General features: G+C 35.1%; 1 pseudogene; it reads right to left on the bottom strand.

The window, feature by feature from the left end:
- Window positions 1-43,294: 43,294 nt before the first annotated feature.
- LOC114025233 lies at window positions 43,295-112,799 on the bottom strand (annotated as a pseudogene).
- Window positions 112,800-144,179: the final 31,380 nt, after the last annotated feature.

Genomic DNA, 144,179 nt, shown 5'->3' on the forward strand with positions numbered 1-144,179 from the left:
GCTACACTCTTCCCCCCGCCCCCATCTGTAAAGTGGAAATTCCTACTCTGTCCCCGCTGTGGGTTAACTCTACTAATACATTCGCCTCATCACACTTCCTTCCCTACCCAAGTGGATGGAATTTTAAATTTGTACCTACCCTATTGGTCTATATTCATTGAGCAATCATGGTGAATTTATATGCTGTAGCACTGACCTCATTAGTGGGGGGCTTTTGGAGGCTCCTCCACCTAAGTCGTGGTCAGAATAAAGTGTGGGTGCTGAAAAAAAAAAGAAATGAAAGATAATCTCATTTCAGGTGCCAGAGTCCACATATTGGCAGATGTGTTAACCTTGCCAAATAAGAGAGTCGCAGTATTTTCTTCTTGGTTAGCAGGAGTCAAATGCTACTATGGGTTCTTCTTTCCTTTGAATTGTACCCAGAATTTCTACCTACTTGACTAATTCATATAAATAATTAGCTGAGCAAATCCTTCTCCATTTATTTTGCATTAAAAATAGCTGTAAAGATGTTTATTGTGAAAGATTGCCAAGATGATACATGACATAGTTATAGAGCATTTACTAAAGGACTTCTTGATAAGTGCCTATCTCTGTGACATATTATAACACATGATAATCTATTAGGTTGAAAGCATTTTTTGAAAATCACTTTTGTAAAACTGTTATCTGAATTGAAATTAGTGGTAAATGCTGGCCCAAATAGGATCCCTACTCCTTATCTTGTAACCTTTGAAAGAACTCTGTTGTGATACTAAGTTTTGATTTGGAAAATGTGATCTGACCAAACCTGAACAACAACAACAAAAAGATAGTAAGAGAAAGATCAAAGGTTTGCTGTGGAGTTATACTCCATCCATCAACCAAAATAGTACATATTGTTTTGTTTGATTAAACTTATGCAATTGCCAAGAACCAACTGTTTTGTTATTTCAGCCAGTGTTTGACAGTTGTTGAACTGAAGCTGCACACTGGTCTGTTAGTTTACGGTTGGGCTGGATTGTAGCCAGAATAACTGCTCTTGTTTTTAAAATACTGTTTCCTCAATGAAAGACACTAGATCACATTTTATTTTTGTTGCTGTCAAATTTCTCCTTTCTGGCTTGTGATCTTATCTCATTCATAATGACATTTATGGCACTGTCTTAGGTTAAAATTGAGTCCAAATGAATCATTTTTTTAAATATATATGAGCCTGCCTGTGAAAGATGTGAACTGGGCATAAAGGTACTGCTATGTTCTTTTCATGTAAAAATGAAATGGGAGGACTCACATTCATTTTCCTATCTCCAAAGTCTTTGAAGTTTTCTAGGAGGCTCAGTTTTTCTGGAAGAGAAATGGTCCAAGGCTACTTGGGTACTCCTTTCTAAAACAAATAGACAGTCCTACCTTGTCTTCAAATTGAGCTTCATTTTCTCTTATTGAAAAAGACTAATTCTCATCTCTCCAAGTTGGACGTTTAAATTGTAGCTTACACTGTAGATATTTAATTTCTTAATCTTTTTTTTTTAGGGTTAAGTGACTTGTCCAGGGTCACATAGCTAGTAAGTGTCAAATGTTTGGTCTGAGGCTGGATTTGAACTCAGGTCCTCCAGCTTCAGGACCAATGTTCTATCCACTGTGCCATCTAGCTGCCCCTTTCTTCCTTTTTTTTTCTCTGATTCTTTTTCAGAAGATCTTTCCTTTCTCGATAATTCCAATTATTTGTTAATCTTACATTACCTTTAGTGATCCATAATATGTGCTAAAATTATTGTCATTAAAATTATGTGGTTACATTTTAAAAAAGATATGTTCCACCATCTCCTTTCAATTTATACTTTTTTTGCAATTACCAGTTTCATATCCTTAATTATTGCTTTGTAAGAAAACAAAGTATAGGATTTTTTAGTGAAAAGAAACATATTCAATAATAGCCTTGATTATTTGCTCAGAAAGAGCATGGTAACTAAATCAATGCTTGGCTAACAGATGACATTCTGGTTTCAGATGCTTCTAGATCTTATTGAAGAGACAAAGGAATCTTGATTGTGAACAAACAATAGCATAGCTTTTCCTAAAGTTATGTTTTTGTTGTCCTTATGAACACAAGGTACCAAATATTCATTGCTGTTTAATATGTTTTAATTAATTCATATCTATTTCTCCATTATTGGAAGGTCCAGTGTCACTTTCTTGATATTTTTTTCTTTGTATCAATGAATAAAATGATAAAAAAAATGAATACTGATGACTTTATTGCTAAATACAAGTCAAAGCAGATGATTCTATAAAGGGAGATGAAAATAATTTTATCTTTATAATGCTAAGGAACAATTTGTGTCATACATAGAAGCATTCAAGAGGATTTACAATAAATTTCTAATAGAAATAATACACTTAAACATATGATAAAAACAATTAGATCATATTTTATCCCTCTTTGATCACAATCTTATTTGAAATAAGATTTTAAAAATTAATTTATGGATTTGTGTCCTTGCAAACAAATATATCCCCCTCCCCCCTAAAAAAAATTGAACTACAATTAGGAGAATTAGTTCTTTGAACAAATTAGGTCATTTACATTTGGAACAAATTTTAAAGGAGGGGGCAATAAATATGGGGAACTAGAGCTCTTAATCAAGGAGATATATTTGGTGATGGAATCTTTCCTCCTTTCTTCTCTTCTTCCCATATGAATGACTGAGAAGAATAAATGTGAATTCATTAGGTGTCATGTATAGTGTGGAATGTGGCTGGACATTGATAGAGATTGGAGGGAGAACAGAGAGAGAGAGAGAGAGAGAGAGAGAGACAGAGAGAGAGAGAGAGAGACAGAGAGAGAGAGAGAGAGAGAGACAGAGAGAGAGAGAGAGAGAGAGAGAGAGAGAGAGAGAGACAGGGAGAGAGAAGAAGGGGAGGCGGAGCCAAGATGGTGAAGTAAAAGCAGTGACTTGCTTGAGCTCTCCTCCAAACACCTATGGCTCTAAACAAATTCTGGAGCAGAAGACCGAGTGAAATACATTTCCAGTCCAAGACAACCTGGATGGTTGATTGGAAAGGTCTGTTGCACCAGGCTGGGAGAGAAGCGCAGCTCAGTGTGGGATGCACCCGCAGTCGAGACCTCAGCAAACCTGGAATAGTCCTAAGGGGACTGAATCAAGGGGAACTGTGGCAGTTTCCAGACTTCTCAACCCACAAGTGCCAAAGGCAACTTATAAGGTCAGTAGGAAAGGTCTGTGACCAGGATAAGAGAGGAGCTCAGTCTAGCCTCCATCCCAGCAAAGCCCTGGGGAATTGGCTGCTTCTGGGAGCTCTTGGCCCACAGATGGAGGGGGGATCAGGTAGCTGATCAGAAGGGGATTGTAGGGATCACTTTGCTGGCACTGAAGCAGAATTCTCTTGCTTTTCCAGTGCTTGGATCTGGGTTGTATTTCTGGGTGGTGGTCCTGGGGCGAGGAGGAGCATTGACATAGTGGAGCTTGTGGTGGCAGTGGGGAATCCTCCTCAGTTCCAAGGCAAAAAAAGAGTGCTTGTGGTCACTCATAGACCAGAGTACAGTGTAAGAAAGGAGTAAACACCTCACCTTTGATCATACCACCTTGGAAGAACTGAAAATTTACAGGTCCCTAGAAGTATCTCTGAAAACAGCTGCACAAAACCCCCAAAGCTTGGGGACAGTACATTCTACACACTGGAAGCAGAGCCCTTTAAACAAAGAGTTTAAAAGTTAAATAATTGGCTGAGAACATGACCAAACAGCTCAAAAAAAAAGTCAGACCATAGAATCTTACTTTGGTGACAAAGAAGATCAAAACATACAACCAGAAGAAGACAACAAAGTCAAAGCTCCTACATCCAAAGCCTCCAAGAAAAATATGAATCAGTCTGAGCCATGGAGGAGCTCAAAAAGGATTTTGAGAAGCAAGTAAGAGAAGTGGAGGAAAAACTGGGAAGAGAAATGAGAGTGATGCAAGAAAATCATGAAAAACTAGTAAACAGTTTGCCAAAGGATACCCAAAAAAATACTGAAGAAAATAACACCTTAAAAAATAGCCTAACCCAAATGGCAAAAGAGATGCAAAAAGCCAATGAGGAGAAGAATGCCTTCAAAAGCAGAATTGACCAAATGGAAAAGGAAGTCCAAAAGCTCACTGAAGAAAATACTTCCTTAAAAATTAGAATGGAGCAAATGGAAGCTAATGACTTTAGGAGAAATCAATAAATTTTAAAACAAAATCAAAAGAATGAAAAATTAGAAGACAATGTGAAATATCTCATTGGGAAAAAAAAAAAAAAAAACAACTGACCTGGAAAATAGATCCAGGAGAGATAATTTAAAAATCATTGGACTACTTGAAAGCCATGATCAAAAAAAGAACCTAGACATCATCTTTCAAGAAATTATCATGGAAAACTGCTCTGACATTCTAGAACCAGAGGCTGGGACTAGACTATGTTCCTCTCTCACCCAGGTCCAGTAGACCTTTCCCATTTACCTTTTAAGTTGTCTTTGGCATTTATGGGTTAATAAGTCTGTAAACCATGACAGCTGCCCCGTGATTCAGTCTCCTGAGGCCTGCATCATATTTGCTAGGACCCTGTCTTTGCCTGCACAGCCCATTGCTGAACTGCTCTCCTCTTCCAGCCCGGCACAACAGACCTCTCCTGTCAACCTTCCAGGTGACAACTGGAATGACTGAACAGCAACAAGACAAAGTTAATAACACCTAGAACTACCCAACAGTGAAATGGGCTGCCAATACTGGTTCTTTTCCCTCACTGGATATCCTCAGTAGATGACCACTTCTAAAGTGAGTTATAATGAGGATTGTTGCTTGAGTATGGGTTAGACTAAACCACCATTGAGGTGCCATCCGAACATGAAATGCTATGATTGAGTAAATCTGTAACTTCATGCCTTCCTTCTTTCAGAAGAAAGGCAGTGAATTCTAGGAATAGAATGAGGCATATGTCCTCATCTATGGTCAATATATTGATTTTTTATTATAAATCATACTTGTTAAATAAAGGGTATTATTTGGGAGAGGGAAAAAATCATTTGGAAGTGCAAAAAAAGAGTATCAATGAAATATTTGTTTATTGATATTTGAGAGGGAGTGCAAATGATCTAAATATAATCTAAGGTCTGTGCTAGCTCTAATATTTTGTAATTAAAAAAAAAATCCTGTGTTGATTTTACCATCAGCCCTAGTCATCCAGGTTCAAAATCTTTCATTACGATTCTTTCTTTCAACACAATCAGCTGAAAGTTTATCAAATTGATCTCTACATCTCTCATATCTATATTTTTATCAACATGTATGTCAGCCCCCCAAGTTCAGACTTTCATGACTTTTACCAGGACTATAATAATAACTTTTTAATTGGTAAGCTCCTTGAAGAAAGAAAATTCATCATTATAAGTCTTAGCATCTACAATTTCTAACACAATTCGTCCCACCTAACACATATCTCTTGCATTTAATTTCATGAACACATGTTATTAGCTGCTAAGTTTAGAATAAAAAAAGTTACATACCTATTGCTTGAATAACCAATGAATGAAATCCAATTGCAAGTAATTTCAGTTCTGGTTCAACATTCCTGAAATAAAAGCAAAGAGTAGTAAGCCATCTCCATAGTATCAAATTATTTAACACCCATTTTTTAAAAATTTGGTTCATTTTCCAAGTTTGTAAAACTTGCAAATCTTTTGACTGTATAATGCTAAAAATGGTCTAATTTCCATTGGTATATGTAGGAAAAGATTCAAAAATCATTAAGCTCAGACACAGTGAGGCAGGTTTCCAGACCAAGACAACCTGGAAGGTTGACAGGAAAGGTCTGTTGTACCAGCCTGAGAGATGAGCATTCAGCATTCAGGGCATAGTACAGACCCAGCCTGAGCAAAGCCAGAGAAGGCCTCGGGGGACTGTATCACCAGAAGCAGTCGTGGTTTCCAGTTTTCTCAGTGCACAGATGCCAGAGACAACTTAGAACGTCAGCGGGAGGGGGTCTATTGGAAATGGGTGAGAGAGAAGCATAGTCCAGCAAAGGGCTGCAGGGCGAGCCGATATTGTTCTGGCACCCGCAAACCAGGAACGGTCTTGGGAGTGAATGAATCAATAGCAGTAATGGCAGCAACAGAAGCGGCGGCTACTCCTGGAGTTAAAGAATTAACTCTCAGACTGAATGTTTGAAAGTCACCTATTTAGACTTCCAGGAGCCAAGATGTCAGAGTAAGCAGTAAGTCACTCTCACCCTCCCTTATTGAGCTTGAAAAACACAGAAAATGTTGCCCCAGGAAAAATCCTGAAATAGTAGAGTCAGCAGAAAGACTTAGATGCAGCAGTCTTTTAGCTCATGAGGCTAGGGGATTTAATGGGAAAAGTCCCTCTTGCTGTGGGTGAAGGGGACCAGTACATGAAAGGAGGTGTCCCAGCAAGCTAGTGGCAAGCCCCACCTCAGCAAACCAATAATCAGGCCCCTAGAAACCAGCTCAAAAGCCTGGGACAGTGCCCTGTGTGCCCCAGAAGCAGAGATCAACTTTAAAAGCCAGTAAAAAGGCAAACAACATAGAAAAACAATGACCATAGAGAAGTATCTTGGTGGCAGCAAAGATCAAAACACAAATTCAGGAGAGGAGAACATTGTCAATACGCCCAAATTTGAAACCACAGAGGGGAATATGAACTGGTCTCAAGTCCAAAAAGCCTTCTTGGAAGAGCTCAAGAAGGATTTTTAAAGGCATATAAGGGAGGCAGAAGAAAAATTGGACAATTCCTTTAAAAATACAGTTGACAATGTGGAAAAAAAGTACACTGAAGAGAACAACTCCCTAAAAAGTAAAATAGGTCAAATGGAAAAGAAGGTACAAAAGCTAACTGAAGAAAACAGTTCATTAAGAATTAGAATTGGGCAACTGGGAGCTAATGACTTTATGAGACATCAAGATTCAGTAAAACAGAATCAAAAGAATGAAAAAATAATAGAAAATGTAAAATACCTCATTGGAAAAACAACTGACCTGGAAAATAGAGCCAAGAGAGATAACTTAAGAATTATTGGTCTACCTAAAAGCCATGATGAAAAAAAAAAAAAGCCCAGACAGTATCTCTCAGGAGATCATCAAGGAAAACTACCCTGAAGCCCTAGAACCAGAAGGTAAAATAGTCATTGAAAGAATCCATCAATAACCTCTATAAAGAGATCCCAAAATGAAAACTCCAAGAAATATTGTAGCCAAATTCCAAAATCATCAAGTCAAGGAGAAAATACTGCAAGCTATAAATATATTTATACATGTGGGTCCTTTCCTCATTTTTATGATCTCTTTGGGATACAGCCCTAAAAGTGGTGTTGCTGGGTCAAAGAGTATACACAATTTTATGGTCCTTTGGGCATAGTTCCAAATTGATCTCCAGAATGGTTGGATCTGTTCACAACTCCACCAACAATGCATTAATGTTCCAATTTTCTCACATCTTCTCCAACACTTATCATTGTCCTGTTTTGTCATGTTAGCCAACATAATAGATGTGATGTAATACCTCAGAGTCATTTTGATTTGCATTTCTATAATCAATAGTTATTTAGAGCATTTTTTTCATGACTATAGACAATTTTGATTTCTTCCTCTGAAAACTGCCTGTTCATATCCTTTGACCATTTATCAATTGGGGAATGACTTGTATTCTTATATATTTGACTTAGATTTCTACATATTTTAGAAATGAGGCCCTTATCAGAGACATTAATTGTAAAAATTCCCAGTTTTCTACTACCCTCCTAATCCTGGTTGCATTGGCTGTATTTGTGCAAATATTTTTCAATTTAATGTAATCAAAATTATCCATTTTTCAATTCCAAATGTTCTCTATCTCATTTGGTCATAAATTCTTCTGTTCTCCATAAATCTGACAGGTAAACTATTCCTTGCTCTCCCAGTTTGCTTATAGTATCAGTCTTTATATAGAAATCGTGTACCCATTTTGACTTTATTTCAGTATATGGTGTAAAATTTTGGCCTAGTTTCTGCCACATTATTATCCAATTTTCCCAGTAGTTTTTGTCAAATAGTGAGTTCTTATCCAAGAAGCTGGGGTCTTTGGTCTATCAAACCATAGATTACTATACTCATTGACTACTGTGTCTTACATACCTAACGTATTCCAATGATCCACCACGTTATTTCTTAGACAATATCAAGTAGTTCTGATGATTGCTGCTTTATGATACAATTAAGATCTGGTATGGCTAGGCCACCTTCCTTAGCATTTCTTTTCATTAGTTCCCTTGATATTCTGGACCTTTTGTTCTTCCAGTTAAATCTTGTTATTATTTATTTCTAACCCTATAAAATAATTTTGGGGGAGTTTGATTGGTATGGCACTGAATAAGTAAATTAATTTAGGTAGAATTGTCATTTTTATCATATTAATTTGGCCTACCCATGTGCACCTGATGTTTTTTCCATTCTCTTTTAGATTTCTAGAAAGGCAAGATCCAGGATCTGGAAAGTCAGAGAACCAATGAAAAATTCAGTAGTACTCAGGTACTACTGAAATTGAAGTGTGGTCCTAGGCTAAAAGCTTTTTACTTTCTGCCCTATTTAAAACTTTCAGCATGGTGGGTATTGAACTGGGCTTACTTACGTAAAATAAAGCCAGGACAAGTAACTAGGACCCAAAGATCATTACTGGAAACACTAGACAGTTGTTACTATACACCCTCAGGAGTTCACAAGAGGCTGATATAGAAAAAAGGCAGATTTAGGTCAGTAGTGAGGGGTTATTTTTTATTGGATCCTAATTGTATCACAATAAAATAATAATAATGATAATTATAGTTGACATTTATATAACACTTAGTATGTGCCAGGTACTATGCTGAGCGTTTTAAAATTATCTTACTTGATTCTAAAAACAATACTTGGAGGGAGAAGTTATTATTTTTCCTATTTTACAGATGAGGAAACCGAGGCAAATATAGGTTATGTGACTTGCCTAGGGTCACAAAGATGTGTCTGGGGTCCAAATATGAACTCAGATCTTCTTTACTCCAGAACTAAAGCTAGATCCATTGTGCCATCTAAGTTTTTTTAATACATTGTTCAGTGAAAGTTTCAAGATTGTTCTTTATTCATAATGTGCCTACGTAAATAGGTTTGGGAAAATAGTCATAAGTCATTGAATACTTAAATGATAAATTATTTGACAGTTGATTTAATTAAATACATTCTCCTTGCCATTCCAATGAATTTTTTAGTGTAGTAACTTTATTAAAGCAAATGACTTTCTCTTCTAGGATTGCTGCTTAATAGCACATTATTATTAATATGCATATTAATAGCACATTAATAACATCATTGTTGGTTTCTTATTTTCTAAAAGTCCTCCTTATACTTACAGGGTCCCCTCAAATGTTATATATTTTTTATAAATTCAAGAGATGTGACAGGATGACCTCAGGGTAAGATTTTAGACATAGGAAAGCCTGCTTGAATGCCTACTTTTTGTCCTATAAAAGAATGTATCTAATGATGATCCTATATTCAGCAACAACAAAAAAAATGTAATAGCAAAAGGAATTATTTTTGTGACTGAGCATTTTGTTGAATTAACCAATCAATTGTTGACTGGATTGAATAGCCTGGGTCAATGGAATAGATAATAATTATGATGTAGAAGGAGAACAGCTAGGTGGCACAGTGGATTGAATGGTGGGCCTGGAGTCAAGAAGACTCATCTCTCCTGAGTTCAAATTTGGCCTCAGACACTTGTGTGTCTGCCCATGGGTAAGTCACTTAACTGGATTTGCCTCTGTTTCCTCATCTCTAAAATGAGCTGGAGAAGGAAATGGCAAACCACTTCTTTGCCAAGAAAACCCCAAATGGGGTCATGGAGAGTTGGACACAATTGAAATGACTGAACAACAGCAACATGATGCAGAAGAAAGAACAACAGCAACCACATATACCAAGTCCTCTCCATGGCCTACTGAAGATTTACATTCAGCCAAACAGGGGAACGTGTAAGTGACTCCTGTCCCCAAAGATAGGATCCCACAGACTGGCATCACGATTACTGTCTGAATTACAGAAAGAAAATGGGATGTTTTGAGGAGGTGTCCCTAGATCATTTCTGCAGTCAGAGTGTAGACATTTATCAGAGATAAAGACGGATAAGGGGAAGTGGTCTTCTAAACTGATGAAAAAATAAACAATGCTAATAAAAACATAACAAAAGCAACATTTTGAAATGTTTTTACTTCTATGTTTACAAAAACAATTGGGAAACAGTCAACAATTATAATTTGAGGAGAAAAACCTGTGTATCTAGTTACTAATTATGGGAGAGAGTTCCTTTTCCCAGAAGAGAATTCTGGAGTTGTGGGCTTGGGTTTAAGTTTCCATTCTGCTACTAACTGGCTATATAACCCCAGGCAACTCAGTTCCATTCTCTGGGCCTCAATTGATTATCTGTCCAGATCAAAAATTTTATGAATGTTACTTTAATAAATGAATGGAAAATACATATCATAGGGTACTCTCCATAGATGGAATTATATCATATATGCAAACATACTACAATACTTTTAGATATCATTATCATCACTAATAATGGCTGATATTTATATAGTGCTTCAAGATTTATGACGTGCTTCACAAATATCTCATTTTATCTTCAAAACAACTCTGGGAGGTAGGTACCATTTTATACTCATTTTACAGATGAGGAAATTGAGGAAGCAAATGGTCAAGTGATTTGTCCAGATCATGTATCAAGTTAGTTTCTCTGGCTGGATTTGAACTCAGGTCTTCCTAATTAAAGGTCTAGCACTCTGTACCACTGTGCTGCATCATATCAATCTTGAAAAATCAAAGAAGATTAGGTTTATTTTGTTGATGTAGCACCTAGCACAATACCATGACAAATTTAAATATTCCTGAAAAATGAGATGTTCTTGGTCCTTTCTGATAAATAGAGAGAAAATGGGATGTCTTGTGCAGAGATGCCATTGGGCTATTTCTACATTCATGCTATTAAGAGTAACACCAAGGAAGTTAGCCACCATTCATAGAATCTTGAAAAAGCAGTTTGTTTTTTTTCCCACAGCAGGTGTATAGCCAAAAGGAGTATTTTTACCAAAGATATCTAGTCAATGATACATGATGAGAGGTGAGAGTAACCTGAAATAATAACCAAATAAGTAAATATTGAGGTCGTAAGGTTAAGGGTTGAAATGGTAGGAGCTATAATGAAATCATTCTTTCCTTGTGTTGTTTCTTATCTAGCTCCCAGTGAAAAAACAGAGACAAAACATCCTGATTCTTTAGGGTGGAATAAGAGAAAGCAAAAAAAAAAGCATAGAACTAAGGTCTAAAGGAAAACCTTTAAAGAAAATGACTATACAAATTGGGGTATATGAATGTAATAAAATATTATGTTAAAAGAAATGAAGAAAATTATCTTAGATAATTCTGGGAAGTATGAAGCAATCAAGAGTGAGGTGAGCAGAAAGAACAGAACAATTTAAGAACTTTGAACAACATGCACAGTTCCTGCCCTGGTCACTTTTTTGTGGGCCTTGAACAGGAACTAATAACCTGTGGGTTTTTCCTAGATAACCTGATTACTACTTAGTCTAGTACTGCCCCTCCCCAATTTTTTTTTAGTTGTGGGAGAAGCTGGACTTAAGTACTTCCTACTCTCTGCTCTCCTTATTGATCCTTTCAGTTTTTAGTGTTTTTTTTTTAACAGAAATGGGTGATGTTTTTTGTCAGAAGCTTTCTCTTTATCTATTGACATAATCTTGCTATTTATTGATGTTATTAACATTGTTTTTGCTTATAGTTTTCCTAATGTTTAATGAAACCTGAGTTCCCAGTTATATATCCAGTCTGACAGTTATGAATGATTTTTTTCATATCTTGCTGAAGTTTCTTTGCTAAAATTTTAGACAATATTTTTTGTCAAAATTGATTAGGAAAATGGCCTCTCTGGTTTATGAACACACTTATTTATTACATGGTATTTGGTAGGATCCATTTTTTTCTATTTTTGTCATTTGTATAATATTAGAATTAGTCCTTGAATGTTTATACAATTTACTTCTAAATCTATCTGGTACTAGTTGTTTTTCCCTCCCTTTGGAATGCTGATTAGGTGTTGGGAAGACTGTCATAACTTCTAGTCTTATCTTAACACTTAAACCATTTCTGAATGGCACATTGAAGAGGTGGGGAGCTGCTTTAGAGGTTTGTCAATGATTTAATCAATGATTAAATTTTATATATAGTCTATGGACATTCTAATCACAAGTTCAGGTGGCAGTCCTTCAATATATCAGGAACTATGCATAAAAATGAATATTTTTATAAACTATTTTAAAAAAATATTTTTATAAACAGTTTCATAAACTGTTCATTACACTGATGTTTTAAGAACAAAAAGCATACTTATACTTAAAAGATTGCTTAAATAATTCTCCAAAACAGTGTGTGTTTGTTTTTGTATGAGTTTGTGTGTGAACACAGAGAATATATCAGAAAGAATGTAACTTTTTGAAACTACATTTTTCATTTATAGGTGTTCTCTGATTTTAAAACATAGTTTAAAGGATGAGTATTTGAATTTCAAACCAACTCATCATCATTTTACACAATGATTTTATAAAGATTTCATCATAAAAATAAGTTAATTGATTAGTTCAATATAAAAATTACAATTTGTCCTTAGCTTTTCAGGAATATGTATATTTTTCAATGATACTACCTTCAAAACCATAACTATTCAATTAAACCACATTTGATGAGTTCCAATTACGTGCTGAATAATGTATTAGTTATTGGGTATACAAAGGTAAAAATGAAATACTCCCCACCTTAAAATTTTTACATGCTATCAGAGAAGGCAATATGAACAAGATCAGTATGTGCTAAATTTATGAAAAATAAGTAAATGATAACTTCTTTCTGGAGGGGCACTAGTAGTTGAGAAGTTCTGTAAAGTTTTCATATAAGAAATCATATCTTAGTTGAGCTTTGAAAGAAAGAAAAATTCTGTGTGGAGGTGAGAAGTAAGTGCATTCCAGCTATGTGACATGTCCAGTGCAAAGGACAAGAGAAAAATCCAGTTGTGTGACTATAGAGTGGGGAAAGCTGGATAATATATGATGAAGCCTGAAGTTGGAGTCTTCTTCGGGAAAAGAAAATGGGTTATATTTGAGGTGCTTGTGGGACAGCCACTTTGGTATTTCCAAGAGGTGGCTGAAGACATGAAACTGAAACTTGGAAAAGAGACTAGGTCTCTCTCCCTCTCCCTCCCTCCCTCCCTCCCTCCCTCTCTCTCTCTCACTCTCTCTCTCTCTCTCTCTCTCTCTCTATATACATATATACATATATATATTCTTTCTCTCTCTATATGCAATATTTAAATAAAACCAAGCTCACGTAAAGCTTATAAACTACTGGATGAATGAGGTGCTAATACAGATAACTATAATGCACGATATTATGTAAATGAATCAGAGAGGATTGAAACAAAGTTTTATGTGAAATAGGAGCTGAGAAGTCCTTAATGACCAAGGGAATTAAGCCTACTAGAAGTGGCATTTTAGTTGTAGGATAAGTGGGAAATCAATGCATTTAGAGGACAAGAGGAGGATATTACAGGCATGTTGTTTTTGTTGTTCAGTCATGTTCAACTCTTCATGACTTCATTTTTGGGGTTTTCTTTGCAAAAATGCTGGAGTTGTTTGCCATTTCCTTCTCCAGTTCATTTTGCAGATGAGGAAACTGAGGCAAGCAGGGTTAAGTGACTTGCTCAGTGTCACACAGCTAGCAAGTATCTGAGGGATGATTTGAACTCAGATCTTCCTCACTCCAGGCCTGATGCTCTCCCCATTGCATCACCTAGGTGTATAGTGAGGAACCGAGCAAAGGCATAGAGGCAGGAAGGGAAGTGCAAAAACTTTCAGTAAGGGAGAGAATCATACATTTTTGGCTAGAACATAAACATTTTTGAGTATGAGGCTAAGGTTGAAAAAATGGAGTGGTACCAAGTTTTGAGGCTCTTGAACACGGGACAAAGAAGTTTAAATTTTACTCAATAGACAATTGTTTACTGTATGTAACACATACAGTAAAAGTCAGATAGTCAGACTTACTAAATAAAATGTTAGAATTTGACACTGATATGCCATGCTGCTGTTCTAAATATTTTGGCAAATATGTAGTATAGCCAACAAAGCTACTAAAATTCAACAGTTAAAATCAAAGAGACAAGGTACATCTAGTTATTAAAGATACATTTCAAGGAGTAGAAATAACCTGGAGAGAAGATAAAAGACTTATTTGGAAAGGATAATTCAATGTATTCGTGAAATATCTTTTGTTTTTCTTGCTCTATGGGTGGAAGTGTATTCAGCTCTTGGATAAATCAATTCATCTTTAAATCATAGGAAGTTGGAACTAGAAAGTATACCAAAGTGACCTCATTTTATAGACGAGAAAATGGAGGCCCGGAGATGATGTGATTTGCCCAAGGTCACTATGTTGGCTAATAGCAGGATAGCTCTAAAAGCCGGATCTCTCATCCTCACTGCATTGCTCTTTCTGCTTTATGATGCTACCTCATTAGACCTTTCTACCCTTCCTTGGGGTAGTCATTGGAACAGTGTCAATATACTGGTAGTGGCACCAGCATACTTCTTCAATATTTCAATGGATTTGAGATCTTATTGTTGTAGATATTCCTGCCATCCACGTAGTGTATATAATGAAAGGATTTCTTGTTGGGGAGGAAAGTTGGCAAAGAGATGGAGAGGTTCAGAGGACCATTACAACTATAAAACAAGGTAAAATGAGTTTGTAAACTGATTAAAAAACTAAAAATATTAGTGTTTAAGGAATGTAGGCAGAAATAGGAATATTGATGTGAAATAAGTAATGATGTCCAGATGTGCCTAATTCCATAGCTTATGGTCAGAAAAATTAGGGGTTGAATGTAAAATGCACTCTAACTATGGATGATGTTATCATCAAACCTGGAACCAGACTCATACGATCTGGTTTTTAAGCCACCTCTGCTACATGTAATTTACTTGACTTTGGGCAAGTCACTGTACTCAAGAAGACTTGAGTTTTCTAGGCCTTGTTTTTGCCATGAATTATCTGTAACTTTGAGAAAACATTTAAACCCCTTTAAGCATCTGTTTCCTCAGTGTGAAATGAAAACATTGTGCTAAATGATATTTAAGGTACTTTTACCTGTAAGATTTCATATTTTATCCTCTATCCATGTAAATTATACAATGTGAAAGATATTAAAATTTTACACTTCAGCCATTAAATGAAAATTTGCATGTTCCCTATTTCTTTCTTCCTATCACCCACACATGCACATTAATTTTAATAAAAACCTAAAAGAAGCCATGGTAATCTGAAGATTTAAGTTTGAAAATATTTATTATGTAATATTTTCAAAAATAAAATATTGTTGATTTTTAGATGAAAGTAATTGAATATTATCTTTTGCTTCTCTTAATTTGCATAGCAAACAAGATTTAGTTCTACATATGAAATATTTACCTGTCAATCCTTTAAGATCCTTTATTTGCTCAAGTTTTTAAATTTCAGCTTTTGGCATCTACTGTCTTTGGTATTAGGTGTATCCAGAGATGTTACAATTTTACTTTCCATTTTCCATTTCTTCAGACTCTTAGGAATGAAAAAGAATGACATCCCAGCAACAATAGTAAAGATTTCTGATATGAATAAATCAAGCCACCAAGCACAAACCCAACAGGAATCATTTGGCTTTATTGTTATCATGTCTATGATAAAAATTATTTGAAAAATAAATTCAGAAAAATTCACAATAAAATATGTCATTGTAAGAATTGCTTCTTTTTGCTTTCATGGAGATTTAAATAAGCCCATTCAAGTATTTCCAGTGAGAAAACTAATTCACTTAAGGTAAATTAATATGAACAAAAGATTAATTGGGGTTACAGAAAGCAATAAAATTGATTAGAACATATTAATGATAGTAAAAATTTAATATGTCAAAATCATGTGAGAATTAATGGAAATAATCACGAAGTACAGTAAACATTTGTAGAGTACCTGCTATGTACCAGGGACTATGATACAGTAACAAAGTATCAAATTTAGGAATATAGAAATGAAAGAATAAGGCCCATACCCAGACTTCAAAAATTTGAAGTTCAGGCTTCTTGGAGGCTGAACTGTTAATCCCCAAGAGGTTTTAGAGGAAGACAAATCTCAAATAATGACATAGAATTACACATTCTTAAAGAAGGAATAGATCTTTAATATCTCATCTAATCACATCATTTATACACACACACACACACACACACACACATACATTCATGCACCTTAGAAATATAGCATGGCATAATAGATTAGAGGACTAGTAGCCTCAAAGTCTGAAGGACCTGATTTAAAATTCTTCTTCATATAACCATACAGTCACCGTGACCCTCGGCAATCATTTAATTTCTCAATGTATTAGGCAATTTTCTCTGATCCTAAATGGAAAAAGAAAGTTGCCGATTTTGATTAATTGGAATTTGCTTACCAGAGACTCTCACACCAATGAAATCATTAGTAAGTACAAATCCCTAACTGTCCTACCACCCTCAAAGATTCTGCTGTTTAGATAGCACCATTCTCACAATGATTCTTATGAGGAAGTACAGGTTTTATTATACTCAATTTATATGAGAGAGCAGTTGATGCCAGGTCACACATAGTGTGGGATCTAGAATTCATGTTTCCTGAGTCAAGATCCAGTGATCCTTCTACTCTATAACTTGTAGTAGGATCCCAATCTATCAACCCTACTCCCACCCTCACCTGACCATAATTAAGCTGGTTCTTTACCTAAAGAAAAGGAAATTGCCCTTTTAAAATTAATTAATTAATTAATTTTAGTTTTCAACATTTACTTCCACAAGATTTTGAGTTCCAAATTTTCTCCCCATCTCTCCTCCACCCCACCCCAAGACAGTGTGCTTTTTGAATATTGCTTCCCCCAATCTGCCCTCCTTTCTATTATTACCCCCCCCTTTTATCCCTTTCCCCTTCTATTTTTCTTTAGGGCAGGATAGATTTCTATACCACATTACCTGTGTATCTTATTTCCAGTTGCATGTAAAAATAATTTTTAACATTTGTTTTTAAAACTTTGAGTTCCAAATTCTCTCCCTTCCTCCCTTTCTACCCACCCTAATTGAGAAAGCAAGCAATGCGATATAGGTTATACATGTATAGTGATGTACAGTGAAACACTTCCATAATAGTCATGTTATGAAAGACTAACTATATTTCCCTCCATATTATCCTGCCTCTCGTTTTTTTCTATTTTCTCCTTTGACCCTGTCTCTCCTCCCCAAATCTGCCCTCCCTTCTATCATCCCCTCTCTCTTAACCCCTTCCACCTGCTTTCCTGTAGGGTAAGATAGATTTCCATACCCAAATAAGTGTGTATGTTATTATATCCTTAAATCAAATTGGATGAGAGTAAGGTTTACTCACTACCTCCTCTTTCTTCCCCTCTATTATAAAAACTTTTTCTTGCTTTTTTTATGTGAGATAATTTACCCCATTCTACCTCTCCCTTTCTCCTTCTCCCAGTACAATTCTCCCTCGCCTTTTAATTTTAATTTTTAGATATCATCCCTTCATATTCAACACACACTTTGCTTTCTGTGTGTGTATATATATATAATATGTATATGTGTGTGTATGTGTATATGTATATATATATGTATATATTCCCTCAAACTACCTTAATACTGATAAAGGTATCATGAGTTACAAATATTATCTTTCCATGTAAGAATGTAAACAGTTCAAATTTAATAAGTCCCTTATGATTTCTCTTTCCTGTTTACCTTTTCATGCTTCTCTTGAGTCTTATATTTGAAAGTCAAATTTTCTGTTCAGCTGTGGTCTTTTCATCAAGAATGCTTGAAAGACCTCTATTTCATTGAAGATGAATTTTTTCCTCTGAAGGATTATACTTATTTTTGTTGGGTAGGTGATTCTTGCTTTTAATCCTAGCTGCTTTGACCTCTGGGATATCATATTCCAAGCCCTGCAATCCTTTAATGTAGAAGCTGCTAAATCTTGTGTTATCCTGATTATATTTCCACAATACTTGAATTATTTCTTTCTGGCTGCTTGCAATATTTTCTCCTTGACCTGGCTACTCTGGAATTTGGCTATAATATTCCTAGGAGTTTTCCTCTGGGGATCTTTTTCAGGAGGTGATGGATTGATTCTTTCAATTTCTATTTTGCCCTCTGGTTCTAGAATATTAGGGCCATTTTCCTTGATAATTTCTTGAAAGATGATGTCTAGACTCTTATTTAGATCACAGCTTTCAGATAATCCAATAATTTTTAAATTCTCTCTCCTGGATCTATTTTCCAGGCCTGTTGTTTTTCCAGTGAGATATTTCACATTGTCTTCTATTTTTTCATTCTTTTGGTTTTGTTTTACAATGTCTTGATTTCTCATAAAGTCATTAGTGAGAAAGTAAAAAAAAAATAAGATGGCCCAGGAGAGAGCTTTGGGGGACACTGGCAATTATCAAGCATAACATGGATTAAGATCCACCAAAAGAGACTAAATAGTAGTAATATAGGCAGGAGTAAACCTAGAGAGGGCAGAGAGAAGAAATTATCTAGGAGGAGATGATCAATGGTATCAAATGCTTCAGAGAAGTAAAGGAATGAGTATTGAGAAGAGACCACAAAATTGGGTAATTAAAAGATCTTTTAGTAAATTAGGTAACAGCAGTTTCAATTGAATGTGAGTCCAAAAGCCACATTGTAAAGGATTTAGAAGACAGTGATAGGAGAGAAAGTAGAAGCACTGATTATTGATAGCTTTTTCAGGGATTTTAGCTGAGAGGTGATGAAACTCGTAGGGTGATCATAAGTAGGAATGATAGATATGGTGAGGACTTTTTAAGAATAGGAATGACTAAGGTGTGTACATGGAGGAAGCAAAAAAGAATCAGTATAAGGAGGAGGGGTGACTGAACATTTCAGAAAGAATGGGGATAATGGTGATGACAATTTAGTAAAGAAAAGAGAAAGAATAGTGTAGGTAGAAGGTTTGGCCTTAGTAAGCATAAGATTCATATCATCAGAGACTAGTGTGACAGAGAAATAATGGAGAGTGATGTTAGAAGGATATGAGATAAGGAGGGAGGGAGAGGAGGGAGCTCTTGGTAAATTGACTCAATTTCTATGGTGAAAAAACAAGTAACTCTCTTAGCAGAGAGCACTGAGGGAGGAAGTGGCATGGAAGTCTTGAGGAAATAAGAAAAGGTTTGGAACAGCTGTGATGTAGAATGTGTTAGGAAATCAGTTAGGGATGAGTAGTAGGTAAGGACCCAGGTGAGCTTAGCTAGCATAAATTTATAGAAGATCTAATCAACACAGTTTCTTGATTTTCTCCAGATTCATTCAGCAATGAAGATCCCATCTTTTGCAGGAAACCTACTCCAATATCTTTTAATACTTAGGTCTAGATCATAAAGAAAGAAAAAAAGACTATGACATAAAGAAGAAGATAATATTTCTGCAATTGGAGAGAATTGTGGATAAAAATCTAAGGAAAATCAGAAAAGGGAGAGGTAGCTTCTGTTTGGAAGCATCAGGTGATTCCAGTATCTTGGGAGAATTTGAAGTGAAGGTCCTGCCTGGGTAACAATCACATCTGTTATTCACTGTATTACTTGGCACACTTTGATTCAGGGATACTATTTTCATTTGTTATTTGTTTTTTACTTTGAAATTTTAATTCTCTCTATACTCATAGCAACTAATGCCAAAGTTAATTCCCTGATATCTCCAGATTCTCATTCACCTCCTTCTCATAGTTACCCTCACCTTTATTACCATCAATACCTTTGTTCCCTTGGGACCTGCTCAGACATAAGGCAGGTATGGAATGTGGGAGAGTGTTTTTGGACCAGTTATGGGGTAGGCTGTGTAAGGTATAGGACAAAAGGAGCATAGGAATCAGGACCCCATTCAGACATCCTGCCTTAGTTACTTGGAACAACACAAATTATCTACCCAAGGGCAGAAACTATGCTGCTCACTTCAAAATTGATCTATGCACATTTCTCAAATTTATCTTTAATTACAAAGTAAAAACCAATAGCATAGATACGTGTTTAACAATCTTTGAAGAAATAGAGTCTTAAAAGAAATGTGGATAATTTGAAACATTCCTCATTATCATTCATAATGTTTGCCCAAATTTTGGGGGCAGAAAAAATATTTAATTAAAAATCCTGAAGATCCTCACCTAGACTCAGAATTCAACTTCAGCAGTTCCACATCCATTCGTCCTTTTATCTATTAATATTGGACAGATTGTCTTTAAATAGTCACCTTATTGTTTTTAATCAGTCCAGTGAAGACTAGCAATCTAATCTGGTCATAGTCCTGGACAAATAGAAGTAAATTATCTGGTTAGTGAAAACTTCCAGGAAAACATTTTCATTTTTTTCTTCAGATTATTCCATTTATTATAAGCCTATGTCAATAAAAATTTTACATTTACATTTTCACAGAATTTAAAATTATATTAAGTATATTGAAATTCCCTCACCTACAAGCTTAGCAAGGTGCCTGGCACAAGGTAGGCATTTAATAAATGCTTGTAGACTTGACTTTAGCAGTAGGAATGATTTATCTGCTACCATTGGTCAGTATTTCTTTACCTAAATACTGACAAGGAATTCCCTTGTATTTCTTCTTCCAGAGAATATCTCACTCAGATTCTCCCAGGTATTTTGAGCTATTCAATATAAAAAAGAACTTGAGAAAATTCAAAATAAAAAGATAAATATTTCTCCTGATACCTCTATATTTTAAGAAGATAAAACTCAATCACTTTCTGTCTTAATACTAATATGCAAGGTTTTTAATGTTTTTGTGTCATGAATATCTTTGAAAGTATGGAGAACCATATGGATCCTTTCTGAGAATAATGTTCTTTAAATACATAAAATATAATACATAGTATTATATAAGAAATCCATTTATCCAAATATTTGTAAAAATTCAGGTTAGGTAACTCTAATGTTTTCTGCACTTCCAAAGGCCAAACTGATATTGATGAATTATTTTATGTAATGGTTTCTATAGTGTAGAGTATATGCTGTCAAAATGCATTCTATGTCCTGGTAAATTCACCTATCCTTTTATTCTATGTTCTGATTAGCTTCATGAAAAAGGGTGAAAAGAGCAAGAAATTTCCGGCTGAAAGTTGTATTAAGGGGTTGTTTTTCCTGATATCTCTGGCTGGCTCACAGGCCTTTCCTTAGACATGAATTCTAATGAAAATCAATATCAAAAGACTTAAAAACTTTGATCAGCACTACCTCTATCTAGTCTTATTTTCAATCTCTCCCTCTCTACTGACTCATTTCCTACTGCATACAAACATACCCATCTCCCCTATCCTGGAAAAAAACCTTCATTTGATCCTTCTCTGGTAGCTATTGTCCTATATCTCTTCTGCTCTTTGTAGCTAAACTTTTCAAAAAGGCCAACTAAAATAAGTGCCTCTACTTTCTGTCCTCTTGCTCTCTTCTTAATGTCTTACAATCTGGCTTCTGACTCTACCATTTCACTGAAACTACTCTTTCTAAAGTTAATCATGATCCCTTTGCTGCTAAGTCCAGTGGCCTTTTCTCAATCTTCTTTCTCCTTGACCTTTCTGCAGCCTGTGACATTGTTGAACACTCTCTCTTCCTTGATAGTCTCTTCTCTCTAGGTTTTTGGGACACCACTCTGTCTTGGTTCTCTTCCTACCTATCTGACTACTCCTGCTCTGTCTCCTTTGCTAGATACTCCTTTAGATCATGCCCTCTAACTGTAGGTCACTGTAGGTCCCTCAGGGTTCTGTTCTGGGTCCTTTTCCCTTCTTCCTCTATAGTACTTCACTGGATGATCTCATCAGCTCCCATGGATTTCATTACCATCTATATGCTGATGATTCTCAAATCTACCTTTCTTGCTCCAATATCTCTGCTGACCTGCAATATTACAACTCCAACCACCTTTCAGACATCTTGAACTGGACTACTCTGGAGAACAACAGCAGCTGGGTTGGGAGGCTGCCTCAGCCTCAGGAAATTTCACCTCACGGAGTGTATGGAGGATGGATGACTGAGTAGGAGAAGATTAAAGAACCCTCAACTGTCAAGACCTTTACATGGGCTAGGGACATCAAGCACAGCTGTCTGGTTCTGACTCAGTCTCAGACTGGGCCTGTGGGGGAGAAGGAATTAGCATATGCCTGGTGAGTGTGGTAACAGAGGGGCAGGGAACCTGATGGCTGTGGGCTCTTGCAGGTGACCAGAGTCCCTGGTTTCAGTTCCAGGGCAAAGAGGACAATGGTGGTTTGCAGCCACCAGAGGGACCACAGGAAACAAGGGAGTTTGTGGGAGGCATGGCTGGAGGACTTAGCTGTGGCTTGGGGGTGAAGGGGAATATCCAAGGTTGGGCCCTGGGACAGGGTTCAGAATATAACAGTAAGAAGGACCTGAGGCTTGGAGCATCTTTTCCCACATCTTGGGACTAGAACTTGATTATAATAATAACTGCTCAAAATAAAACAAAATAAAAATAAAAATGAGTAAGTAAAGGAGAAAGAACTCAACCATAGTTACTACAATGGGGATAGAGAAGATCTGGGTTCATATTTGGAGGAAGATAGTGGAGCTAAAAATAGCCACTCCTTTTTCAATGAGGAATGTCAAATGGTCTCCAGTACAAACAGACTTCTTAGAAGAACTTAAAAAGGACTTTAAAAATCAAATAAGAGAGATCAAGGAAAAAATGAGAGCAATCCAAGAAAATTATGAAAAGAAAGTTAGCCAACTAGAAATAGAGAATCAAAAACTTAAGGAAGAAAATAATTTCTTGAAAACTAGATTTGGACAAGGAGAAGCTAATGATGTTATAAGACAACAAGAAATAATAGAACAAAATCAAAAGAATGAAAAAAATAGAAGAGAATGTGAAACATCTCATCAGAAAAACAACTGATCTGGAAAACAAATGGAGGAGGGACAAATAAGAATAGTTGGACTACCTGAAAGTTATGATACAAAAAGAATCTTGATTCAAAAATTCAAGAAATTATCAAGCAAAATTGCCCTAAAGTTCTAGAACAAGAAGGCAAACAGAAATAGAAAAAAAATCCACCTATCACCACCTGAAAGAGATTCCAGGAGGAAAACCAACAGGAATATCATAGCCAAATTTCAAAGCTCCCAGGCTAAGGAGAAAACATTGCAATTAACAAGGAAAAATAGGCAATTTATATATCATGGAGCTACAATGAGGATTACACAAAGTAAGCAGTTAATACATTAAAAGATTGTAGGTCTTTGAATACTATATTTTGTAGAGCAAAAGATCTGGGGTTATGACCAAGGGTATTTACCCAGCAAAGTTATATATAATTCTGAATGTAAATAAAATGGACATTTAATTAACTGAAAGACTTTAAGGATTTGTGATAACAACAGCAGAACTTAATGGGAAAATCAACATATAAGATCCAGGAGAAATATAAGGTGAACATTAAAGATAAATTATAAAGGACTCAATAAGGTCAAATTGTTTACTTTTATATGTGAAAATGTAATCAGTACCCTTATGACTGTCATCGTCATTTGGGTCATTTGAAAGAAAAGCTTGTGCTGAGCTGTATATGATGGAGTGAGTGGGGAAAAAAAGATTGTGTAGGGAGAGATAAAAAGGAGTAATTATCTCATACAAATGAGGCGTGAAGGGAAGAATTGATACAGAGAAGCAAGTGGGTAGGAGGGCTGGTAGTGCTGTAATCTTACTCTCATCAGAAATGGGTTAAAGAGGGAGCAACATATATATTTAGAAAAGCATAAAATTCTTCTAAATTTAGAAGTAAGAGAGTGAGGGGATAAGATGAGGGAGAGGCTAAGGAAGGTACTCTTACAAAGGTGGGTAGGTTAAGGAACAGGAGGACAAGGAACAGATAGAAGTAAATTAGAGGAGTGAGGAGGGATAGGGTAAATAGGATGAGAAAGATAGTGAGGAAAAATAGGAAGGAGGGAAATATACAACAAGTAATTGTAGCTTAGAATGTGAATAGGATGAATTCATCAATAAATGGAAATGGATCTGAATCTGAATTCAACAGAATTTATTATGTAAAAAAAAGCAAGGTAATAAGCATGATCTCAAAATCATAGCAAAATAGATTGAATTGAAAAAGAAAAATAGGGAAACTACAATATGTGTTACCAATATTTTTCAGTATTGTTTTAGACCATTTAAAATAACTAGGTAGTATAAAATACCTGAGAGTGTACCTACCAAAACAAATGCAAGAACTACATGAACATAAACATAAAACACTTTTTATACAAATAGTCAGATTCAAATAATTGGAGTAATATTTATTCTTCATAGGTCAGTAAAGCCAATATAATAAAAAATGACAATTTTACCTAATTAATCTATTTATTCAGTGCCATCCCAATTAAATAACTAAAATTTATTTTACTGAATTAGAAAAAAATAACAAAGTTCATTTGGAAGAACAAAGGTTAGGAATTTCAAAGAAACTGGGGGGTGGGAGATGTAAAGGAAGGAGATTCAGTAATATCAGACCTTAAACTATACTACAAGGGAAGAGCATTGTTGAAGTGTAAAATAGATCATTTTGATTATTTTAAATTAAAATTTTTCTTATATAAATAAAGCCAATGTAGCAAAGAATAGAAGGAATGCAGAAAATTGGGGGGAAACTTTCTAAATAATCTCTCAGACAAAATATGATTGTGGTATAGAAAATGATGAGCTAATTGATTTAGAAAAAAACATGGAAAGACATGGACCTAGAAAGAAAGATGCTATCCAGGAGAGGAGAGAAATAAAAAATAAAGTAAAAACTGCACAGCAGAGAATAAAAAGAAAACCTAGCAGGAAGCAAAGAAAAACTGGGTAGCTTTGAAATGTGTTGTATTTATTATATAGGTTTTTATTATATAGGTTTTCTTGAAATGGCAAGTTATTGATTTACACTGAATCCTCTCATGTTCTGCTTTGTACATGGAAATGTTCTTTTTTCTTTCCTCGTTTTGTATTTAAGTTTAAAATGAATAAAAAATTTTACAAAAAATACTCTCACCTCTTATTGCACCCAGCAGAAAATACAAAATACTTTGTTTGGTATGCAAAATTCTTTATAACTTAGCCCCATTCCTACCTTTCCAGTCTTCTTACTTCTCAATACATACTCTGATCCAGTGACACTGGCCCTCTTTGGCTGTCCCACAAACAAGATAATCTCTTGGTTCCTGGAACTGGTTCTCTGGCAGTCCCCCGTAACTAAAATACTCTCCCTCTTCCTCTCTGGGTTGCTGCCCATTTCCCTCTCATTTATTTGAAACCGTCACCTTCATGCTTTATTATGGTACAATTTCATTCCATTACATTCATATACTACAATTTGTCAGCCATTCCCTGATTGATGTTTTTTTCCTTTACTTTTTAGTTCTTTGCTACTACAAAACTAGGTGCCATATTTTTGTATATATTTTGTTGTTGTTGAGTTGTTTTTCAGTTGTGTCCAACTCTTTGTGGCCACTTTTGGGATTTTCTTGGCAAAGATGCTGGAGTAGTTGTCACTTCCTTCTCCAGCTCATTTTATAGATGAAGAAACTGAGGCTAGCAGGGTTAAATGGCTAAGTGATTTGTCCAGGGTCACACAGTTAGTAACTGTCTAAGGCTAGGTCTGAACTCAGAAAGAGTTTTTCTGACTCTAGACCTAGCACTACACCACCTAGATGCCCAGCCTTTTAGACATAGGACATTTTTTCTCTTTTGTTGATCTCTCTGGGGTATATGCCTAGTAGTAATATTGCTGGGTCAAAGGCTAGACTGTGGAGTAATTTTTGTGCATTGTTCCAAGTTATTTCACAACCCATTCCATTGGCTTTTTAGGAAGTTTTTCATTGTGTTAAGCCAGGGGTGGAGGAGCCAGAATGAATAAATCTAAATACTTTCCTTCTCTTTCTCCTTCCTCCTCTTTCTCATCTTCTTCCTCCTTCTTTGTCTCCTTCTTTTCCTCTTTCTCCTTCATCTCCCCCCAGAACTGAATATATGTGATCAGATCATCAGAATAGAATAGAAGAAGACAGAAAGATTATTTTATTCTTATTCTTAGAAGGAATCTTCTCATTGTAAAGTACAGGATAGCATTAGTTTTTTTTAATTATTTCAACATCATCCTGCTGACTCATGCCCATGTAGAAAAGTCTCGATCATTTTACACAATACATGCCACAAGAATTTCAATCTCACAAGATGTCTAAAACAGAACTTATTACCTTTTCTCCCCAAGCACTTATATCTTTTGAACTTCTCAGGTACTTATGTTTATAACATTTCATCCATTGCTCCTCATTCTCATTCACCTCACATATACATCTCATTGCCAAATTTTGCGGTTTCCAATGATATATTATTTGACTTACATATTTCACTTTTTTGCTTGCACAGAAGATGCTGGTGGAATAGTAAATTGAATGCTGGGCCTGAATTCAAGAAGACCTGGGTTCAAATTTGGGCTCAGAAACTTACTAACTTTGTGATCATGGGTGAGTCATTTATTTCTTTCTAACTAAGTTTCTTCAGCTGTGAGCTGAATATAAAATAGTCCCTACCTCACAGAGTTGTGAGGATCAAATGTGAAATTTGTAAAGTTCTTAGCATAGTGCCTGGTACATAGTAGGTACTGTATAAAAATGTTTATTCCCTTTCCCTTCCCACTTGGAGATGTCCTCATCTCTCCATATAGCTTCAAGCTTAGATCAAGTCCACGTTATTTCTCACCTGGACTACTTGCCACAGCCTTTTGACTTGTTTCCCTGACACATCTCTCCCCACTCTGATCCAACAATCATTCAAACTATCAATGGGATTTTTCTAAAATGTAAATCTTACTGTGTCAGTTGCCTGCTCCACTGGTGCAGTACTACCTTTGAGATCAGATATGAGCTTCTCTGTTTGCCATTTAAAGACATTTATAACCTGGAGCCTTACTACTTTTCTAGGAATTTTTCACTTTTCTTCCCTCTCAGCTGCCTTGCTTCCCTGATTAGAGGCTTGAGGTGTGAAGCAATAAACTTTTCTCAGTTTTCTTTTGTTAGAAAGCTCAAAACTTTCCTGCTAAATACTTCCTTATCCATTAACTTTTCTGCTTGGCTTCAATTCCATGAACATCATGTCACCACACCAGTTAACCACTGCCTGACCCTACTCCTTTTGTGTATTTTCTTCCCCCATTCATTATGAGCTATCTGAAGGCAGGGACTGTCTTTCCTTTCTTATTTTTATCCCCAGATCCTCAACCAATGCCTGGCACATCGTAGGCACCTATCTCTGAATGGTTTTCTCCTAACATTAGAGAAAGAAAGATATAATCTCATGGTAGGTGCTGGATTCCATACATTGGCAGATGGGTTAAGTTTGTCAAATAAGAGAACAGCAGCATTTTTTTTTTGGTTCAAGGGAGCTAAATACTACCTGAAGTTTTTCTCTCTTTTGATCTGTGCCCAGAATTTCTATCTATTTGACTAATTCAACAAAATAATTAGAAGAGAAAATTTTAACCTTCAAATATTTATTAATCTCACAAGTTACTTTAATTGATCCATGATATGTGCACAATATATCTTCATTAAAATCAAAGAGCTACCCTGCAGCAAGACATATTCCAACACCCCCGTTTCATTTAGGTTTGTATCATTATCAGTTTAATATCTTTAATTAATACTCTATGAGACAAAAATATCAGAATTTCAGAGAAAAGGAATAGAAATGAATACTGCTGAGCTCAATAGGAGAATGGTAACTGAATCTAATCATGGCTTATATTCAGGTTTCTGATCCTTCTGGATCTCATTGAAGAAGGAGATAAAGATAGTTAACAGGTAACATATAGGCTTTTTCAAATGTGTGTTTCATTATTTATATTAGCAGAAAGTCCCAGTTCATCATTGTTTAAAAGTTCTTTAAGGTTTAATTCATCCACAACTCTTTCTTCACTTTTAGGAGCCCCAGTTTTCTTTATATTTTTTTTTTCATAGCAATGAGTAAAATGATGAAAAAGATGAATGCTGGTGCTCTTATTCCAAAAATCAGGCTAAAGAACTTGCTCCTGTAAAAAGATACAAAAATGCAATCATAAATTTTGAAATGTAACAATTAATATACTATTCTAAGATTTACAATGAATTGCTAATTATAGAAATAATGAAAGTTATCATATAGTATACTATATTGTTAAATATTATATTAAATGTTATTATATTATAAAATATATTAATATTATAAAAACAATTAGAATCATGTTTGTTTCCCTTTAGAATATAAGTTTTAAATCCAGACTATAGTAACTGGACCAAAAAACATAGTTTTATAAATTAATTCAGAAAATTTTCAAAAGTTAGTAAGAGGAACTGGGCCTATTTTTGATCAATAGGGAAAAAATGGAAACAAATTCAATCTATAGATGAAACAAACATTTCTTCTGAGTCTTGTGAAGAAGGGGGGGTATTGAACATAGTATGGCAATATAACATACATTTTAAATTTTGAGAGATTGGAATTGAAAGATTTCAAAGAATTATAGCTAGATTCCCAGAGTCAATTGTGAAAGTCAGCCCAAGAGAAATTATGTATTTTCAAGAATGAAATTCTGATCAAGTCAAATTATCAAATTTTTACTGTGTTTAACTATGCCAGGTATTTCATTAAGTGCTGAAGATACAATGCCAAAAAAAAAAAAAAGAAAACAATCCCTGCCTACTATGCAGGAGGTCACAGTCTAAGGTGAAAGACAACAGGCAAACAATTACATACAAATATCTAAGATAAATTGGGATAATTTTAGAGGGAAAGCCCTATCATCAAGGGGCAGGTGTTAGGGAATCCTTCTTGCAGAAGGTGGGGTAGCAGCTGAGACTAAAAGCAGCCATGGAAGCTAGAAGGCAGAAATGGGGAGCAAGACAATTCTAGGCATGAGAGATAGCAGTGAAAATACACAGTGCTGGAGATGGATATGGAGAGTCTCATGCAAGGGACAAGTAGGTCAAAGTTACTGGATCATAATATACATATAAGAATTTAAGGTGTAAGACTGAAGGGTAGGAAGGGACCAGGTTATGAAGAACTTTAAAAGACAGAGTATTTCATATTTTTTCCTAGAGGTAATAGGCTACCACTGAACATCATTAAATAGAATGGTGATATGTTTGGATGTATACTTTAGAAATAGCAAAGTGACAGCTAAGTGGAGGATAAACTGGTATAAGGAGATACTTGAGGCAAGGATACCAACTAGGAGCTTGTTGAAAAAATACAAGTGGGAAGAGATGAAGTTCTGTACCAGCTTGATGACAAGGTCAGCAGAAAGAAGGAGACATATACAAGAAATACTTTAAAGATAGGATTGGAAGATCTTAAAAAATGATTAGATATGGAGCATTAGAATGGGTGAGAGATTGAGGCTTTCAATTACATTGACAGCCTGGCTAACTGAGAAGATGATGGTGCCCTAGATAGTCATTGAGAAGCTAGGAAGAGAGGATTTTTTTTGGGGGGGGAGGAAAGATAGATAATAAATTTAGATTGAGACTGCTGAGTTTAAGATTTCTATGGGATATTCAGTTTGAAATATCTGAATAAAAATTATTTCCATGACACAGAAAGAGGGAAACTTAGATTATGTCAAGAAATGTTCAAGTGGGGGGCAGAGCCAAGATGGTATAGTAAAAGCAGTAACTTGCTTGAGCTCTCCCCCAAACCCCTCCTGTAAAAAACAGAACCCACAAAAAGACAGAATGAAACAAATTTCCTGCCCAAGAAAACCTGGATGGTTGATCAGAAAGGTATATTGTGCCAGGCAGGAAGAGGAGTGCAGTTTGGGATGGGCACACAGGCAAAACCTGGAGCAGGCCTCAGAGGACTTAATCACGGGCAGCTGTGACAGTTTCCAGACTCCTCAACCCACAAACACCAATGACAACTTAGAAGGTCAGTAGGAAAAGTCTGTGACTGCAGTGGAGAAAGAAACTTGGTCCCAGCCCCAGCCACAGCTGCTACCCCAGGGTGGTGGCTACTTCCAGAGCTTCTAGCCCACAGACTGAGGGGGAATCAAGTGGCTGATCAGAGGAAGATTGCAAGGATCTCTTGGCTGGTGCTGAGGCAGGATTCTCTTGCTTTACCTGTGCTTGGATTTGGGTCACAGTTCTGGGTGGCAGTCCTGGGGCAAGAAAGAGTGCTGGCATGGTGGAGCTTATAGTGGCAATGAAGAGGGAATCCTCCTCCCAGTTCCAAGGCAGAAAAGAGTGCTTGTGGTCACTCATAGATCAGAGCAAAGGCCAGGAAAGGAGTAAACACCTTGCACTTGATCATAGCACCTTGGAAGAAGTGAACATTTACATGTCCCTAGAAGTATCTTTGAAAATAGCTGCACAAAACCCCCAAAGCTTGAGACAGAACATTCTCCACATTGGAAGCAGACCCCTACCTTAGCAAAGACTTTACAACTCAAGTAATTGGCTGGGATTATGGGCAAACAAAGGTGCAAAAAAAGTCAGATCATAGAATCTTTCTTTGGTGACAATGAAGATCAAAACATACAACCAGAAGACAACAAAGTCAAAGCTCCTACATCCAAAGCCTCTAAGAAACATATGAATCAGTCCCAGGCCATGGAGGAGCTCAAAAAGGATTTTGAGAAGCAAGTAAGAGAAGTAGAGGAAAAACTGGGAAGAAAAATGAGAGAGATGCAAGAAAATCATGAAAAACTGTCAACAGCTTGCAAAAGGATTTGCAAAAAATACTGAAGAAAATAACGCCTTAAAAAATAGCCTAACCCAAATGACAAAAGAGGTCCTAAAAGCCAATGAGGAGAAGAATGCCTTTAAAAGTAGAATTGGCCAAATGGAAAAGGAAGTCCAAAAGCTCACTGAAGAAAATATTTTCTTAAAAATTAGAATGGAGCAATTGGAAGCTAGTGACTTTATGAGAAAAGAAGACATTATAAAACAAAATCAAAAGAATTAAAAAATAGAAGACAATGTGAAATATCTCATTGGAAAAACAACTGACCTGGAAAATAGATCCAGGAGAGATAACTTAAAAATTATTGGATTATCTGAAAGCCATGATCAAAAAAAGACCCTAGACATCATCTTTCAAGAAATTATCAAGGAAAACTGCTCTAATATTCTAGAACCAGAAGGTAAAATTGAAATGGAAAGAATTTACCGATCACCTCCTGAAAGAGATCCCCAAAGGAAAACTCCTAGGAATATTGTAGCCAAATTACAGAATTCCCAGGTCAAGGAGAAAATATTGCAAGCAGCCAGAAAGAAACAATTCAAGTATTGTGGAAACACAATCAGGATAACACAAGATTTAGCAGTTTCTACATTAAGGGACTGCAGGCTTGGAATATGACATTCCAGAGATCAAAGGAGATAGGATTACAACCAAGAATCACCTACCTAGCAAAACTTCAGGGGAAAGAATGGATATTCAGTGAAATAGGGGGCTTTCAAGCTTCTTGATGTAAAGACCAGAGCTGAATAGAAAATTTGACTTTCAAATACAAGACTCAAGAGAAACATGAAGAGGTAAAAAGGAAAGAGAAATCATAAGGACTTATTAAGGTTGAGCTGTTTACATTCCTGCATGAAAAGATGATATTTATAACTCATGAGAACTTTGTCAGTATTAAGGTAGTTGGAGGGAAAATATATGTATAGATAGATAGATAGATAGATAGATAGATAGATAGATAGATAGATAGATAGATAGATAGGTAGATAGATAGATAGATGGCACAGGGTGAGTTGAAGATGAATGGGTGATATCTGGAGAATAAAATTAAGGGGTGAGAGAGGATTATACTGGGAGAAGGAGAAAGGGAGAGGTAGAATGGGGTTAATTATCTCTCACAAAACAGACAAGAAAAGGCTTTTACAGTGGAGGGGAAGTGGGGGAAGGTGAGAGGGAATGAGTGAATCTTATTTTCATTGGATTTGGATTAAGGAGGGAATAACATACACACTCAATTGGGTATGTAAATATATCTTACCTTACAGGAAAATAGGGTGTGAATAAGGGACAAGAGAGCAGGGGGATGATAGAAGGGAGGGGCAGATTGGTGGAGGGAGTAATCAGAAGCAAACACTTCTAAGGAGGGTCAGGATCAAAAGAGAGAATAGAATGAATGGGAGGTGGGATAGGATGAAAGGCAATATAGTTAGTTTTCCACAGCATGACTACTATGGAAGTGTTTTGCATGACTACACATGTATAACCTGTATCAAATTGCTTGCCTTCTCAATGAGGGTAGGTGGGGAAGGAGAAAGGGAGACACTGCGGAACCCAAAGTTTTAAAAACAAATGTTTAAAAAATTGTTTTCACATGCAACTGGGAAATAAGATATACATGCAAATTGAAGGGGAAGAGAATAAGAGAAGGGAGGGCAGAGATAGAAGGGAGGGCAGATTAGGGGAAGGGGTATTTGGAATGCATGCCATTTTTGGGTGGGGGAGGGATGAGAAGGGGAGAAAATTTGGAACTCAAGGTATTGTGGAAGTGAATGTTGAAAACTAAAAATAAATAAATAAAGAGAAAAAGAAATGTTCAAGTGACATATATACATACATACATATATATATGTGTATATATATATATATATAATATCAGGTAACAGAAGAAATACAATAGAGTTGCATGATCATGTGGTGTTAGGGTCAAGTATGCTAATAGTAATATTCCATTTATCTGAGGTTGTCAATGATTGCTCAGGGCACAAAAAAGAATCTATGGCATATCATATTGTATCTATAATAGAACCAAAAAAAGTTAAAAATAGAAGAGGATTATTGGTCTGTGTAGATGGGCTAGCTAATGTATGATGGAGAAAGGAGAATTAGCTTTCTAAGTTTTACTTTTTTATACTAAGTGATCTTAGGACTGATCTTCAAACTATTTAGGATCATGCAAATGTGGTTAATTGCAAATATGAGCTAATCTGAGATGTTCTAATAGGGAAGGAGTACTAATAATTTTGAAGGGGTGGGTCCAGGATCAGGAAAAGAGATGAGCTGAGCCTTGAAGGAAGACAAGAATTCATAAAGATGGAGGCATAAGAATGTAGTGCAGATGGAGGAGGTCTGTCCAAATGTAAAGAACCAGGAGAAGTGATTTTGATATAAGAGAATAGTCAAAAGTCTGCAGGACTTTAAATGAAATCCTGAAGAGTTTGTACTTTATATTAGCTCTTGGTGTGGTCTTTCTTAACCATTTTTATGTCATGAACTCCTTCAGAAATCTGATCAAGACTATGGCAGTCTTCTCAGAATATTTCTTAATATATAAAAGAAGTTACATAAGATTACAAAGGAAATAAATTCTATTGAAATTCTTTTATTAAAAAAGTTTTAGAAATACATAGAACCCAGGTTAACAATTGACAAACTTGTATCTTAGAAGACCACAGTGGTAGGTTGACAAGGATGAATTGGAGAGGAATGAGAAGGGACAAAAGGGAGAAACAATTAGAAAGTTATTACAATAGTGTAGGAGAGAGGTGATGATGAATTTAAAAAGAGTAATGATTATAGGGAGGGAGAAAATGAAATGGATTTGAAGACTGAGAAGGGAGGCAAGGGAGGCAAGAAATATTCTGAAGGAAGAATCCACAAAAATTGTTCAACTAATTATATCCAATCCAATCCAATCCAATCCAATTAGGTAGATGGAGAGGCGAGGGAAAGGGAGCTTTTACACTAGGCTGATTTTAAAGATGGTGGTGTTCTGAAGAAAACAGGGATGTTCATAGGGGTGAGCATGGCGTGAAAAGTTCATAGGAAAATAGTTACCTGTTAAACATATTAAGACTGAGGTACCAATGATATATCCAGGAAACATTATATGGGGTTACATATCACATGGTCATTTGTTGAGGACAAAGGGAGTAGATATTTAGACTGGAGAAGGGAAGCCTCAGATACATGATAGGTGTATTCACAGTTTTGAGGTCTGTCATGTGCAAGAGGGATTAGGAGCAACCAGTGGAAGTTTCAGAGGCAGATTTAAGTTTGATATTAGAAAAAAAACCCAAAACTTCTTAATATTTATAGTCATACAAAAGTGAAATAAGCTGCCTCATGAAATAGCAGCTTCCTTTTCTTTGGAAGTCCTCAAACAGGGACTAGGTGACTCCCACACCAATGCATAGAACATAGACCATGTTTCCTGGCAAACTCAGAGGAAAATATTAATATTGGCCATTCCCCGGAGTGTAGTGCCAGGGTTCCCAACCTTTTTCACTCCTAATATTTTTTGGCATTTAGTAAACTTTCTAGTATCTTATATTTAATATAAAAATATATACATTTTAGCTAGAGTTTGCCATGCATAAGAAATAAAAACATTAAAATAGAGATTTGTAAAGAGATTTATTATGAATGGGATATGCTTCTCCAAAGGTATATCAAGAGTTTCATTACTTTGTTGATTAGAAATAATTTTAACAAGTCCAACCAAATATTTCTCCTGCCCCTTGATAAGTTATTCACAACCCTGTAGGTACATAAAACAGTGGCAATTTCTATGTATTTTTGGCTATGATGAGTATTTGTCAGGTGTGTTATAGCGGAGATTCTTTCAGGGGTTAGGGGTTGGACTAGATAGGAACTGAGAAACCTTCCAACACAGGCATTCTATGATTCTGAGACTAGGTCCAAGAGTTTAATGCTGCTGTGTAACCGGAAAACAGAAAAGAGATTAAAGTTTTACACATATAATTTTGGTAACTATCTGCATGGAAATGAATCTGAAATCTGTGAGAGTATAAAATTATTCTACCCCCTGAAAAAGTAAAAAGAGATGAGAAGCCTATGGATACCCATGCTGAGGCAGCAGGAGAGAGAATGATCCATCATAGAAGACTAAGAAAAGAGTCAAGGAGAGGCAGAGTCAAGATACTGGAATGAGAGTCAGCATCTTTGTCTAGCTCACCTAACACACTGCCTCAACAACAACATAAAAATGTGCTAGACTGAATACTTATCAGGAAAACCAAGAAAAGAACATAGTGAATATTTTTTCCAGATCAGAGGAACTCAGAAAGATTGATGGAAAAGTCCATGGACACTGAGGTGGGGGCTGACCAGGTTTACAGCATGGCAACAGCAGAGGTAGCCACAGTAGCTAAAGTAACAGAGAAAGCTGGGGAGGCCACAGCTTTGGGGGGTGGAAGCACTGGAGAAGAAAGAGATCCCAGGAGACTCTTAAACCAGTGCTGGGAAAGAAATGGTAGCTGGCAGGCAGTTTTATCATCCATTACCTAATTCCAGAGCACAGCTCCACAATGAAGAGGAGTGGTTGCAGTTACAAGCAAGAGAAGTCCTAGCTACATACAAAGCAAGTGACACATTCCAAAAATTTAGCTGTATGGCTTTAAGCCGAAGAGCAATTCTAACCTTTAACTCAGTACATATGCCTATAGTCAAATAACCCAAGCAAGAAACCAATACCAAAGGGGAGCCAAAGAGTTCAGTCACTATGAACCTGTAAAACCTATCAGCAGGTTAACAGTAACTGGGAACAGTAGAAGTCTATTGAAACTCAATCACCCTCTACTACTCTGATTTTTAAAATGCTTTTTTTAAAAAAAAAATTCTTCTGGCTATTTTGTAGGACTTGTGTCCAACTCACATAGCTTTGAAGCTTTGCTTGTAGCTGTTTTAACATCATTGCCTTCTCCTGAGTTTCTGTCTTGATCTTCTGTGTTACCTAGTAGATTTTTATGGTGAGGTTCTTTTTTTTTTTTTGCCTATTTCTTAACTTTGAACTTTATGTTAAAGTTGGGCTCTGTTCCTGGTGCAAAGAGAGCGAGGGGCATTGTCCCAAGATTTTGCCTTTTTTGTACTGCTGTTTTCAGAGGTAATTCCAGGGGTTTGGAAGTTTTTGGTGCTTCTAAGGTGGTGTGATCCTGGAAGATGTGTGGTCACTGCTCTCCTGGTCCATTATATGGCCCCTTGATCTCTTGAGATTACAATTGATACTGCTTCTCAGGGCTTCTGCTCCCTTTGAATTACAATTGTTATTGTTTCTCAGAGTCCTGATCCATTTTGACTAAAAGTGATACTGTTCCTCTGGGCCCCTTCTCCCTCATAACCAAAGATGCTCCTTTCTGTCCTTGAACTCTGCCTGTCTCTGGATTGAGAGCTCCTGAAGCTGCTTCTGCTTATGCCACCACCACTAAGTCCAATCCCTTGTGTTATATCCATATGGGCTCCAGGCCAGTCTCCATCCCTGTGTCACAGATCCTCCTTTTCAACCTTGTAAATTGTCATGGGCTGAAGAATGTCTCACCTTTACCTTTTGTTGGCTTTGACTTTCTAGAATTTACTTTGATTCATTTTTTTGAAATTATTTGGAGAATAATGTTTGGAGAGCTTGGCTGAATGTTTTCTCTACAATGCAATTTTGACTCCACCCTCAGAAATCCACTCAAATTTCTGATCATTTATTCAGTCCCCACCCCCAATGCCTGTGCCTCCAACCTATTCTTACTGAAATCCTTTATTTTTGGCTCATGCCCACTTATGCTTCCTTTGTGATGCCAATTCTGTTCCCCTTAGCTAGAATGAGCCCTACTTCCATATCCCGCTGTTTGACTTCTATGCACTTTTTCATTTTAATATTTGATTATAACTTTTTCTGCATCTGTCTCACCTCCTCCTCTTAGTCTGTAAGTACTGTAAGGGCAAAAATTTGTCATTTTTCATCTTTGTATCACCAGTGTCTTGCATATATAAAATACTAACTATATGTTTTTTTAACTAAATTGAGTTGATTTACAACGTCCTGAGGAATATAGAGGAGGCACTATATTCATTTCCATATATGAGGAAACAGATATAGAGAGGATAAACACTTGTTCAAGCAGCTTTGGTTGAGTACAGATCAAAATTTAGGTATTTTGACTCCTAGTTTCTTTCTAGTGATTTTTTTTGGCAAGGCAATTTGGGTTAAGTGACTTGCCCAGGGTCACACAACTAGTGAGTGTCAAGTGTCTGAGGTCAGATTTGAACTCAGGTCCTCCTGACTCCAAGGCTGGCTCTGTATTCACTGCACCACCTAGCTGCCTCACTTTCTAGTGATTAGTAAAGATATTATATATGTAATGTATGCAATAAAGTATGATATAAATATAAATTTCAGTTATTATTTCTGCTGGAACATATTATCTCTTTGTAGGACAGAAAAATCAATTTCCAATTCTTTGCCATCAAGAAAAAAGCTACTTAAGTATGTTTTGTACATATGTGTCCTTTTCTTTTTTTTCTTTGGGGTACAGATCTAGTGGTGGTCCTGTGGAGTCAAGTAACAGACACAGTTTTATAAATCTTTGGACATTTTTCCAAATTGTTCTCCAGAATGGTTGGACTAGTTCACAGCTCCATCAACAGTTAATTAGTGTACCTATTTTCTACATCCCCTCCAGCATTGATAATTTTGATTTTTTTGTTAGACAATCTGATAGGTGTGAAGTTTTTAAACTGAGTTGTTTTAATTTTCACTTCTTGAATCAATACTGATTTAGAGCATTTTTCACATGACAATAGATCTGATTTATTCTTCTGAAAACTGCTTGTTTACATCATTTGATCATCTGTCAATTGAGAAATAACTCTTATTTTTATGAATTTGTGTCAGTTCCCTACATATTTGAGAAATGAGGCCTTTATCAGAGAAACTTGCTGTAAATTTTTTCCCAGTTCCTGCTTTCCTTCTAATTTTGTTTGCATTGGTTTTGTTTGTCCAAAAATCTTTTAAATTGCATGTAATCTAAATTAATCATTTTACCTCCCATGATTCTCTCTATCTCATTTGGCCATATATTTTTCCCTTATCCATAGATCTGACAGGTAAAAGTTTCCTTACTTTCCTAATATGCTTAGGAAGGTCTCACTTTATGTTAAAATCATTTATCCATTTTGACCTTATATTGGTATATGGTATAAGAAGTTGGTCTATGTTAGTTTTTTTTTGCCAAACTGCTTTCCAGTTTTTCTCAGCAATTATTGACAAATTGTGTATTCTTACCTCCAGGTATGAAACAGTAGATTTCTATGGGAATTTACTACTGTTTATTGTTTACCTAAAACTATTCCATTAATCCACCACTCTATTTATTAGCCAGTATAGAATTCTTTTCATGATCACAGCTTTGAAATATACTTTGAAATCTGTACTGCTAGGCCATTTTCCTTCATATTGATTCCATTGGATTCTTGAGCTTTTGTTCTTCCAGAGGAATTGTTATGATTTTTTTCCTAGTTCTATGAAATAATTCTATGGTAGTTTGATTGGTATGGCATTGAATAAGTAAAATAATTCATTTTAATCATATTATATCGACTCATTATACCCCTGAGCAATTGATATTTCTCCATGTGTTTAGGTTTGTCTTTATTTGTGTAAAAATAGTTTGGCAATTGTATTTATATAATCCTAGGTTTGTCTTGGCAAGTAACCTTCCAAGTTTTTATTTTTGTTTTTTGTATAATATTTGCCGTCATTTTAAATAAATTTCACTTTCTATCTCTTCTTGCTATTTTTCCTGGTAATACACAAAAAATGCTAATGATTTATGAGGTTCTATTTTATATCCTGTCACTTGGCTAAATTTGTTAATCATTTTATGTGGTTTTTGAGTTGATTTTCTTTTTTCTTTTTTTGGCTAGGTGATGGGGTTAAGTGACTTGCCCAGGGTCACACAGCTAGTAAGTGTTATGTGTCTGAGGCCGGATTTGAACTTGGGTCCTCCTGAATTCAGGGCCGGTGCTCTATCCACTGAGCCACCTAGCTGCCCCCTTGAGTTGATTTTCTACCATTCTCTTAGTGTATCTCTGTAGCATCATCAAAGCAAGATAGTTTTGTTTCCTTATTATATATTTTCATACTTCCAATATCATTTTTCTTGTATTATTTCTATAGGTAACATTTCTGGTACAATATTAAATAATAGTGGCGATAATGGACATACTTGCTTCACTCCTGATCTTTTTTGGAAGGCTTCTAGTTTATATCCATTACAGATAATCCTTGTTCTTGGTTTTGGATATTGTTTATAATTTTAATAAAGTTTCAGTTTATTCCTGTGATTTCTAGTATTTTTAAATTAATTAATTAATTTTAGTTTTCAACATTCACTTCCACAAGACTTTGAGTCCCAAATTTTCTCCCCATCTCTCCAGTCCACCTACTCCAAGATGGCATGCATTCTGAATACCCCTTCCCCTAATCTGCCCTGCCTTCTATCACTCACCCCTTCTCTTACCACCTTCCCCTCCTATTTTCCTATAGGGCAGGATAGATTTTTTTTTTATACCCCATTGCCTGTATATTTTATTTCCCAGTTGCATGTAAAAACAATTTTTAACACTTGTTTTTAAAACTTTGAGTTCCAAATTCTCTCCCTTCCTTCCTCCCCATCCATCCTCATTGAGAAGACAAGAAATATGATACAGGTTATACATGTGTAGTAATGCAAAACACTTCCATAATAGTCATGTTGTGAAAGACTAACTATATTTCCCTTCATCCTATCCCACTCCCATTTATTCTATTCTCTCCTTTGACCCTGTCCCTCCTCAAAAGTGTTTGCTTCTGATTATCCACCCCCCCAATCTACCCTCCCTTCTATTATCTCCTCCCCCAATGTCTTATACCCTTTTTCCCTATCTTCCTGTAGGGTAAGATAGATTTCTATACCCAAATGGGAGTAAGATTCACTCATTCCCCCCCCTTCTCCTCCACTGTAAGAGCTTTTTCTTGCCTCTTTTACATGAAATAATTTACCCCATTCTAGCTCTCTCTTTCTCCTTCTCCCAGTACAATCCTCTCTCACCCCTTAATTTTATTTTTTTAGATATCATTAGATATCATCCCTTCATATTCAACTCATTTCATTAGGAAAAAAAATTGATCTACAGTTTTCTTTTTCTGTTTGTCTTATTTTTGCCTTATGGATCAAAATCATATTCCTTTTGGAAAAGGAATTTTATAATGCTGCTTCTTTAACTCTTTTTTCAAACAGTTTATACAGTATTGGGATTGATTTTTCCTCAAATGTTGGATAGAATTCACTTTTAAAGCTCTGTTTGGATAAGTTGGCTGCTTCCTCTACCCCACCATCTTGCCTCTACTCACTCATATATTTTGTATATATAATTTTGTACCTCTCTGAAATTGAACAATGAATTCCAAGGAATATAGTTCTTCTGGAAAAAATGTGATTCTATGGTCTGTGAAGACCCATGGGCTTAAGAGGGAGGTCCTATCTTAAAAAGACAGCGTTATGTTTTTCTTCACTCTGAAAAAGACAAAAAGGGTGTCAAGTGAAAATGATAATGTGCCAAAGACATAGGATTTGGAAGAAGACATTGGCAGATGATGTAAGATGTGATAGAGTTGAGAGCCCATTCACTGCTCCTTTTATGTTCAATCAGCTCTAAGTGATGTGAACATCATCAAGGATAGAGGCAACAGAGATCGGCTAACCAAGTTTGTCCAATATGATGGTGATGCTTTCCCATTCTCTCCTCTGTTCCTCTCAAGGAGCCTGAGTTCCCATCCAAAGCTTATCTCTGTTCTTTATATTTATATTTATAATTTCTTTTTAATTAGTTCGAATGCCAGCTAGATGAAATTTTACTGATAAAACCAAATCTATCCTAACTGTGGTGGAGTTTGAATGGTGGTGACTAGAGAAGAAATCACACTGTGTGAAAGGAATTAGCAAGTAAGGACACATGTCCATACATTGTGCCATATATAATGTTTATATTCCAAAAATGGTGGTCACTGAAGAGGGAATAGTTAGCTTTCTTCTGACTGATATGTGTCCAATCTGTATAGATACTCAGTTATACATACATGTACTTATTATGCCTATAATTTATGTGCATATATTATACATGTTATCTCCTCCTATAGAACAAAAGCATCTTGAGGTCATGGAGTGTTTTATTTTTTGTCTTTGTTTCCTTAATGGCTAGCATAGTGCCAGTTGCATTAGGCATGGAAGACAAGTTTCCACAGGATACTATTAATGACGTAAGAAATTATGTAAAAGTAGATTTTTAAAAAAAATTTAGAAACTGATTAGAATTTTAGGAAAATCAAGAGAACTTATGGCTATTAATATTAACAAGGGAGGTAGCAAATCTATGGTAGATATATAGTTGTTTTGGAAGTAGGAAGACTTCAAGTCCTGCCTCTGATTCACACTGACTGTATGACCCTTGACAAATAATTCCACTCCTCAGTGCCCTTGGGAATGTCCTAGGAATATAATCTATAGAGAAAGGCTAACTTTCAGTGGTAGAGGGAATTTTCTTCTCTGGGAAAATTCTATGATTGTGGCATATGAACCTAATGGAAGATAATTGTGGTACAAGAAATCATAAAATTCAGGGAATGTTAGGTAGATTTCTATGAACTGATGCAGAGCAAGGAAAGCAGAACCAGAAGAACAATTCATTAAAAAATTACCAAAGCAATATAGAGGAAAAAGAAAACCTTGAAAGACCCTCAGAATTCTGATCAACTCAGTGACCAGCCATGAATTGAGAACTTGGGAATGTTTAGTCTGGAGAAGAAAAACCAGGTATTTGTGGGAGGGGTATGATACCTACCTTTTTGTTTTGCTATTGAAGGGAGAACTGAGAGCAAATGGAAGAAATTGCAAAGATGCAATTTGAGGCTTGATGTAAAGGAATGCTAGATTAGTAGTGTCAAACTAAAATAGAAAAGGAATCCTATGGCTAGCATATTGACATGTAATCACACATTATATACTATTTAATATTATATAATATTTAATATTATATAATATATTATAATTATGTAATATATAATATTGATGTGTAATCACAAATTAACATTATCTATATTACATTGTATACTTATTTTGCTAATTATTTCTCAATTACATTTCAATATGCATCATGCCCTATGGGCAGTCTGACAACTTTGTGTTAGGTAACAACAAGAGTTATCCAAAAGTGAAGTGGGTGCCAATAATTGTTTCTCAGCTTCATTGGATATCTTTGATTAGATTATCACTTTTTGAGTATATGTTGATGAATTTTTTTTCCTTTGGGAATTAGTTAGGCTAAGGGACCATTGATTATTCTTCCAAATTTGAAATTCCATGATTCAATAAATGTATAATTTCAAGCCTTCTTACTCTAAGATGAAAGGTGGTAGACTATAGGTACAGAATATTCAATGTATAACTTTGCATTGGTTATCTTTGTTTGGTACAAGAGAGGATTTTATTTTGGAGCATTGGAGAGTCTTTGGGAAATGTAAGAAAGCATCAGAAGAAAATTATTTTTAAATTCATAAGAGTTGCTGATCTAAATGATCTCTAAGCTCCTTGTTAGGTCTGACATTTTGAAATTGCTTAATTCTGCTCCCTTTTCACAATTTCACTAATTTGTCTGATGTTACAATCATCTCCAGTCATCTCATTTCAAAGGCCTTTCATTGTTGAATATTTCTTTTCCATCATCTCTGTCAATTATCAAGGCTTATTGGTTTTGTCTCCACATTTTTCATACCCATCTGTGGATGTTTCTAAGGAAAAGGATTAGTCCTCAGCCTAAATGTTAGGGCCTTTCACAACTTTATTTTAATCAAACTTTGCATCCTTGTTTACATTACCTTTCTTTGAAGACTTTTTTTTGTTTTAGCAAAAATTAATGATTATCTATCCTCTGATTTTGCTTGCACTCTCCCACAACTATTTAGGATTCAATCTCTGTTCATGAGGTTATTGAAATCATTCTTCAATGCCAAGCTCAGAAGTTTCACATAGGCCTTATTGATTTCCTCAGTCAAAGAGGGTAACTTGCCACTTAGATTTTCCTAGGACACAATCCATCCATTGCCCCTATCTCATTCTATTTTGCATTCTGTTTATGTATATCTATTCCCCTTCCCTAGTTGGTATACTCTTTAAAGGCAAGACATATCAAGACCTAGTATCTCTAATCCCTAACACAATTTCTCACATTTAATAAATTTTTGTTGCATTTAATTTCATAGATACATTTTTGAGTTTGCAATAAAAAACATACCTATTGCTCACAAACTCAGTGAGTAAAAGCCAATTGCAAGTGATTTCAGTTGAGGTTCAACATTCCTGAAATGTAGACAAAGAACAGTAAGCATCTCCAGATTATCACAGTATGTAACAAACACAATTTTCAGTACAATTTGCATACTTGCAATACTGGTATGTCTTCTAACAAAGTAATGCTTTTAAATGACCCAGTTCCCATTGGATATGTAAGCAATAACTCAAAATTCATTAAACCTTCCATAAGGATTAAAATGTCTACTTTTAAAGGCAATTGAAAGTGATATTAATACATAGGGACATGAAGCTAGTGAATATTAATAGGCTGGAACATTTTTGAGCATGGACCAAGTGTTATAGTATCATATAAAGACTAAATTGCTTAATCACTGATATGCTTGTCACCAGAAAATGAATTTGGTATATTTAATAAGAGAAAGTACAAATAAGAGCTCTCATGTAGATAAAGATTAGACTTGTTCTATGTCATTACCAAGGGCAAAGCATTAAATAGAAGTTACAATGAGGTGGAATTTATCTCAATTTAAAGCAATTTCCAATAATTGCAAGTGAATTAAAATGTAAAGTGTTTCCCCTATAAATAATGAAGTATTTAAATACAGGTTATATTATTATCTGTCATGCACATTGTATGGCGAGTTTCTTTCATAATTTCTTAGAGATACTGTGTTAGTGTAAACCAGTTGTGACAATGGAGGAGGTCAAAATAACCCAGAAATTCCCTCAGTCAAAAGAAAATGTTGTTCTGTTTGTGTAGCAGAGAGACAAAGACAACATTATTTTGTAGTACAACAGATTATTGGCTATGCCACCTCTAAAAAAATAACAGTGAAAAGAGCATAGTGGACTCAGCTGAGCAAAATCATTCAGATATTGTTTGTAGCTGAAACAAGTAGATGAGTATACATACTGTCATTTCTATGATGATCTATTCTTATCAGCAACAATAGTGGAACCACAGTATTTTTACTGTATTACAGTACCCAATGTACTAAATGAGAAAGGCATCAAAACATTTAAGAAAATAAAATCTTGAATGATATTTAGGGCAGACCAAATACATATAGAAAAGATGAGTTCTGGAGGTAACAAACTTCAAAGTATTCAATAATCAATTTCTAGCTTCTTACAAAAGCCAATATAGAATTGCTAGAATCTTTGTCTTCTATGTTAACATGCTCTTGATGGAACTTGAGAAAATAAAAAAAAAGCTACACTTAACTGGGATTGCTTCAAATTTAGGTTATTCAATTTCAATGGGAATATTACCGTAGCAACACAATCTTACTACTCCTCCCTAGTAGACTCCTGCATTCCACTCCCTCCCCATATACCTTCTACTGAGGACCTTGACCAAAATAATGAGGGCATTCACTAAGGGATCTTTCTTTGTCTTTCCTTCTCATCTCACATTCCTCTGACATATTTTCCCATTATCTCTTCCTTGACTCTAGTTTTTGATAATGAAGTGGCCCTTCTATATGCAAGGCAATTCCCTGCACATGTGCCTTTGATTCCACCCACTTTTGTTATCTCCAGAAGACTGTACTCATCATCACTGACTCTCCCTATATATTGGCTACTTCCTACTGCCTACAAACAGACCCAAGTCTTCTGCATCCTTAAAAAATCCTCACTAGATTTTAACATGCCTGCTAGCAATCATTCCCTATCTCCCATTCTTTTCTCAGCTAATGTCTTTGAAAAAAGAGGTCTACAAATAATGCCTATACTTCCTCTTCTCTCACCATTTTCCAAACTCCGTGAAATCTAGCATGCAACTAGAACTGCTCTCTCTAAAGTTACCAGTAATATCTTAATTGGCAAATCTAATGTCATCCTCCTGATCATAAACTTAGTTCTTTGCAACATTTTATAATGTTAATGCCCAACTTCTCCTCTTCAGGTTTTTGTGATTCTACTATTCCTTTCCTTGTTCCTGTCCCTCTGCTTATGCTTTTCTCTTTTCCTGTCCTTTTCTTTCTTCCTCCCCTATGTCTTTCTGCCTGTCTGGCTCCTCCTCACTCTATTTTACTGAATTTTCATTCACTTTACAAGAATTAACTGGATACCCCTAAGACTTTTGATCACTTGATTCTCTTCAGATCCTAGGGCTTTAATTTTCATTTCTATGCAGATCACTCTGGAATCAATTTATTAAGACCTAGTATCTCTCTTGAACTCCAGTTCTGCAGCACTAACTGCCTTGGAGAAATTTAAAACTGGATCACCTTAGGGTTATCAAGAAGAAGTCATTTTCTTTACTCCCAAATTTTCTTCTCTTCTGAACTGCCTTATTTCTGTTGTCAGCCCACTATCCTTTGAGTCACCCAAGAGCTGAACCTCATTGTCATCCTGATTTCTCACACTTAGCCCACATATCCAATCATTTGCCAAATCTTATGTTTTCTTTCCTGCTATATCTCTCACTTATATCCCCTTCTTTTTATTCACATAACTACTTCCTAATTCAGGCCTACCCTGAATTATCACAGGTCTTGCCTGGATTACTACAATATTATTCTAACTTACCTTCCTATCTCTAGTCTCTCCCCACTAAATTCATCCCTCACTAATCAATAAATTTATTTTCCTAAAGTTTAAGTCTAATTATGTTAACCTCCTCTCTCTTCCAACCTCCTACTCCTACATTCTGATCTTTCCATTATTTCTAGGATGATTTTTTGTTTGTTTAGCATTTGCATTTCTTATAACCTGCTCCCTTAATATTTTCTAGTCTTTCTGAATTTTTCTCTCCTTTATGCCCTCTATTATTAAGCTATACTAGACTATTTGCCTGTTTCTCTCCCACAACATATCATATCCTATATTGAGGCCTTTGCAATTGCTGTTCTCCATGCATAGAATGGGCTCCCTTCCACTTTATATTTGTAAAAACTCTACTTTCCTCAAGACTTAACTCTCCTGCCATCTTTTCCAAGGAAGTCTTTAATGGTGCCTCCAGCTTCTAGTGTCATTTGTCTAATGCTATTTTCCATTGATTACACACACACACACACACACACACACACACACACACACACACACACACACACACACATTTATATATGTTGTTTCTCCCATTAGAATGTGAGCTCCTTGAGGGTAGAGATTATTTTTTCTTATTCTTTGTATATTCAGACTTTTGTAACTTCTGGCATATAATAAATGCTTAATAAATGTTTGCTAAGTTATCAGTCCTCTCATTTAAGTTGGAATTATTTTTTATCTTCATCAAAAGCTATCAACAATGATTTTATACAGACAGAATCACTAAGAATTGGAAAGTATCACAAAAATCTTCTTATATCTAGATACATTTTCCTCCTATAATATACTCAATATGTGGTCATATAGAGAAAGAGAATATTCCAGTCTCCAGGATCCACCAAATCTACTTTTGTGCTTGTTTGTTCAGTCATTCCAGTCATGTCTTATTCTTTGTGACCCCATTTGAAGTTTCCTTGGAAAAATGCTGGAGTGATTTGTCATTTCCTTCTCCAACTTATTTTACAGATGAGGAAACTGAGGCAAACAGGGTTAAGTGACTTGCCCAGGGTCACACAACTAATAAGTGTTTGAAGCTAGACTCAAACTCAGGGAGATGAGTCTTCCTGGTTCCAGGCCCAGCACTCTGTTCACTATGCCACCTAACTGACTCTAAAAATCCACTTTTAAACAGATTTTTCTTACATCAAGCTTAAATCTGCATGTGTGCCACTTGTACCTATTGCTTCTAGCTCTACATTCTGAGACATAAGAAGTCTAATTTATTTTAAATTTTATAGGCTTTCAAATATTTGAAGATGTTATAGAGTCTGTCTGATTTTCTTTTTTCCCCATTCTTAGATAAGCTGATTTTGAATCAGCAAACAGCCCTTTCCTCTCTGGTAGGATATACTCAATTTTATTCTTAGTGATGTTATTTGGAATTCTACTTCTTCAATATGTCACTATTTTCTTCCTGAATTACTTATAATGTAAATGCCTGAAGCTTCTGAGTAGTTTATGTCTTTTGTCAGTTGCGCTTCTTAAAAGGGAATATCATGATATCTCATGGAGATAACATTTTTTTAACAAGAGATTATGTCAACTGAAGTTGGCATCAGAGTTTAGATATTTACCATAATGAAAAGAAATCATTTTTTCAAACAGAAAACAAAAAAGTGGTTTTGTGTGTAAAAAAGAAAACTCGCATGTAACTCATGGGAATAACTTCACCTTGCCAATTCAGTATTTCCTTATTTTTATGGAAATAAAGAAGATCAATGTAAACTTTTTATCTGTTTGATTCTTATTGAAAGACACAATTATTTGGTGACTCATATATAATGATTTTAATATTAAAAACCAGCATAGTTCCAGGGGTAAATCCTATTCCATAAAAAAAATTAGCCAAAGATTGTACTATCACATAATAAAAAAACTTTCTTGAACAATCATCTGTCCTTGAACATTCACTCAAATGAGCTGAGGTATTTCTGGACTGGGGATTGTTAACTTCAACACAGCTGCAGTTATGAAACATCTAAAAATAATTTTTGAATTATTACAGAATGAAGTTTATTGAGCACAATACAGAATACAAAAAGTTTTCGTATTTAAAGAATAAAGCATCAATCAACTAAACAAAATACTAGAGATTTTAAATATCTTTTATGTGTCTTTCATTTGATTGCAGTTTTAGAGTTTGGAGATAATATAATATAAACTTCTTCTTTCATAGATGAAGAAAATGAAATCCAAAAAGAGGAAGTAAATTGATCAGGATTACAGAAATAATAAGTAGTTGAAATAGACTTTTCAACTCCTGACTCAGATTTAGTGCTCTTGCCACTACTACTGTGACTTAGGCAAATGGTAAATTGGTTTCCTAGTACCCTTCCTATGTTCTTTATGGTCTTATCTATCAGTGAAAAATATTTGGAAAAAATATTCGCAACTATTACTTTTGTACTTGTTATATTAAAAAAACAAAAGATCAATATAGGATATCTAAATGCAAAAGGGAGAACAATTAGCTGATCATCTTAAAATAATATACTATATTCCAACCTCGCTAAAACTTAATCACACACTTATTCATTCCTTAAACACCCATTTTCACGTGCTTACTGTTATGTAACATTAACTCGCTATTCTGTATTCATTGTTCAAGTAATTGTGATTGTGGATCAAGATTTGGTAAACTTACTTGTGTAAGTTCATTGGTACATATATGTACATATATATACACATAATATCATATATACAAATATATATGAGTCTGTGATTATGACTGTATCTATGCAAATGAGAGAGGAGATTTTATACTTATGTGTGTCTCATAACTTACTTTATCAAAATCTTTTATATTCTTTATATTTTGTATAAACATATGGATAAAATAAAAAAACTACACATTGAACTATTATAATGTAACAAATACTATAGTAGAGCTGGGGATAAAAATAGGAAACTATCTCAGAACCCAAGGAGTTTGCATTCTATTAATGGGCCACAACACCTACAAGCTATATATATTATTTATATTTTGTTTTAGAAAGTTACAGCAAATTTAAGTAGAACCATGTTGGAATAGATTGAAATACCTTTCATAGAACTAGGACAGAATTTATTTGATTACAGTGTAATTACTGAAAAAGAAAGGGGAGGGTACATACTTGACAGAAGTATGCAGAAGAAAGAACAATCATCACCATACATACCATGTCCTTTCCATCACCTACTGAAGATTTACATCCAGCTAAACAAGGTGATATGTAAGAGAGTCCATCATCCCCACAGACAGGATCCCATACATTGGCATCATAATTATAGTCTGAGTTGCAGAAAAAAAATGGTATATTTTGGAAGTCTGTCCCTGGGTCATTTCTGTAGTCAAAATGTAGACATTTATCAGAGATAAGGGAAGGATAAGAGAAATTACATCCTAAACAGATGAAAACAAAGATGATAAAAATATCACAACATTCTAAAATGTATATTCACATCTACTCTTAGAAAAATATTGGGACTTATCACAGTAATCAAAAGTAATTTAATGAGGAAAAACAATGGAACTAGTTAAGGATTTTTGAAGGGATACCATTTTCCCAGAAGAGAGGGATGTACTGACAGATTTAGGTTTAAGGTTTACATTTTGTTGCTAATTGGCTATAGCAACCTGGATAACTCAATTCCCCTCTTTGAGTAACAGCTTTCTTATCTGACAAAGATTATTAAATTATATGAATGAAAAATATGCATATATTTATATTATGAAGTATTCAAAATAGGTAGCATTGTATCATATAAGTAAACATGACTAGATATCTTTATCTATTAGATACCATTATTGTCATATTAAAGTGCTTAGTATAGTATCTAGCTCATTATAGGTACTCAAAATGTTTCCTTTCTTCCTAATAATCTCTAGTAGCATTTTGTGGTGCTTTAGAGTTTGCAAAGTCTTTTATGAATCTCATTTTGTCCTTATAACACTATGGGATATAGATATTGTTATTATTTTCATTTTACAGATGAGGAAATTGAAGTAACTGGAGGATAAGTAACTTTCCCAGGTCATATATACTGAGTTAGTTTCTGAAGCTGGATTTGAACTGAGATCTTCCTCATTCCTGTTCCAGCACTCTATACCACCTTGCTGAATTACATCAATACATACCCATTGTAGGTTACTGTTAACCCAGCTACTGGTCTGCCTCTACAGTCTAATGTCAAAAGCAGCAGTTGCGTACCATAGCCACAACATAGAGAAATGAAGACTAATTTGGCAACTCCAATTATGTCCAATTTCAGTTTTCTAGCAATACATCCTCCCAGGAAAAATGAAATACTAGCAACAAGAATCATTATTATTCCTGAAAAAGAAAGAACAGGTAAAAAAGCTGAGAGTTTATAATTATAGCTCTCTGACAAATGTTGGTCAACACAGGCATTTTTTAATTGAATTGCTGAAAACCACAAAGACAGTTTAGTGTTTATCCTCTATTGTCTACCTGTATTGTCTATGTGTCTATCTCTTGAGCCATAGACAAATAAACAAAAGACTTAACTGTTTGTCATTTGTCATTGTACTGTTTTGCTTCCTTCTCTGTCTACATTTATGAGTAACCCTAGTCTGGTATAGTTTAAAACTGACATAAAACTCTGATATGAGTGGTCAGTACTCAATTTTGGTATCACTTATGGTCTCTTCTGGTCTGCTCTGGTTAAAATAATACAAATCTGACACAAACTTCAATTCTATGCTGGGAGAGTCAACTTTTTTTTAATCTCTCTGGGGTTATTGTCTGATTGTCCATCTGTCAAATTACTGTGTTGTGGAAATAAAAAAAAATGAAAAAAAATTCTTGTCTGGTTTGAGACTAACACAAAATTTGTAGCCAGCAATCATTTTTAAGGGATTCCACAGGTTACTCTGGTAATTCTGACCTGGTGATTCAGGGAGCACTTTTAGATCCATCAACTTCTAGTCTGATTATTTCTGGCTAAATTTATTCCCATCATGGGATCTGGTCAGGCTACTCCTTCTAAAGACACCCCTACAAGTTGTCTCCTGGCTGGATACAAATTTCTTTTTCAAGGTGATCATTGATCTATCGACTACTGAGTAGTCCTGGGGTGGTCTGGTTAAATTCTAGGAGAAAGATCTGATAATTTTAATTGCAGCACTTGCCTGCAAATTTGGAAGTTAAAGTATTCCTGGTTGAATCTACTACTGAAAAAAGAGCTCTGGTATGGTTAAACTCTGAAAAAAATATGAATTGTAAAAACAGTTGAAATACAACTGTTGACTCTTGGAGGATTTTTTGGAATTAAAATCTTATGTTTACTTAATTTAATTACTGAACCTTCATTTTTTTCTGATTTTCTATGGTTACTGCAGTTCTGATGCTGACCTATAAAACAGTCTTAAAACTTCTGTTAGTTATTTAGTGGAAGATAAATTTTAAGAATCAGCAGAAAAAGTCTGGAAATTTCTTTCACCCTTCAGACCTTTGCTCCTTTTTCTGGCCAAATTAAGAGTGTAACTGAAGTGAAAGGTCCAAATAAGTAAATAGATAAATACATAGATTAATGTGAGATAAGAGGAAGATTTATCCTTTGTAGAAATTAACTGAAAGTAAATCTGTTTACCAGTTAATTATTCATGAAATGTGGTTTGAAAATGCTAAAATATCCTAGTAGGTTTTTGGAGCAGGAAATCTCTTAAGGTAGTGTTTCCATCCAAATAAGAATGTTGGTAATTTTTCAACTAAGAACAGTCTCTTCACAACTTTGTAACCATTCCTGGAAAACAGTTGACTGTTTTAGCTTAATTGGTATGACACCACTTTGCAAATGACAGATTCAGTAGAATGTAGAAAACTAGTCCTGACATTAGGTTTGAGATATGATTGGGAAATGAAGTAAAGGAAGGTATAGTGCTGAATCAGTTGTTACAATTAATTTTGAGATACCTTATGATCACTGAGCTTTATTTTAGCTATTATGGTATTCTTCTTGACAAAGGAAAATAGGTGGAATTGGAGCATGAATTAAATTTTGACATTTACTAAATGAAATATTTGAAAATGTAGGGATATATGACTGAGTCAGTTGAGGTTAGTTGCTAATAGTGTACTGGATCAAGGAAATTTTGAAAATCCTATGTAATATAACATTAATAATTATATTGCTTTTGTCTTAATGTTATATTAAATACTTTCCAATACTTGAATTTATCTGTGGAAATACTTATCAGAAAACTTGCATTTATGCATCCACAGAGGAGATCAATGGTGAAGATACACATTTCATATGATCTAGTACAAAAATCAGGGAATGTCATTAGAAAATTTTAGCATTGCCACCAATTTGCCTGATAGTATGTCATGTAAAAAGCTAAAGCCTCTTGAATTAGACATTAAAAGTTTAGCTCTAGTTAAAGATAGAAGCATTTCTGGCTCAGATTTCTTGCCACTGTTTAACTGTGACATCTAACTTTAAACCTTTTGCTATTTGGTTAATTCTTGCTCTGTCTGCCTACAAATTCCAGTTAAAATCCCCTAATATTTGCTCATCCAATTATTATTTTACCCGTGGTAGATTTTTCCCCTTCTGCTATCAGTCCTTTGGTCTATAAATCTTTACCTTCCCCTTTGCCCTCTGTAAAATCCAACTGAATCCATCCTGCTTTGTCCTTTGTAAAATGTTTTGAAAGTTCTACTTGTGGCTCATTGATTTTTTTTAACCATGGGACTATGGAACTAACATATAATAAATTGGTTATTAAATAGATATGTGTGCTGATAGGTATAGTTAGCAGCAATACCTGTTAATGACTCTATGAATATTTTTAAATCAATACCTAAGAACACATTAAAAATACAAAGACATCTTAAAGGTGAAAGCACTAGTGATTGAGGGGAAAGGGAAAGGGAATATGTGACCTGAGTCTTCTGTTTTGTTGGTCTATATAATTTCAAGCAAAAGGTATTGGTGATAAAGAGGATGCTTGAAGAAAAGATATTGTTGGAGCACTCATTAGGTGCTGGGAAAATGGTCACACCAGCAGCTTTAACTGAATGCTGAGACTATCACTTTGGGACACTGGAGAACTGGGGAACTGTTGTACTGTTTTTTTTTTCCAATCATTTTATCTATGATTTGCAATTTCTGAATACTCCTTGAAATGACAGTCATGTGATGAGGTGATTTTCCACAAACATATCTGAAATTACTAGTAAAAATGAATGTATTAATGAAACTGCTCATAAGGTAGACTGGAACAAATGATGTTTTAAGGAGCAAACATCACATTTAAAAGAACTGCTTACAAAGTTCTCTCAGTGAATGTATATGTGTGTAGATGTGTATGAGAGACAGCGACAGAGAGAAACGAGAGAGACAGAGACAGGGAACGTAAGTAGTGTGTCAGAAAGAATATAACTTTTCAAAACTTTTCATTGCTTAGGTATAGGTGTTGCCTATTTTCAAAACATAATTTAGAAAGTATTTTTACCTCACAAAAAAGAATTTGTAAGTTTCATAACAAAAATATGAGTTAATTAGTTTGATATACAAATTTTCAATTTGCCTGCAGCTTTTCAGGAATATATCTATTATTTAAAAAGAAACATTTTATACTGCTTTCAAACCATAATCAATGGATCAAAACATGTTTATTAAGTTCCAATTATATGGCAGATAGTGTGTTACTTATCGGGGCATACATAGATGAAAGAGTTCTTACCTTAAAAAAATTATGTTCTGTCAGAGGAGACAACATGAACAAGTTAAACATACACAAAAATACATGTAATTTTTTTTTTGTTTATCAAAGGGACACTAGTAACTGAAAAGATCATTATAGATTTTGTGTAGGACATGGCATTTGAACTGAGTTTTGATGGAAATAAGAGATTCTATGAGGTGAATATGAGGAAAAAGTATATTTCAGACATGTGGGAAGGACAGTGCAAAGGAATAAAAAAAACTCCATTTTCCTTGGATCATAGAGGGTGGAAAGCAGAGTAATGTGTAAAATAGATTGGGGCCAGATTGTGAAGGAATTTAAAAACTAAGCAGATTTTATATTTTATCCTAGAGGCAACAAGAAGTCACTGACTTGTATTAAATAGGAGAGTAACATAGTTGGATCTGCTCTTTTAGAAAGTTACTTTGGCAACTGCATGAAGAAGGGATTGGAATGGAGAGATATTTGAGGCAGGAAGACCAATCAAAAGGCTCTTGAAATAATCCACCATTGAAGTGATGAGAGACTATATGGTCTCTCTGCGTGACAATCATGAGAATAAAGACAGATATTGTGTACAAGAGATATTGTGATAATAGAAAGGAGAAATTTTGACAATTAATTGGATATGTGGAGTGAAAGAAAGTGTGGAGTCAATGGTAATACCAAAATCAAGACTTTGAGTGATGCAGATGATGTTGGTCTTAAAAGAATATGAGTAGTTCATTAGAAAAATTCTTTGGGGATAAAGATAAATCAATTCTCTATTGGTCTTGTTATGTTTCATGTCCTTGTCAGACATCTAGTTTAGGATTTCCAAATGGAAGATTTCAAAATACACACGATGTTCAGGAGAGAAATGAGGACTAGATATATAGTTCTGAAAGTTGGCACAGAGATAATAATTAAATCCAGGGGAGTTGGTGAAGACACTTAGTAAATGAATGCGGAGATAAGAGAACAATGCTCAAGAGAACTTTGGCTAGGCCCACAGACAGAAGAGAGAGATAGATGGTGAACCAGCAAAGGAGATTGAAAAAGTGGTTGAACAGGTAGGAGGAGAATCAAAAAAGAAGAGCATCCCAAAGTTGGGAGAATATCCAGGAGATGGGCTTGTTCAACAGTTTCACATACTAATGAGAGGGTGGCAAGGAAAAGGACAAAGAAAAAGTCATAAGATTTGGCCATGAAGTGTAACTGCTAACTGGCCAGTTTTAGTTGGCTGATGAGATCCAAAGCCAAATTACATAGGATTGAGGAAAAAAAGTGAAAAGAGGGGGCAGCTAGGTGGCCCAGTGCATAGAGCACTGACCCTGAATTCAGGAAGACCTGAGTTCAAATCTGGCCTCAGACACTTACTAGCTGTGTGACCCTGGGCAAGTCACAACCCTATTGCCTAGCCAAAAAAAAAAAAGAAAAAGAAAAAAAACCCTATCTACCCTTTCTACCTCCATATCCACTCTTTTCTCTTTTTTCTTTTTCCTTTTTTTTGGTTATGAAAAAGTATGAAAGATGAAGGGCAATGAACCTTGAGAGGTTGGTCTCGAGGGAAGGAACCACTAGATGTTGTTGTTAAGTTGTTTTTCAGTTACATTCAACTTTTCATGATCCCATTTGTAGTTTTCTTGGCAAAGATACTGGAGTGGTTTACCATTTTCTTCTCCAGCTCCTTTTACAAATGAAAAACTGAGACAAATAGGGATAAGTGACTTGCCCAGGGTCACATAGCCAATAAGTGCCTGAGGGCATATTTGATCTCATAAAGATGAGTCTTTCTGGTTCCAATCCCAGTGCTCTACCCACTGAAAAAGGGGGATGATTGGGAAGCAATTAGTTGGAGAAGAGAGACAAGATCATTTTGTCGTTGATCAAATCAACAAACATTTATTAAGTACCTGCTATGTGAAAAGCACTCTGCAAAGGCTGGGAAATGAGACATTTAGACAAATTTGAGTTCCTACCTTGATGAAGTTTAGAGTCTACCATGGGACTGAAGCACAAATATGAATAGCTATACTGAACAGCATATGTAAATGAATTAGAGATGTACAAAGCAAAGTGCTATGTAAGGTTGGAACTTAGAAGTCATTACTGACCAAGGAGATAAAACTTCCTGCAAGAAGTGGCATTTGCCAAAAAAAAAAAGTGGCATTTGAATTGTACTGTAAGAGTAGGTTGAGATTCATTGCATTTAGAGGGGGAAAGGAGGATATTACAAGCATAGGGAAGAGCTGGTGGAAAATATGTAGATTTGCCCAAGGTAGTACAGGCAGTGTTAGTCAGGAAGAGAATAATACATTTTGACTAGAATTTAAACATTTTGATGGTTAATAATGTGAGGTAAGGTTAGAGAGGAAGAAGTTAGAGAGTGGAAGACCTTGAATACCAATAAAAAGTTAAAATTTTAGTCAGGAATGGTTCATTATGTATGATACAGTAAAAGTCAAATACTAAGATTTACCAGATATTAAGTGAGATTTGGAAATTGACATGCCATATCCCGGTTCTAAATATTTTGGTAGATATGTCAGATTCCCAATTAAGCAAGTAAATGACAACAAAGATACAATCAAGTAGAGGAGGTACATCCAGTTAGCAAGAAGACATTTCAAGGAGTGGAAATAACCTAGAAAAAAAACATAAAAGTCTTTATGGAAAAAGATAGTTCAACACATTCAAGAAATACCTTTATTCTTGCTTTGTGGGTAGATATGTATTAGGCTTTTCTATTAAGCTATTAATTATGAAATCATAGAATATTACAGCTAAATACCAGAACTATTTAATTTTACAGAGGAGAAAACTGAGACCCAAAGTGATAATGTGAATTTCCCAGGGTCACCATGCTAACTAATGGCAGGATGGCTTAAAAAAAATCCAGCTGTTTCAGCTATATGATGCTGTCTCATTGAATCTTTCTGTCCTTCCTCAGGGATAGTCATTGAAATGGTGCCAATGTGTTGTTAGTTACACCACTTTGCTTCTTTAATATTTCAATGGATCTATGATCTTATCAATGTTGATATTCCTGTCATCAATACAGTCCATATTGTGGAAGGGTTTCTTATCCCATGAGCTTTTATCCATCTTCTTCTATAGCTTCTCCACAGAGGATTTAGCCAATACATTGCTGACTTTCCACTGGTCCATTTCCATTTTTTGGATCCCCATAAGAAGTTTGCTTTCCATGTGTCATTCATTATATTTACCATATGGCTGATTCCCCTTATTTTTGGAGTATACTTTTCCTTAATGATGTCCCTTATCCCACTTCTTGATCATTGGCAATATACTGAAGACCAATTATACCCATAATAAAATGGTTTATTTTCATATGATCACCCACTATTTTTCTAAATTAAAAGAGCCTGCTGCTTTTGAGTCCTTTTATATGTGAATTGTAGCATAGCATCATTGTCAAAGAATATGGTGTGGGGGGAGGGAGTGATGCCAGAAGAGAGAAGTGCGAAGGGAAAGGTCCATAGGATTATTACAATTGGAACAAAGTACTAGGAGTATGGGAACTGATTATTTTTTAAAGTGTTGGTGTTTGAAGAATATGGGAGAATGAACAATAATTAAGTGTACTAAACAAATCTGTCCTGATGTGTTTAATTCTTTCTATTGTCTGTGGTCAGGGAAATGGATTGCAACTAATCAAGAGGGGTAAAGGAGTATATTATACGTATAGGGAAAAACTAAAGATAAAGGTGTAAATTTACCCAAGGCAGTATAAGAAGTGTTAGAAAAGAATAATATATTTTGGTTAAAACTTAAACTTTTTGATGAGAAATAATTTGAGGTAAGGTTAGAGAAATAGTGTGGTACCACTATTTGGAGGATCTTGAATACCAATAAAAAAAAGATTAAATTTTACTCAGTCAGGAATGGTTTACTGTATATAATACAGTAAAAGTCAAATAGTAAGACTTCACAAAAATTAGGTTAGATTTAGATGTTGACTCACCATACTGCAGTTAAATTTTATTCAAATAGCAACTAGAAACAATGTTATCATTATCCATGGATTTGATGTTAAAGAGCCTAGATTTGAATCCAGTTCCATTACATATCAGCTACATGATCTTGGACAAGTAATTTTACTTCTTGGATCCTCAGTTTCCTAATCTGTAAAATTATGGGATTGGACCACTAAGGTCTTTTTCTACTCTAAATCCTATGATGCAGTAAATAGATAATCTTCCTTATACATATCAATACAAAACTCCCTTGGCTTCAACAAATTTCCATTAAAATATACATATTTCTGAGCAGGGGAAGGGACATAGGGAAAAGCTCTTGGTAGTATTTAAGGCAAACTACAGACTGGGATAAAGCTTCTTTGAACTTTTTTTTTTCCAGCTTGCTTCATTCTGGAAATAGAGGACTTGGGTTCTAGTACTGGCTTTGTCAATAATCTTATGTTTCTGGAGAAACTATTTCAATCCTTTGGACATCAGTTTTCTGACTGACACAATGAAAAGGTTGTACTACATGCTCTTTATATTCATTTCATTTTTATGATTCCACATTTTGTCATCTATCTAAGGGTTACACACTTAATATTATGATTTATTTTAACCCTCTGTTGTTAATGACTGAATTTTCACTGTCTCCTCTCTTCTATTAGCCACTCATGCAAACAAAATTTAATAGGGCTGTAATTGAAGCCATTGTAGTTAGATGAAATAAGTTTGAAAACCATTATTTGAATCCAGCTCCATTTCACAGTCAAAGATGACTGATTTTTAGATTAATTGTAATTTAGAATTATCTTTTGCAACACTTAATTTGCATGCATAAATAAGAGTAAGAACTACTTGTTAAATATTCACCTGGTGATTCTTGGGGATCCTTTGTTTGGTCAGAATCTTTAAAATTCAGCTTTTGGCTTCTTCTGTCATTGATATTAGATTTATCCAAAGATGGTGGAACTTTACTTTCCATTTTTAATTTCTTCTAGCTCTTAGGCATGAAAAAGAATAGCACTCCAGAAAGAATGCTAAGATAAAACCAAACCACCAAGCACCAACCCAATGGGAATCACCTGGCTTTATTGTTATCGTATCTATAATAAAAATATATTTTCAAAATGTATTTAGAAATAAATTTTACAGTGCAAATATGTCATTGCAAGAATTGCTACCATTTTCTTTCACTGAAGTTAATATCACTGCATTTATCTTTAGGCAATGAGAAAACTCACTCACACAAGAAAAAATAATATATAAACAATAGATTAATAAGGAATATAACAAAGCTAGGAAATTAATGAGAAAATATTAATAATAGTAAAACATCAATATGTCCAAACCATATTGGAAAAGAATGCATCATTCCATTCCTCATATTTAATTCAATACAATACAGTGCACCAAAACATTCATACCAGGTTTGTGCAAGGGAATGCACTACAATAATAAATTATCCAATTTGGGAATTGGAAGATGAAATAAGTACCAGGTGCTATTTTTTTTTACTGTTTTTGTTTTTATTTTTTTAAAGTTTAATAGCATTTTATTTTCCTCCAGTTACAAGTCAAGAAAAATTTTAGCATTCATTTTTACAAGATTTTGAGTTCCAAATTTTTCTCTCTCCCTTCTCCCCCTCCCTCCCATTCCTCTTCTTAAAATGATAGGCAGTTTGATATAGTTTATATATGTGCTATCATGTAAAAATATTTCCAAATTAGTTACAGTTATGAAAGAAGAAACAGATCAAAAGAAAAAAAGTGAGAAAATAAAGTAAGCAAAAAAAAACCCTTCAATCTGTGTTCAGAATCCATCAGTTCTTTATCTGGATGTGGATAGCATTTTCCTTCATGAGTCTTTGGTACTTTTCTTGGATCATTGTGTTGCTGAGGAGAGTGGAGTCATTCATAGTTGATCATCACACACTTTTCCTAATACTGTGTATAATGTTTTTCTGGTTCTGCTCATTTCACTTTGCATCACTTTGTACAATTCTTTCCAGATTTTTTCTAAAACCTACCTGTTCATAATTTCTTATTGCACAAAGCATTCGATTACATTACACTCATATACCACAGCTTGTTCAGCCATTCCCCAATTGATAGGCATCCCCTCAATTTTAAATATTTTGCCACCAAAAAAGTGCTGCTATAAATATTTTTGCACATGTAAGTCCTTTTCCCTTTTTTATGATCACTTGGGATACATACCTAGTATTGATATTGCTGGATCAAAGTGCTGGCACAGTTTGGTTGCCCCTTGTATATAGTTCCAAATTTGGATCAGTTCTCAACTTCAACAATAGTGCATCAGTGTTCTGATTTTCCCACATTTTCTCCAACATTTTGCATTTTCCTTTTTGTCATATTAACCAATCTGATAGGTGTGAGGTGGCATGTCAGAGTTGTTTTAATTTGCATTTACCTGATCAAAAGTGATTTAGAGCACTTCTTCAGATGTCTATAGACATCTTTGATTTTTTTCATCTGAAAACTGCCTGTTCACATCTTTTGATCATTTATCAATTGGGAATGGCTTGTATTCTTATAAATTTGATTCAGTTCTCTATATTTGAGAAATTAGGCTTTTATCAGAGATGCTTGTTGTAAAAATTTTTTTTAACAAGCTTCCTGCTTTTCTTCTAATCTTGTCTTTATTTGTACAAAACCTTTTATTTTGATAGAATCAAAATTATCTGTGTTATATTTTGTAATGCTCTCAATCTCTTGTTTGGTCATGAATTCTTCCCCTCCCCATAGATCTGACAGGTAGACTATTCCTTGCTCTTCTAATTTGCTTATGGTGTAACACTTTATGTGTAAATCATGCACCCATTTTGACCTTATTTTGGTACATGGTGTGAGATGTTGGTCTATGCTTAGATTGTGTCCTATTATTTCCAGTTTTCCAAGGAGATTTTGTCAAATAGTTCTTATCCCCCCAAAAAAAAAATTCTTATCCCAAAAGTTGAGGTCTTTAGGTTTATCAAATACTAGCTTACTATGGTTATTGAATGCTATCTGTTGTGTACCTAATTTATCCCACTGGTCTATCACTATATTTCTTAGCTAGTACCAGATAGTCTTGATGATTACTGTTTCATAAAAGAGCTTGAGATCTGGTATTGCTACACCACTTTCCTTTGTATTTTTTTTCCATTAATTCTCTTGATATTCTGACCTTTTGTTCTTCAAGATGAATTTTGTTGTTATTTTTTCTATCTGTATCAAATAATTTTTGGTAGTTTGAATTGGTATGGCACTGAATTAGTAAATTAGTTTAGGCAGAATCATCATTTTTATTATATTAGCTTGGTCTACCCATAAACAATTGATATTTTCCCAGATATTTAGATCTGACTTTATTCTTGTGAAAAGTGTTTTGTAATTGTGTTCATACAGTTCCTGGGTTTGTCTTGGCAGGTACACTCCTAAGGATTTTATATTATTTGTAGTCATTTTAAATGGAATTTCTCTTTCTATCTCTTGCTGCTGGGGTTTATTGGTCACATAAAGAAATACTGGTGATTTATGTTGGTTTATCTTATATGCTGCAACTTTGCTAAAGCTGTTAATTATCCCAAGTTATTTTTAGTTGATGCTCTAGGGTTCTCTATGTATACCAACATATCATCTGCAAAGAAGGACAGTTTTGTTTCCTCATTGCCTATTTCCTTCAATTTCTTTTTCTTCTTTTATTGCTACAGCTAACATTTCATTACTGTGTTGAATAATGGTGGTGATAATGGGCATCCTTGCTTCACCTGAAAGCTTCTAGCTTATCCCCATTACAGATAAGGCTTGCCAATGTTTTTAGATAGCTACTGCTTATCATTTTAAAGAATACTCCTGTTATTTCTATGCCGTCTAGTGTTTTTAATAGGAATAGATGCTGTATTTTGTCAAAATCTTTTTCTGCATCAATTGAGATAATTATATGATTTCGGTTGGTTTTGTTATTGATATAGTAAATTATGCTGCAAGTTTCCCCAATATTGAACCAACCCTGCAGTCCTGGTATAAATCCCACCTGGTCATAGTGTACAATCCTTCTGATACATTGCTGTAATTGCCTTGCTAGTATTTTGTTCAAAATTTTTTGCATCAGTATTCATTATGGAAATCGGTTTACAATTTTATTTCTCTGTTGTTGTTTTTTTAGCTCTTCCTGAGTTAGGTATCGGTGTCACATTTGTGTCATAAAAGAAGTTTTGTAGGACACCTTTTTCCCTTATTTCCAAAATAGTTTATATAGTTTTGGAATTAATTGTACTTGTGTATTTCCCTCCATTTTATTTTTCCTCCTGTTTGTCCTCTCTTTCCTTTTACCTCTTCCCTCCACACCAGCGTTTTGCTTCTGTCTACCACCTCCCCTGATCAGCCTTCCTTTTTGTCCGTCCCCATTCCCGCCTTACTTGATCTCCTTTCCTCCTACTTCCCTGTCAGGTAAGATAGATTTCTATATTAAACTAATTGTGTATATTATTCTCTCTTTCAGCCAAATACTGATGAGAGCAATGTTGAAGCAATACTCATTGCCTGCCTCCTCATCTTCCCCTCCACTGTAATAGGTCCTTCATGTTACTTCATGTGAAATAATTATCCCCCTACCTCTCTCTTCCTTCTGAACTCATTGTGCTCCTTTCTCGTATTCCTTAATTTTTATGTTATTCTCTCAAATTCATCTTATATCTGTACACAGTTTATGTATATTTCTTCTAGCTGTACTATTAGTAACATAATTTTTAAGATCACAAGTGTCATATTCTCATGTAGGGATGTAAATAGTTTAGCTCTATGGAATCCCTTATGCTTTCTTTTCACTTTTTCACTTGTTTATGCTTCTCTTGGGTCTTGATATGGTGCTCAAATTTTTGGTTAGTTTTGGTCTTCTCCTTATGAAAGCTTCAAATCCTTCTATTTCATTGAATGACCATTTCCCCCTCGATGTATTATGCTTAATTTTGCAGGGTAAGTGATTCTTAGCTGTAGTCCTAGCTTCTTTGCCCTCCAGAATATCATGTCCCATGAACTCTGATACTTTAATATTGTGACTGCCAAGTACTGTTTGATCCTGATTGTGGCTCCATGATATTTGAATTGTTTTTTTTTTCCTGACCCCTTGTAGCTTTTTCTCCTTGACCTGATAGTTCTGAAATTTGGCTATAATGTTTCTTGGAGTTTTTATTTGGTCATCTCTTTCCTGAGGTGGTCATTGGATTCTTTCAAAGCCTATTTTGCTTTTTGGTTCCATGACGTCAGGGCAGTTTTCCTTGATAATTTCTTGAAAGATGCTGTTCAGGTCCTCCTTTTGATTATGGCCCAATGATTCTGCTATCATCTTTCCTGGATCTATTTTCCAGGTCAGTTGTTTTTCCCATGAGGTATTTTATATTCTCTTCCATTTTTTGTTCTTTGGATTTTGTTTGATTGATTCTTGATGTCTCACTGAGTCATTAGCTTCCACTTACCCAATTATAACTGTTAAGATGTTGTTTTCCTCAGTTAACTTTTGTACTTTCTTTTCCATTTGGCCAATTGTACTATTTAAGAAGTTTTTCAGTGGATTTTTGTGTCTCCTTTTCCATTTGGCCAATTCTACTTTTTAAGCAGTTTCCCAAGCTTTTTTGACTCTTTTTAAAAATAATCCTCTTGCATCACTTTCATTTCTTTTCATAATTTTTCTTCTACCTCTCATATCATTTTAAGCTCCTTTTTGAATTCTTCCATGAATTTCTGGGCTTTCTGGGCTTGAGACTACTACCTGCTTTTATTTGTGTTTTTGCCCATAGGTGTTTCGACATTGTTTTCCTCTTCTGAGTTTGTGTCTTGGTCTTTCCTGTCACCATAATAACTTTCTATGGTCACATTCTTTTTTTTTGTTGTTGTTGTTGTTGATGTTTCTTGCTCATCTTTTTTTTTGCCTTTTCCCTTTCTTTTAAATTTGATCTCTGCTCCAGGGTGGGAGGGGCTCTGTCTCAGGCTTCTGTCAGTGGCTGCAGGCCCTGGCTATTTACCTGGTGTTGCACTGATGTTGCTCGGGAGCCCATGGGGGACCCTTGTGTCTGCTGTTGTGTTGAGGGGTTTGTGTGGGGTTGACTGGTGCTGCTGGAGACTGTAGGTGTCTGGCAGCTTACCTGATGCTGAGCTGGAGTCCTAGTGGTGATGTGTGCCATATGCTGAGGCCTGGTGAGAGTATTTCTTCATTTCCCTGGGACTGTGCTGAAGCACATGAAGGTCTGGCCAGACCCTGTCTTTAAGAGTCTGAATTCTAACCTTGTTGGAAGTTAAACTATTAATCTGTAAAAAGTGTTGGAAGCCAGCAGGAGGAGATAGAAAGAGAAATTCCAATTAAAGTAACTGCAGACAATATAAATGACTTGGGAGTCTACCTGCCAAGAAAAACCAGAACTCCATGAACACAATTTCAAAACACTTTTCATACAAATAAAGTTAGATTTAAACAAATAGAAAAATGCATTAATTGCTTATTGGTAGGTTGAGCCAATATACTAAAAATTGCAATTCTGCCTGTTAATTTACTTTTTCAGTGCCACATGAATCAAACTATCCAAAAAACATTTTATGGAACTAGAGAAAATTTTTTTTAAAAAACCATCTGAAAGAACCTAATGTCAAGAATATGAAGGGAATCAATAAAAAATGTGAAGGAAGATGGCCTAGCTGCACAAAATCTTAAACTGTATTATAGAGCAGTAATCATCAAAGCAATCTAGTACTGGATAAAAAACACAGAGTGATGAATCAGTGAAATAGATTTGGTACACAATACATTGCAGTAAATGCTAATGCTAATTCAGTGTTTGATAAACCCAAAGATTCAAGCTTTTGGGACAAGAACTCACTATTTGACAAAAACTGCTGGGATAATTGGAAGAGAGTATGGGAGAAACTAGATTCAGACCAACATCTCACACTATATCTCAAGATAAGGTGAAAACTGATACATAATTTAGACATAAAAGGTGATCAATAAGCAAATTAGGGGAGCACAAAATGGTTTACTTGTCATATCTATGATAAGAGAAGAATTAAGGACCAAATAGATAGTGATACAAAATGTAAAATTATTGATTTTGATTATATTAAATTAAAAAAGGTTTTGCACAAACCAAACTCATCCAACCAAGATGAAAAAGAAAACATAAAACTGGGGGAAATTTTACAGCACCTATCTCTGATAAAGGTCTTATTTTTTCAAATATATAGAAAACTGAGTCAAATTTTTAAGAATACTAATCATTACCCCATTAATAAGTAGTCAAAGGACATGAATAGGCAGTTTTCACATGAAGAAATTAAAGTTACCTATAGTGAAATTAAAAAATGCTCCAAATCACTATTGATTAGAGAAATGCACATCAAAACAACTTTGAGGTACTATCCCATGCCTATCACAGTGGTTAATGGTACAGAAAAGTAAAATGCTAAATGTTGGAGATAATGTGGGAAATTTGGGACAGTAATGCACTGGTATTGGAGCTGTAAACTGATCCAATCATTTCAAAGAGCAATTTGGAACTATTTCCTAAGCGTTATAAAATTATGCATTCCCTTTGATCCAGCAATAACACTACTAGGTCTGCAACTCAGAAAGATAAAAAATCAAAACTAATGGAAACCTATTTGCCCAAAGGTATTTATAGCAGCTATTTTTGTGATGGCAAAGAATTGGAAATTGAGAGGATACTCATCAACTAGGGAATGGCTGAACATGTTGTGGTATATGATTATAATGGAATACTATTGTGCTGCAAAAAATGACAAACAGGATGATTTTAGAAAAATCTAGATTCACATAAACTGATGCAGAGTGAAGTGAACAGAACCAGGAGAACATTGTACACAGTGACAGCAATATTGCATGATGATTAATTGTGAATGACAGCTATTCTCATCGATACAATGATCCAAGACAATTCCAAAGGGCTCATGATGAAAATTGTATCTTTCTCCAGGGGATGGGTGAGAAAGATGGAATCTTAATGCAGACCAAAGCCCATGTATCACCTGTGTCAGAGTGCTTACCATCTCAGGGAGGGGGAAGGGAATGGAGGAAGGAGAGAACTTGAAACCCAACATTTTTTAAAAAAAAGAATGATAAAAATTGTTTTTTTACATGTAATTGGGGAAAATAGAATATTTTAAGATGTTGAAGGATAAATCCTAAATTAAATCATAGAATTATACATTATTAGAGGTTAACTGAGCTTTTAAGATCTAATGGAACTACTTCATTTAATTAAATAAATAATATCATGTACTTCTTTAGAAATAGAGTGTGGCATAGTGGACTTGAAGATTGTTCTCATAACTTGGGGTGTTGGGCAGAACCAATATGATGAAGTACAGGCAGCAACCATGCTAAACTCTTACAATATTTCCTTCCAAACAACTTTAAAATAACTCCTCAAATAAAATTTTGGAGTGGCAGAGACAACTGCCAAGTGATGTCAGAGAGTAATTTTTTAGGCCTAAGATGATTTAGGAGTTCATTAGGGGAGGTGTCTGATACCATGGAAGAGGACAGCCAGGAGCACACATGGTGTGCACCAGCAGCAGCACCAGCACTGGTAGCAGAGACAGGGCTTGGAGGCAGTTATAACACTGAAAGTAGCAGCTTTGGGAGCTCTCAACCCAGAGACAATGATAAGGGAGTCAAAAAAGAAAGAGCTTACAGGGGACCCTTTGCTGTCACTTGGTGCAGCTGGCACTGATTGGCCACTCTATTGCCCATATGCTGTTCTGGGTCATAGTTCTAGGGTGGAGAGGAGTTGGTCACAAGGAGTTGTCACAAGGGTCACAGCACAAGGAGTTGACCACAAGCCCTGGTCACATTTCCAAGATAGAGAGGAGCACTAGTGCTTGTGGCTTAAGGATAGCAGGAAACCTGGTCATAGTTCTAAGGCAGAAAAGTTCTAGTGTATTTGACTACAGGAGAGCAGAGAACCTGGTCATAGGGCCAAAAGGAGGGCTAATATTTGTGGCAACAGGTGAGTAGGGCCTTTTCTGGGTAAAGACCAGACATCAGTGACTACACCTCTCCCCAGATCACACCCACTTGGGAAGGAGTGAAACTTTGCAGACCCCTAGAAGTAGTTTTGAAATCACATCACGGAAAAATCCTGAGCATGGGACAGTTAGTCTTAACCCCTAGGTGAGAAGAGTCCAACTTTAACATGAAACTCAACATAAAAAAAAAGTCCATAAAAATGAGCAAACAATAAAAACAAAAAAAGAACTTGACCATAAAAATCTACTACAGTGGCAGGGAAGGCTAAGCTATAAACTCAGAGGACAATATGAAAACAGCTACAACCAAAGCCTCAAAGAGAAATGGTAATTGAATATAAATCCAACAAGAATTCCTAAAAGAGTTAAAGAAAGAGATGAATGGTAGAGGAAAAATAAATGAAAGCGATGCAAGAAAACTATGAAAAAAAGAATTAATAGCTTGGTAAAAAAAAAAAGGCACAAAAATATTGATGAAAATAACACCTTAAAAAGAGAATCAGCCCCATGATAAAAAAGGCACAGAAATACACTAAAGAGAACTCTTTAAAAAGCAGAATTGGCCAAATAGTAAAAGAGATGCAAAAGCTCACCAAAGAAAATAATTACTCAAAAAATAGAATTGGACAAGTGGAAGCTAATGACTCCATGATAGATCAAGAAATAATAAAAGAAAGTAAAAATAAAAAAAAGAAGAAAATGTGAAATAACTCATTGGAAAAACAACTGACCTGGAAAAAAGATCAAAGTGGGATAATTTAAGAATTATTGGATTACCTGAAAGCCATAATAAAAAAAAAGTCTAGACATCCTACTTAGGAAATAATAAAGGAAAAATGTCTTGATATCTTAGATTCAATGGGTAATAGAGAAATTGAAAGAATTCTCTGATCACCTCTAGAAAAAGATCCCAAAATGAACATTTTCAGGAATATTTTAGTCAAATTCCAGAGCTCCCAGGTCAAGGAGAAAATATTATAAGCAGTCAGAAAGAAATAATCCAAATATCATGGTGCCACAGTCAGGGTCACACAAAATTTAGCAGCTTCCACATTAAAGGAGTGGAAGGTCTTGGAATATCATTTTCTAGATGACAGCGGAACTAGCATTACAACCAAGAATTACCTACTCATTGAAATTGAGTAAAATTCTTCAGGGGGCAAATGAAACAGAGCATTATGAAACAGAAACATTAATGAAACAGAGTACTTCCTGATGAAAAGACCAGTGCTGAATAGAAAATCTGGCATTCAAACACAGGAGTCAAGAGGAGGATGAAAAGGCACACATGAAAGAATAATGATAAAGGGACAGAAAAGTTAAACTGTTTACATTCCTATAAGGGAATATGATACATGTTACAGCTAAGGAAGCTAAAGCAGTTTACACAAATGGAGATGAGTGTGAGTTGGTTATGTTGAGATGATCTTGAAGAAACCTATGAAAGAGTGAGAAAGAAGGATGAACTGGTAGAAAGGTGAAGGAACAGGTATAATGGTGATACCTCACATAAAAGTGTGTATGCAAGGAAAAGGCTTTATAGTGGAGAGGAAAATGGGGAGGGGGTGGTAGAAAGTAATAATTGAATCTCACTCTCATCAGACTTGGTTCAAAGAGGGAAATACACACATACATACATACATATACATACATACATATGTGTGTATGTATGTATGCATGTATATATGTATGGAAGTATGTATGTATTCAATTGGATATAGGAATTTATCTCACCCAATAGGGAAATAGAAGGGGAAGGGGATGAGAGATATGGACTGGGAGGGATAATAAAAGGGAGGTTGGATAAAGGGAAGCAGTGGTCAAAAGCAAAACAGACTTTTGAAGAGTAACAAGATAAAAAGCAGAAGAAAATGGGATAAGGGAAATACACAGTTAGTAATCATAAGTGTGAATGTGAATGGAATAACCTCAGCTATAAAATGGAATCAGAGAACAGAATGAATTAGAAACTAGAATCCAAAAATTTGTTGTTTACATGAGACACACTTGAAACAGAAAGATGTCCAGAGTTAAAATAAAGGGCTAAAACAGAACCTATGAAGCTTAAGCTGCAATAAAAAAGGCAGAAGTAGCAAGCATTAACTACACAAAGAAAAGTAAAAATGAATTTAGTTTTAAAAGTTAATTAAATTAATTAATTAAATTTAATTTATTACCAATTTTTATTATAATTATAATTTAATTTTTATACTTTACATGATTGTAACTTAATTATAATTATAATAAATTAATGTAAAAATAATTAATTTAATTAATTAAAGATTAAATTAAAAATAGTCAGGGAAACTACATTTTGCTAAAACGTACCATGAATAATGAAGTAACATGAACAAAATTTACAGCACATTCTCATTTCTCAAATATATAGGGAACTGAATCAAATTCATAAGATTAAGGGCCATTTCCCAATTGCTAAACTGTCAAAGGATATGAGCAGGCAGTTTTTAAAAGAAGAAATCAAAGCTATGTATATTCATATAATAAAAAATTCTCTAAATCACGATTGATTAGAGAGATACAAATTGGAACAACTCTGAGGTACTACCTTACACCTAACATAAATGACAAATCCTGGAGGGAATGAGGATAAATAAGTACACTAATAAAGTATTGGAGTTGAGAATTGGTCCAACCATTCTAGAGAACAATTTGGAACTATGCCCAAAGGGTTATAAAACTGTGTACAGTCTTTGACCCAGGAATTACACTGTTAGGTCTGTGCCCCAAAAAGATCAAAGAAAAAGGGAAAAAAAGGACCTATAATTACAAAAATATTTATACTAGTATTTTTTTTTGTCATGGCAAAGAATTAGAAATTGAGGGGATGGTCATCAATTGGGAAATAACTGAACAAGTGGTGATGTATGATTATAATGGAGTACTATTGTGCTATGACAAATGATGAGGATGATTTCAGAAAAAAAAAATTTGGCAAGTCTTATATGAACTGATGCAAAGTCATTTGAGAACAACCAGGAGATGTTTGTGCACAGTAATAGCAAAGTCATACTAATGTTTAATTGCAGAAGACTTGACTACTCTGATTAATACAATGATCCAAGACAACTCCAAAAGACTTCAGATGAAAAAATACTATACACCTACAGAGTGAGAACTGATGAACTCTGAGGGCAAATTAAAATATAAACCTTTCACTTTTTAAATGTTTCTTGCTTTTTTATATGACTAATAGAGAAATATGCTTTGCATGATTTCCCATACATAATTGGTATCATATTGCTTGCCTCCTCAATGGGTGGGGGAGATGTGGGAGGGAGGGAGAGAATCTGAAACTTAAAATTTTAAAAAAAAGTTAAAATAAATAAATAATACATTTGTTTAAAATAAAAAAAAGATCACTCGGGTAGCTGAATGTAGTTTGTACTGGAGTGAGGAGAGATTTGAGGTTTTTGGAACACTGAAGTGTAATCGTGGTAGTCTAGTTAAGGATGTGGGGGTCTTCACCAATGTGATGGCAGGGTCAGAGAAGAGGGGAGTATAAATGATAGATGTTTTGAAGGTAGAATCAACAAGACTTAGAAGTGGGTCAGACATAGGTGTGAGAGAGTGTGAGGAGTCAATGAAGATGTATAGATTAAGAGTCTGGATGATTGGGAAGATCAGATGGTACCCTCAGTGATAATGGGGAGGCTGGGAGGAGGGGACAATTTTGTGGGAAGAAGAATGAGAATGTTTTTGTCCATGTTGAGTTGAGAATATCCAGGTAGAAGTGTCCAAATGCCAGTTGGATATGTGGGTCTAGCAGTCAAGACAGAGATTGAGGCTGGTCGAATGCATGGAAACCGATGAGATTCTTAAGCAATAAATATAAAGACTGAAAAGGAAAGGGGCCAAGACAAATCCATAGGGGACAACCATAGTTAGCCAGCATGACTTGGATAAAGATTCAGAAAAGGAGACTGAAGAGGAGGAGTCAGGTAAGAAGAGAACCAGGAGAGAACAGCGTCTTAAAAACTATAGAAAAGCATCAAGGAAAAGAAGTCGTCTTCTTAATTATCATCTTTCTTAATCTCTCTGCAGTATTTGATCTTTGCACCACCACACCATTGTGTCAAATTTGTTGATCCAGTCATAGTATCTCTTTCAACTTATTGAACATTTTGAAATGAATATTTCATTGCATAGTTATTTTGGACTCAAAATGTTTGAAATGTACCTAACCCATCATCTTTTACCATAAGGCTCTGCCTTCTTCTCAATTTCCCTGGTGCCATAGACAGTAAGACAATCTTTCCGGTCACCTGGACTCATGTTTTCAGTATCTTTTTTGATTCTTCTTCCTTGCCTACCCCATGTTTACAATCCATTCCCAAGTCTTACAATTTTATCCTTTATAACAGCTCTTGAATACAACTTTTATCTCTAGTCACATAACCACCTACTCAGTTTGGTCCTTCATCACTTCTTACCTGAACTGTTGTGTTGGCCTTCTATTGGATTCGTGGCCTGGGGTCTTCTCTACTCTAATGCATCCTCCAAATAGATTGGATATGGAGGTGAGCTCCAAATAGATGCCAAGGTGATCTTTGTAAAGTGGAGGTCTAACCATGGCATTCTCTCCTCAATAAAATGCAATGGTTCCTTATCCTCTATAGGTTCAAATATAAATTCTTCTGTCTGGCATTTAAAGCTCTTTACAGCCTGGTCCCTTCCTAATTTCAAGTTTTTAATGCATTGCTCTTCTTATATTCTTTGGCTTAGTCATGTTGATCTAGTTGATTTGCATAAAATATGTGTACAGAGTAGATGAAAGATAGCCTTAGAGGATAAGGCATTCATATCTGGAGACCCCCAAATACATCAACCTGTTATCTATCTATCTATCTATCTATCTATCTATCTATCTATCTATCTATCTATCTATCTATCTATCTATCTATCTATCTATTTATCTATCTATCTAAAATGTAAGTTCCTTGTAGGCAAAGAGTTAAAAAAAAAAAAAGAATTGGTGTCATAATCAGAAAGACCTGAGTTAAACTACTGCTTTTGATATCACTGTGACTCTATGCAAGTCACTTGATTTCTATGTCTTTGGCTACTGGTGTTAAACTCAAATATAAAAAGAGGCCACAAAATCATATGTAAGTAGCCCTCTAAATATTGTTGACTTAGAAAATTTCCATAATAACATTTTGTAAGATATATTGTATTTTTATTTTGTTAAATATTTCTCAATTATATTTTAACCTATTTTGGGTTATACCCAGGAGTTTTGTGGCCTCTGAGCTTCTAACAGGTTGTATTTGAAACCTCTGACCTAGGCAAATTTGTCAGATTGTAAATTGAATAACAGTTGCTGGTCTGAATTGGTTGTAGTTTCCTCATCAGAAACAACCTGCACTAATGAAATCATAGGTATGGACAACACCCTCCCCCCCAACCACCAAATTACCCCTCAAAAGGAAGTCTTTAAAGTTTAGAAAATACCTTTATCTCATAATGATCCCTATGAGTGAATGATACAAATTTATATTATCCCAGATTTATATATTAGAAAACTCTGAAAGGTGAAGAAATTTATTCTAGGTCATACAAATACTGTTGAATCTGGGATTGAAATTCATCTTTCATGATTCCAAATCCAGTGCTCATTCTACCACACAATTTGTGATAAGATCACAATTTGTCTACCTCCTTTGCTAAGTCCCCCAACCATCCCCCATCCTTACCACTTGTATGCCCTTAGGTGACCAGAATGCTATATCCATATAGCCAGAGTCAACCCAGAAGCTACATCAATGAAGACATGATTTGAACCTTAGCCTCTTGGTGTAATCAAATCTTAAGAATAGCTTCCTTGTGCTTTAGATAGAAAATCAGTTTTTAAAAATGGTAGGTATGGGAGAGGATTAGGAGGCTTAGTAAAGGAAGTAGGCAAATTGTGATCTTATTATAAATTTTTATGTGAAGTCAGAGTTCTTCAGATTTAACTGAAGTCTCAAGACCCAGTAATTCATCACACTTTGCCCTGGTGACCAGACACATTTCTGTAATGAGGTGAAAGGGACTCATATCTACCCAAGTTAAGTATTATTGTAACCTTGTTAAATATCTTTTCTATGCTATGGCTAAGTAAATTTCATCTTATGAACTGTTGAATGACTTATTAGTGTCTTATTTCATCCCAATTTTGAACCTTAATGAGGTGACAAAAATGAGTCAGGCTTCACAAAATATATTACCTTTTTCTTTTAAGTTTACATTTCTACTACTAAGAAATCAGAATTTTTTTCCAAAAAAAAAAAAGCTAATTGTAGAAGGTGTTTTTCTTTCTTTTCTTTTTGTTAATAATATGGGAATAATCATAGGAATTTCTGAGCCAGAAGGGACCCTAGAGATTACCTAATTTAACTGTCTGTGGCCAGAGGCAACTGAGGCCCAGACATTGGTGTGCTTAAGGTGATACCTATAATAGTAGGTCTGGGAGTAGAATGCACATTTTTCAATGCATAGTTAAATGTTCTTTCCACCATGGTAGAAAGTGAAGCAAAATTTCTTAATAATTATCATCATTTGATATTTGTTATAATTTCACCACTTTTTACTACTAACTTTTATCAGTTGCTGGGAACTTTTACTTTGAAAAGTATTAATTGACTCTGGAAGGCAAAATTGACACCAAACTCATTTCATATTTGAAGACTGCCTCACAAGGTCTGGCAATCAGGTTTACTCCTGCTCCAGTCACTCATATGGTGACTCAAGACTCTCACTAGTCATATTGAGATTGTAATGAGATAAAAATGAATAGGTTTTCAAGTAAGATTCCATTGAAGGACTATCTTCCTGCCTTCTAGAGATTAGCTACTCATCATCTAATTATTTCTCTAGCAACAACAACACAGTGTCCACAAAGTCAATGAGGTCATGTATTATTTCAACTAATTTTTTTGTTTTAAATATTCATTTTTTTTATTTTGAGTTCTAAATTTTCTACCTCCTGCACTTTCCCCACCCACTGAGAAGGCAAGCAATGTATCAGTTATACATATGAAGTTAGCCACGTTGCAAAAAATAAAATAAAAATCAAGCAACATGAAGAAAATTTTTTTTTAAAAGTATGTTTCAGTCTACTTTGAGTTCATCAGATCTCTGGAAGTGGATAACATTTTGTATCTTGGGTCTTATAGAACTATCTTGGATCACTGCCTTGTTTTTTGTTTTTGTTTTTCATTGTTTTTATTAGAACATAATATCATTCACAGTTCATCACTATAATATTGCTGTTATTGTGTTTTCCTGGTTTTGCTCACTTCATATAAATCTTCTCAGATTTTTCTGAAACCATTTGTCATTTGTTATAGCACAATAGTATTCTATGACAATCATATACCAAAATTTGCTTAACTGTTCCCCAATTAGTGGGCATTCCCTCAATTTCTAATTCTTTGCCACTATAAAATGGGTCACTATAAATATTTTTGTACAGATAGGTCCTTTTCCATTTTCCTTGATCTTTTTGGGATTCAGATCTAGTAGTGGTATTGCTGGGTCAAAAGGTATGCACAGTTATATCACCCTTTGAGAACCAAATTGTTTTCCAGAATTGTTGAACTAGTACACAACTCCACCAACAGTGAATTAGTGACCTAATTTTTCTACATCCTCTCTAGCATTTGTATTTTCCTTTTCTGTCTTTTTAGTCAATCTGATAGGTGTGAGGTGGTATCTCAGAGTTGTTTTTGTTTGCATTTTTCTAATCAGTAGTGGTGTAGATAATTTTTCATGTGGCTATTGATAGCTTTGATTTCTTCTTCTGAAAATTTCCAATTCATATCCTTTGACCATTTATCAACTGGGGAATGGCTATTATATTTTACAAATTTGAGTCCATTACCTATATATTTGAGAAATGAAGCCTTTATCAGAGAAACTTGCTCTAAAATTCTTCTCACCCTAGTTTCCAGTTTTCCTTCTAATTCTGGCTGCATTAGTTTATTTTTGTACAAAAGCTTTTAAATCCATGTAATTAAAATTATTGAATTTACTTCCTATGATCCTCTCTATCTCTGTTTGGACATAAATTCTTCCCTCATCCAAAGATCTGAGAGATATATTTTTTATGTTCTCCTAATTTACTTATGATATCATTTTGTATGCCTATGTACCCATTTTCACCTTATTTTGGTATGCTGTGTAAGATGTTGTTCTATACTTAGTTTCTGAAAATTGCTTTGCAGTTTTCCTAGCAATTTTTTGTCAAACGGTGTGTTTTTACCCCCAAAGCATGGACTTTTGGATTTCTCAAACACTAGATTGCTATAGTTATTTACTACTGTGTATTGAATTTAGATAAATGCTACTTATCATTTTAAGAAAGACTCTATCAATTCCTATGTTTTTTACTGTTTTAATAAGAATGGGTATTGTATTTCATTAAAGGTTTTTTCCTACGTCTATTGATATAATCATATATTTTTCTTGTTATTGTTATTGATACGATCAATAATTCATACAGTTTCCTAATATCAAATCAGCCCTGCTTTGCTAGTATGAATCCCCACTGGTCATAGTGCATGATCTTTGTCATAAATTGCTATAATCCCCTTGCTAGTAGTTTATTTAAAATTATTGCTTTGATATTAATTAAGGAAATTGGTCTGTAATTTTGTTGAGATTCATTATTTGGCAACAAATAAAAATCTCAAATGATTATTTGAATGTTTGCTTTCAGTTAATTATATTAAACTTATATATACAGAACCTAAAATTTATTCAAGTTACCATTCTCCATGATTTCTATATTTGCAAAATGCAAAAAATATAATTTCATCTTATATTACAGTGTAGTGATATTATAAGTTGTAATTAGAATAGAATTCTTTTAAAGCGTGATGAAAAGAGAATAAAATTATTTATATATTGCTTTGATTTCTTTGTACCTACTTAGGTCTACATATCCAATGTCCACATATATTCTTCCACATAATGCTCCTAGCAGAAAGCCTAGTGCTGAGCCAATCAATGACAGTGATTACAGAATGCCTGGAATATAAAAAATACAATCATTAAAAAGAACAGTGTTACACTGGCTTCAACAATCTTTTTTTGTAAATACAACACTGTGATCATTTACTGAAGAAATAGGTTTCTTTAAGACAATTCTTTTTTCATCAAAATATATAGATGGCATATTATTATATTATATTATTATATATTAATTACATCACATCATATTATATTATATTATATTATATTATATTACAATAAAGGCAAGTCAAGAAAAAGAAAACAACTCCTTAAGAAGTAGAATTGGCCAAATGGAAAAGGAGGTACAAAAGCTAACTGAAAAAAATGAATCCTTAAAAATTAGAATTGGGCAAATGGAAGCTAATGACTCCATGAGACATTAAGAATCAATAAAACAAAATTTAAAAAATGAAAAAATACAAGAAAATGAAAATGTAAAATGGAAATGTAAAATGTAAAAATAACTGACCTGGAAAATAGATCCAGGAGAGAGAATTTAAGAATTATTGGTCTTCCTGAAAACTATGATCAAAAAAAGAGCCTGGATAGAATCTTTCAAGAGATTATTGAAGAAAAATGGCTTGAGGTCCTAGAACCAGAAGCTAAAATAGAATTCCCTGATTACCTCCTAAAAGAGATCCCCAAATGAAAACTGCAAGTAATATTGTAGCCAAAGAATTATCAGGTCAAGGAGAAACTACAACCAGAAAGAAAACAATTCAAATATTGAGGAGTCATAATGAGGATCACAAAGGACCTGGCAGCTACAACATTAAAGGATCAGAAGTCATGGAACATGATATTCCAGAAGGCAAAGAAACTAGGACTACAATGAAGAATCATTTACCCAGCAAAATAAAGCACAATATACCAAGGGGAAAATGGTCATTCAATGCAATAGAAGGATTTCAATAATTCATTAGGAGAAGACCAGAATGAGGCCAAAAATCTTACCTCCAATATCAAGAGCCAAGAGAAGAATAAACAGGTAAAGAGGGAAAAGAAAACATAAGGGACTCAATAGAGATAAATTGTTTACATCCCTGCACAGGAAGATGATACTTGTAACTCTTAAAATTGTATCACTAAGAGTACAGATAGAAGGAATATAAATAAACAGACACTATGGGCAGAAGGTGAATTTGAGGAATTGGCATTAAAAATTTAAAGGATTAGAAAGAGGAGTACAAAGGGTGCAGATAAAAGGAAGAGGTAGAATGGGGCAAAATATCTTACATGAAGAGGTGAAAAAGACCTTTTGCAGTGGAGGGGAAGATGGGAAGGTGGGCAAGGGGCATCACTTGTACCTTATTCTCATCAGTATTGGCTCAAAGAGGGAATAATATATATAATCAGTTGAATATAGAAATCTATCTTAACTGACAGGGAAGTAGGAAGAGAGGAGATTAAGGTGGGTGGGGTGGGAACTGAGAGAAGGGAGAATAGATCAAAGGAAGTGGTAGACAGAAGCAAAACACTGGTGAGGTGGGAAAAAGTGAAAGGAGAAAGAAGATAAATAGGAGGAAGAATAGGATGGAGGGAAATACACAGGTAGTAATCATAACTGGGAATGTGAATAGGATGAACTCTACCAAAAAACAGAAGCAGATACCAGAGTAGATTAAAAAAACAAACAAATCAGAATCCTGCAATACATTGCTTACAAAAAACATACTTGAAGCAGAAAGACCCACACAGAGTAAAGGTAAGGGGCTGGAGCAGAATCTATTATGCTTCAGTTGAATTAAAAAAAAAAGACAAACAAAATAGGTGTAGCAATCCTGATCTTAGACAAAATGAAAGCAAAAATATACCTAATTAAAAGAGATAAGGAAGGGAACTACATCTTGCTAAAGGGTATAATAGACAAGGAAGCAATCAAATTAGAAGAGCAAGGATTAGTCTACCTTTCAGATCTATGAAGAGGAGAAGAATTCATGACCAAATAAAACATAGAGCATTACAAGATTTGTATATAAAAGCAAGCCCCCATCTTTCTCCAAGCTGCTAGTAACCCTAAGGACTAGCCCATCACTTTTGTGTCAACATAACCCTCTTCACTAGGAGAAAATCTGTCTCTTGAATTCTTTCTGGATCATCCTCATTTCCTTGTGATCTGTTTCTTCTTCCACAACTGTGATGAATATGGAAATATGTTTTATACGTTACATTATATCAAACTGCCTACCAAAAATTTGGAACTCAAAATCTTGCAAAATTGAATACTAATTTTTTCTTGATATGTAATTGGGAAAAATACTATTTAAATTAAAAAAATGAATCTTGGCTCAGATTCTTATAATCTAGCCAAATGCTCAGATTCCTAAAATCTAGCCACTACTCAGATTCTTATAATGTAGCTAATAGCTCACTAATTTTCAGACTCCTTAAGAGTCTAGTCAATATGGTGGATATTCTAATAAACCTTGTCTTTGGCTGAAAGAAGGCTTGGGTCAAATTCTTTTGGGCAGGACCCATATGTTGTGATTCTGGAGTCCCAGCACCCCTGAACCCCCAAACCTCAACATTTTGGTGGCCCATACAGGGAAACTGCCTAACCCCAAGTTCTTCTCCAGTCAAGACTGGAAGGCATGTAATCCCCACCCTGCCTCCTTTCTTGCTGTGCAGTTGGGGTCACTTGCCAAGCACCAAGGCTTGGAGGTGATTTTCGGGCAGACAGTTACCAGGTTGTCTTGCACTCAGCCTGACCCTCCCAGGCTCTCAGTCCACTGGGTTGGTTTGAGGCCATGGTCCTGGGTACAACTTCCATGGCATAGAGGACAAGGACAGAAGACCTATCTGGAAGTGTATGCCCAATTCTGTCAGTTCTCTCAGCACTAGGGAACTGGGGAAAACTGCAGTTGCTTTTTGGTTCCCTGAGGCTTACTTACTACCTTCCTTCTACACACCTGAATTCTCCTTCATAGAAGTTGCAGGGAAAAGTTAGAGCAGCTAAAATATTTTGGCAGATTCTGGAGGTTTTGTGATTGATCATTAAGGAGTTTTGAAACATTTCCTTACAACCCTTCCCTTGAGTCAAGAGGGTATCTGTTAACCCCTCTCATAGGAGAAGACAGTTCACTCTTTACCCCTCACCTTTTATTTTACCCTCCCCTACCTGGGAAAGGAAGAGGGGGGGCATCAGCTATAGCATGAGCCCCACTGACAATGGCCTTGGGTCCTGGGGCAACCTTTGCCTGGAAGCATCACCCAGGTTCAGCACATCCTGCTCAAGGTAAAGAAGCTAGCCTGTGAACTTGGGTAAGCAAACTCTTCTTAAAGTTGTAGTTTCAACTGTTAATGATGAGATGTTGATTCTCTGTGTAAAGTAATTTGGAAATGCATTTAACAAAACTGAAGTCACCTGATTGGTAATGGATTTTTTTCACATTTCAAATTGGTGAACATTTTTTATCAGTTATGTCAAGCAACTTTTCATAATTTGGTTACAACTAAAATAATTTGGCTATTGTTGTTTATTGTTTTAATGTGTAAACTAGCCAAAAAGTTTGTTTGGGTTATGTTTGGCTTGCTGAGAATATGCAAATGTGTAGAAATCTCTAATGATCGGCTTTTTACACCAGGACAAATTTAAGTTTCAGATATAAATCCTGGAAAAGTTTTTCCTAAGCTGTGATTCATGAAACTTGCTGTTTGAGGTAAAAGCTCCTAGGATTTTATTTTGAGTTGTCTGATGGATCATAATCCATTGATAATCAATCCACCATCTGAGAGAAATGCCACAACAAGATACTCAGAAAATGTGATACTGGTGTGAAGTCAGCATCAGAAAAAGCTGAGAGGACAATTTTAGCCTCAGTCTAAGATGGGATTCTCCTGGCTCAGTTTCCCCATTATGTTCCTTTGAAAAGGAATGTTAACCACCTGGCTCTTCCTGAGTCTGACTATGAGGTGGATTTGATACTGCATGGTTGGAAAACTGAGTTATCTGAAACCAAACAGAGCTAAGGATGTTTTATTCTGTCATTTGGGTCCTGCAGTCTTTTCTGTCAGATTTTTCCAGACTACAGGCCATTCACCTACAGTTGATAGCAAACATCAGGTTCCAGTCAATGTCTCCACATTGTTCCCTGGATGCAGCCTGGTTCCAGTCAACCTCCTCTTTAGGACTCCCTTGAGGCAGGGACAGCTCTATGCCCCTTGCCAGCAGGAAGCAGTTTCAGAAGCCAAGACCTTCTCCCCTTACCCCTAAATAATTTAGATTCCATTTGTTTGGGGAGGGAATGATGAGGATGGGATCTAGACCCCAAAAAGGAAAAACCCTGCACTTTCCTACATGGGCAAATCTCTGGGGTTTGCCTGAGGCTATAATCTCATCAACTGGCCTTTTGTTATTGCCTAGGCCCAACCTCCCAATTCTCTGTTACCCTTAACCTAGCCTAGCCCTCCATTGTCTTACCTCCCTATGGCCCCAGACCACTTCCCACCCTTAATCCTATCTAGGCTCCTTTCTCACTTGGCCACAGGTGGTCCAGGTCCCTGGAGTTCTATTACCTCATAGACTACTTGGCCACTCCTAGATCCCTCCCATAGTCTTTTTGTATATAAGATCCATTAAGACACTCAGATTCTTATAATCTAGCCAAATGCTCAGATTCCTAAAATCTAGCCACTACTCAGATTCTTATAATCTAGCTAATAGCTCACTAATGTTCAGACTTCTTAAAAGTCTGGTCAATATGGCAGATGTTCTAATAAACCTTGTCTTTGACTGAAAAAAAAAAGAATCTCCATTACTTAAATACCTAGGACTATATTTAACAACTAGCCCATATAGAGTTGAGCTTGCTTGGTCATAGAGGAAGATGATGAGGAATTAAAAAAGAAGATTTTTTTCTAATTGAGAATAAAGGAACAGAATCAATAATTACCCTTTCTATAATTTTCCTCTTTGTTAATTTAGCATATTTTCATATCTTTACTTTGCTTGATAATAAAATCCTTTAAATATCAACAACAAAGTCAAGATAGCAGATTAGAGGCAGCAACCCAGCCAAACTCTTCAAACATTCCTTTCTAAAAAACTTTAAAATTACAACTCAAAATTTTTGGCATGGCACAGCCACCAAAAGGTGAGGATGACACATTTTTCCAGCCCAAGAAAACTCAGGAGGTCAGCAAAAAAAAAAGTCTGTGAAACCTGAACGTACATGGTAATAGTACCAGCAAATTAGGCCTTGGAAGCAGATGTGATAACAACAGTAGCAGCTTCAGGAGCTCTCAGCCCAAAGAAAGTAAGGGCTTTGTACAATTGATCAGAAAAAAATTACAGAGTCTTTCCTGGCACTAGGTGCAGCTGGAGCCGATTGGCAACTTTGTTTCTCATATGCAGTTCTGGGTTTCTGTTCCAAGGCAGAGAGGAATGAGAGGAAATATTTTCATAACTCACAAGGAAGCAGAGGGCCTGACCACTTGTGGCTGAAGGAAAGTAGAAGACCTAGGCACAGCTCCAGGGTCAAGAGAAACACTAGTTCTTGAAGCTACAGGGGATTAGGGTCCTTCCTGGGTAAACACCAGAGTGCACACCACAGGAAAGCAGTCACCTCTACCCAGATCACACTACATTGGAAGCACAAAAAACTTGCACACTCCCATTATTAGCTCTTAAAACAGCAGCATTAAAAAGCCTGAAGCTTAGAACAGTGCCTCCCAATACCCAGGTGAGCAAAACTCAACTTTAACATAAAGTTCAGTCAAGAAATAGACTGGAAAAGGAGCAAACAACAACAATAAAAAGAACTTGACTATAAAAAGCTATTATAGTGGCAGGGAAGACAAAGACAGAAACTCAGAAAGAGACAACAATGTATGAACCCTTACAACCAAAGCCTCAAAGGAAAATGATAATTAGATGTAAGTCCAAAGAGAATTCCTAGAAGAGTTAAAGAAAGAGATGGCTGACAGAGGAAATTTCATATAGAAATGAGAATAATGTAAGAATATCATGGAAAAAAAAAAGAATTAACAGCTTGGTAAAAGAGACAGAAATGATACTAAAGAAAAAAGCACCTTAAATTGGCCTAATGGTAAAAGAGGCATTAAAAATTCAGGGAAGAAAAGAACTCCTTAAAAAGCAGAATAGCATAAATGAAAAAGTAGGTAAAACATTAGCTAAAGAAAACAGTTACTCAAAAATTCAAATTAAGCAAGGGAAAGCTAATGCTCCATGAGACATTAACAAACAATAAAACAGGGGGCAGAGTCAAGATGGTGGAGTAAAAGGAGTGACTTGCTTGAGCTCTCCCCCAAACACCTCTAAATACCTATAAAAATAGCTCTAAACAAATTCCAGAGCAGCAGAACCCACAAAAAGGCAGAGTGAAACAAATTTCAAGCCCAAGACAACCTGGATGGTTGATTGGAAAGGTCTATTGCTCCAGGCTAGGAAAGAAGGGCAGTTCAGCATGGGCTCACAGGCAAAGACCAGAACTCAGTGAACCTGGGGCAGGCCTCAGGGGACTGAATCATGTGCAACTGTGGTGCTTTCCAGACTTCTCAATCCACAAATGCCAAAGACAACTTAGAAGGTCAGTAGGAAAGGTCTGTGACCCTGGTGAGAGAGAAGTTTGGTTGCAGCCTCAGTCCTGGAGCAGCCCTGGGTTGGTGGCTGTTTCCAGAGCTGTGGCCCACAGACAGAGGGGGAATCGAGTGACAGATCAGAGAAAGATTGCAAGGATCTCTTGGCTGGTGCTGAGGCAGTAATCTCTTGCTTTGCCCACACTTGGATCTGGGTCACAGTTCTGGGTGGCAGTTCTGGGCTGAGGAAGAGTACTGGCATGGTGCAGTTTGTAGTGGCTGTGGAGGGGGAATCCTCCTCATAGTTCCAAGGCAGAAAAGAGTGCTTGTGGTAACTCATAGACCAGAGCATATGCCAGGAAAGGAGTAAACACCCCACCCTTGATCATACCACTTTGGATGAACTGAAAATTTACAGGTCCTTAGAAGTATCTCTGAAAATAGCTGCACAAAACTCCCAAAACTTGGGACAGTACATTCTCCACACTGGAAGCAAGTCCCTGCCTTAACAATTAAGTAACTGGGTATATTAGATAGAGTTCAGGCCTTGGAGTCAGGAGGACCTAAGTTCAGATCCAGCCTGAGACACATGACCTTTACTAGCCGTGTGACCCTGGGCTAGTCACTTTACCCCGAAGACCTCACTAAAAGGTAAAAAAAAAAAGTTAAGTAATTGACTGGGAACATGAGCAAACTGCACAAAAAAGTCAGATTATAGAATCTTTCTATCGTGAACAAAGAAGATCAAAACATACAACCAGAGGAGGACAACTAAGTCAAAGCTCCTACATCCAAAGCCTCCAAAAAAAATATGAATCAATCCCAGGCCATGCAAAAGCTCAAAAAGTAGTTTGAGAAACAAGTAAGAGAAGTAGAGAAAAAACTGGGAAGAGAAATGAGAGTGATGTAAGAAAATCACAAAAAGCAAGTCAACAGCTTGCTAAAGGAGACCCCAAAAATACTGAAGAAAATAACACCTTAAAAATAGCCTAACCCAAATGGCAAAAGATGTTCAAAAAGCCAATGAGGAGAAGAATGCCCTAAAAAGCAAAATTGGCCAAATGGAAAAGGATGTCCAAAAGCTTACTGAAGAAAATACTTCCTTAAAAATTAGAATGAAGCAATTGGAAACTAGTGACTTTATGAGAAATCAAGACATTGTAAAACAAACCTAAAAGAATGAAGAAAGTAAGAAACAATGTGAAATACCTCATTGGAAAAGCAACTCACCTGGAAAATAGATCCAAGAGAGAGAATTTAAAAATTATTGGACTATCTGAAAACCATGATCAAAAAGGATTTTGAGAAGCAAGTAAGAGAAGTAGAGGAAAAACTGGGAAGAAAAATGACAGTGATGCAAGAAAATCATGAAAAAAAACAAGTCAACAGTTTGCTAAAAGAGACCCCCAAAATACTGAAGAAAACAACACCTTAAAAATAGCCTACCTCAAATGGCAAAAGAGATCCAAAAAGCCAATGAAGAGAAGAATACCTTAAAAAGCAGAATTGGGCAAATGGAAAAGGAAGTCCAAAAGCTCACTGAAGAAAATTCTTCCTTAAAAATTACAATGGAGCAATTAGAAGCTAATGACTTTTTAGAACATGACTATTGTGGAAGTGTTCTGCATGACTACACAGGTATAACCTGTATCGAGTTGCTTGCCTTCTCAATGAGGGTGGGTGGGGAAGGAGGAAGGGAGAAAATTTGAAACCCAAAGTTTTAAAAACAAATGTTAAAAATTGTTTTCACATGCAACTGGGAATAAGATATACAGGCAATGGGATATAGAAATCTATCCTGCTCTACAGCAAAATAGAAGGGGTAGGGATAAAAAAAGGTTGGGGGTGAGATAGAAAGGAGGGCAGATTAGGGGAAGGGTATTCAGAATGCATGCCATCTTGGGGTGGAGGGAGGGGTGAGATGGGGAGAAAATTTGGAAGTGAATCTTGAAATTTAAAAATAAATTAATTAATAAAAAAGAAACAATAAAACAATCAAAAGAATGAAAAATAGAATAAAAATGTAAAATGACTTATCAGAAAAACAACTCACCTGGAAAAAAAGAATGAAGAGGTATAATTTAATTATTGAACTACCTGAAAGTCATGATCAAAAAAGGAGACTAGACATCATATTTAAAATATATGTATATAGGAAAACTGCCCTGATATCTTAGATTTAGATGTTAAAATAAAAATTGAAAGAATTAATTGATCATATCATAAAAATGATTTCAGAATGAAAACTTTCAAAATATTACAGCCAAATTCCAGAGCTCTTATGTCAAGGAAAAATTATTGCAAGCGTCAGACATAAACAATTCCTGTATCATGGATGCATAGTCAGGATTATGTAATATTTAGCAACTTCCACCATAAAGGAGCAGTAGGCTTGGAATATTACATTCTAGAAGACAAAGGAGCTAGGATTACAACCAAGAGTAATGTATCTGGCAAAACCAAGTATTATCCTTTGGGGTAATAAATTGGCATTTAATTAAATGAAGTAAGTCCAGCAACCCTTGATGAAAAGACCAGAGATGAATAGAAAATCTGACATTTAAACACAAGACTCAAAAGAAGCATAGAAAGGTAAACATGAAAGAGAAAACACAAGAGATTTAATAAGGTTAAACTTTTTAAATTACCATATGGGAAGATGGTACATATAACTCCTAAGAACTTTATCCTTATTAGGGAAGTTAGAAGTAGGCATAGACAGAGGGAATGGGTGTGAGTTGATTTGCTGAGATGATACAAAAAAATGAAGGGGTGAGAAAGAAGCATGCATTAGGAGAAGGGGAAATGGAGAGATAGAAAGGGGAAATGATCTCACATAAAAGAGGTGCATAATGAAGAACTTTTAGAGTGAAGGATAAAATGCGGGGGTGGTGAAGGCAGTGCTTGAACCTCATTTTTGTTGGAATTGGTTCAAAGTGGGACAGATATAGATCTACCTATTTATCTATCTACACACATACTTAGATACAGAAATTTATCTTACCTAGTAAGGAAATAGGAGTTGAAGGGTATAGAAAAGTGGAGGGAATTGATAAAAGAGAGAGAACATTAAGGGAGACAGTGGTCAGAAACAAAACAAACTCTGGAGGAGGGACAAGATAAAAAGATAGAGAAGGATAAACAGAAAAAGAAATGGAGGGAAATACAGTTAGTAATCATAAATATGAATATGAATGGGATGAGCTCACTTATAAAATGGAAGCAGATAACAGAATGAATCAGGAACTTGAATCCAACCATATATTGTTTACAAAAGACATACTTAAAACATAAAGACACATGAACAGAGTTGAAATAGGGAGATAAAAGTGAATTTATTATGCTTAAGCAGAAGCAAAAAAAGGCACTGGTAGCAATCATGATATCAGACAAAGCAAAAACAAAAATTGGCCTAATTAAAAGACAATCAAGGAAACTAAATTTTGATAAAAGATACCATAGATAATGAAGTGATGTAAAAAACACATGGCAACTTTCTCTGATAAATGTTTCTTTTCTCAAATACATAGAGAAGTGACATAAATTCATGAAAATAAGAGCCATCCTCCAGTTGGTAAATTGTCAAGGGATAGGAACAGGCAGCTTTCAGAAGAGAAAAATCAAAGCTATACATAATCAAATGAAAAAGTTCTCTAGAAGAAAGGCAAATTAAATCAACTCTGAGGTACCACCTCATACCTATAGAAATGACAAATACTGGAAGGGATAAGGAAAAATAGGTACACTAATGAACTGTTGGTGGAGTTGACCCAGAAATACCATTACTAGGATTGTACCCCAAAGAGATCGAATGAAAAGGACCTATGTGCAAAAAAATATTTCTAGCAACTCTTGTTGTGGTGGCAAACAATTGATAATTGATGAGATACTCATCAGTTGGGGAGTGGCTGAATAAGTTGTGGCACATGATTGAGATGGACTGCTATTGTGCTATAAAAAAATAATGAGGGCAGTGGTTTCAGAAAGACATTGGAAGACCTCTATAAATTGATGCAAAGTGAGGTGAAGAGAGCTAGAATAGAACTATATACAGTATCAACATTATTTTAATGGTGATCAACTGTGAAAAACATGACTAATTCTAAAGGACTGATGATGAAAATGTTATCCATCCCCAGAAAAAGAATTTCTGAGCTATGAGTATAAATTGAAGTACAGTTTTCTCACTTTATTTTTCCTGCTTTTTGTGATATGGTTAATGTGGAAATGTTTTGCATGCTTTTCACTCCCTAAGCTCTAAATCAGCACATGTATAAGTGCTATAATATTACTTGTCTTCTAAGTGGGTGGAGGAGAGGCAGGTGGGAAGGAGAGAATGTGGAACTCAAAAATGTTATAAATAAATGATTAATTTTTTTAAACTAAAGTGAACTAATCACAGTAGTGGTTTCTGCTGGGTCAAATATATTATTTATTTCTGGAAAAAAAGAAATAAGGTGAAAGGATAAAACAGACCCAAGGATCACAAAGGTACATTACCTATGTAAAAAGGATAATGTCCTTCTTTAGCAAAATTATCAATATATGTGATTCCCAGGGGTGTGAGTGGATTTTCCCCAATCCCATGTAGCATGTTTGCCATCATTACATATATCCACATGGATGAACCCGATTCATTTTTGCAAACTTAGAACACAAGAAGTTAGGGTTTTTTTTAGCATAATATACTTAATTATGCAGCTATATCTTTGTTTTGCCTGAATATATAATATTCATTAGCGTTTTAATTTGACTTTATTTTATTAGTTCAGCTAGAGACCAGATGTAGTCTCATAGATTATCAAATGCTGTATCCTGGAAAAAGAAATATTTCTGTTATTGAACCATTCTTAAAGTTTTTTTTTATTAAAGAATAATGCTTAATGCATGAACTATGAATGATACTTACCTGATTCTAATAGTATTGGTGATGTCTTATTTTCAGCTGAATGTTGATCAGTTGTGCAAGGAATGTAGGTAACCGTTGAGTTACCAAGAGTCTTAACATTTAATGATGTATCATGCTTGTAACTAGGATAAAATATTTGGAATACTAAAGTTATAAGGTATTCATAATTATATATACCCTCATCCTGTCATAGGTTCCCAAAGTGAGTGATACCACCCCCTGGGGAGTGCTAGAATGATCTGGGGGGGCGGTAGAATCTTTGGGTACAATTGTGGGGCATTAAATAAAAATAAGGGGGAGGTAGAAGCATAAAGAAAGAAGAAAATATAAGAAAATTTTGAAAAATCATTTATACATGTTTCATTTGTTGTGCAACAGAGTTAAATTTGTAGTGATTACATTATTTTCCAAATAAACACATAAAATTCAAGTTACAATTGATCAGTAGGCAAGTCTGCCAACAGGTCTTAACAAACAAGTGTTGGCAGGTGTTGTATGGTGCATTGTTGGGAATTGCAGCATGCATTGGCAGGAATATGTGCATGTAATGATATAATGACTTGTTTACAATACCTTACTGATACTATTCAGTTACATTACACAATATTGCATCATCAAAATTTCATTGCAGGAAAAATAAAAAATTTACAATAAATTATTAAATTTAAGATGCATGATTTTAAGAACATTTTATATATTTTTTGAAATGATGTAAATTTCATAAAACATTCAAGGGTTAATTAAAGAAAGTAGATTTCTGGAGAGGAAGGCACTGAGTAATTATTTTAAAAGGGGGCAGTAGGCCAAATAAGTTTGGGAACCTCTGCTGTAGACCAGTTTCATCTTGTATTATTCTCACTCCAATACACCTATACATTGAACTTTACTCTGCTTTCCTGTCTATCTTTTCGAGTTAGTGGGAGATGATGGACAAAGAATGCCCCTCAGAAATAGCAATATAGCTTTCCTCAAGTAATACTAGCAGCTAAAGGCTAAAGGAGACATGAAGTAAAGTTAAAGGGATGAAAAAAAATTATCTTCTGTATAATTTGTGTTTGTGTACCTTTACAGATTCACAGGTTAGTATAGGGATATGTTAGTTCCTATCTAAACATCAAATTGATCAGTCATTTAGCCATTGGTGGAACAAAGAAGTTGTCCTGTGCAGAGATCACAAATAACCAAAAGCTCTAAAACCCTAAAAAGAGAAGGGAAAGTAGATGGCACTTTCTCCAAAACATAATTTACTTCAAAGATGAGAAGGGGCATACAGAGTGAGAGATAGTATGACTGGTGTATATTTATGAAAGTAGCTCGACTCAATCAACACAGATTTATTAATTCATATTATGTATCAGATCTTAGGAGTAAAAGGCAAGAAAATAAAACAATCCCTGTATTCCAGGATACATGTTGAAAGGCAACATGTATACATGGTAGGCCAGCTAGGTGGCACAGTAGATAGAGTACTAGACCTGGAGTCAGGAAAACCTAAGTTCAAATTCAGCCTCAAACACTGTGTGACCCTGGGCAAGTCATTTAACCTCTGTTTGCCTCAGTTTTCTCATCATAAAATGGGAATAATAATAACATCTCCCTCCAAGAGTTGTGATGACCATATGGGATAATAATTGTAAAGTACTTAGCACAGTGCCTGGCATATAATAAACACTATTTAAGTGTTAACTATTACATATTATTATTATATAACTTTCTGTTTGTATGTTTATATATGCTGACATATACATATGAGTAATATATTATATCTAAGTATATATATTTATTTAAAGCATATGTATATATATAAATCAGATATAAGCACATATATAATATATATTATATACATTGTATATATATTATATATAGTGTGGGTGCATATATATATATATATATTATATATATATAAATTCAAGCTGCTATATATATATATGGGGGGGATAGAAATGAGGCAATAGCAGCTTGAATTTTATCAATTCTTGTCATCTCCCATACATACATGGGACTTCAATTCCTCAAATCAGATCTAAGTGAAGTACTGGAATAGCAATGAGGTAGTGGTGTACATATCTCTTACCATTCTTGTATGACTGCTAGAAAGTCTGCTATCATTAAACTCTGTAGTTAGATTAACTGAGGGTGTGGTTTTGTCTTAGGCCCTTAAAGCCCTAAACCAGATTTGCTCGGTCATCCTTCTTTCGCTATTGTGTATATTCTCATCCCATTCTTCTAAATGTAATATAACTTTTGAACAAATATTTCACTGACAGTAAGATATATCTATATCTATATAAAATATAAGTACACATATATACATATGTGTATATATGAATGTGTGTATGTATGTATGTACATGTATATATATGTATATTTGAATGCATCTGTTTATATTTAAGCACTACCATGTATTATAGGACATACAGTATTGATATTACATTTAAACTTTTACATCAGTCATCCCCACTTTTTCTAATCTTCAATTTCTCTCTGTCTCATGGACTCTTTTAAGTTGTCTTCAAACATGTATATATCTTTCCCATTCTAAAGCAAACAAACAAGTGAACAAGCAACAAACCCTACCATCTTTTTGATCTGTACTTCTGTTTCTCTTCCTTTTCTCAACCAAACTCCTAGAAGAAACTGTCTATATTTGTGGCTTTCATTTCCTTTTCTCTCATTTACTCCTCACCTCTTTCAGTCTATATTTGTATCTCATTCGTCAGCTTAATCGGTTCTGTCCAAAGAAAAACAATGATAACCTCATTACCCCTTTTTCAAATGGTTTATGTAATATTGAAATTAATTGCTCTTTAAATATTTGGTAGAATTTACATGTGATTCCATTTAGTGCTGTATTTTTGTTTTCCCATTGGGGAGTTCATTTATGTCTTGTTTAATTTCTTTTTCTAAGATATGGTTATTTAAGCATTATATTTCTTCTAATAATGAGAGAAATTTATATTTTGTAAATATTCATCTATTTAATTTAGATTGTCAATCTTGCTGGTATATATTTGGGCAAAATTGAGCCTAATAATTTATTGTATTTCTTCTTTATTAGTTGTGTATTTACATTTTTATTTTTGATACTAGTAAGTTGATTTGGCTCTTTTAATTAAAATTAGATAAAGGTTTATGTATTTTATTGCTTTTTCACCCCCAAAATTTCCATTTTATTTATTGTTTCAATAAGTTTTAACTTTTAATTTTGTTAATTTAACCATTCATTTTCAGAATTCCTATTTGATTGTTTAATTTGATGTTTTAATTTTTTTTTGCTTTCAAAGGTTTTTTGGGTGCATACTTAATTTGTTGATCTCTTTTATTAATATAAGTGAATAGAGACGTACATTTTTACTGTGCTGAACTAGCTGCATCCCATACATTTTGTTTTTTTATGTCATATTATTATTGTCATTTTAGAGAACTTATCAATTGTTTCTATGATTTGTTCCATGACCCATTATTCCTTTTTAATATATATTTCATTAATATTTCCAGATTTTTTGTAAATTTTTTGACATTCAATTTTTTAAAAAAATTAGCTAATTTTTTTTTCTGAAACCATCCTGCTTATCATTTCTTATGGCACAATAGTATTCCATCACAATCATATACAACAACTTGTTCATCCACTCCCCATTGATGGGCATCCCTTCAATTTCCAATTCTTTGCCACCACAAAAAGAGCTGCTATAGGTATTTTTGTACAAAAAGGGAATTTTTCTTATTTGTCCCATCTCTTTGGGATACAGAGCTAGTTGTGGTATTGCTGGGTCAAAGTTTAGGTATGGTTTTATGGCCCTTTGGACAGAATTGCATATTGACCTCCTGAATGATTGACTTACTTCACAACTCTACCAACAGTAAATTACTGTCCCAATTTTTCCAAACCCCCTTTAGCTAAATGCTAAATGTTGTATCTTATCATTTCAATTTACATTTCTCTAATCAGTAGTGATTTAGAGCATTTTTTTCATGTGACTATTGACAACTTTGATTTCTTCTGCAAACTGCCCATTCACAGTCTTTTATTTATCAATTGGGGAATGGCTCTTATTTTAATAAATTTGACTTCTTTCCCTATGGTATCTTTATGAGAGAAATTTGCTGAAAGAGTTTTCTCAGTTTTCCAGGTTATTCTAATTTTGACTGTATTGGTTGTGTTTATGAAAGAAAGAAACCCTTTTAATTCAACATAATCAAAATTATCTATTTTACTTTCCATGAGGCTCTTTATCACTTTTTTGGCTTTAAATTCTTCCCTTATCCATAGATATGGCAGGTAAAATTTTCCATGCTCCCCTAATTTGCTAATGATATCACCCTTTATGTCTAAATCATGGACCCATTTTGACTTTATTTTGATATAGAGTGTGAAATGTTGGTCTATATCTGGTCTTTGTCAAATTGCTTTCCAGTTTTCTCAGCATCTTTTGTCAAATAGTGAGTTCTTATCCTAAAAACTTTGATTTTTCGGTTTACCAAATACTAACTTACTATTGTCATTTACTATTATGTATTGTGTATCTAATGTATTCCACTGATCCACCACTCTATTTCTTAGCCAATACCAGATTGTTTTGATGATTACCTCTTGGTAGTACATTTTGGGATCTGGTAAAGCTAAGCCACCTTTCTTCCCTTTTAAAAATTGATTCCTTTGATAGCCTTGACCTTTTGTTCTTTCACATAAATTTTTTTATTAGTTCTTCTAGTTCTATATAATATGTTTTAGTAGTTTGATTGGTATGGCACTGAATAAGTAAGTTAATTTAGGTAGAATCATCATTGGTATTATATTGACTCAGGTTGCCCATGAGGAATAAATATTTTTCCAGTTGTTTAGATATTACTTCATTTGTGTAAAAAGTCTTTTGTAATTGTTTTTAGATTTCCCCTGGGTTTGTCTTCCTAGGAAGATGCCCAAGTATTTTATGTTGTCTGCAGTTATTTTAAATTTTATTATTTCTCTTTCTATCCTTTCCTGATGTGTTTTATTGTTGGTATATAGAAATGCTGATGATTTACTTGGGTTTAGTTTATATTCTGCAACTTCACAAAAGTTGTTAGTTGTTTCAATTAGTATTTTTATTGATTCTCTAGGGTTCTTTATGTATACTTTCTTACCACCTGCAAAGGGTGATATATTTGCTTCCTCATTGCTTATTTTTACTATTTCAATTTCCTTTCCTTGTCTTATTGCTACAGCTAGCATTAATAGCATGACATTGAATAGTAATGGTTATAATGGACATTCTTACTTACCAGTAGAATTTTATTGGGTGGGCTTTTAATTTATCCCTGTTACATATAATGCTTGCTCTTGGTTTTAGATAAATGCTACTTATAATTTTAAGAAAGACTACATTTATTCCTAAGCTTTTTAGTGGTTTTAGTAGGCATGGGTGTTGTATTATCTCAGAAGCTTTTTCTACATCTATTAAGATAATCATATGATTTGCTGTTTTTGTTATTGATATGATCAATAATGCTTATAGTTTTTTTTTCTTTTCTAATAATGAATCAGCCTTGCAATCTTGTTATAAATCCTACTTGGCCACAGTATATGATTTTATAATATATATTGCTATAACCTCCTTGCTACTGTTTTATTTTAAAATTTTATACTGATATTCATTAAGGAAATTGGCTTATAACTTTCTTTCTTTGTTTTTGCTCCCACTGGTTTAGGTATCAAAGCCTTGTTTGTATCATAGCAGGAATTTGGTAAGACTCCTACTTTGCCTATTTTTCAAATAGTTTATATAGTCTTGGGATTAATTGATTTTTTAAGATCTGGTAGAATTCACTTGTAAATCCATCTAGTACTGGAGATTCTTCCTTATGAAGCTCACTTATGGCTTGTTTTATTACTTTTTCCTAAGATTGAGTTATTTAATTATTTTCTTTCCTCTTCTGCTAATCTGGGCAGTTTTATGTTTCTTTAAATATTCCTTCATTTCACCTACATTGTCAGTTTACTGGCATATAATTGGGTAAAATAACTCCTAATGAATACTTTAATTTCACCTTCATTTGTCATTTATTCACTCTTCATTTTTGAGACAAATAATTTGTGTTTCTTCATTCTTTATAAAAAATAAATTAACCAATCATTTGCCTATTTTATAGTTTCATAAAACAATCTGCTAGGTGTATTGATTAGTTCAAGTGTTTTTTATTTTCAATTTTATTAATCTTTCCTTTTACTTTCAGGATTTCCATTTTGGTGTTTAGCTAATGATTTTTAATTTGTCCTTTTTCTAGGTTTTTTTTTTAGTTGCATGCCCAATTCGTTGATCTCTTTCTCTCTTTTATTGGTGGATGTGTTGAGATATTTATTTCTCCTAAGTACTACTTTGACAGCATCATAAAAATTTTGGAATGTTATCTCATTGTTGTAATTGTATTTAATAAAATTACTGATTGTATCTTTGATTTGTCCCTTAACCCATTCATTTTTAGAATTACATTATTTAATTTCCAGTGAAGTTTTAATCTATGCATCCATGTCCCTTTATTGAATTTAATTTTAATTGTATTATTGCCTGAAAGGGGTAATTTTGATATTTTTACCTTTATGCATTTGGTTGTGAGGTTTTATGCACTAACAATGGTCAATTTTTTGAAGGTGTCATGCACAGTGGAGAAATAGATGTACTCTTTTCTATCCTCATATAATATCCCCCAGACTTCCATCATATCTAAATTTTCTAATATTATATTTGTTAACTTGTTTCTTATGCATTTAATGTTTAGATTTATCTAGGTATAAATTAAGATCAATATTATCTCTATCTTTATATGTGTGTATGCATGTATGTGCATATTTATGTATATTTTATATATATTTATATGTTAAATGGGTACATGCATTATTTAGACATAAAGGGTGACATAATGAAATTAGTGGATCATAAAAGAAATTAGCTGTCAGATCTAAGGACTGATAAAGTGTTCATGACCATACAAGAGATAAAGATGTACATAGGAAGTAAAATGGACAATTTTTATTACCTAAAATTGGTTTTTGCACAAATAAAACAAATGTAGCTAAAATTGAAAGAAAAGAAGGAAACTTGGAACAAATCTTCCAGCAAGTTTTTTTGTTAAAGATAATTTCTAATTTCTAAAATTTCATTTCTGATAACCATGGGTAACTAGGTCAAATTTTTAAGAATAAGAGTTGTCTCCCAACTAATAAATGGTCAAAAGATACGAATACGTAGTTTTCAGAAGAAATCTAAGCTATGAGTAGACAATGAAAATGCTTTAAATCATTAATGATTAGAGAAATTAAAATTAAATCAACTCTGAGGTACCATCTCACACTCATCAGATTGGATAAGGTGAAAAAAGAACAACCAGGAAAATGACAGATGCTGGAGGGCCCGTTAGAAAAACAGGTTCTTTAAAGTAAAATCTATTAAACTGTGCATACTTTTTGACCCAGCAATGCCACTACTAGGACTGTACCCTAATAATATCAAAGAAGGGGGAAAAAGATATTTTACACACACACACACACACATACGCACATCTATATGTGTATATATAATCAACCCTTTTAGTTGAAGTGTTGAAAAAAAATTGGAAACAGAGGATGCCCATCAGTTAGAGTACGACTGGACAAGTTTATCTATCTATATCTGTATTTAAACTATCTATCTATTGGTCTATCTGTCTATATCTATTTATCTATCTCAACAGGCAGATGATGTGTGGAGAAGGGATGGATAGTAAAGGAATGCAGACAGCATGAAGAAGAGGTTGGAAACTGGAAAAGGCAAAGAATATCACTCACAACCATGGATTAGTGTTGGTAGCACTAGTCAGCATGGACCCAATGGAGATGGAAGAGTGCTCAGGGAATAAGAGTTTGAAGGCTCATTTTATAGTTTTTTTTGGGGGGGGGAAGGGGAAGCAGATTAATTCTTACCTGTGCCACCATAGGGTTAGTTTACTAACATATCCAAAATCATTTCAAAGTTGTAAATAAAACTTTAAAATTAGTGTTTCCATATCATCTCAAAATTTTCAGCAACATTTGGTGATCTGCTGGTCTTCACTATGGATGTCTGGAATTTGTCTGGGATTTGCATCTAATAGTACCAAACAGTACCTAGATGGCTTTTACTGATTCAGTACATATTACTAGGATGTGAATTTTAGTTAGTATATGATACCATTTGTAAATTATACTCCTTCAATATTTGAGATGGTTTGTATGTGACTTCCAGGTTTCCCCTGGCAATCTTATTTCCTGCTATTGCCTCTTTATTCTGGCTACTTCATACTTACTTACTCTACTAACGAAGTAGGGAAGTAGCCAGGGGAACCAGAATAGGATATAATTTTAACACAGGCAGGACTCAAAAAATCAATTTTTCCTTACTCCATTTCCAGCATTCTATTCATTGTACCAGAATATTAAGGGTAAGGGATAATGAGGAGTCTAGGATAACATCAAAGTTATGAACCTGACATACTGGAAGAATGACTATAGTAAAAAATTAAAAGCACACAAAACTAGGGGATCTTTCAAGATACTTCATTCTTTAAAGGTTGCAATCTTATATTCAAAAGTACTCTGAAAAGCCTCCACAAGAAAAGAAAACAAACAAAAAAGCATGCAACTGCCACCACAAATGTTTTAGACTAAAGTCATGTATTGAATGGGAGAAATCTCAGGAAATTTAAAGACCATCCACATACTCTGTGCAACCCCTTAATTTTACAGATGAGGATCTAAAGTTCAGAGGGTTGTAGGGCCACTAGGATCTAGGGTCACTCAGCTAGAAATGACAGAGTCAAAACTTGGGTATAGTTGCTCTGATTCTAGGACTCATGTTCTTTATAATAACTCCTATGTTCTATGATGTTTGAAAATTTAATTTAGAGGATTCTTTTGCCACATAGAAGTAAACCAGACACTAAAATGTTTGTAAAACACATCGATAGGGTCCCATGAGCATTTTAGTTATCATGCTCCTCAAAGAGGCACAAGGGTTCATTAAAACTTGCCATATGGCTAGCCAGCCCGTAAGTCTAGGTTAAGGGTTGGAAATGAGAATAACATCAAATAAGTGAAATAATATACAGTTTATTTTACCTATCAAGGATGAAGCAGAACTTTTGCTATCTAAACAACATAAGTTTTCATTTTAAAAAATTCAGATGTGCAGGGCTGAAAAATGGATAGTTGGCTTTAGTGTCAAGAAGATCCAGATTCATGTAGGGTCTGATACATAGTTGCTGTGCAACACAGGAAAGATCATTGAACCTCTCAGTGCTCCTGACAATCTTTCAAAATTATAAATTGAAAAGCAGGTACCAATTATCATAGTTATAAGGAATTTCCTCATCAAGAATTCCCTATCCTAATGACATCACAGATTCTTTAAAAAAGTTAAATATTTTGAAAATTGCTACATAGACAATATCTAATTTGGAATTAGAAAATAGCCAGGCATCAATCCTGAACCTTACTCCTTTGCTTTTTTTTTCCTGTGTCATATAGTCTAAGATAAGGGAACTATTCATTTAGTCAATTGACCTGCTTAACTGATGCTTTTTTCTCCTCCCCTAGCTGATAAAACTACTGGTTGCTAAACACTGAAATGAAGTACACATTGCATGGAAAGTTATAAACACCTCATTCACTTTCCTGTTATTTCTTAAACATTTTTCTTTGTTCATAAGCTTATATAGGCTCTAAAACATACAAATGCAAATAAAAAGCTCACCCCACATTTTCACAAATTTAGCTATTTTGAAATAAAAAGTGCTTTTCAGGAAATCTAAAAAATTTGGAATTCTAAGACTGTGTTAACAAGCTATTGTTATAATTGCTTAATACTTACTATCCCACAAAGAAATGAGGTAATGCAGTTAAATACTTCCAGTTCCCATAATGAAACACCCAATTCCAATTAATCTTGGTATATGCAATTTGGCTCCAAAATGACTTACCAGTGTAATTATCAGCAAATTGCCTAGAAGAAGAACAATTGTATTTCAGTATGATGCTATTCAATAAATACAGTATGACTTGAGCACCCAGTAATGTGGGGCTATTACTAAAGGAGGACAGATGAAATGGGAAATATTGTGATTATTATCTCTATTCTCAAGTATCTTATGAACTAACTAAGGACATGGAACTTACATCTATGAAGTAAAACTGACTCCAAGTACAATAATATTGGATAATCAGAGTTCAAATAAGGGGGAAATTATCAAAGAAAGACTCACAGAGTATGTGAAACATATAGTGAGTGTTATGGTTTTATTATCATTTATTTGGAGAAAAAAATAAAGAACATTAACAAAGTTTCATGAAAAAGATGAGAATGAACAGGATATCTTTTATTTAGCATGGCCAAATAGTTCAAATGATTGGGGTGGGCAAGATATGCCAAGACAAAAACTGTGTAAGGATGGGCTATCACCTGGTAGAATTATGATGAGATAATATATAAGATCAGAGATAACAATGCTGAAGGAAAATATAGTTCTTTAAAAATGCCAAAATGGAACAATTTACTTCATGAGTCTATTTAATCTTTAGAATAAAAATAAGAATCCCAGAGAGTTTTGAGTTAAGTCTTATTCAGAGTTCTGAGAGATGCTTATTTGCATATGGCAAGCTATAGAAAGAACTGAAGAAGGAATAGAAATCAGGAGAAGGAGAAAGAGAGAAAAAAAGGACATAATTTGGAACTAGACAACAAATAATTGGTTAAAGTATAGACCTACAAAGTTCTTTCTCTTCTCAAGCACTGTTATGTCCTACTAATTTTAATTAAATAAAATGACCTATTTCAAAGCTTCCACCAATTAAACCAGCGTCAGATGTCGTTATGCCAAATCTTTCTATATGAGTGATGGAACTTTTCATGAAAATTGCCAGTTGTGTTTTGCACATATAGCTGCAGATAAGGCCAAACATGAACATCTGTGCAAGGGATGAAGTAGAAAACATGTTTGAATAAAATCTCAGAAGAGTTTCTGTGTTTGCATACATTAACTTCAGTTATCTTTACCTCACTCAAAATAATGCATTCATTTTTAAGGTGTGGCCACTGTTCCCTCTCATCCTTACCAAGAAAGGGCCCCTGAATCCTTGCAGCTGCACATGTTACTGCTTCTCAGGGTTCCTAATCCCTTGTGACTGTAAGCAATACTGCTGCGCAGGGCCCCTAAGTATTCCTCTATGCATTGGAATGTGTTCATCTTGAGGGCTTCTGAAGCTATTGCTGCTTCTGCAGCTCCCTCTAAGACCCACTGCTAGTGTTATAGCTACATGGGTTCTGGGCTGGCTCCTATCCCAGTGTTTCAGACATTGTCTTCCAGGTTCCTAAGTTTTCTTGATATGGCAAAATGTCTCACCCTGACCTTTTGTTGTCTCTGTTACTCCAAAATTTGATTTGAGGTTGTCTCTCCTTGTTAGATTGGCTATTTGAAGATGCGGACTGTTTCACTTTTGTATTTGTATCTCCACTATCTAGCATACTTCTTGGCACATAGTAAGGGCCTGATTACTTTTTTATTCATTCATTCCATCATCTATTTCATTAATTAATTGATTTATTAATTAATTAATTCATATATGTGTCTCAGCAAGATAGCAAGTCTGTTGTATCTGGTCAATATATAATCATTTTGGTACCCCTCAGCAAAGAGCAAAAACAAGCAATATTTTTTGCTTCTTCCTCTGGCTGCAACTGGTCTTTCATCTAATTTCACCTTGGAGCCCTCAACATTGTTCTTTGAAGCACAAAATTTCTTCTTTCTGAGATGATGCTGCTCCCACTGAGAAAGTTTCAAACATGGTATTTATTTATTTTTAATATAAATAATTTTTTTATTTTTAGTTTTAAACATTCACTTCCATAAGATTTTGAGTCATAAATTTTCTCCCCATCCCTCTCCTCCTACCTCCCAAGATAGCATGCAATCTGATATAGGCTGTACTTATACATTCATATCAAGCATATTTTCCCATTAGTCATGATGTAAAGAAGAATTAGAACCAAGGGGAGGAACCATGAGAAAGAAGCAATAAAACAAAACAGCAAAAGAAAAGGAGAGCAAATAGTATGCTTCCATATGTATTCAGACTCCATAGTCATTTCTCTGGATGTGTCATTTTCCATCATGAGTCTTTTGGAGTTGTCTTAGATCCTTGCAGTGCTGAGAAGAACCAAGTCTATCAAAGTCAGTCATCACACTGTGGCTGTTACTGTGTACGATGTTCTCCTGGTTCTGCTCATTTCAGCATCAGTTCATGTAAATCTTTCCAGGTTTTTTGGAAGTCTGCCTGCTCATCATTTCTTATAGCACAGTAGTATTCCATTATATTCATATACCACAACTTGTTCAGCTGTTCCCCAATTGAGGGACATCCCCTCAAATTCCAATTCTTTGGTACCACAGAAAGAGCTGCCATAAATATTTTTGTACATGTGAATCCTTTCCTGTGTTTTATGATCTCTTTGGGATAAAGCCCTAGTAGTGGTATTGCTGGGTCAAAGTGTATGCACAATTTTATAGCACTTTGGGCATAGTTCCAAATTGCTCTCCAAAATGGATGGATCACTTCAAAACTCCACTGACAATGCATCAGTGTTCCAATCTCCTACATCATCTCCAACATTTATCATTGTCCTGTTTTGTCATGTTAGTCAATCTGATAGGTGTGATATGGTACTGCAGAGTCATTTTGATTTGCACTTCTCTAATCAATAGTGATTTTGAGATTTTTTTTCATATCACTATAGATAGTTTTAATTTCTTCCTCTGAAAACCACCTGTTCATATACTTTGACTATTTATCAATTGAGGAATAACTTGTATTCTTATAAATTTGACTCAGCTCTCTATATATTTTAGAAATGAGACCTTTATCAGAGACACTGGTTGTAACAATTCTTTCCCAGTTTTCTGCTTCCCTCCTAATCTTTGTTGCATTGGCTTTGTTTGTGCAAAAACTTTCAATTTAATGCAATCAAAATTATTCACTTTGCATTTCATGATGTTCTCTATTTCTTGTTTGGTCATAAATTCTTCCCTTCTCCATAGATCTCATAGGTAAATTATTCCTTGCTCTCTTAGTTTACTTACATTATCAGTCTTTACATCTAAATCATGCACTCATTTTGACTTTATCTTGGTATAGGGTATAAAATGTTGGTTTGTGCCCAGTGTCTGCCATACTATTCTCAAGTTTTTCCAGCAATTTTTGTTAAATAGCAATTTCTTATACCAGGAGCTGGAGTCCTTGGATTTATCAAATAGTAGGTTACCATAGCCATTAACTGTTGTGTCTTGCACACCTAACTTATTCCACAGATCCATCATTCTATTTCTTATCCAGTACCAAGTAGTTTTGGTGATTGCTGCTTTATAATACAGTTTAAGATCTGGCACAGCTAGCCTACCTTCCCTTGCATTTCTTTTCATTAGTTCCCTTGATAGTCTGGACCTTTTGGTCTTCCAGATGAATTTTGTTATTGTTTTTTCCTAGCTCTATAAAATGGTTTTTGATGGCATGAATGCTGGGGCTCTGAATAAGTAAATTAATTTAGGTAGAATTGTCATTTTTATTTTATTAGCTTGGTTTACCCATGGGCAACTGATACTATTCCAATTATTTGGATCTGATTTTATTTGTGTGAAGTGTTTTGTAATTGTGTTCATATAATTCCTGGGTTTGTTTTGGCAAGTAGACTCCCAAATATTTTATAATGTCTACAATAACTTTAAATGTAATTTTTCTTTCTGTCTCGTGCTGTTGGGCTTTGTCCATAATATATGGAAATACTAATCATTTGTATGGGTTTATTTTATATCTCGCAACTTTGCTAATTTGTTTATTATTGCAAGTATTTTTTATGTTACTCTCTAGGATTACGTAAGTATACCATCATATCATCTGCAAAGAGTGATAGCTTTGTTTCTTCTTTGCCTATTTTAATTCCTTCAATTTATTTTTCTTCTCTAATTGCTAAAGCTAACATCTCTAATAAAATATTAAATAACAGTGGTGATAATGGACATCCTTGTTTCACCCCTGATCTTATTGGAAATGTTTCTAGCTAGTCCCCATTATATATAATTCTTGTTGATGGTTTTAGATAGATGCTACTTATCAATTTTATGAAGCCTTCTTTTATTCTTATTGATATGGTCAATTATGCTGATAGTCTTCCTATTATTGAAGCAGTCCTACATTCCTGGTATAAATTCTACCTGGTCATAATGTATATCCTTGAGATAAGTTGTTGTAATCTCTTTGCTAATATTTTATTTAAAATTTTGCATCTATATTCATAAGGGCAAATGGGTTATAATTTTCTTTCTTTGCTTTGACTCTTCCTGGTTTAGATATCAGCACCATATTTGCATCATAAAAAGTATTTGGTAGGCTCCTTCTTCCCCTATTTTCCCAAATAGTTTATATAGTATTAGAATTAGTTGTTCTTTAACTGTTTGATAGAATTCACTTGTAAATCTATCTGGCCCTGAAAATTTTTTTCTTGAGGAGTTCATTGATGACTTGTTCAATTTCTTTTTTCTAAAATAGGGTTGTTTAGGTATTTTATTTCCTTTTCCATTAATCTGGACAATTCATATTTTTGTAAATACTCATCCATTCCACTAAGATTGTCAAATTTATTGGCATATAGTTGAGGAAAATAGCTCTTAATTATTGTTTTCATTTCTTCTTCATTGGTTGTGAATTCACCCTTTTCATTTTTGATGCTGGTAATTTGGTTTTCATCTTTTTTTAATCAAATTAACCAAAGGTTTATCTATTTTATTGTTTTTTTTTTCATAAAACCAACTCTTTGTTTTATTTTTAGTTCAATAGTTTTCTTAATTATTAATCTCTCCTTTGGTTTTCATTATTTCTAATTTGGTATTTAATTAGAGATTTTTAATTTGTTCTTTCTCTAGATTTTTCAGTTGCATGTCCAGTTCACTAATCTCCTTTTCTTTACTTTATTCTGTAAGCATTTAGAGATATAAAACTTTCCCTAAGAACTATTTTCACTGCATCCCTTAAGTTTTGGTATGTTGTCTCATTATTGTCCTTCTCTTGGATCAAGTTATTGATTGTTTCTATGATTTGTTGCTTGATCCACTTATTCTTTATGATTAGATTATTTAGTTTCTTTTTTAAATTTATTTATTTTTTGTTAATTTATTTTGATTTAACAACAATCACTTCCATATACTTTTGAGTTTAAAAATTTTCTCCCCCTTCCTCCCCACCACACTCCCCAAGACAGTGCACAATCTGATATAGGTGATACATATACCTTCTTATTCAACATATTTTCAGATTAGTGATTTTGTAAGTAGAAATTAGAACCAATAGGAGGAACCACAAGAAAAAGGAAACAAAACTCAACAGAAGAGAAAAAAATAGCAAATAGTATCCTTCAATCTGCATTCAAATTCCATAATTCTTTCTTTGGATGTGAATAGCATTTTCCATCACAAGGCCCTTGGAGATGTCTTAGATCCTTTTATTGCTGGGAAGGGTAAAGTTTATCAATATCAGTCATCGAACAATGTGGCTGTTATTGTGTACAATGTTCTCTTGGTTCTGCTCACTTCACTCAGCATTAGACCATACAAGTCTTTCCAGGTTTTTCTGAAGTCAGCCTGTCCATCATTTCTTATAGCACAATAGTATTCCATCACATTCATATGCCACAGCTTGCTCAGCCATTCCCAATTGATGGGCAACTCTCAATTTCCAATTCTTAGCCACCACAAAAAGAGCTGCTATGAATATTTTTGTACATGTGGGTCCTTTTCCCATTTCTATGATCTCTTTGGGATATAGCCCTAGAAATGTGCTATTGCTGGGTCAAAGGGTATGCACATTTTTGTAGCCCTTTGGGCATAGTTCCAAATTGCTCTCCAAAATGGTTGGATCATTTCACAACTCCACCAACAATGCATTAGTGTTCCAATTTTCCCACATCTTCTCCAACATTTATCATTTTCCTGTTTTGTCATGTTGGCCATTCTGATGGGTGTGATGTGGTACCTCAGAGTTGTTTTGATTTGCATTTCTCTAATCAATAGTGATTTAGAGCATTTTTTCATATGACTATAGATGGCTTTAATTTCTTCATCTGAGAAGTGCCTGTTTATATCCTTTGACCATTTATCAATTGGGGAATGACTTTCATTCTTTTAAATTTGACTTAATTCTCTATATAATTTACAAATGAGGCCCTTATCAGTATACTGGTTGTAAAAAATCTTTACCAATTTTCTACCTTCCTTCTAATCTTAGTTGCATTGGTTTGTTTGTGCAAAACACTTTTCAATTTAATGCAATCAAAGTTATCTGTTTTGCTTTTCATAATATTCTCTATCTCCTGTTTGGTCATGAATTCTTCTGTTCTCCAAAGATCTTATAGGTAAACTACTCCTTCCTCTCCCAATTTGCTTACAGTGTCACCTTTTATATCTAAATCATGAACCCATTTTGACTTTATTTTGATACATGGTATGAGATTTTGGTCTATGCCTAGTTTCTGCCATACTCTTTTCAAGTTTTCCCAGTAGTTTTTTTCAAAGAGTGAGTTCTTATACCAGAAGCTGGGCTCTTTGGGTTTACCAAATAATAGATTACTATAGTCTTTGACCACTGTGTCTTGCATATTTAACCCATTCCACTGATCCACCACTCTATTTATTAGCCAGTACCAAGCAGTTTTGATGATTGCCACTTTGTAATACAATTTAAGATCTGGAATGGCTAGGCCTCCTTCCCCTGCATTTCTTTTCATTAGTTCCCTTGATATTCTGGATCTTTTGCTCTTCCAAATGAATCTTGTTATTATTTTTTCTAATTCTATAAAATAATTTTTTGGCACTTTGATTGGTATGGCACTGAATAAGTAAGTTAGCTTAGGTCAAATTGTCATTTTTATTATATTAGCCTAGCCTACCCAAGAGCAACTGATGTTTTTCCAATTATTTGGATCTGACTTTATTCATGTGAAAAGTGTTTCATAATTGTGTTCATAGAGTTCCTGGGTTTGTTTCAGGAAGTAGACTCCTAAATATTTTATAGTGTCTACTGTAAGTTTAAATGGAATTTCTCTTGCTATCTCTTGCTGTTGGGCTTTGTTGGTAATATATAGAAGTGCTGATGGTTTATGTGGGTTTGTTTTATAGCCTTCAACTTTGCTAAAGTTGTTTATTATTTCAAGTAGTTTTCTACTTGATTCTCTAGGATTCTCTAAGTATATCATCATGTCATCTGCAAAGTGTGATAGCTTTGTTTCTTCTTTGCCTATTCTAATACCTTCAATTTCTTTTTCTTCTCTTATTGCTAAAGTTAATGTTTCCAGTATGATATTGAATAACAGTGGTGATAACGGACATCCTTGATTCACCCCTGATCTTATTGGAAATGGTTCTAGCTTGTCTCCATTACATATAGTGCTTGCTGAAGGTTTTAGGTAGATGCTATTTATTATTTTAAAGAAAACTCCATTTATACCTATGCTCTCTAGTGTTTGTTTTTACTTGAAGATCATTTTTATTTTTATCTTTTTTTGACAAAATTCTAGAACATATTATTTACTTTTTTTGTTTTCAACATTTACTTCCACAAGATTTTGAGTTCCAAATTTTCACCCCATCTCTCCCCTACCCCCACCCCAAGATGGCATGCATTCTAAATACCCCTTCCCCTAGTCTGCCTTCCCTTCTATCTCTCCCCCTCTTCTCTTATCCCCTTCCCCTTCAATTGTCCTGTAGGGCAGGATGGATTTCTGTACCTTATTTCCTATATTTCTTATTTCCCAGTTGCATGTGAAAACATATTTTTAAAATATGTGTTTTTAAAACTTTGGGTTCCAAATTTTCTCCCTTCCTCCCTCCCCACCCACACTCATTGATAAGGCAAGCAACTAAATATAGGTTATATATGTGCAGATATGCGAAACACTTCCATAGTAGACATGCTGTGAAAAAGTAACTCTATTTCCCTTAATCCTATCCCACCCACCCATTTATGTTATTCTTTCTTTTGACCCTGTCCCTCCTCAGAAGTATTTGCTTCTGATTACTCCCTTTCCCAATCTGCTCTCCTATCATTCTCCTACTCTCTTGTCCCCTTCCCCTCCTATTTACCTGTAGGGTAAGACTGATTTCCACACCCAATTGAGTGTGTATGTTATTGCCTTCTTAAGTCAAATCCTATGAGAATAAAATTCACTCATTCCCTCTCACCTTCCCCTGTTTCCCCTTCACTGTACGAGCCTTTTCTTTTCTGTTTTTTTTTTGTGAGATAATTTACCCCATTCTACCTCTCCCTTTCTCCTTCTCCTAGTATATTCCTCTCTCACCCCTTAATTTCATTGTCCAAATATGACCTCTTCATTTTCAACTCACCCTGTGCCCTCTACCTATATCTATATATACATATATATAATTTTTTCTTCTCCAACTACCCTAATACTGACAAAGGTCTCCTGAGTTACAAATATCATTTTTCCATGCAGGAATGTAAACAGTTCAACTTTAATAAGTATCTTGTGATTTTCTCTTTCCTGTTTACCTCTTCATGTTCCACTCAAGTCTTGTATTTGAAAATCAGATTTTCTATTCAACTCTGGTCTTTTTATCAGGAATGCTTGAAAGTCCTCTATTTCACTGAATGACCATTTTTTCACCTGCAAGATTATACTCAGTTTTGCTGGGTAGGTGATTCTTGGTTGTAATCCTATCTCCTTTGCTCTCCAGAATATTATATTCCATGCCCTGCAGTCCCTTAATGTAGAAGCAGCTAAATCTTGTGTTATCCTGATTGTGTTTCCACAATACTTGATTTGTTTCTTTCTGGCTGCTTGTAATATTTTCTCCTTGACCTGGGAACTCTGGAATTTGGCTACAATATTTCTAGGAGTTTTCCTCTGGGGATCTCTTTCAGGAGGAGATTGGTGGATTCTTTCCATTTCTATTTTGCCCTCTGGTTCTAAAATATCAGGACAGTTTTCCTTCATAATTTCTTGAAAGATGATGCCTAGGCTCTTTTTTTGATCATGGCTTTCAGATAGCCCAATAATTTTTACATTCTCTCTCCTGGATCTATTTTCCAGGTCAGTTGTTTTTCCAATGAGATATTTCACATTGTTTTCTAATTTTTCATTCTTTTGGATTTGTTTTACATTGTCCTGATTTCTCATAAAGTCACTAGCTTCCAATTGCTCTGTTCTAATTTTTAAGGAAGTATTTTCTTCAGTAATCTTTAGGACTTCCTTTACCATTTGGCCAATTTCGCTTCTTAGGGCATTCTTCTCCTCGTTGGCTTTTTGGACCTCTTTTGCCATTTGGGTTAGGCTATTATTTAAGATGTTATTTTCTTCATTATTTTTTTGGGTCTCCTTTAGCAAGCTATTGACTTGTTTTTCATGATTCTCTTGCACCACTATCAGTTTTTCCTCTACTTCTCTTACTGGCTTCTCAAAATCCCTTTTGAGCTCTTCCAAGGCCTGAGGCTGATTCATATTTTTCTTGGAGGTTTTAGGTGTAGGAGCTTTGGCTTTGTTGTCTTCTTCTGGTTGTATGTTTTGATCTTCTTTGTCACCAAAGTAAGATAATATAGTCTGACTCTTTTTGTACTGCTTACTCATGATCCCGGCCAATTACTTGAGTTTTAAACTCTTTGTTAAGGTAAAAGTCTGCTTCCAATGTGTAAAGTGTACTGTTCCAAGCTCCAGGGGTTTGTACAGCTGTTTTCAGAGGTACTTCTAGGGACCTGTAAATTTTCAGTTCTTCCAAGGTGTTATGATAAGGGGCGAGGTATTTTCTGTCCACAACCACAACAAACTCTCCCATGCCAGTGCTCCTCCTCGCCCCAGGACCGCCCCTCAGAACTGTGACCCAGATCCAAGCACCAGTAAAGCAAGAGATTCCTGCCTCAGCCCTGGCAAAAAGATCCTTGCAATCCCCCTCTCATCAGCTACTCGATTCCCCCTCAGTCTGTGGGCCAGAAGCTCAGGAAACAGTCACGGCTCGGGCTGGGCTCAAGACTTGCTGCTGAGACCTAGCTCCTTCTCTCACCACAGTCACAGACTTTTCCCATTGACCTTCTAAGTTGTGTTTGGTGTTCGTGGGTTGAGAAGTCTGGAAACAGCCACAGCTGCCTGTGACTCAGTCCTCTGAGGCCTGCTCCAGGGTTGCTGCGGCCTGCACGCCTCTGCCGTACTGCAGTCCTCTCCCCACCGGCACAATATACCTCTCTGATCAACCATCCATGCTGTCTTTGGTGGGAAATTTGTTTCACTCTGTCTTTTTGTGGATTCTGCTGCTTTAGAATTTGTTTAGAGCCATTTTTTAGGTATTTGGAGGGCTTTGGGAGAGAGCTCAAGACAGTCACTGCTTTCCCTCTGCCATCTTGGCTCCACCATCCTTGTTTCACCCCCTGATCTTATTGGAAATGCTTCTAGCTTGTCCCCATTACATATAATGCTTGCTGAAAGTTTTAGGTAGGTGCTACTTATCATTTTTAGGAAGACTCCATTTATTCCTATGCTCTCTAGTATTTTTAATAGGAATGGGTGTTGTTTTTTGTCAAAAGCTTTTTCTGCATCTATTAAGATGATCATGTGGTTTCTGTTAGTTTTGGTGTTGATATCATCAATTATGCTGATAGTTTTCCTAATATTGAACCAGCCCTGCATTCCTGGAATAAATCCTACCTGGTCATTGTGTATTATTCTGGTGATAAGTTGCTGTAATCTATTTGCTAATATTTTGTTTAAAATTTTTGCATCTATATTCATTAGAGAAATTGGTCTATAATTTTCTTTTCTGCTTTGATTCTTCCTGGTTTAGGTATCAGCACCATATTTGTGTCATAAAAAGAATTTGGTAAGACTCCTTCTTCACCTATTTTCCCAAATAGTCTATGTAGTATTGGAATTAATTGTTCTTTAAATATTTGATAGAATTCACGTGTAAATCCATCTGGCCCTAGAGATTTTTTTCTAGGGAGTTCATCAATGACTTGTTCAATTTCTTTTTCTGAGATGGGGTTATTTAAGTATTTTACTTCCTCTTCTGTTAATCCAGGCAATTTATATTTTTTTAAATATGTATCCACTTCACTAAGATTGTCAAATTTGTTGGCATACTGTTGGGCAAGATAGTTCCTAATTATTGTTTTAATTTCCTCTTTCTTGGTGGTAGATTCACGTTTTTCATTCTTGATACTAGTAATTTGGTTTTCTTCTTTCTTTTTTAATTAGATTAACCAAAGATTTATCTATTTTATTGATTTTTTCCATAAAACTAGCTCTTAGTTTTATTTATTAGTTCAATAGTTTTCTTAATTTCAACTTTCTTAATTTTTCCTTTGGTTTTCAATATTCCTAATTTGGTGTTTAATTGAGGATTTTTAATTTGTTCTTTTTCTAGTTTTTTTAGTTGTATGCCCAATTCATTGATCTCCTCTTTTTCTAATTTATTTAGATTTAGATTATTTAGTTTCAATTAATTTTTCCTATCTTTCCATGGCCTTTTATTACATGTAATTTTTATTGCATTATGATCTGAAAGGGATGCATTTAATATTTCTGCCTTTCTGCATTGGATTGTGAGATTTTTATGCCCTAGTACATGGTCAATTATTGTGTAGGAGCCATGTACTGCTGAGAAAAAGGTATATTCTGTTTTGTCCCCATTCAATTTTCTCCAGAGGTCAAGCAAATCTAACTTTTCTAAAATTGTATTCATCTCTTTAACTTCTTTCTTGTTTATTTTGTGGTTACATTTATCTAGTTCAGAGAGGGGGAGGTTGAGGTCCCCCACAAGTATATTTTTGTTATCTATTTCTTCCTGTAACTCCTTTAACTTCTCCTCTAAGAATGTAGATGCCATACTATGTGGTGCATATATGTTTATTAATGATATCACTTCATTGTCTATGGTACCTTTTAGCAGAATGTAGTTTCCTTCCTCATCTCTTATAATTAGATCTATTTTTGCTTTTACTTTGTCTGAGATCAGGATTGCTACCCCTGTTTTTTTTTTTACTTCAGCCGAAACATAATGTATTTTGCTCCAGCTTTTTACCTTTATCCTGTGTGTGTTTCCCTCTGCTTAGAATATGTTTCTTGTAAACAATATATTGTAGGATTATGGATTTAATCCACTCAGTTATCCATTTCCCTTTTATAGGAGAGTTCATTCTATTCACATTCACAGTTATGATTACTATCTGTGTCTTTCTCTCCATCCTACCTATTCTCTCCCTCCACCATTTATGGTTTTCTCTCTCCTTTCTCCCTTTCCCTCCTCAGAAGAGTTTTGCTTTAGACTACTGCCTCCCTCAGTCTGTCCTCCCTTCTATTAACCCCCTCCATTTTCTTCCCCTTTACTCTTACTACTTCTTCCCTACCTTTTATTCACACCCTCCCTTTACTTTTCACTTTCCCCTCCTACTTCCTATAGGGTAAGGTAGATTTCTATACCTAACTGAGTGTGTTATTCTCTCTTTGAACCAGATCTGATGAGAGTAAGGTTCAAACAATGCTCATCTCCCTCCCTTCTTTTCTTCTACTTTAAGAGGTTTTTCTGTCTTTTCTTCTGATGTAATTTACCTGCCTCCGCCTTTCTTCTTCTCCCATACAAACCCTTTTTGCCACTTAATTAGATTTTTATCATCACATCAAAGTCAACTTATACGTGTGCCCTGTGTCTAAGTTTACCCTCTTTTAAATGTCATAATAACAATACATTAATACAGTTATAAGTGTCATCTTCCCTTGTAGAGATGTAAACAGTTTCCCCTTATTAATAACATATTGTTACTTTTTTCTTTCCTGTTTACTTTTTTGTGCCTTTCTGAGTCTTGTATTTGAAGATCTAATTTTCTGTTGAGCTCTGGTCTTTTCATCAGAAAGGTTTGGAAGCCCCTATTTCATTGAATGTCCATCTCCTTGCCTGAAAGATTGTGCTCATATTGCTGGATAGTTGATCCTTAGCTGTAATCCAAGTTCTTTTGCCTTATGGAATATTATATTCCATGCCCTCCAATCTTTTCATAAAGAAGTTGCAAGATTCTGTGTAATCCTGACTGTGGTTCCATGATATTTAAATTATTTCTTTCTGGCTGCTTGCAGTATTTTCTCTTTGATCTGGTAATTTCAGAATTTGGCTACAATATTCCTTGGCGTTTTCAATTTGGGATATCTTTCAGGAGGTGATCAATGGATTCTTTTGATGACTATTTTACCCTCTGGTTCTAGGACCTCAGGGCATTTTTCTTTGATGATTTCCTGAAAGATGATGTTTCTAGGCTCTTCTGTTTCTTGTGGTTTTCAGGTAGACCAATAATTTTAAAATCATTTTTCCTGGATCTATTTTACAGGTCAGTTGTTTTACCAATGAGGTACTTTATCTTTTCTTCTATTTTTTCATTCTTTTGTTTCTGTTTGACTGATTCTTGATCTCTTATACAGTCATTACCTTCCACTTGCCCAATTCTAATTTGTGTGTGTGTGTGTGTGTGTGTGTGTGTGTGTGTGTGTGTGTGTGAGGTAGATGGGGTTAAGTGACTTGCCCCAGTGACTTACATCAGTCACAAAGCTAGTGAGTGTTATATGTCTGAGGCCATATTTGAACTCAGATCCTCCTGACTCCAGGGCTGGTGCTCTATCCACTGTACTACCCAGCTGCCCCTCCAATTCTATTTTTTAATAAATTGTTTTCTTCTATTAGATTTTGTACCTCCTTTTCCATTTGGCCCCTTTTACTTTTTAAAGAGTTCTCTTCAGTGAGTTTTTGTGCCTCTTTTTCCATTTGGCTAATTCTACTTTTTAAGGAGTTGTTTTCTTCAGTGTACTTTTTTTTTCTTTTTGGCCAATTATATTTTTAAGGACTTGTTTTTTGCAGTTAATTTTGTCCTTCCTTTTCCAAGCTATTGACTCTGTCTTGCAGACCTCTCATTTCTTTTCCCATTTTTTCTTCTACCTCTGTTATATGACTTTTAAAATGCTTCTTGAGCTCTTCCAAGAAGACTTTTTGTGCTTGAGACCAGTTCATATTCCTCTTTGAGGTTTCAGATGTGGGTATATTGACAATGTTGTCCTCTTCTGAATTTGTGCCTTGATCTTCCTTATACCCATAATAAGAATCTAAGGTCATTGAGTGTTTCTGCTTTTTACTCATGGTGTTTGTCTATTTCTTGACTTTTGTTTAAAAAAAAAAGGTTGAATTCTCCTGCTGGAGTTCAGGGGACACTTACCCAAGCTTTTTATCCTGGGAACCAGGAGCCTAGTCATTGGCTTTGTGTGCTGGGGCCTCAGGAACTGGCATTTGGAAGCTGTAGAGTTTTGGCTGCTTACTTGGTGCTGGTCTGAGGTCAGCAATACTGGAGCACTTGGGGTGTGGGTGAGAAGCCTGGCTCCTGGGGGATGCCTGTTCATCTGGGCCTTGCACTTGAATGTTTGGCTCTTGCTCACCTGGGCATTGCAATAGGGCTGTTTCACTGCTAGAGTGCGTCTGTCAGCCTGGAATTTTCCTTCTGGAGTTGTGATTCCTAGGGTTGTGCTGAAGCACTGGATGATTTGTCTTCTGGAGAACACCATTGCACATGGTGCTTTTCTGAGCTTGTGTCTACCAGTACCCTTGCATGTACTGAGAAACTTGGGGTGTGTGTGTGGAGGGGCCTTGGTGTTGGTGCTTGCCTGCTCCACCACCCTGGGTTTCAGGATCTCCCCTTGGTATGCTGAAATGTGGGTTGCCACTGGATTGCTTAGACTCCTCCTGTCTTGTACTGCTCCCCCTCTCCTAGAGCAAGTGGGGCCTTTCCCATTAACCCCTCAAGCTTACTGGGCAACAAGACTGCTGCATCTTGTCTTTCTGTTGGCCCAGCTGTTCTAGGGTTTTTACTGGGTCAATATTTTCTGGGATTTCAGAGGTCAATGAGGGAGGGTGACTTACTTCTTACTCTGACATCTTGGTTCCCAGAAGTGGAAACGAAACATGGTATTTATTACACACTATTTTAGTAAGGTCAGTTTTTGCTTATGAGTGAATAAACCCATTCTGATACTTTTCTCCTTTAAATATGAACTTTTTACCTTCTAAGTACCAGACTGAAGATACCAAAATGTTCAGTTTCAGTTTTTCAATCCTAATCAGCTCTAAATCTTCAGTTTAACCAAGAAACCATAGCTGAAACATTTCTAAGCCTATCTGAAGGTTATGAGAACTTGTCATATTAAATTGACATGTGAAGGAGGCTTTTAGATTTTGAGCATTTTATTCAAATTAGGAATATACTGGAAAGTTCCACCTCCTCCCCAACTCTCACCCCAATCTAGGAATTCACCAATATAGGAAGATACAGAGAAGCAACTCCTTCTCCTAAGGTAGTTAAACACCTTTTCTGCAACTTAGTCTTAGAGAATTTCCCATGGCATCAAAAGGTTTAATGAATTGCCCAGGGCCACATAGACAATATGTTTCAGAGCTCCTTGACTCCTAGACTAGCTTTCTGTCCACTCTGCAGCACTGCCTGTCCTGGAAAGTATCATTCCTTTCAAATTAGATTTTTTTTCTTCTGATAAAATTACAGATGTAATTATTTTTATGCTGAAAGAATATAACTCATTGAACCTTAAAGCCATTGATGCATTTAGGTTTCTCCTTGACTGATGAATCCACATTTGTTTGCTCAGTTGAATTTTGACTTGAGTCTTTTCTGGAATCTGAGATATCTGCTTTTGCTGCCATTCTTTCTTGTCTTGAAACTATTACCTGGAGGGAGAAGATCAAATTTTGTATAATTTTAATGTGTGAAGGATTAACATTTTACCAAACCCAGCTTGTGATATACCTCCCAATAAAATGGAAACAATAAATATGAGCACTAGTAGGGATGTTTGACATCACCCAATCAAACCTTTTATTTTATAGATGAAAAACTAAGACTCAAGTAAAGTGGATTCAGTAGATCACATAGCTAATCTTACTAACAGTGCTGGAATGAAATCCAGAACATTTTTCCCTGCTACATTTTTCTGTAGTTATTTTCTCTACAGCAATTAAATACCAAGAATTTCTGGAAAATCTGCTGTCAGTTCAGTACCTTTGTAGGTCCTATTGTGAAATAGCATGATTTAGAGAAAGAACATTGGAAAAAGAGTATCGGTTTCTATTCCCAGATTTGTCACTATCTGTGTAACCATGTACCACACACAATGGTACTTGATATTTTCGGGTCTCCATTTTCTCATCTGAAAAATGATGAAGTTAGATTAAATGACCTGCTTCTAAAGTCACATCCATGTAAAATATGAGTTCCTTAGGGACAGAGTCATACTTTTCCTTTATACCCTGTACCAAATATAGTGCCTTGCACACAGTAGGTAGCTAATAATGTTTGTTGAATAGCACTGACTTCCAGCTTTTGAATTTCTTAGTAGATAGACATAAGAAAACCATAAAATAATAAGCCTTTCCTTGAGTAATGTATACTGCAGATAGAAAGACAATACTTATACACAAGAAACAACAGAAAGACAGAACAAAAATGTGTGCTGGGTTGTGTAATGAAAACTAGAATTTAGAGAAGGGGGAGATCATTGTGGGATGAAGTAGATTTGATGGAGGAGGTGGGACTTAAATTAGTCCCTGTCCTTTGAGTAAGATTTGGATAATTAGAAAAGAGGGTTTGAGAAATGAGAAATCAATTTCTCAATATATACTATTGGGTGCATGTGTTTATAAAACTCTTTTACTGGAGTTGTGGGATGGCTCAGAGCAGCAATTCTCAAACCTTTTGGTCGATAAGCATTCCTTAGAGGGAGACTCTACATTGAAACTTTCTCCCTAATGGACCCAAATTCAAGCCCAAATAAATGCTAATCCATCTTGGTTATCTTGGTGCCCTTGATTTTCCAAGAATGCCAATCTATCCCCAGACCATACTGAACATAGTCTTTTCATTTACATGTTGTTCATATGGATTGCTTGCTTTGTGTCTATAGTGCTGGCACCCCCCATATATACTTTTCAAACTCGTGAATTCTTACTCACTTTTTAAAGCCCCAATTAAATATTCCCTCAGCTCTCCTCTGAAGCCCTTTCCTGACATCTCACTTAGTAAAAACCACCAAAATTAGCTCTAAAGAAATGGAATAGAAACCAAGATAGTGGAGTAAAGCAAGAACTTGCCTGAGCTCTCCCAAATTCTCCTCCAAATAACTTTAGAATAACTTCTCAAAATGAATCTGGGTGGCAGAACCAACAAAAAGACAGAGTGAAACAATTTTCCCAAGACAGCTTAGAAAGTCAACAGAAAAGGTCTGTCTCGATGAAGTGAGAGTGGAACACAGTTCAGAACAGGTGGTCCATGCAAGCCAGCATCAGGCCATGCCCCAGCAAGCCAGCAGTAAGGCCCCATCCCAGCAAATCAGTGTAAGCCTTGGGGGCAAGTAAATCAGGAGAAGGCACTCTTAGAGTTCTTAGCCCACAAATGGTAAGGGGGCCAGACAACTTATCAGAAGGAGATTACCAGGGACACTTTGCTGGCACTGGGTGCAGGACTCTTTTGCATGGCTTGAAAGGAGATCTGGGCCATAGACTCAGGTTATAGTGCCAGGATGAGGAGGAGCATTAGTCCACTACAACATAAGGCTTCTGGGGAGTAGGCATCCTAGTCACTTGGGGTCATCAGAGTACAAGCCAAGAGAGCAGTGACCAAACTTCTCCTTAGATCATATCATTTGGAAGAACTGAAATCTTACAGGTTCTCAGAATTAGCTCTGAATATAGCAATATGAAAAACCTGAAGATTGGGACCATTCTCTTTTGATCCCTGGAGCAGAGTCCAACTTTAACATAAAATTAAAAGTCAAGAAATAGGCCAGGAAAATGAATAAACAACAAAAAAAATTTGACCATAGAAAGTTACTATAGTAACAGGGAAGATCAAAACTCAGAAGAGGATGACAGTGTCAAAATGAGTATATGCAAAACCTCAAAGAAAAAATGTGAATTGGTATAAGGCCCAAAAAGAACTCCTGAATGAGCTCAAAAAGGATTTTAAAAGTCAAATAAGAGAGGTAGGAGAAAAATTGGGAAAAGAAAAGAAAGTGATGTAAGAGAATCATAAGAGTCAGCATCTGGGTAAAGGAAGCATAAAAAATAGAAAAAAAATATAAAAAATCGCTGAAGAAAAGAATTAATTAAAAAGTAAAATTGGCCAAATGAAAAAGGAAGTAAAAATTCACTGAGGAAAACAACTTCCTAAAAAGTATAATTGGCCAAATAGAAAACTAATTACAAAAGCTCACTGAAGAAAATAATGCTTTAAAATTAAAATTGTGCATGTGGAAGCATACTGACTTCATGAGACATCCAGAAACATTCAAAGTCAAAGGAATGAAAAATAGAAGGAAATCTGATATATCTCATCAGGAAAAAATAAAAACTAACCTGGAAAATAGATCAAAGAGAGATAATGTAAGAATGATTGGACTGCCTGACAGCCACGATCAAAGGAAGAGCCAAGATGTTATTTCAAGAAATTATAAAAGAAACTGCCCCAGTATGTTAGAGGGTAAATACAAATGTAAAGAATCCATCACTCACTTCCTAAAATGAAAACTACCAGGGATATTATAGCCAAATTCTAGAGTTCACAAGTCAAAGAGAAAATACTCCAAGTAGCCAGAAACAAACCATTCAAATACCTTGGAGTCATGGTTAGGTTCATAGAAGATTTATCAACTACCATTTTAAAGGAACAGAGACCTTGGAATATGATATTCTAGAAGGCAAAAGAGATACTATTGCAATTAAGAATAACTTGCCCAGCAAAACTGAGTAAAATCCTTCAAGGGAACAAATGGGCATGTAATGAAATAGATTACTTTCAATCATTCCTGATAAAAAATTCAGAGATAGAAATAGAAATTTTCACTTTCAATTACAAGACAAAAGAGAAGCATATAAAGGTAACAGGAAAAAGAAAACATCAAGGACTTATTAAGGTTAAACTATTTACATTTCTAGATGGGAAAATGATGCATGTAACTCCTAATAATTTTATCATTATTAGTGTAGTTAGAAGAATTCTACATAGACAGAGGGCATAGGAGTGACTTGATTATGTTGGGATTATTAAAAAAAATGGATAGGTTAGAAAAAAGAAAAGGACTTATATGTACAAAAATATTTATAACAACTTTTTTATGGTGGCCAAAAATTGGAAATTGAGAGGATGCCCATCAAAAGTGGCATGACTGAACACAATGTGGTATATGATTATGATGGAATACTATTGTGCTGTAAAAAATGATGAATAGGATGGTTTCAAAAAACCGGGAAGGACTTATATGCATTTATGAAAAGTGAAATGAGCAGAAGTAAGAAAATCTTATAAACAGTAATAGCAAAATTGTAATGATGCTCAAATGTGAAAGATAGCTACCCTGACCAAGACAATGATCCAAGAAAATGTCAAGAAATCCATGATTAAAATTACTATCCACCTTCAAACAGAGAGATCTGATGAACTTTGAGTGCAGATTGAAGCATATTTTTTCACTATCTTATTCTTTCTTGATTTTTTGAAACATTGCTAATGTAGAAATATGTTTTGCATGACTTCATATTTATAATTTATATTATATTGCTTGCTTTCTCAGTATGTGAGGGAGGGGTAAGAGGGAGAGAAGAATTTTGAACTCAAAAATTTTTTAAATTGAATGCTAATAAGCAGATCATTGGTCACTTTTGTGAGATGAGTTTCATTTGGATATTGAGGTCAGAAGCCAGTTTGTATAGGTTTAGAACAGTGTGGGAGGAGAAGAGCCACTGATCATAGATGGCTTTTTCAGGGATTTAAGCCCACAAGAAGATGAAAGATATAGTACAATCACAAGTAGGAATGGTAGAATATTGTAAGGATATTTTAAGGATGTTAAGCAGTAAAACAGGACATTTGTGGAAATGAATTACTTAAAACATCTTAAATTGTTTACACACTACTTCAATTAATTAAGTTATATTTTATTCAAAACCATTAGAAGGGAGGGTATATAAATGATATTTGAGTTAGCAGTTGGAACCTTTGGTCTAGCAAAGTTTATATTTGGTCTTTGAGCATGTTTGAATAACAAATATATTAATATGTATTTAGTATGTTTGAATAACATATTTTAGTAGATATTTTAAATTGGGTAATATAAAAAATTAAAACAAACAAGACAAAGGAAACCACATGGAAAGGTCTCTTATAGAATTGGAGCACACAATTTAATTTTAGAGCTAGAAAAGAATGCAGAGATTAAATCACACAAGCTGATTTGAGGTAGTGGGTTTAATAACTTTCCTGAGTATGCATAGCTGGCACTATTACCTAGCAATCTCAGTTCTTTCTATTCAACCAAAATTTCTTTCAATAAGCATGCCATCTGTGTATTTATACTCCCATATAAAAACTTCCTGACACCCAGGATGGAATTAATTACAACTTTGAGAATCCTTCAAAGAGAAGGCTATGAATTTCTGGAAATTGGAGAGGTGTGAAAAGAGATACCATTCTTAATTACTATTGTTTACTTAGAAATTTTAATGCTGACTATACTCATATTAACTGTTGTCAAAATGAAAAAAAAATCTCTCAGTTCAGCTGGGATGTTTCCTGGCATCTTTCTATTTACAATCAAATATTTCTCAGTTACCTTCATCCCAATTATCATTGATGTCTTTGCTCTCTGTGACCTGATATTATCTATGATATTATCTTTGGCAAAGGTGGGCTTCCTTTATGAATAATTTGCCTAAATAGACTGTAGGCACTTGGGAGATTGGGTTACAATGTAATAGGAATGAGTTAAAAGCAGGGTGAGAATTGGAACCCCATTTAGACATGCTACCTTAACCTAACCTACCTTAGCTTCTTGATATAACTCTCTAAATTTTCTACTAAAGAACATAAATAGTGCTTCTCACTTCAAAATTGATTCATGTAAAATTCTCAAGTTTAAGGAAAAAAGTAAAACCAGAGCATAGATAGATATTTAACAAGGTTTAAGTAAATGGATCAAAGATTGAAAAAAAAAGGAATGTCAGTTATGTAAAGTGAAACATTTTCAATTATCATTCATAATGATAAATTGTTGGATAGGAAAAAAAAATTAGATTAACAAATACATAGGTTCTTACCTAGATTTAGCATTTAAATCCAGCAACTACACATCCATGCTTTAAGATGTACTGATATAAAATGGACTATCTTTAGTCAGTTTATTTTTTTTAAATAGTCCAATGATCATTAACCATTTATCTGGCCATAGTCCTAGATAAATAGAAGTAAAGTACCTCATTAATGAAAACTTTGGAAATGAGCATTTATCTGTTTTCCAGATACTTCAATTTATGTATTATTTTGATTGATTTTTTCAAAAAATGTTAAAATACATTGAAGTTCATCATCTAAGCTTACATAATAGACTTGATACATAATAGACATGAAATAAATGCTTATTGACTTGACTTTGGCTCTGAGAATTATTTGTAGGCTACCATTGGTCAATATTGGTGAGTTATGATACTCACCTTTTATTTCTATTCCAAGAGAATATTTCTCTCAAATTCTCCCAATTATTTCAAGTCATTCATTCAATGCAGAAAATAATTTAATTTGGAAAAAAAAGATTGCTTTACAAGTTCTTTCAACTCTTAGTAATATAAAATTTGCTATCTTTTTCTCTTAACATTCTAATGCAGAACTTTTGAACTTTTGTGTGTCATGGATCTCTTTGGAAGTTTTATGACACCTTAAGAACCCCTTCTCAGGAAAAAATGAATAAAACAAATTACATGAAATGATAAAGGAAATGAAAAATATTGAAACACTATTATCAAAAAGTATTTTTAGAAAGAACTCGCTACACATTCTTACTCTAATGCCATCTGTAGTTTCAAATCCAATAAGATGTTGATACTCAGTTCCCCCTAGAATTATAAGACTGTTTACCCACATGATAAGATCTCCAAATTATCATGTCAAGAAATTTGGCAAAAATAAAGTTTTGCATTATGAATTCATCATGCTATTAAATGGGAATAAGTGGGATGTAAAAATTTTACAATCAGTTTTAAATATTGTTTCAATATTTTTGCTTCCTAGTGGAGCCATTGATTTCTTCTTTAAATTTTTATTAATTTTTTTGTTTTTTTTGTATCCTCACAATTTTCCCCAGTCCTTCCCCTCCTCCTAAAGATCTATTTTATACAACATATAGTATTTTAAAGACAAAAAGGAGAGAGAAGAGTACAAAATTAGTACAACTGACCAATATAACAAGAACATCTGAAAATACGGTCATTGTATAACAACTGTGGACCCCATACCATAAAGGGAAAATTGGAGGTGTCTTTGCATATTTATTTTTGAAAGATGTGCTTTATTTTCATTATTTTGTTTAATTCACTTTTGATATTTTTATATGTGGTTGCTCTTGCCGGTTATGTTATTATAGTGATTTGTGTCTATTGTTTTCTTGGTTTTGCTTATCACACTGTACATTGGCTAAAGTAGAACTTTTCATGCTTCTGTATACTTATCACATTCTTAATTTCCTACATGGGAGTATTTATGTACTATAATTTGTCTAGACATTCTCTAGTTGAAGATCATTTATTTTGTTTCTAGGTTTTTGCAAAACAAAAAGTTCTGCTATAAATATTTTGATATATATGATGGCTTTCTCTTTGTCAATTATTTATTTGCAGTATAAGCCCAGCAGTGAAATCTTTGGTTAAAAGGGTATGGATAGTTTGGTTACTTTGTTTGCATAATTACAAGTTGCTTTCCAAAAACATTCCACAATTCCAATGACAATGTATTATTAGTTTGGCTGTCACTATCACAACACTTCCAACATTGACTATTGCATTTTTTTTTTGTCATTTGTCCATTTACTGAGTGAGAGGTGAAACCTCAGTGTTGTTTTGAGTTACAAATTTCTCATCAGTGATTTTAGAGCATTTTTTCATATGGCTATGAATATTTTATAATTATTCTTTGGGAACTGTATATTTATATTCTTTGTCCACTTATCATTTTGAGAAAGGCTATTACATATACAGACAGACATATTTATATGTAATATTTAGTAGTATACGATATACATATGTATATATGTATGTATAGGGGGGAAGGGCAAGGGGGAGAGAGAGAGAGAGAGAGAGAGAGAGAAAGTTTTCTTGGATTCTAAAACCTTATTAAAGAAATTTGATACAGCAATTTCCCCCCACCCCATTCCACCATTTCCTTTCTTATGCTAGGTGCATTAATTTTGTCTGGGCAGAACCTTTTTCAGTTTCATGTAATCAAATTCATCCATTTTATTTTTTTGTAATCACCTATATCTCTTGTTTCATTAAGACTATATTACCCATAGCTGTGACATGTATATCATTCACTTCTCAATCTTCAATATTAACATTGTATATTCATAACTGTATGCCACTAAATTTGACAATCTTAGTGAAATTTAAATTGCCCAGATTAACAGAAGAGGAATTAAAATACTTAAATAAATTCATCTCATAAAAAGAAATTGAACAAACCATCAATGAGTTCCCTAGAGAAAAATCTCCAGGACCAGACAGATTTACAAGTGAATTCTATCAAACATTTAAAGAACACTTAATACCAATACTATATAGACTATTTGGAAAAATAGATGAAGAAGGAGTCTTACCAGATTCTTTTAATGATACAAATATGATGCTGATGCCTAAACTGGAAAGAGTCAAAACAGAGAAAAAATTATAAACCAATTTCCCTAATTATTGTAGATGAAAAAATTTTAAATAAATATTAGCAAAAAGATTATAACAACTTATGATGAGAATAATACACTATGACTAGATAAGATTTATACCAGGAATGCAGGACTGGTTCAATATTAGGAAAACTGTTAGCATAATCGACCTTATAAACACCAAAACTAACAGAAACCACATGATCATCTCAATAAATGCAGAAAAAATTTTTGATAAAAATACAACATTAATTCCTATTAAAAACACTAGAGAGCAGAGGAACAAATGGAGTCTTCCTTAAAATGATAAGTAGCATGTACCTAAAACCTTCAGCAAGCATTATATGTAATGGGGACAAGCTAGAAGCATTTCCAGTAAGATCATGGGTGAAACAAGGATGTCCATTATCACCACTGTTATTCAATAAGGTACTAGAAATGTTAGCTTTAACAATAAGAGAAGAAAAAGAAATTGGAGGTATTAGAATAGGTGAAGAAGAAACAAAGCTATCCACTTCCAGAAGCCAAGATGGCAGAGTAAAAAGGTACTCGCTCTCACCCTCCCCTATCAACCTCTGAAAACACAGAAAATATCACTCCAGAAAAAACCCTGGAACAGCTGAACCAGAAGAAAGACGGGGAGCAGCAGTGCAGTAGCCCAGGTAGCTAGAGGGATTAATGGGAAAGGCCCCTCTTACCCTGGGGGAAGGGGAGCAGTACTGAACAGAAGTCACCCAGCCAGCTGGTGGAAAGCCCCACTTTAGCACACCAGGAGGAGATTCTGGTGCCTTGGCATTCTACAGCAAATGGGTCTCCCAGTACCTCAGCAAAAATAAGGGAAGCAGCACTACAAAGGGCCCCAGGTGGATAAGAACCCTGCAGCATTCATCTGAAAGGAGCTGAAGAAAGCAACCTAGAGTTGCTCTAAAGTTCCAGCCTTACTGATTCCAGCCCAACACCAGGTAAGCCATCAGAACCCTATAGCCTCCAACTGCCAACATAAAAGGCTCCAGCACACAAACTCAGTGACCAAGACTTAGGCTCCCAACACAAGAAGCTTGGGTCAGTGCCCTCTGCTTCCCAGCAGGAGAGCATAATCTCTTTAAAGGCCAGGGAATAAAGAAACACCATGAGTAAAAAGAAACATATAATAGATTCATATTATGAGAAGAGTAATGATCAAGACAGAAATTCTGAAGAGGACACTATTATCATCAAACCCACATCTGCAACATCAAAAGGGAATATGAACTGGTCTGAAGCCCAAAAAACCTTCTTAGAAGAGCTCAGGAAGGATTTTAAAAGTCAAATGAGAGAGGTAGAGGAGTCCTTAAAAAGTACAATTGGCCAATTGGAAAAAAAGTACACTGAAGAAAACAAGTCCTTAAAAAACACAATTGGCCAACTGGACAAGAAAGTACAAAATCTAACAGAAGAAAACAATATGTTAAAAAGTAGAATTGAACAAATGGAAACTGATGACTCTATGAGAGAGCAAGAATCAAACAGAAACAAAAAAATGAAAAAAATAGATGAAAACATAAAATACCTCATGAGTAAAACAACTGACCTGGAAAATCAATCCAGGAGAAACAATTTAAAAATTATAGGCCTACCTGAAAATCATGATGAAAAAAGAGCCTGGACAACATTCTTCAGGAAATCATAAAGGAAAACTGCCTTGAAGTCCTAGAACCTGAAGGTAAAATAACTATAGAAAGAATCCACTGCTCCCCACCTGAAAGAGATCCCAAATTGAAAACACCAAGGAATATAATAGCTAAAATCCAAAATTACTAGATTAAAGAATAATTACTGCAAGCAGCCAGAAAGAAACAATTTAAATATCATGGAACCACAGTCAGGATTACACAGGACCTTGCAGCCTCTACATTAAAAGACCATAGGGCGTGGAACATGATATTCTGTAAGGCAAAGGAGCTTGAAATGCAGCCAAGGATTAACTACCCAGCAAAATTGAGTGTGATTTTTCAGGGAAGGAGATGGATATTCAATGAAATAGGGGACTTCCAAACCTTCCTGATAAAAAGACCAGAGCTCAACAAAAAATTTGATCTTCAAGTACAAGATTCAAGAGAGACATAAAAAGGTAAATGGGACAGAAAGATACAATATGTTGTTAATAAGGGCAAAATGTTTACATCCCTACAAGGGAAGATGACACTTGCAACTCTTGAGAACTGTGTGAGGGACTGTCTGATGTTGGCAGTTGCCAGTTGGGCACTGTGGCAAGAGTAGGGTAGAATCTGGGTATTTTGGAAGTCGAGGCAGGGGCTGTGGTAGGCAGAGTCATGGTGAACTAGGATGGGCTGGGTACGGAGAAGCCCTGAGGCAGTGGGCAGTGCTATGTGAGATAAGCTGGGTGCAAGGAAGTAGCCGGAGCTTGTGCTCCTGAGGCAAGGGGCAGTGCCACGTGGGAGTGGGACGGCAGAGGACTGAGTTCCCTTTGCTTAGTCCCCTCCCTATATGCAACGTCAACCCCAGACGCCTCCATCTTGTGACCTTCCTGACTTCCTGGGTCCCTTTGTGTAGCACTGACCCCAGATGCCTCCTTCCTGACTTCCTAGGTCACGTACTCTGTCTATGCACTAATCCCAGACGCCTCCTTCCTGTATCCAGTCCTAGCCTCCTACGTCACTCCCTCCCCCTTGGTGTGCTAAAGTCAGACAGCCCCTTCCGGTATCTGACCCTACGATCATTGGCTAGTAAGCGGGCTGGGGAGGAGGGGCTAGGTAGGTATTTAGGAACGAGCGTGGTCAGATCACGCTCTCTCTCTCTTGGCTCCTGCTCTGTTGCTCTGGCCTTGCTGCTTGGGCTTGCTGTGATGGCCTGTAAATAAAGCTCTGGTGTTGACGCCTCCCGATGGCTCATCTCTGTGTGTTTACCCGGCTGAGGACCGAAGACTCGAGAGTGAGTATGACTCTGGCAGCCTGCTCCTTATAGGAGGAGAGGGTCAGTGCAGCCGACACAAGGTCAGTGCGGCCGGTACAAGAACTGTATTGTTATTGTACCATATTAAAGGAGTATACATAAAGGGGGTGGATATAAGTTGACTTTGATGTAATGATAAAAAAAATTTAATCAAGTGGGTTAAATGGATCCAAGTAAGTGGTTTAGTCTGAGCTAACAAAATGTACTGAGAAAGGAGGAGGCAGACAAGGGTAAATTACATTACAGGAAAAGACACAAAAACCTATTCAAGCAGAGGTAAAAAAGGGAGGAGGATGAGCATTGTTTGAATGTTACTCTCATCAGATTTGGCTCAAGAAGGGAATAACATAATCAGTTAGGTATAGAAATCTAACTTGCACTATAGGCAGTAGGAGGGAAAAAGGGAAAGAAAAGGGAGGGGGGATAGAAAGGAGGGAAGAAGCAGTAAGAGTAAAGAGGAAGAAAAGGGAAAGGGATAATAGAAGGGAGATGGGACTGAAGGAGGTGGTGGTCAAAAGCAAAACACTAGTGAGGGGGGAAAGGAGAAAGGAGAAAGAAAAGCATAAATGGGGGCAGAAAGGATGGAGAAAAGACACAGATAGTAATCATAACTGTGAATGTGAGTGGGATGAACTCTCCTATAAAATGGAAATGTATAGCAGAGTGAATTAAAAACCATAATCCTACAATATGTTGCTTACAGGAAACACATTTGAAAAAGAGTGACACATGCAGGGTAAAGATAAAAGGCTGGAGCAAAATATATTATGCTTCAGCTGAAGTAAAAAAAAGCAGGGGTAGCAATCCTGATCTCAGACAAAGCAAAAGCAAAAATAGATCTTGTCAAAAGAGATAAGGTAGGAAACTACATCCTGATAAAAGGCACCATAGACAATGAAGTAATATCATTACTAAACATATATGCACCAAATGGTACAGCATCCAAATTCTTAAGAGAAGAAGTTCATGGAGTTACAGGAAGAAATAGACAGCAAAACTATACTAGTGGGGGACCTCAACCTCCCCCTCTCTGAACTAGATAAATCTAACCACAAAATAAGCAAGAAGGAAGTTAAGGAGGTGAATAGAACATTAGAAAAGTTAGGTAAAATAGACCTCTGGAGAAAACTGAATGAGGATAGAAAGGAATATACTTTTTCTTGGCGGTCCATGGCACATATACAAAAATTGACCATGTACAAGGGCATAAAAACCTCACAATCCAATGCAGAAAGGCAGAAATAGTAAATGCGTCCTTTTCAGATAATGATGCAATAAAAATTATATGTAATAAAAGTCCATGGAAAGATAGACTAAAAAATAATTGGAAACTAAATAATCTAATCCTAAAAAATGATTGGGTCAAACAACAAATCATAGAAACAATCAACAATTTCATTCAAGAGAATGATAATAATGAGACAACATACCAAAACTTATGGGATGCAGCAAAGTAGTTCTTAGGGGAAGTTTTATATCTCTAAATGCTTACATACATAAAATGGAAAAAGAGGAGATCAATGAATTGGGCATACAACTAAAAAACTAGAAAAAGAACAAATTAAAAATCCTCAATTAAACATCAAATTAGAAATATTGAAAACCAAAGGAAAAATTAAGAAAATTGAAATTAAGAAAACTATTGAACTAATAAATAAAACTAAGAGCTAGTTTTATGAAAAAAATCAATAAAATAGATAAACCTTTGGTTAATCTAATTAAAAAAGAAATAAGAAAACCAAATTACTAGTATCAAGAATGAAAAGGGTGAAACTACCACCAAGGGAGAAGAAATTAAAACAACAATTAAGAATTATTTTGCCCAACTATGTGCCAACAAATTTGACAATCTTAGTGAAATGGATACCTATTTTAAAAAATATGAATTGCCCAGATTAACAGAAGAGGAAGTAAAATACTTAAATAACCTTATCTCAGAAAAAGAAATTGAACAAGCCATTGATGAACTCCCTAAGAAAAAATCTCCAGTGCCAGATGGATTTACGTGTGAATTCTATCAAACATTTAAAGAACAATTAATTCCAATACTATATAGACTATTTGGTAAAATAGGTGAAGAAGGAATCTTACCAAATTCTTTTTATGATACAAATATGGTGCTGATACCTAAACCAGGAAGAGTCAAAACAGAGAGAGAAAATTATAGACCAATTTCTCTAATGAATATAGATGCAAAAATTTTAAACAAAATATTAGCAAATAGATTACAGCAATTTATCACAAGAATAATACACTATAACCAGGTAGGATTTATACCGGGAATGCAGGGCTGGGCTGGTTCAAAATAAGGAAAACTATCAGCATAATTCATCATATCAACACCAAAACTAACAGAAACCACATGATCATGTCAATAGATGCAGAAAGAGCTTTTGACAAAATACAACACCCATTCCTATTAAAAACACTAGAGAGCATAGGTATAAATGGACTCTTCCTTAAAATAATAAATAGCATCTATCTAAAACCTTCAGCAAGCATAATATGTAATGCGGACAAGCTAGAAGCATTTCCAATAAGATTGGGGGTGAAACAAGGATGTGCTTTATAACCACTGTTGTTCAATATTGTACTGGAAACATTAACTTTAGCAATAAGAGAAGAAAAAGACACTGAAAGCATTAGAATATGCAAAGAAGAAATATAGCTGTCACTCTTTGCAGATGACATGATATTATACTTAGAGAATCCCAGAGAATCAAGTAAAAAACTACTTGAAATAATAAACAACTTTAGCAAAGTTGCAGGCTATAAAATAAACCCACATAAATCATTGATATTTCTCTATATTACCAACAAAGCCCAACAACAAGAGATAGAAAGAGAAATTCCATTTAAACTTACTGTAGACATTATAAAATATTTAGGAGTCTACCTCCCGAAACAAACCCAGGAACTCTGTGAACACAATTACAAAACACTTTTCATGCATATAAAATAGGATCTAAATAATTGGAAAAACATCAGTTGCTCATGGGTAGGCCAAGCTAATAAAATAAAAATGATAATTCTACCTAAGCTAATTTACTTATTCAGTGCCATACCAATCAAACTACCAAAAAACTATTTTATAGAGTTAGAAAAAATAATAACAAGATTCATTTGGAAGAACAAAAGGTCCAGAATATCAAGAGAACTAATGAAAAGAAATGCAGGGAAAGGTGGCCTAGCCATTCCAGATCTTAAATTGTATTACAAAGCAGCAATCATCAAAACTGCTTGGTACTGGCTAAGAAGTAGAGTGGTGGACCAATGGAATAGGTTAAATATTCAAGACACAGTAGTCAATGACTATAGTAATCTATTATTTGATAAACCCAAAGACCCCAGCTTCTGGGATAAGAACCAACTCTTTGAAAAAAAAACTTCTGGGAAAACTGGAAAAGAGTATGGCAGAAACTAGGCATAGACCAAAATCTCACACCATATACCAAAATAAAGTCAAAATGAATTCATGATTTAGATATAAAGATTGATACTATAATCAAATTGGGAGAGCAAGGAATAGTTTACCTGTCAGATCTATGGAGAACAGAAGAATTCATGACCAAACAGGAGATGGAGAACACTACAAAAAGCACAATACATAATTTTGATTACATTAAATTGAAAAGTTTTTGCACAAACAAACCAATGCAACTAAGATTAGAAGGAAGGTAGAAAATTGGGAAAGAATTTTTACAACCAGTCTCTCTGATAAGGGCCTCATATCTAAAATATATAGAGAATTAAGTCAAATTTATAAAAATACAAGCCATTCCCCAATTGATAAATGGTCAAAGGATATGAACAGACAGTTTTCAGATGAAGAAATTAAAGCCATCTATAGTCATATGAAAAAATGCTCTAAATCACTATTGATTAGAGAAATGCAAATCAAAACAACTCTGAGGTACCACATCACACCTGTCAGATTGGCCAACATGACAAAACAGGACAACGATAAATGTTGGAGAAGGTGTGGGAAAATTGGAACACTAATGCATTGTTGATGGAGTTGTGAAATGATCCAGCCATTTTGGAGAGCAATTTGGAACTATGCCCAAAGGGCTATAAAAATGTTCATGCCCTTTGACCCAGCAATAGCACTTCTAGGGCTATATCCCAAAGAGATCACACAAACAGGAAAAGGACCTACATGTACAAAAATATTCATAGAAGCTCTTTTTGTGGTGACAAAGAATTGGAAATTGAGAGGATGCCCATCAATTGGGGAATGGCTGAGCAAGTTGTGATATATGAATGTGATGCAATACTATTGTGCTATAAGAAATGATGAGCAGGCTGACTTCAGAAAAACCTGGAAAGACTTGTATGGTATGATGCTGAGTGAAGTGAGCAGAACCAAGAGAATGTTGTACACAATAACAGCCATGTTGCATGATGACTAATATTGACAAACTTAACCATTCCCAGCAATACAAGGATCTAAGACATCTCCAGAGTCCTTGTGATGGAAAATGCTATCCACACCCAAAAAAAGAACTATGGAAGCCGAATTGCTAATTTTTTTTCTCTTCTGTTGAGTTTTATTTCCTCTTTCTGATGGTTCCTCCTATTAGTTTTAATTTCTACGTACAACATCACTAATGTGAAAATATGTTTAATATGAATGTAAATGTATAGTCTATATCAGATTATGTGCCATCTTGGGGAGGGTGGTGGGGAGGAAGGGGGAGAAAAATTTTAAACTCAAAAGCATATGGAAATGATTATTGATAAATCAAAATAAATTAATAAAAAAGGAAAAAAATAAAATAAATATAAAAAATAGATAAATACAACTACAAAAAAACCAAAAAAAACAAAAAAAGAAGAAACAAAGCTATCACTCTTTGCAGATGATATAATGACATGCTTAGAGAATCCTAGAGAATCAAGTGAAAAACTACTTGAAATAATAAACAACTTTAGTAAAGTTGCAGGACATAAAATAAACCCACATAAATCATCCGCATTCCTGTATATTACCAACAAAGCCCAACAGCAAGAGATAGAAAGAGAAATTCTATTTGAAGTTACTGTGGACTTTACAAACTATTTAGGAGTCTACCTGCCAAAACACACCCAGGAACTACATCAAAATAATTCCAAAACACTTTTCACACAAATAAAGTCAGATCTAAATAATTGGAAAAAAATATCAGTTGCTCATGAGTAGGATGAGCTAATATAATAAAAATGACAATTCTACCTAAGTTAATTTACTTATTCAGTGCCTTACCAATCAAATTACCAAAAATATTTTATAGAGCTAGAAAAAATAATAACAAGATTTACTTGGAAGAACAAAAGGTCCAGAATGTCAAGAGAACTAATGAAAAGAAATGCAGGGAAAGGTGGCCAGTTGTACCAGATATTAAATTGTATTATAAAGCAGCAATTATCAAAACTGCTTGGTACTGGCTAAGAAATAGAATGGTGGATCAGTGGAATAGTTTAGGTATACAAGACACAGTAGTCAATGACTATAGTAATCTACTGTTTGATAAACCTATAGATCTCAACTCACTATTTGACAAAACCTGTTGGGAAAACTGGAAAAGTGTATGGCAGAAACTAGGCATAGACCAACATCTTACAAAATATACAAAAATAAGGTCAAAATGGGTACATGATTTAGACATAAAGGCTAATACTATAAACAAACTGGGAGAGCAAGGAATTGTTTACCTGTTGGTTTTATGGAGAACAGAAAAATTTATGACCAAACAAGAGATAGAGAACATTATGAAATGCAAAGTGGATAATTTTGATTACATTAAATTGAAAAGTTTTTGCACAAACAAAGCCAATGCAACCAAAATTAGAAGGAAAATAGAAAATTGGGAAGTAATTTTTCTAACCAGTGTCTCTGATAAGGGCCTTATTTCTAAAATGTATAGAGAGCAGTTTTCAGATGAAGAAATTAAAGGTATCTATAGTCATATGAAAAAATGCTCTAAATCATTATTGATGAAAAGAAATGCAAATCAAAATATCTCTGAGGTACCACATCACACCTATCAGATTGGCCAACATGACAAAACAGGACAATGATAAATGTTGGAGAAGATGTGGTAAAATTGGAAAACTAATGCGTTGTTGGTGAAGTTGTGAACTGATCCAATCATTTTGGAAATCAATTTGAAACTGTGCCCAAAGGGCTATAAAAATGTGCATACCATTTGACCCAGAAATAACACTTCCAGGGCTGTATCCTAAAGAGATTATACAAATGGGAAAAGGACCCACATGCACAAAAATATTTTTAGCAGCTCTTTTTGTAGTGGCAAAGAATTGGAAATTGAGAGGATGCCCATCAATTGGGGAATGACTGAGCAAGCGGTGGTATATGAATGTGATGGAATACTATTGTGCTATAAGAAATGATGAACAGGCTGACTTCAGAAAAACCTGGAAAGACTTGTATGGTTTGATGCTGAGTGAAATGAGCAGAACCAAGAGAACATTGTACACAGTAACAGCCACATTGTGGGATGACTAATATTGATAGACTTAACCCTTCCCAGCAATAGAAGGATCTAAGACATCTCCAAAGGTCTCATGATGGAAAATGCTATCCACATCCCAAGAAAGAACTATGGAGTTTGAATGCAGATCGAAGCATACTCTTTGCCATTTTTTTCTTCTATTGTGTTTTGTTTCCTCTTTCTGGTGGTTCCTCCTATTGGTTCTAATTCTTCCTTGCAACATGGCTAATATGAAAATATGTTTAATATGAATGTATATGTATAGCCTATATGAGATTGCATGCCATCTTGCAGAGGGAGGAGGAGAAAAATTTAAAACTCAAATGCTTATGGAGGTGATTGTTGATAAATCAAAATAAATTAATTTAAAAAAAATAGAATTGGCCAAACCTGGAAAAAGAAGTACAAAGCCTCACTTAAGAAAATAATTCCTTAAAAATTAGAATCGAGCAAGCGGAAGATAATGACTCTGTGAAACACCAAGAATCAATCAAATGAAACCAGAAGAATGAAAAAAATAGAAGATGTGAAATATCTCATTAGAAAAAAAACTGACCTGGAAAATAGATCCAGGTGAGATAATTTAAAATTTATTGGACTCCCTGAAAACTATGATTAAAAAAAAGAGTCTAGATATAGACATCATCCTTCAAGAAATTATCATGGAAAATTGCACCAATATTCTAGAGACAGAGAGTAAAATAGAAATTGAAAGAATCCACCAATCACCTCTTGAAAGAGATCCCAAAATGAGAATCCTCAGGAACGTTATAGCCAAATTCCAAACATAAGATTTGGCAGCTCCTACATTAACATATTTGAAGGCTTGGAATATGATATTCCAGAGGGCAAAGGAGCTAGGATTACAACCAAGAATCACCTACAAAGCAAAACTGAGTATAATCCTTCCAGGGAAAAAATAATCACTCAATGAAATAGAGGACTTTTAAGCATTCCTGATGAAAAGATGAGAACTGAATAGAAAATTTGACTTTCAAATACAGGACTCAAAAGAAGCATAAAAGAAAACCAGGAAAAGGAAATCATAAAGGACTTATTTAAGTTGAATTGTTATTAAAGTTAAATAAAAATATTAAAATTATTATTAAAGTTAAACTGTTCATATTCCTACACTGCAAAATGATAATTGTTAACTCATAAGAACTTTCTCATTATTAGGGTAATTAAAAGGAGCATATATAGACAGAGGGTAGATGTGGGTTGAGTATGATAGGATGAAATTGAAAAAATAATATTAAGGGGTGAGAAAAAGGAATGTACTGGGAGAAAGGGAAAGGGAGAGGTTGAATAGGTGAAATTCTCTCACATAAAAGAGACAAGGAAGAGCTTTTACAATGGAGTGGAAAATAAGGAAGGTGGTGGGGAATGCTTGAACCTTACTTTCATCAGATTGACTCAAAGAGGAAAAAAAATATACACACTCAATTGGGTATACAAGTACATTTTACCCTACAAGAAAGTCAGAGTGGAAAGAGATAAGAGAAGGGAGGGGTGTTCATAGAATGGAAGGCAGTAGTCAGAAGCAAAACACATTTTAGGAAGGACAGGGTGAAAGGAAAGAGGGAATAGAATAAACAGTGGGGAAATAGGATGGAAGGAAATACAATTAGCAATTATAACTGTGAAGAAATTTTGAAGCAAGTTTATCTGATAAAGGCCTCATCTCACAAATACATAGAGAAATGAGTAAATTTATAAAAATAAGAACCATTCCCCAATTGGCAAATGATCAAAAAATATGAAGTCAGTTTTCAGATGAAGTAATCAAAACTATCTATAGTCATATGAAAAAATGCTTTAAATCACTGTTGTTTGGAGAAATGCAAATTAAAACAATTCTGAAGTACTACCTCACTTATTGTGTTGGCTAATAGGACAGAAAAGGAAAATGACAAATGTTGGAAGGGACTTGGGAAAATTGAGACACTAAGTCATTGTTGGTGGAATTGCAAAATGATTCAACCATTATGTGTAGCAATTTGGAACCATGCTCAAAATTTTATAGCACCTCTTTTCTGGTGGTAAAGAATTGGAAATTTAGGGTATTCCCACTAAGTGCAGAATAGCTGAACAATTTGTGTTATATGATTATGATGGAATTGTGCTATAAGAAATGATGAGCTAGATGTTCTCAGAAAAACCCGGAGAGACTTACTAAGAACTCATGCAAAGTGAAATGAGTAGAACCAGGAGAACTTTGTACACAGTAACAGCAATATTGTAAGATGATCAGCTATGAATGACTTAACTATTCTCATCAGTACAATAATCCAAGACTACTCTGAAGGAATTATGATGAAAAATGCTATCCCTTCCCAGAGAAAGAACTGATAAGAGTCTGAATTTAGATCAAAGCATACTTTTCTTTATTTTTCATAGGGTTTTATTTTGGTCTATGTTTTCTTTTACAATGTGACTAATATAAAAATGTTTTGTATGACTACTCACTATATCAAATTGTTTCTCTTCTCAATGAGGGAGGTGGGGAGGGATGGAGAGAATTAGGAACTCAATTTTAAAAATAAATGTTGAAAATTGTTTTAACATGTAATTAGGGATAAGTAAAATATTAAAATTTTAAAAAAGAGTAACACATAATGGGCTTTTTGGAATGTATTGCTATCTGTCTTGTTGGAGGGAATTTCTGAAATTATGTAATCATAGATCTATTTGAGTATATTGGAGGGACATATCATGAATAGGAGTAGATAACATGAAATATTTGGCAACTTCTGTCCTAGATGTATAATGTCCAAACACGGCCGTATCTCTACTTATAGTTTAGGACCAATTTTGCCTTATGATCTCCCTCTTCTCCTTTCTTCTTTATCTCATATCACAGGAATACCTTCTACCACTTTATCCTTATTCACATATGTTTCATATAATGAAATGACCTTACTTCTTACCACCAAAATTGCTTTCTTTAAAGTTACTAATGATTTCTTAATTGTCAAATCCAATGGCTTTTTCTTAATTCTTATTCTCCGTGATCTCATTGTAGCCTTCAACACTGCTGATCACTCCCTCCTCTTTGATATGCTCTCCTCTTGAAGTTTTTGGGACAGCACTCTCTCCTCATTTTACTCCTACCGAACAGACTGCTCCTCTGTCTCCTTTGCTGGATCCTCCTCCAGATCACATCCTTGTGATATCCCTCTGGATTATGTCCTGGGTTCTCTTCTATTCTTCTACAATATGTCATTTGATGATCTCATCAACTCCCATTGATTTAATTACCATCCCAAAGCAAATGATTCTCAAATCTACCTTTTCTGCCCCAATCTGTTTTCTGACCTCCAATCTTGCATTTCCAACTGCCTTTCAAACATTTCAAACTGGATATCCATTAGACATCTTGAACTCAATATGTTTGAAACAGAACTCATTATCTCCTTCCCAAGCTCTCCCCTTCCTACCTTACTGTAGAAGATAACATAATCCTCCCAGTCCCTCAGGTTCAAAAGCTAGGAGTCATCCTTAATTCTTCACTATCTCCCACCAACCCCCGTAACCAAGCTGTTGCCAAGGTCTGTTGATTTCACCTTTGCAACATCTCTTGAACATGCCTCCGCCCATCCTATGACAATGCCACCATTCTACTGCAAGCCCTTATCATCTCAAGACTTATTATTTCAATAGCCTGCTGGCAGGTCTGCCTGCCTCAAGTCTTTCCCCCTCCAGTCCATTCTTCATTCAACCACTCAAGTGATTTTCCTAAAACACAGGTATGATCATGTCAGCCCTCACCCTTGAAATTCAATAAACTCCAGTGGCTACCTATGGCCTTTAGGAAAATATACAAAATGCTTTTCTGGCCATTCAAAGCCCTTCATAACTACCCATATCCTACCTTTCCACTCTTCTTCATTTTCTCTGTGACAAGGAAGTTTTGATCCAGTGGCACTGACCTCCTAGCTTTTCCACAAACAAGACACTCTATCTCTCAACTCTGGGCATTTGTTCTGACTGTCCCCCATACCTGGAATGCTTGCCTTCTGATCCAAATATTAAACTCTCTGGCTTCCTTTAAGACACAACCAAAGGAGACTTCCAGGAGCCAAGATGGTGGAGTAAGATGTAAGTCACTCCCAGTCTTCCTTACAGATCTCTAAAAATCCAGAAAATATTGCCCCAAGAAAAATACTGGAACAGCTGAGCCAACAGAAAGATAAGGTGCACCAGTCTTGTAGCCCAGGAAGCTTGAGGGATTAACAGGAAAGGTCTCTCTTGCTCTGGTGGGAGGAGAGCAATATAGGACAGGGAGGCATCCCAGCAAGCCAGTGGCAAGCCCCACCTTGGAAACCAGCAGGAGATTCAGAGACCCAGGTTGTGGATCAGGCAAATGCCAACATCAGGACCCACCAAGGGCCTTGGCACAGGCATGGGAACTGGTAGGCTCCAGCAAAAAAAAAACCTCCCTGTGCTTCAGCACAACTCCAGGTGGGCAGGCATCCTCCAGCAGCCAAGCCTCATGGTGCTTCAGAGCAGCTATCCCTTACTGATCTCTAAAAACCCAGAAAATATTGCCCCCCAAAAATTCTGGAACAGCTGAGCTAACAGAAAGATGGGGTGCACCAGTCTTGTAGCCCAAGAAGCTTGAGGGATTAACAGGAAAGGTCCTTCTTGCTCTGGTGGGGAACTGGCAGACTCCAGCAGCAAAACCTGCTAAAGCACAACTTCACAAAGCACAATGCCAGGTGGGCAGGCATCATCCAGCAACCAAGCTTCCCAGTGCTTCAGAGCAGCCATCCTTCAGGGTCCAGACCCACATGCATCCTAAGAGCTTCAGTGTTGTTGACATCAGCTCAGCACCAGATAAGGTGCCAGATCCCTACCATCTCTAGCTGCCAGCATCTGAGGCCTCAGGACACAAAGCCAGTGACCAGGTCTCTGGTCCCCAGCACAAGAAGCACAAAAGCCAGGAAATAGGCAAAATCATGAGCAAAAAGCAGAAACAGACAATGATCATATATTCTTACTACAGGGACAGGGAAGATCAAAGTTAAAATTCAGAAGACAATGTTGTCAATATACCCACATCTGAAATCTCAAAAGGGAATGTGAACTGGTCTCAAGTCCAAATAACCTTCTTGGAAAAATTCAAGAAGGATTTTAAAAGTCAAATAAGAGAAGTAGAAGAAAAAATGTGAAAAGAAATGAGAGGTATGCAAGAGAGAGTCAATAGCTTGGAAAAGGAAAGACAAAAATTGACTGTAGAAAACAAGTCCTTAAAAATACAATTGACCAAATGAAAAAAATTACACTGAAGAAAACAACTTCTTAAAAAGTAGAATTGTCCAAATAGAAAAATAGGCAAAAAAATCACTGAAGAGAACTCCTTAAACAGTAAAATGGGACAAATGGCATAGGAGATACAAAAGCTAACTGAAGAAAACAATTCATTAAAAATTAGAACTGGGGGCTTAGATTCTTAAAATCTGGCCTGCTTGTATTAGCAATACAAATGCTTAGATTCCTTGAAAGTCTGGCCAATATGGTGGATCTTTAATAAACCTTGTTTTTGTCTAAAAGAAGGCTTGGGTCAAATTCATTCAGGCAGCACCTGCCTGTTGTGATTTTGGGGTCCCAGCACCTCTAAACCTCTAAATCTCAGTACCACCACAAATCCCAAATTTCTATTTTTTTGTATTGAGATAACTTTTCTAAATATTTGTACTGCATAAAATAAAATACATAGGATTGTAATTATATTGAAATACAGACATCGACGTGTATATATTTAAAATAATTCTCAGATTACAAGTTAAGAATTTTTTTTTTTACTTTTTGGTGAGGCAATTGGAGTTAAGTGGCTTGTCCAGGGTCACACAGCTAGTATGTGTCAAGTGTCTGTGGTCAGATTTGAACCCCAGTCCTCCTGACTCCAAGGCCAGAGATCTATCCACTAAACCACCAAGAGGCCCCTGAGAATTTTTTTTAAAATTAGGACCAGAACCATTCCCACTCCCAGCCTGGATGTTTGCCCCCCCCCAAAAAATGACCAGGACTGAGATATTCCCCCAGGGTTCAAGGAGCTGAACTACACAGGTGGGGAGAAACATGTGGGAAGGGCCAGGGCACTTGCCACAGACCCCATGTGCAACACAAAGGCTAGAGGGCAGAAGTACACCTGTGGCCAAGGTGCATGCTGGGGAAGTGCACCTGTGGCCAAGGGACAAGTTAAGAGCAGTATAAATAGTAGTGCAGAAAGTGGCAGAATTCTGGCTGGACCTGGAGAAGAAGAGTAGGGAAATGAAAAAGAAAAGAAGACTGCAAGCTGATTTGCCCTGAACTTTTTTTTAAAAAAAAATTTGCAAAAATTTGTTTTAAGTTGTGGACTTCAGAGCAGTACAAGAGTTAAGGAACAGAAGCTGAGCAGCAGAAACGGTGAGCAGGAGCAGGAGTAGGAAGCCCAGCCCCAGGACTTGTTCTACTTTTGGAGACCTATTGAAGAAAGCAGCTGGTGTGAAAGTGGCAGTATTTTCAAGGAACTTGGTCTGGGAATGTTTCCCTAAAAACATGGATGATGCAAACCTATCCTACCATCAGGAAGGAATGACTCCCTCCCAGGCCTCACCTGACACAGCAAAAGTGCATGTATGTCTTTTAGTGAATTAAAGGATTTTCAGACTTTCTTGAGGAAAAGATCAGACCTGAACAGAAATGTAAGACTCAGAAAAAACCTAAGAAGGGAATGCTATTTGGCTTAAGAATATTTTTTGGCCACTTGAAAGAGATCCCAGGATGAAAACTTTTAGCCAAGTTTCAAGCTCTCAGGAGCTTCAAAGGAGAAAATACTACAAGTAACACACACTCACAGAGAAATTGTAGCTCTATAGTATTTACGAAGGATAATGCCAAGACCTGTCAACTTTTACCTACATTAAAAGGCAGTAGGGCTTTGCCCAGCAAAACTAAGTGTAAACCTAAATAGGGAAAAATTGAAGTTAATGAACTGAAAGATTGCCATTTGTGACAAAAAATGATAACTTGATGGAAAATTGGACATCTAAGACCCAGGAGAATCAAGGATTGGACTGGCATTACTTCTGAAGCCAACAAAGAAATGCACATACTTGAAGATGAGAGGTTTCCCAATGGCAGGCCCTGATAGGGGCAATCAAGGTGTTTATGGTTTAAAATTCCTATGATCTATGGCCTCAAGGAAGTATCTCCATGAAAAACAGCCCTGCTGAAGAGAAGGCACAGAATGAATATTGATAAGGTTACTCCTTGAACTGCAGAGGGCAACAACAAATGCTTTGGTGTTATCTTCACTCTTTTGGTAATCCCTACTTCTTGCTTGATTGAGCCCAGGCTGTCAAACAAGGTAACATTAATTTGGGCCTGCACAACATACAGCTGCAAAAAGATTTCAGATGGTCCAGGAAAAATGTAAAGGATGTAAAGAAAGTAAAGTTGTAACGAGTGCTTTGCCTGCCAAAAAAATATTAGAACTGGGCAAGTGGAAGTTAATGGTTCTATAAAACATCAAAAATCAGTCAAACAAAATCAGAAGAATGAAAAAATAGAAAAAAACATAAAACACCTCATTGGAAAAAACAACTGACCTGGAATATAGATCCAGGAGAGATAATTTAAGAAATATCGATCTACCTGAAAGCCATGGTGAAAAAAAGAAAGAGCCTGGACAGCATCTTTCAGGAAATCATGAAGACAAACTGTCCTGGGGTCCCAGAACTAAAGGCTAAAAAATTCATTAAAAGAATCCCCTGTTCACCTCCTGAAAGAGATCCGAAATTGAAAACACCAAGGAATATTGTAGCCAAATTCCAGAATTATCAGGTCAAGGAGAAAACACTGCAAGCAGCCAAAAAGAAACAATTTAAATATCATGGAACTACAGTCAGGATTACACAAGACCTTGCAACTTCTACATTAAAATATTGGAGAGGTGGCAGCTAAGTGTGGCAGTGGATAGAACACTGGTCCTTGAGTCAGGAGGACCTGAGTTCAAATCTGACAGATGCATAACACTCACTAGCTATGTGACTCTGGGGAAGTCACTTAACCCCAATTGCTTCTCCAAAAGAAAACAAAACAAACAAAAAACTAGATGGTGGAGCAAACACAATGACTTACTTGAGCTCTCCCCCAAACCCCTCCAAATACCTGTAAAAATGGCTCTAAACAAATTCTAAAGCAACAGAACCCACAAAAAGACAGAGTGAAACAAATTTCCACCCCAAGACAACCTGGATGGTTGATTGGAAAGGTCTATTGCTCCAGGCTGGGAGAAGAGTTCAGTGTGGGCCATGCAAGCAAAAACAAGGCCTCAGCAAACCTGGAGCAAGCCTCAGAGTACTGAATCATGGGCAGCTGTGGTGGTTTCCAGACTTCTCAACCCACAAATACCAAAGACAACTTAGAAGGTCAGTAGGAAAAGACTGTTAGATTTTCACAACATGACTACTATGAATGTGCTTTGCATGACTACACATGTATAACCTGTATTGAGTTGCTTGCCTTCTAAATTAGGGTGGGTGAGGAGAGAGGAAGGGAGAAAATTTGAAACTCAAAATCTTGTGGAAGTGAATTTTGAAAACTAAAAATAAATAAATTAATAAATATTTAATATAAAAAATAAAAAAAAACAAAAAAAACAAAAAAGCAAAGAAAAAAAGGAAAAAAAGATTGGAGGGCTTGGAATATGATATCCCATAATTCAAATGAGGTTGGATTACAGCCAAGGATCAACTACCCAGCAAAATCAAGCATGATCATTCAGGGGAGGAGATGGACACTCAATGAAATAAGGGACTTCCAAATCTTCCTGATGAAAAGAACAGAACTCAACAGAAAATTTGATCTTCAAATACAAGACTCAAGAGAGGCATAAAAAAAGTTTAAAAAGGAAAGAAAAAAAACATGTTATTCAATAAGGGCAAACTTTTTACATCCCTACAAGGGAAGATGACACTTGTAACTCTGAAAACTGTATCTTTATTATGCCATTTAAAGGAGTATATATAGACAGAGGGTATGGGTATAAGTTGATTTTATGTGATGATAAAAAATCTAATTAAGTGGTGAAAAGGGATTGTACTGGAAGAAGAGGAAAGGAGGAGGCAAAAAATAGTGAATTACATCACATGAAGAGGCACAAAGACATATTACAGTAGTGGAAAAGAAGGGAGAGATATGAGCATTGTTTGAACCTTACTCTCATCAGATTTGGCTCAAAGAAGGAATAACATATTCAATTAGGTATAGAAATCTAACTTACCCTATAGAAAGGAGGAGAGCAAAGGGAAAAGAAAAGGGAGAGATGGATAGACTGGAGGGAAGAAGTACTAAGAGTAAAGTGGAAGAAAAGAGAGGGGGTGATAGAAGGGAGGACAGATTGATGGAGGTGATGGTCAAAAGCAAAACCCTAGTGAAGAGGGAAAGGAGAAAGAAGAGAGAAAAGCATAAACAGGAAGGGGGGAAGAGGATGGAAAGAAAGACACAGAGAGTCATCATAACTGAATGTGAATGGGATGAACATTCCCATAAAATGGAAGTGGATAGCAGAGTGGATTAAAAACCACAATCCTCCAATATGTTGTTTACAAGAAATACATTTGAAGGAGAGGGATACACACAAAGGAAAGGAGAAAGTCTAGAGCAGAAGATATGCTTCAGCTTAAGTTAAAAAAAAAAACAGGGATAGCTATCTTGATCTCAGACAACACATAAGCCAAAATAGATCTAATTAAAATAGAGAAGGAAGGAAACTACATCCTGCTAAAAGGTACCATAGACAATGAAGTAATATCATTACTAAACATATGTGCGCCAAGTGGTATAGCATTCAAATTCTTAGAAAAAACAATTAAGGGAGTTACAGGAAGAAATGGACAGCAAAACTATACTAGTGGGGGACCTCAACCTCCCAATCTCAGAACAAGACAAATCTAGCCACAAAATAAACACGAAAGAAGTTAAGGAGGTGAATAGATGAATAGGTGAATAGAAAAGTTAGATATTGGAGCAGCTAGGTGCCACAATGGATAGAGCATTGGTCCTGGAGTCAGGAGGACTCGAGTTCAAATTCAACCTCAGACACTTACTATTTGACACTTACTAGCTGTGTGACCCAGCAAGTCAGTTAACTTCATTGCCTAGTCAAAAAAAAGTTAGATATGGTAGACCTCTAGAGAAAATTGAATGGGTATAGAAAGGAATATATCTTTTTCTTGGCATAAATTGACCATGTATTAAGACATATAAACCTCACAATTCAATGCAGAAGGGCAGAAATATTAAATACTTCCTTTTCAGATCATGATGCAATAAAAATTACATGTAATTAACAGCCATGGAAAAATAGACTAAAGATTAATTGGAAACTAAATAATCTAATCCTAAGAATGAGGGTCAAACAACAAATCATAGAAACAATAACTTCATCCAAGAGAATGACAATAATAAGAAAACATACCAAAACTTATGGGATGCAGCAAAAGTGGTCCTTAGGGGAAATTTTATATCTCTAAATGCTTACATGAATAAAACAGAGAAAGAAGAGATCAGTGAATTGAGTATGCAACTAAAAATGCTAGAAAAAGAACAAATTAAAAATCCCCAATTAAATACCAAAATAGAAATTCTGAAAACCAAAGGAGAGATTAACAAAATTGAAATTAAGAAAACTGTTGAACTAAGAAATTAAGAACTGGTTTTATGAAAAAAATCAATAAAATAGATGAAAATTTGGTTAATTTGATTAAAAAAAGAAAGAAGAAAATCAAATTACCAGCATCAAAAACGAAAAGGGTGAATTTACCACCAAGGAAGAGGAAATAAAAATTAGGAGTTATTTTGCCCAACTGTATGCCAATAAATTTGACAATCTTAGTGAAGTGGATGAATATTTACAAAAATATAAATTGTCCAGATTAACAGAAAAGGAAATAAAATACTTAAATGACCCCCTTTCAGAAAAAGAAATTGAATAAGCCATCAATGAATTCCCTAGGGAAAAATCTCCAGAGCCAGATGGATTTGCAAGTGAATTCTACCAAATATTTAAAGAACAATTAATTCTAATATTACATAAACTATTTGGGAAAATAGGCTAGATGGAGTCCTAATAAATTCTTTTTGTGATATAAATGTGGTGCTGATACCTAAACCAGGAAAAGCCAAAACAGAGAAGGGAAATAAAATGCCAATTTCCCTAATGAATAGAGATGCAAAAAAAAATGGAATAAAATAGTAGCAAAGAGATTAAAGCAACTTATCTCAAGGATAATACATTATGACCAGGTAGGATTTATACCAGGAATGCAAGGCTGGTTCAATATTAGGAAAACTATCAGCATAATTCATCATATCAGCAAGACTAACAGAAATCATATGATTATTTTAATAGATGCAGAAATGTAACAAAATGCAACAGCCACTCCTATTAAAAACATTAGAGAGCATAAGAATAAATGGAGTTCTCCTTAAAATGATAAATCACATCTATCTAAAACCATCAGCAAACATTACATGTAATAGGGATAAGCTAGACACATTTCCAATAAGATCAGAGATGAAACAAGGATGTCCATTATCGATTACAATATTATACCAGAAATGTTAGCTTTAGCAATAAGAAATTGAAATATTATAATAGGCAAAGAAGAAACAAAGCTATTACTCTTTGCAGAAGATATGATGGTATACCTAATGAATCCTAGAGAATCAAGTAAAACAATACTTGAAATAATAAACAACTTTAGCAAAGTTGCAGGATATATAAAAAGCCTACATAAATCATTGGCATTTCTATATATTACTAACAAAGCCCAACAGTAAGAGATAGAAAGAGAAATTCCATTTAAAGTTACTGTAGTCATTATAATTTGGCCATCTACCTGCCAAAACAAACCCAGGAATTATGTGAACACAATTACAAAACACTTTTCACACAAATAAAGTCAGATCTAAATAATTGGAAAACTATCAGTTGTTTATGAGTAGTCTGAGATAATAAAATAAAAATGACAATTCTACCTAAATCAAGTTACTTATTCAGCACTATATCAGTCAAACTACCAAAAAATTATCTTATAGAGCTAGGAAAAATAATAAAAAAAAATTCATCTGGAAGAACAAAAGGTCCAGATTATCAAGGAAATTTAATAAAAAAAAATGCAAGGGAAGGTGGCCTACCAGATCTTAAATCATATTATAAAGCAACAATAATCCAAATTACTTGCTACTGGCTAAGAAATAGAATGGTGGATCAGTGGAATAGGTTAGGTACACAAGTTGCAATAGTCAATGACTATAGTAATCGATTTTTTGACAAACTCATCTGGGATAAGAATTCACTATTTAATAAAAACTGCAGGGGAAACTGAAGTCAAAATGTGTACATGATTCAGATATAAAGGCTGATACTATAAGCAAAATGGGAAAGTAAGGAATAGTTTACCTGTCAGATTTATGGAGAAGGGAAGAATTTATGACCAAACAGGAGATAGAGAACATTACAAAAAGCAAAATAGATAATTTTGATTCCATTAAATTGAAAAGTTTTTGCACAAACAAAGCCAATGCAACCAAGATTAGAGGGGAAGCAGAAAGCTGGGAAACAATTTTTACAACCAGTGTCTCTTATAAAACCTCATTTCTAATATTAATATGTATGTATGTATGTACATATGTATATAAATGTATGTATGTATGTATAAAGAACTGAATCAAATTTAGAAGAATAAAAGTTATTCCCCAATTGATAAATGGTCAAAGGCTATGAACAGGCAGTTTTCAGATGAAAAAATTAAAGCTATCTATAGTCACATAAAAATGATCTAAATCACTATTGATTAGAGACATGCAAATCAAGACAACTCTGAGGTACCATGTTACACCAATCAGATTGGCTAACATGACAAAATAGGAAAATGATAAATATTGGAGAAGATGTAGGAAAATTAGGATATAAATTATGCCCTGTGTTTATAATATGCTCAGAGCATCTATAGCTTCCTTCAACTCTCAGCACATGTTCAACCTTCTACATGATGTCTTTCTGGATCTACATGATTATTAGCACTCTCTACCTATTAAAAGACCTTTTTTTATCACTATGTATTTCTGGATGTATGGATGTATGTATATTGTTTCCCCCAACCCCCAGGCTAACAAGCCATTTAAGTGGGGGACAATTTCATTTTTTTCTTTGTTTCACAATGTAATGCCTTGCACATAATAGACATTTAATAGGTATTTGTTGATTTTAATGGATTTTGTACCCTGGCATGGGACAAGGTAGGGCATAGGTTGTGTTGGGGGGAAAAGAGTTTGGTTTGGCTCAGGGGAAAAATATGAGGGACAGTAGTTATGACAAGCATAGCAAGTGTGGGCACCAATGTGTGATGAAGTCTATCTATGGCAAAGGCTATTGCGCCATTGAAAGGGAGACAGAATTGATCTCTCTGGCCTCTTCCCCCACCTTCTCTGAGGGAGACTTTCATTCCTGTCAGCAAGGGAAGTAGAAAGTTGGGGCCAGAGAAAGGGGGGCACAGATACCAGGATACAAGTATATCTTATCGGTCCCTTAAATATTATTAGTCTAGAAGATATGATCAGGTTCCATCTAACTTCTGATTATTTTGTCAGTTTTTGGGGAAAGGAGGACCCTGACCTCTATGTCCAAGGTTTGACTCCTTTCCTGTCAAATACTAATTCCACAATGAATATGGAAAATAGCAAAGAAACCCATTTTTCCAAATCAGCAGCAAAACAGAAAATCAGAAAAGGTTGTCAAACCCTGAAAATAAATGACCAAAAAGTTACAGAGGTATATGCAACTGCTTTTATCTCTGAAAAATACCAAAGAGCTCACAGAGCTCAGCTAT

Source organism: Vombatus ursinus, unplaced genomic scaffold (assembly GCF_900497805.2).
Source record: "Vombatus ursinus unplaced genomic scaffold, bare-nosed wombat genome assembly UNPS02014830.1, whole genome shotgun sequence".
In the NCBI taxonomy this organism is placed as follows: Eukaryota; Metazoa; Chordata; class Mammalia; order Diprotodontia; family Vombatidae; genus Vombatus; species Vombatus ursinus.